This window comes from Rattus norvegicus, chromosome 19 (genome assembly GCF_036323735.1).
Source record: "Rattus norvegicus strain BN/NHsdMcwi chromosome 19, GRCr8, whole genome shotgun sequence".
NCBI lineage: Eukaryota > Metazoa > Chordata > Mammalia > Rodentia > Muridae > Rattus > Rattus norvegicus.
Window position 1 is genome coordinate 47,238,408 of NC_086037.1, and position 143,518 is coordinate 47,381,925.

Below are 143,518 nucleotides of genomic sequence, written 5' to 3' on the forward strand. Positions count from 1 at the left end.
AAGAGGTGCTGGGAGGCTCTCTCAGCTATTTTTTTTACCCTGCTGTGACTGTGAAGCCTGACAGAACTCACTTCAGGGAAGAAAAATTTACTTTGGTTCACGATTTCTGAGGGTTTCCAACAATCAGGGCATAGAAGGCATGGAAGAACAGCTTACTCAGTTCATGGCATCAGAAATGTGTAATGGGGACACCAGAGGGCAGGGCAGGAACCAGCAGCAGGTATACCATTCAAAGGTCCTCCTCTATGACCTGCCTCTACCAGGGAGGCTCTGCAGGTCCCCAACAAATAGCACTACCAGCTAGGGGCAAACAAACAAACCTGAGAGTTCAGATTCAAACCGTAGCCTGAAAGTAACATGTGCCATTCACCTCAGATTCTGTGGTCTGAACCACACAGCACATTCTCTTCTGCAAAGGATGCCTCAAAGTGCAATCTCTTGAGGAAAGAACAGGATATTTGGGGACACAGCACCTGTGGTGGTTTGAATAAAAATGGCCCCAAAGGCTCACAGGAATGGCACTACTGGGATGTGTGGTCTTTTGGAGGAGGTGTGTCACTCACTAGAGGTGGGCTTTGAGGTCTCAGAAACTCAAACTAGGTCTCCCCTGCTGCCTGCCATCCGGATATAGAATTCTCAGCCCCTTCTCCAATGCCATGCCTGTCTCCATGCCTCCTTGATGAGGGGCTAAGCCTCTGAAACTCTAAGCCAGCCCCAATTAAATGTTCTCTTTTATAAGAGGAAAGTGTGTGTCCACATTAGCACAAACCTTCCCGCTAATCCTCTGTGAGAGTCAAAGTTACGTTTTAAGTTTTAATTACTGGGCCTAAGAAATGCATAAACAAAAACCACCACTAACCTGTAAACCCCTTTAACAGGGACCGATACTTCCTGAACACTCGTGAAGGCTATTATTAGGCTTTTATGTTTGTTTGTTTGTTTGTTTGTTTGTTTCTACTGAGTCTCTGGGAGTTTCACATCATACACCTTTACAATCCCTTCCTGATACTTTCATGTCCAGCTTCCCTCACCATGACCTCCCTCCTCCAAAAAAAAAGTAAAAATGAAAATAAGGGAAACAAAAACCAAGTATACACACACACACACACACACACACACACACGCACGCACGCAGGCACGCGGTATGGGGGCTGTCATTTCCATTCCTTTAAGCCTGCATCTTGATATTCCAGAAGTGTCACCTAAGTTGATCTGAAAATAAAAACCAGTGCAAATAAACCGACTATATAGATAAACCAAGTGTTACCGATGTAGTCACTGGAGAGCACGGTCAAACTCTCAGTGGCCTGCCCCTTAAATAAAACCGAGCCCTTCCTCTCCCAAACATTTGCCAGAAGCCGTGAATCGAAAGCTGTTGTTTGTGAGAGATAACAAGTCACAGGGATGTCTCATCCTGCTGAGGAATCAGACAGGCTGGTCTAAAGGTAGTGCGTTATCTCAATGGATTGTTCACCGTTACAGATTGAAGTCCTGATCTATACTTTCCCCTTCTCACTACTGCACTTGACTAGAGATAAAGAAAGAGCCCACCTACCCTGGAACTCCCCTAATGTGCTTTCAATTGTGAACTCACATAGAGGTCTCTCTATCTTGGTAATGGGAGACGCCCCACCCCCAGCATGCTGGGCTTCTGCAGAATAAATCACTCTTTGTTTGTAAGGCTCGAGTTTTAAGTACTGGGAGACCCCCCAAGTGAGACACAAGAACAGAGTTAGATGCAAATGCAAGAGGTTTATTTTCCAGCGCGTCAGGGTCGACTTCAATTAGGCTCCTCGTGGGGCTGAGTGACTGGAAGGTGACCTCGAATGGCTATAACAAGCAGTTTTTATACTTTTTTAGGGGTACAGGTCAAGGTTACAGTTTAAACTTATTGGCTAAGCATATTGACCTTTGAATCTATTGGCTAGCAAGCATGACATGTAGGGCGCCCTCCTGTGGTGAACAATGGTACTGCGCATGCACGGGTTTTGCACCTGGAGTCAGTTGGCCGGGACGGTACCATTCTAGTGAGGTGATTCGTTCTCCGCCAATCCCTGGAGGACAAATAGCAGGGGTGATAGTGGGGTGATTCGTGCTCCGCCAATCCCTGAAGGACAATTAGCATAGCCACAGCCTGTTGTGTATATAAGGCGAGCGTTTTTGCCGCTCAAGGTCCCCATATCAGCAAAGAGGTGGTCCTGCAATAAAGGCTGTTGAGAAGAATCCGACTGTGTTGCGTCTTCCTTGCCGGCCGAGGTGGGCGTGACAATGACATGCATTCGAACTCTATCTGGGACCAGAGGGTCAGGTGACTATCAGTCAGTACATTCTGTGGATTTTCAAGAATGTCCTGTCCCTGCTTCTCCTGAGAACTGTGGGTAAAGAATGGAACTTGGCTTAGACCCAAGGCAGGCAGCTGGTACTTGGCCTGATCTTGACCTGAGGCAGTGGGTGTAAAACTGGCGAAAGTCCCCAGAGTCCCCATAACCTACCTACTTTCTAGCAGGCCAAGCCTCTTAATAGCTCTTACCCTTTAGTAAGAACTGGGGTCCTTCATGTTTACCTACTATTTGAATCTAGAGTATCAATCTTCAGTGAGTCGTGGACCCTTATACCCTAACAAGTTTGTTTGACTCAACTGTACCAATGTGCTTGATCACATATAGGCAGTAGGTGCATAAGCAGGAAGTATGTCAGGAAATATGCTTCCCTGAGATTGGACCTGACAGGGAAGTCTTCTGGGGATGCCTTTTTAAGCCTCTGTAAAATGTGATTTATTTTCTGGGAAACCAGGAATGTACCTGACCAGAGTCCATCTTCCTGTCCAGCATTTGATTAAAGTTTGCTTCAAGTTTGGCTCAAAATTTGAGGAAGGGATCTTATTTTGACCTGGTGGGATTAACATCTCCCCTTATACAGGTCTAAGATTTCTTTGTGGATCATCACAGTTTGTCATGCAATGCACACATAATGTTTCATTTTTATTTAAAACTGTAAAAATCCTTCAGTATTATTTTTTTATTTCTTACTATTTATAAAATATCCACAAAAATTTTCTCTCTTAACTTTTCTAGGTAATGAGAATGAGACCATATCTCAAGACACACACACACACACACACACACACACACACACACACACACACACACACGGGGGGTGGGGGGGGACTGTCATTTCCATTCCTTTCAACCTGCACCTTGATACTTCAGAAGCATCACTTAAGTTGATCTGAAAACAAAACCAGTGGAAATAAAAATAAATAAATAAATAAATAAATAAATAAATAAATAAATAAATAATAAAAATGAAGTACCCAGTTGGCAGAGTAGTTGCTCAGAGTACATGAAGCACCAAGTTTAATCCCAGCCCTGCACAAGCTGTTTTTGGTACTTCAGGCCTATAATCCCACTACTCAGGAAACAGAAGGGTCAGAAGTTCAAAGTTGGGGCTGGGGATTTAGCTCAGTGGTAAAGCGCTTACCTAGGAAGCACAAGGCCCTGGGTTCGGTCCCCAGCTCCGAAAAAAAAGAACAAAAAAAAAAAAGAAGTTCAAAGTCAACCTTAGTAAGTTTGAGATCAGCATGATATACAAGAAGTGGGGGAGGGAGGAGTTAAGGAGAAGAGAAAGGGAAGGGAGGGGAGAGGGCAAAGCAAAAGGAAGGGAAAGAAGAGAGCTTCCCTACCACGTGACTGGAAAGCTCATCTGAGGAGCGATGTTTTTTATGAGTTAATTTTTTACTGCATAGGTTGTTTACTCCTCCACAGCTAGTCGCCTTCGTTAGTGAAATCTCTTGGGTGGCAGAAGACACTTTATCACTTTTCTTGTGAGGAAACTAGAGAACATGATAGTCATGAATCCAGTAACTCTAGTAAAGTACCTTTGAGGGTAAGGGTAACAGCAACTTAAATATTTATCTCTGGTTTAAATGCAGAACTTCAAAACAAAACCCAGTACTTTTTCCCTCCTTCCCGCTGTCCTCCCCATACCTGATTCCTCCTGTTCCCATCCCTACCCCCACACATACCCCACCCCCACTTCCTCACCCTGTCCAGCTGTGATGTCTATTCTAATCCCCTTTTCAGTGAGATTCACATGTCCCCTGCTGGGCCCTCCTGTCACTTGGCCTCTTTGGGACTGTGGATTGTAGCATGGTTAACCTGTACTTTGTGACCAACGTCCACTGATAAGTGAGCACACACCATGTTTGTCTTTCTGCGTCTGGGTTACCTCCCTCAGGATCTTTTCTATTGCATATTGCAATATTTTCTTTATCCATTCTTCTGTTGTTTCCAGTTTCTAGCTATTACAAATAAAGCTGCTATGAACATGGTTGAGCAAATTTCCATGTGGTATCTGTGAAACAGAAAGGCAAGCAGAGGGGCAGCCTGCCTGTTACTGGCTGTCTCTCTGGACTTAGATTTTCCCTTAAGGAGTAACTCCCTTCAGTGTCAGCTTGGTGGCTCTGCCTCTCAAGAGACCCAGCTTCTGAAGGACACTAGGCTACCAGTAAGAACTAATAACAAAAGGATGGAGAGATGGTTAGACCTGGGTGCTAGGTGCCAAATAACAGACAAAAGAATTGTATGACTTGTCTGCTTTAGGGGGGAAGTTTCTTCCAGGCTGTCAGACATGCCTGGCAACCTTGAGCCAAGAGACCAGGAGAAAATAGCATCTGAGTATTGAAGGGGGGCTTGCCCAGGGGGCTGTGATCTGATTGAAGCCTCGTTATCAGACAGTAAGCTATAATTAGAGATAACTGGTTATAAGGACTCTTTCTGCCGCCATTCCTGAGGCAGGAGTCACAGCTAAGCGGGGCTTCCTGCCTCTTACATCCAATAAAGAGTTTGCTAACACTGGAGTACTGACCTTTAATAGAACTACAGCCTCCCAGGACTGCAGTAGCAGTCCTTCACCAAGCTGTCTCACTGGGTTAGAGGTCCATGGAAAAGAAAACATTGATCCTGACCTTGGTCACAGCCTCCAGTTGGAGTAAGCTGAAGAGCCAATGCCAAGACTTTCTCCTCTTATCATCCTGGAGTTCTGTCTGGCAAAACAAGTTCCTCACAGTCTGCTGCAGACTCTCTCTGAAACTACTTTAGGGGCTCCCCTGCTCCCCAACCTGGGGCATTTTGAACACAGGGGGCAGGAACTGACTACTGCGGGGATAGATTCAGAGGCACTCTCTAGGTCAATGATGAATAACAGGGAAGGTGACTTAATGCTGGAGACCGACTCCTCTCTCGGAATAGGGCCAGCAGATAAGACAGGCTCCCTTAAAGAACTTCTCTTAATGAACGCTCTCCTTTTGTGAGCAAGTGTTGAAGGTCTGGCCACTGAAGGCAGCAACTGGAATTTTTTTTTCAGGGCCAAAAGTCTCATAATAGTCTTTAAAACAACCACTAACTCTCCACTATCTTTTTGCTGTTAAAGCATCAGCCCCGGCCGGGCTCCTCACCTTGAAACTCCTCTTATGCCCCACGTTGGTGTCATTTGTCCAGGACGGGTGCTGAAGATACCTGGAAGAGAATGGGGGACAAGAGACATGAAAAAGGATGCCAAGACAAGAGTCTGATCAAGGTGACAATTTTATTTTTCCCAAGGCTGAATTTATACCATAACAGGGGTAATAGAGGGAGTGGAGAGGTAAGAAACGTTTACTTAACTAACCATAATAATAACATCAATAATGGAGGGCTTCAAGGGCATCGCTCCCAATGAGGTGCTTTTTCCAAGGCCTAAGATTTCCTGCCCCTGGCTTCCATTTGTTGGGAAACTCTCAGCCCCAGTGGCCCCTCTCCTTGCAATATGCACACTGGTCCTTTTCAAGGGATTTTCTGTCTCTCTTTGGTTAGAGTCTCTCTTCTCTGCTTTCCCCAAGTTTGGCTGTTTGGAGGTCTCCTGGAGGAGAATGTCGTCGTCCCCCGTGAATAGGCAGGCCTGTCTTCCCTGTTTGTCAGATCCTTTGCTCCCCCTTGGAGCCTTTGTTCCCCCACTTCTGGCAACCATGGACCGCCCGACCTTGGTTCAGAGGCTTGGTGTGTGTTTCTCCCCAGGTGACGCAGATCTCAGTGGTGAGTGATGGGACAAGCATTCTACAGTCACCTTTTGTGACAGGACTCAGGGAGTCACTCAGGATGTGAAGAATAGGGTTAAGAAACTACTGTAGCCAAGATTCTCTGTAAATTCCTTTTCTGTCACTTTTCTTTTTTCATCTTCTTTTCTCTTTCTCTGCTCCTTCTCTTGTCTCCTTGTTATGGTAGACTTTCTCAGCAACTTGCACTAAATCTCTCAATGACTTATCCTGTAGTCCCTCTAACCTCTGAAGTTTTTTTTCCTGATATCTCTATTAACCTGGTCTATAAAAGCCATAGTCACACTAGCTTTGTGCTCTTCACTGCTGGGGTCATAGGGTGTTTATTGGTGGAATGCCACCATGAGCCGCTCTAGAAAGGCTGAGGATGACACTTCTGGTCCCTGCTTAATCTCATGTACCTTGATCAAATTAGTGTGTCATCCTTCGACCCCCCTGAGACCTGCCAACAGAGTCTGGTGGTAGACCTTCATGTGCTCTTACCTCCTGCCATATTAAGTCCCAGTCAGGTCTAGTCAAATCTGCTGTCGATGATAGCCTGGTAATCAATGGTAACCCTGGGACTTTTTTTTCTGGCTTCCTGTACTATCCTCTCTCTCTCTTTGATCATGAAGAACACTCTCATGAGTTGTTGGATATCATCCCAGGTGGACTGATGAATAAATAAAACAGTCTGAGATTAATCAGCCCCTTGGTGTTATCTGAAAGGGGGGGGGGCTGTTGGGCCTTCCAGTTGTATAAGTTGTACAATTTGAAAAGAAAAGCCAGGGTTGGGGATTTGGCTCAGCAGTAGAGCGCTTGCCTAGCAAATGCAAGGCCCTGGGTTCGGTCCCCAGCTCCGGGAAAAAAAAAAAGAAAAAAAGAAAAGAAAAGAAAAGCCAATATTGCATGGCCTGATTGCCATCCTTATTTATGGGCCTGTAGGCTCAGAGGGAGAGGGCCACTGTTGTATCAGGTGAAGTGGTCCTTTTGCTCTGGGTTGCCATGGCCCATCCCGGTTCTGAGAGCCACCTTCCCCCCGCCTTGCTGGATCCAGGGGTGGGGTGTAACAGGATGCTTGATGAGGGCTCAAGGGAGATCCTTGAGGAGGGGACATGGGAACTTTGGCCATGGTAGGGAGGTAAGGTGGTAAAGGATCCACCAGTATCAGATCCACTGTGGAAGGGTCCTGGAGGAAGTTCTTTACAGACTCATTGGTCTCTACAGGGTTCTTCTCCTTCATGGTCAGGATGTGTAAGAGTCTTGGAGACAAAAAGTTTTTATCCTAGATGGGGTGGGAGGTAGGGGATGTCCTCCACTAGATCCTTCCATGTAACTGTATAGGGCACTTGATCTGGGTGCCCAAGGAATCCTGGTCTAAAGACTCTTTCCTTTACTACTTTGATCACCTGTAAACCAAGTGTCCCTACAGGTGGCCATCCTACTCCGAAGGTTGCCATTCGGAGGAGCAGAGAGTAACTAATCTGCCCTTCTTTACTTCTTTACTGCTACTGACAAATTTTCTCCTCTTTCCCCAACTTCCCTCCAGTGGTAAACTAGGATGTTTAACAAGGTAGATTCAGTCTGTCCCGTGTCCAAAAATAGCATCAGTTGAAGTCCAAGTCCAAGAACACAGAGAAAGACAATCAACACAGAGACAGCTTGCCCCTGCCACAGGTACATAAACCAGGTAATCAGGCAACTCAGTCAGCTTACAATGGTATCGAGTCTAGCAGGTTCCAAGAGGAGCAGAGTTCTCCCAACTCCCTCCAAGGGGTGGGGGATTGAAGCTCAATCCAGACTCCCCTCAGTCATGACCTTAAAGCATGTCTGCTAGCCGTAATTTTACCACACCAGACCAGAGGCTCTTACAGACAGAGCACCTTACAGATGCTTGAGAGCAAACCAAAAGCAAGACAGACAACATGGGTACAGATAACCGTGGTACCTGACATAAAGCTCCAGCTGTTCCTGTGACCACCGAACCTCATAGGAGGAATCTGGCTTTCCAGTCAATGCACCAAATGTAAGGCTTGAAGTGAGTCTTATCTACTGAGAGACAACCCCCCTACACCCACAGGGAGACATGAGAACGGAGTCCAATGCAAACACAAGAGGTTAATTTTTCCAGCACGTCAGGGTCTACCCTCAATCAACCTCTCATGGAAAGTGGTTTTCTAGGAAGACAACCCAAAATGGCTATAACAAGCAGTTTTTATACTTTTTAGGGGTACAGGTTATATCAGTAAGGTTACAGTTTAGACTTATTGGCTAAGCATATTGACCTTTGAATCTATTAGCTAGCAAGCATGTGACACGCACTTCAACTCTATCTGGGACCAGAGGGTCAGGTGACTACCAGTCAGTACATTCTGTGGTTTTTCTTTTTTTCTTTTTTTTTTTTTTTCTTTTTTTTTTTTCGGAGCTGGGGACCGAACCCAGGGCCTTCCGCTTGCTAGGCAAGCACTCTACCACTGAGCTAAATCCCCAACCCCAACTGTGGTTTTTCAAGAATGTTCCTGCTCCTCCTGAGAACTGGGTGGAGAAAGGAACTTGGTCTAACTTTGACTCAAGGCAAGGAACTGGTTCTTGGCCTAGTCTTGACCTGAGGTTGTGGGTATAAGGCTGGTGAAAGCCCCTAGGGTCCTTCAACTTCTTCCCAGGGGTGCAGGGATGGTTCAATATATAGAAATTCATCAACCTAATCCACTATATAAACAAACTCAAAGGAAAAAAAACCACACGATCATCTCATTAAATGCTGAGAAAGCATTTGACAAAATTCAACACCCTTTCATGGTTAAAGTCTTGCAAATATCAGAAATTCAAGGCCCCTTTCTTAAACATAGTAAAAGCAATATACAGCAAAACAGTAGCCAACATCAACTTAATGGGGAGAAACTCAAAGCAATCATAATAAAATCAGGAACTAGACAAGGGTGCCCACTCTCTCCCTACATATTCAATAGAGTAGTCGAAGTCCTAACCAGAGTAATCACACAACAAAAGGAGGTCAAAGGAATACAAATTGGAAAGGAAGAAGTCAAAATATCACTATTTGCAGATGATATGATAGTATACTTAAGTGACCGCAAAAATTCCACCAGAGAACTCCTAAACCTGATAAACAACTTTAGCAAAGTGTCTGGATATAAAATTAACTCAAACGAATTGGTAGCCTTCCTCTACTCAAAGGAAAAACATACTGGGAAAGTAATTAGGGAAATGACACCCTTCACAATAGTCCCAAATAATATAAAATACCTCAGTGTGACCCCATAGGAAGAACAACAGTATCAACCCACCAGACACCCCAGAGCTCCCAGGGACTAAATCACCAACCAGAGAGTACACATAGAGGGACCCATGGCTCCAGCCTATATTTAGCAGAGGATGGGCCTTGTTGGGCATCAATGGGAGGAGAGGGCCTTGGTCCTGTGAACACTGGATGCCCTAGTGTAGGGGAATTCCCCGGGTGGGGAAGTGGGAGTGGGTGAGTAGGAGGGAGTCAGTGAATTGGGGAGTACCCTCATGGAGGCAGGGGTCGGGGGATGGGATGGGGGTTCCAAAGAGGAAACCGGGAAAGGGGATAACATTTGAAATGTAAATAAAGAAAAAGAAAGAAAAAACTTTAAATGTGGACCAAACTAAAGTCCTATGGCCCCTTTAAGGAAAGTTGCAAATAGAGATCACAAAAAAAAAAAAAAAAAAAAAAAAAAAAAAAAAAAAAAAAGACTACAGAAGTCAGACTCCAGGCTCTGGTAACTGAAGATTGTGTGATTTCATCAATATACATATGAGACTCTGGCCCACCGCATTTTGCCTACATGGGTAATAGGCAGAATTCCCCCTGGTTGGATGGCAAATATTTAAACATCAAGCAGAGTCCAAGGTCAGAGAAAACAGCTCTATTACTTTTTTTTTTTTTTTGGAGCTGGGGACCGAACCCAGGGCCTTGCGCTTGATAGGCAAGCGCTCTGCCACTGAGCTAAATCCCCAACCCCAACAGCTCTATTACTTAATAGGACAATATTTGGACAGATTAATCACTTGAAACTTTTCTCATTCGTGAAACAGAAAACTGCCGGTCGCTACTCGCTACTTTTATGCAGATTAACTCATACAAACTGTGTTGAGTAGTGTTTCACTTCAGAAAATGACCATATAGGCAGTGTTAATGTGTCTAGTCGGGACTCAGATGCTTGACTTTTCCCTTGATTTAGAAAGACTAAGATCGGTGTTGGGGATTTAACTCAATGGTAGAGAGCTTGCCTAGCAAGCGCAAGGCCCTGGGTTCGGTCCCCAGCTCCGAAAAAAAGAAAAAAGAGAGAAAGACTAAGATCCCATTTGCCATTATTTGATCTCGACAGTTATACAGCTAAAAGATTTAGGTGTATAGATATTAGAATACCAACGTTTTGGATCTTAAATGAGTAAGACTTTTTTAAACACAAGTTCCAAAGTTGAACATTTCATATTGGCGGTTACTTCCAAATAAGCTTGTTTTTAGAATGGTTCTTCTGCTCAGTCTAGAAATTATGCAGAGAAATTCCTCCTTAGGACTCTAAACTCTAACAACTGACTGAAATCTAAACAAAGGTTTCCTATTCTGTCTTTTTCCAGCGGGCTTCCGACTTTACCCCTAAAGACAAATGGGAAGTCTTCTGAGGAAAAAAAGGCTGTTTCAAGTTCTGCTCCACAATGACTGCCCCTCACTATGAGTTTTCTTAAGATGGAGTAAAGTCTCAAGAACATAGCAGGTGTTTCTGAAACGTCCCCAGTTCCTACAACCTCTGGAAGCCTTTTAGGGAACCACTAGGACTAGATAAGTTAGCGATGCTACCTTCCTCTGTTGCGCTCCTCTGCTTCCCTCGCCACGCCCTCTCGGTAACCTAGGTTACGGCCACGCCCTCCTCCGTAGCTGACCAATCATAAAGCTTTGCGTTGCGGGACAAGGTTAGCCCAGCCCAGCTTGAAGCCACGCCAATCATTTTCAGTGGGCATGTAGACGGAAACGGAAGTGCTCTTACATCTGTTAATAATGTGTACAGCTACAGTGGAGATTCCGACCGCGTGAGTGAGGCGGGTCTGGGCCGCGTCTTCCGGGGCGGAAACTAGCCTGCCATAGCAGGAAGGAGGGAGAGGGCTGGTAGGGTACCAGTCTCAGGTCAGACCCCTAGTTCCCAGAATCCCCAAGTCACCCCGACTGTCCTCGGGGCCATGATGCAGCCAAGACTCTGGGCGACTTCCAGTTGAGGCGGCGGCGTCGCCGCGGCTACACCGGCTGCATGCGGTTTGGCCGGAGAGGATGCAGCCTGCACCTGCAAACATCCCGAGCGGCCACCGCTGCAGCAGCCGCAAGCACAGAGCGACCCGAGGACGCGGCTCCAACGGCTGGTAAATCTTTCCCTATAGGGCGACTGACGAAAAGGCAGCCGAAAAAGAGGACTTGCCAAGATCATGGTTTAGTTCGTTAACTCGGGTGTTTAGAGAGAATTCGTTTTTTAAAATGCCTTGCGCATGTAATCGGAATAACTGGAGGAAATGGATTCGACCTCTGTTGATACTCCTTTATGCGTTGGCCATCCTGGTAACCGTACCTGTTTGCATCTGGGAATTTCAAAAATTAAAGGTAAGAAGGTCCTACACCTCTACCCTTTCTTACGCTAGTTGACAGAGTTCCTTTGTCTGCCATCTAATGCTTGAGGTCTGCAAAACATTTTGGCTTTGGACATTAAATCAACCTGTCTGGTTTTATTTTGCAGCCACAGCTGGTCCGGGTGGAGAAAAATAGTTAATGTACTCTCTTACAATGGGCTGCTTGCCCAATATCCATCAGTCCCAGAAAGAACTTTATCTTGAAATCAGATCTGCTGTGCAGATATAGGACTTGACCAGATCAAATAAACTACCGTGAAAACTACGTTTTGGATTTTACAAGCTTTTAGCCCGCTTCCTGGAACCAAAGGATTCTTGTTAATTTGACTTTGCTAATTAACTTTACGTTTGAAGTTACATGTTTTCTTTATTTTAAGACTTTAATGAGATAAAGTCTCATGTAGACCAGGCTGTTCTGGATTTTGCTTTATAGCCTAGAATGATCCTTCTACCTTCCCAGCGCTCCAAAAACAGGTGTATCCATCATTCTGTTTATTCAGCGCAGGGTTGAACCCAGGACTTTGTTCATTTGAAGCAAGCACTCTACCAACAGAACTTCATTCCCAGACTGAAGTTAGTCCTTAATCAAAGCAAAAATTTTTACAAACGTCCCTTGTATGCTCCTTTATATTTAAAAAAAAAAAAAAAAGTAGAGGCTCTACTCTGGCGCTCCTGGTTTCCTCAGCGCGGGGATCTTCGTGCTGGCTAGGGGGTCCTCCGATCTTGAGCGTCCTGGCCTCCACCCTATGTCGACTCTGCGCTGGTGAGGCTAGTGTCGGACACCGTGGCCCAGGTGACGCCCTGGGCGACCCTGGAGGCCTCTGCCCGCCTCGGGCACAGCATCTATCCCTGATGTCTGGCTACGCTCCCTCAGGGAGCTACTAAGAAGAAATATGGGGATTGGAGTCTCTGTGGAAGGACCTTCTCCATTGACCAAAAGCTGTCAGTCACAGCTCCAGGACCTGTGTGGGCGGCTGGGCAAAGTAGGGAGGGGGCTAAAATTGGCCCTGGGACCAGATTCTAAACCAGAAGACAGACTCTCACAGCTTTGTGGTAAACGAAGGAAAGGACCAGAGGAAAAGGCCAGCCCCAAGTCAGGGAGATCGCCTAAAAGGTTCCAGGGTTGTGAGGAGGAGGCGGAAGTGGTGGGAAGAAAGGAACTAGAAGAGAGACCCAAGCTGGAGTCATCAGAATCCGCATCAGATGCAGGTGTGTTAGCTGATACTGAAAAGCCCAGGCTCCAGAGACTGGCCCGGGCATAGAGGAGGCCGAGAGAGGTCCAGCTTAGAGTGTGGAGGGACCCAAAGTTGTCCAGGACCAGATGCCCCGGCTGCAGCAGTTTCGGAAGGCCTTCCTGGAGGGGCTGGGGGAGCCCCCGTGGAGTCTCAGCTGAAGCATCTCTTTTTGAGATCATCTTCCCTGAAATTATGACCTCATTTCACCCCTTCCTGTCAGCCTTATCTCTTAAGTATGGACACTCGCATTAGGGGTTAAGTTTCAACATATGAATGAGAGAGAACCCAGCCTCGTTCCTAATGGTCAGACTTTAGACAGTGTCCACAGTTAAAAGAGTGCTTGAGATTAAGGACAGACAAAAGGAACAGCAAGGACCTGGCACCAATATTTCACAGGAATTTACGGAGAGGGTCAATGAAGCGAACACCCACTGGGTGGGGAGAGTTTCAAGGGCAACATTTGAAGTGTCCACGCTTGGCGCCCTATCTCACAAATAGAAAGGCCATTGGAGAGCTTAGTGACTTCACTGCTGTTGGAAGGGCCTAAGCCAGAACAGAATAGTTTAAGTAGGAATATGTGCTAGAAACAGTCTGGAGAATAATGGAGTCTTGAAGATTTTTGACTCTGAAGGGGACTGAGAAATGAGAGGACAGAGGCAGAGGGTGGAGAGTGAAGGAAGCTTTGGGGCTGTGTGATTTATTTTTAAGGTTACAGGCATTAACTAGAGCACATCCCCAAGATAGCTCTAGTTTTTTATGTTAAGTATGAATTTATTTAATCCTCTTAGAATATAGAAAATTGTCCCGTTACACAGATGAGAACACTGAAACAGAGGCAAGTGCTAAGGGCACATGCCTGTAGGAGAGACATGGAACTTTATTCCTGTCAGCACTCTGGGAGCACTTGGACTTTGTGAGTGGTCAGCACTCAATCCCTCACATATAAACAGCAAGCAAGCGTCACTGTAGAAAGTAATTAAGAAGCTTGGAATGGGCAGAGGTCTTGTGGAGATGTGCTTGTTTGCTTGCTTGCTTGAGGAGGGTTCTTTTGTGAAACAGGGTCTCGGTATACAGCTCTGGCTGTCCCACAGTTCACAGAGCTCCATCCGCCTCTGCCTCCAAGGAATCTAGTACCCACGTCTGACTTCAGCAGCTGCCCACACTCACACATGCATATATACATGCAATTGTTTAAAAAGTAAATCTTTTTTTAATTGTTACTGATTATTTGGGAAATAACCAAACTATATTACTAATCAAATGAAAATTTAAGAAATACAAATATTGGTCCTTATAATTTTAATATCAAAATGCAAACAAATGTGGTTTGTTTTTGTTTTTTAAGGTTGGTATTCACACAAAAGTGTGGTTTATTGCTGGAATATTTCTACTTTTGACGATACCTGTATCCATGTGTGGAATTCTTCAACATCTAGTGCATTATACCCAACCCGAGCTGCAGAAACCTATAATAAGGTCAACTCTTTGTATGTTTGCTATTACTGATATTGACTGACTTTATTCTTAAACATACATTAAATGTTTATGTTTTATTTCCCATAGGATCCTTTGGATGGTCCCAATCTACAGTTTGGATAGTGTATGTATATTTTATTATATTTCACTAAGAATTCTTTTGTGACATTTAACCATGCCTTCTAGAGAATGCTTAATAAGAACACAATATTGGCAAAGAGAAATTAACAGTGAATTTTTTCTCACTATTTCACATCTGCTTGTTTGTTTTGTTTTGTTTTTTCAAAACAGGGTTCTGTGTGCCCTTGGCTGTCTTTGGAGCTCACTCTGTAGACCAGGCTGGCTTTGAGATCTCCCTGCCTCTACCCCCTGAGTGCTGGGATTCTAGGTGCACACCACTAAAACCTGGCTGTTTTGGTATGTTTTGAGGCAGGGCCTCAGTATTTAGTTCTGGCTGTCCTGGAACTCACTCTGTAGACCAGGTTAACCCAAACCTCACAGAGACCCTTCTCCCTCCGTCTCCTCTTAGCACTGGGATAAGTGTTATGTTCGCCACTACAACTGGTAATGCTCACATATTCTTTAATGTTAGTAAAAGAAAGGTAAAATATGAAGAAAAATGCAAATATCTTAAAGATTTTAATGTGTAGCTGTTTTCCTTTCTCAGTTCTTACATTTTCAGATTAGCAGCTCTTAATCTTTTAAAGAATATAGTATTATAAATTACCTTCAGCCCTAGTTAGCCACAGGGACTTCCTCCCCAGCCCAGGCACCAAAGTGTGCTGATGCTCAGGTATCTCATGTAAAATGGCAAAGGCACATGAACTAGGTTCGTCTCTCCGATACTTAAGTCATCTCTAGGTGACTTATGACACCTGATAGAATATCAGTGCTGTGTGCAGGTAAGAGGACCTCTGAGTTCCAGGCCAGCCTGGCCTGTGTAGTGCAAACCTGGGGATGTGGGCTGTTTTGAATATTTCTGCTCCAGGATTGGCTGAACCCATGCTTGCAGTTTCTGAAAAGGATGCTAATTGTTCACTCTCACACTTTTTAGTTTATCAACTCTTTTATTTAACTCTTTTATTTGAACCAAACGAAGAGGAAGAGGAGGAGGAGGAAGAAAGGGGTTTCGGGGAACTTTCCATTAGTGGTAATTAGATATACAAAAAATATCTTCAGCCAGATGTGGTGGTGCATGCCTTTAATCTGAGCAGTCAGGTAGAACTGAGCTGGAGGCCAGTCTGGTCTATATTGCGAGTTTCAGAGCAACCATGGTAACATAGACCCTGTTTCAAAAAACACTAAAAAAAAGTCTTCAGTAGCATTTTCTGCGATCATATTGAGATCAACTGACTTTTCATTTTACATTCATTATTTACCCCAAATGCTTATGTTTTTGTTTAACTGGATCAAAGATGCCTTATTACACTTTAAAGCATGTTTGCAGGACTTGGGGTGTAGCTCAGTGATGGAATACAGCCTCGATTGTTCAATTCTCTGTGTTCCCTGCCCTCCTCCCCAGATAAGGTCCTTCTGGGTTATTTTAGAGTTTACTACAAGTATGTGACAAGATCCCCGATTTTATGGTTGTCTGAGTCCCGTGGATGAGTGGGCACTGAGTGGAGTTGAGTGGAAATGTTATTTCGGCTACTGCTCTTCTTCAACATCTTTGTTTCTCCATAGTGGGTGGCTTTGAAATATCCCAAAATTGCAATATACGTGGATACATGGAGAGAATGTTATGAAGCTTACGTAATCTATAACTTTATGATATTCCTTACCAACTACCTGACAATCCGATTTCCAAACTTGATGTTACATCTGGAAGCTAAAGATCAACAAAACCATCTCCCTCCATTATGCTGCTGTCCACCATGGGCGATGGGAGAGTAAGTATGGTTGGTTTTGTAGAAGCAGAATTAACTATAAGTCAGCTCTCTCCTAGGCAGAAGCAGCAGGCAGAGCCCTTACCCTGTTTAGCATGTAGTAGAGTCTGAAAGATAACAAAATACATTTATGTATATGTTGGGAGGTTTTCTGTTTTTGTTTTTACATTGCTCAATGAAATGTTTATCAATGTATGCAGAAGAAAACCTTAGAAGATATTTACTCACCATCGTTCTTACACTCAAGAATTAGCTCCTACAGATCATGTTCGTGATCCACAGCTAGTTAAATGACTTAGATTAGGTAGGAAGACAATATATGACAAGAAACAAAAGCAGTACAAATCTGTTTTCTATTCCTGTGTGATGGTAAAGGAAAATGAGTAAGCTCGTGTCACTTACTAAACAACTGGAGAGATGTCTCTAGGGTTAAGAGCACTTGTTGCTCTCACAAGGACCCAGGTTAAATTCCCACCCAAGTAGTGACCCTTAGCCATTCCAACCAGTTCTGGGGAATCCAACGGGCACGTGTGTGGAACGGACACACAGACACACACACACACACACACACACACACACACACACACACACACATTCAGACAGAGCATTCATACACAAAGTAAAATAAATAAGCCTTAAAAACAAATGGGATTTTTGGTTCATTTCTTTGTTTGTTTTGGCTGTCCTGGAGTTGCTCTGTAGACCAGGCTGGCCTCCGACTCTCAGAGATCCACCTGCCTCTACTTCCTGAGTACTGGGATTAAAAGTGTGGGCCACTAAAAGGTTTAAAACAAAGTTCTTAAAGTAGAAGGTTAAGGTTGCATGTTCTACACAAAGAACATGAGTTATTCGCCTCACTGCTGCACAAATGCTGACAGAAGCCACTTAAGGAGCACAGGGTTAGTACTGGCAACGAGAGTGAACTCATCGTAATGAGAAAGGCAAAGAGAAATGAATGATGCTGTCCACAGGCAGGGTGTACTCCCTTGTCCTGGTAACTCTTTCTGTGAGCCCATCACAGGGAAGCTGTATCCCAAGCGGAAGTGCATGTGCACTTGTAAATGCACGGTGCACCGTTCACTTGTGCCTCAGTTTTTCTCCTGAGCTTTGTCCGTTGGCTGTCCCTGGCAGAATCCCCGAGGTGAGCAGCTTTGTTTGGCTCACAGATTCAGACCACTTGGGCATGTTGATTTGAGGTAATCATGGCAGGAGTAGGAAACAGGAAAAGACCAGGGTCCCAATACCTTCTATTCTATGTTCCACTGTAATGGGATGGGGTGGGGGTGTCTTTCAGAGATAGTTATTAAATAATTTCAGAAAGGGCTTCAGGCTCCCTTGTTGCCATCTGTGTTCGTTCCCTCCTGTTTTAGAGGAAAGTTGGCAGAATTCAATGTAGTTGATATCATTTGTCAAAGGGATTGGTGTTCTGCTGCTAAGAAGTAGCTGAGATGCCTTGTTCTCTTGCCTTTGCAGAATGCTGCTCTTCAGGTGCAAGCTAGGAGTGCTGCAGTACACTGTCGTCAGACCGATCACCACCGTCACCTCCTTGTAAGTGGGACTTCCTTTACCGCTTTCTCTTTTTCTTCCCTTCCCTTCCCTTCCCTTCCCTTCCCTTCCCTTCCCTTCCCTTCCCTTCCCTTCCCTTCCCCTCCCTCCCTCCCTCCCTCCCTCCTTTCTTCCCTCCCTCCCTCCCTTCCTCCCTCCCTCCTTTTCTTTCTTTCTTTCTTTCTTTCTTTCTTTCTTTCTTTCTTTCTTTCTTTCTTTCTTTCTTGTCTTCATGCTACATGCCTGGGAATGTAGCTCAGTTAATAGTGTTTGCCTTGTATGCACAAAGCCCTAGGCTTAATCCCTAGCACCACAGAAACCAAGTTCATGGCAAATAATCATAGCACTTGGAAGGTAGAGGCAGGAGAATTGAGAGTTTGAGGCCAGCCTGGGCCATGTCCTTAAGAACCTATGTTCTTATATAGGAAAAGGAAGTAGAAAAAAAAAGAGTGTTGTTTAACAGTGTAAGTCTGGTCTGCTACAAAACCACATGTATAAAAACTGGATTCCATTGTGGTGAACAGGGCAAAGAATTACCACAAGATTCACACCCTCTGACAGCATACTGTAAAACCCTTCAGGAAAAAAAAATCCTTCTTTAGTTGGGATAATCACACAGATTTATTTTCTGTGTTGTTAATTTTATTAACACTTTCTTTAACTGTTGCACACATTTAATTTCAGCACTCAGGAGGCAGAGGCAAGCAGATCTCTGTGAGTTCGAGACCCTCTTGGACTATTAGAGAGACCAAGTCTTACATTAAACACAAAATCTGTTTGATGTCAAAATGTGAGGTATAATCAAACCACCTGGGAATCTGTCCCCTAAAAATCCCAAAAATGTCAATTTATGTGATTTTCTGTTAGACTGTATATTGTGCAACTCACAAAATAAAAGAAAGCCATGTGAAGAAAACAGTTCAATTCTTTATCCTGTCATTGATGTAAAGTCATTTATGGAAGTGAGCTTTATTTCTTTGCTGCTTAGAGATATGGTGAGCACATAACTTAATACTTTTGGGAAAATGTCCTTGGGGGAGGGGGATCTGGACCAAGTTAAAAGGAATAATCATATCATACATTTCTAGAAAAATGTTATTCTGTCAGTTTTTGAACCATCGTTGACCAAAGTCACGTGATCACCCATAGGCTCTCTAAAATAAACCAATTCTAAATTCTAAGCATTGCTGCCGCTGTACCTTAAATATGTGTTCAGTGCCGGAGGCGAGCATGGTTAAGAGCTCTTGCAGAGGTTTGGTTCCTAGAACCACCGTTGCTGCTCACAGCTGTCTAGTTAATTCCAGTATTCAGTGCCACAAGCACACTGCATGCACACCATGCACAGGTATATGTGCAGGCAGAGCATTCATGCACATAAAATAAAAGCGAAATCTCTAAAGGATACATGTTAAGATATGGGTCTACTTGGTTAGTCATAAAGTTGTCTGATTTTTGCCTCTTTTTAGAGTTTGTGAAATTCTCGGAGTATATGATGAGGGAAACTTCAGTTTCTCCAATGCGTGGACGTACCTTGTTATATTAAACAATTTGTCACAACTGGTAAGCAATAATCATCTTCTTAATTGGAATAAATTGGTTTCTGTAGCCAAATATTATTGAAAGACCCTCAGACAGAGAAGACTCTCGCTCCAGTCCTGAGGACACTCACCAACCCACGAACACACAGGACTCAGTCTTGATGTAAAAACAAGAGGTTTACTTTGGGATACCAGTGCGCTGGGGCTCGACACGGTCCTCACGCAGGAGGGATGTGAAGAGCCTCGAACAACAGAAATGTACAGCTTAAATAGTCATTTAAGATTACACAGTTTTGGGGTTGGGGATTTAGCTCAGTGGTAGGAAGCGCAAGGCCCTGGGTTCGGTCCCCAGCTCCGAAAAAAAGAACCAAAAAAAAAAGATTACACAGTTTTATTAGCTCAGCTATTTCGGTGCCAAGGATAACTAGGCAGATGTTTCTTGTCCTGGAATTCCTGGGATAAGGCCGTAACCACATCAATGTAGCGATTTCAGTACCAAGGACGTCTGACTTGATATATGTTTTCTTATCCTGGGGTTCCCAGGACAAGGACCAAGGATATCTGTCTTGGCAGGTGTTTCTCTTCTGGAGTTCCTAGGACAAGGCTGTAGCTCTCTCCGTGCCTCTGAATACCGGGACTGTAGTAGTAGCCCTTCACCAAGCTGTCTCACTGGGTTAAAGGCCCATGGAAAAGAAAACATTAATCCTGACCTTGGCCACAGCCAAAGCCTGAATTCTGAATTCTGACTGGCAAAACAAAGTTCTTTGCAGTTTGCTGCAGATTTTTTTTGAAACTATTTTAGGGGTTTTTTTGTCCACCCTTGCCCCACCCCAACCTGGGGCATTTTGACCACAAGAGCAGGAACTGGCTGCTGTGGGGATAGGATCAGAGACACTCTCCATGTCACTAATGACTAACAGGGAAGGTGCCTTAATGTTGGAGACCTCCTCTTTCCAGGGACCATCCCCGGCATTAGTCTTCTTTCTCCTGTTGGTTCTTCTTGGGGCAGTGGAGGGGGAAGAGCGTCGGTGGAGGGTAAGACTTTGTCTTACGAGATATTTAGGGTTGCTGTATATATAATAATTTTACTTATCTACGTCTAAGTTACTATGTTACTGTAGCTGATTTACTTATCTATGTCTAAGTCACTAGGCTCTGCTATTGTAACTGACTTGCCTTCTGTGTTCCTCTGAGGCCAGAAACTACAGTCTCTGGCACTTAGCACCTCATTTTCAAACAGCAGGAGATAAAAGTAGAGGATTACTTGTTGGAGCCTTTTCCCTTTTGTCCCTATGCCTCTTGTTTATCAGGCCAGGGGGAAGTTTGGAGCAATAAACTGTTATTGAACCAAGAGAAAGGAATAGCGCTTGTAGAAGGAAAAGCTTCTACATAGCCAAATATGTATAAACATATATACTTTTACACACAGATTTAATAAATGTACATTTATATACTTTTATTCAAAATTAGCTGGGCCGAGCTTATATACATTATCACAATTATATTTTTATACATACACATGTATACATTTTATACATCTATACTTACATATGCATATGGAGTAAAAGTTCAAGCATCAGTGCAGAAAGAACTCATTCATTCTGGATGAAAGATGAGCCCCAGTCTTTATTACATAGAGAAAGAAATTGTTTTTACCCTTTTAATGCAAAGTGAATTAAACCCAAATTTTGTAAGAGAAAAAGGTTTGTTCCTTTTAATAAGACTAAGCCTGTGTTGCTATTAAGAAATGACTTGTTCTGTCCCGTAGTAAGGAAAAAACTGCCTGCTCTTTCTGCTCTCTCCAGCTTCTTCATTTTTCCTCTGCATTCTGCACACTGCTCTCTTATGTTACCTATAGTCTCTAAGTTATTTCTCTTTGCATTTCTTTTCAGCATTTAAAACAGGAATCTTTCCTAAAATGAATCTCTTAACAGCATTGTTTAATAAGGGCGGACCAGTCACAGATTATATAATAATCCGAGACTGGCCATCTCAGGATAATCACCTGCTAGTTATTAGCTTGTCCTGTTATGGCTCCTAACATCCTCTCTTGGAACAGGGCCAGTGGATAAGGGGAGAGAGGCAGGCTCCCTCAAAGAAAGTTCTCTTAATGAACGCTCTCCTTCTGTGAGCAAATGTTGAAGGTCTGGTCACTGAAGGCAGTGACTGGAATTGTTTTTCAGGGCCAAAGGACTCATGATAGACTTTAAAACAATCACTGTGCTATCTTTTTGCTGTCAAAGCGTCAGCCATGGCCAGCGGCCCCTTTGCCTTGAAATTCCTCTCCTGCTGGCTCAGGCCACTGCCCATGCACAGCCTGCAGCTTCCTTATTAGCCGGCCTGCGCGCCTGCCCCCCTTCCTCTAAAAAGGGAGGTGATTAAGTTTCCAGTTATAAAGATCAGAGGAAGAAAAAGGCCAGTACTGAAGGGGCTGCATCCCCTCACCCAGACCCGGGGGAGGTCCATCAGCCTGCAAGGAAAAAACAGGGATCGGACCAGTAGAGGAGTCAGGGGTTAGTGCTCACTGGCTGTACGTCTCCTGGGCAGGACCAGAAGCATCTGCAGCCAGGAGGAGCAGAGGATTCAGGAGGTTGGGTAGGCGAGAGGGTAGGGGAATAAGGAGAATCCAGGAGGAGCAAATCCTCCTGAGCATCAGGATAGACTTTTGGAGGAGCCGGTTGGGAGGGCTCCCCCTTGGAAGTTTGGACCACCGGAATCTGTGGGTCTGGCAGTCGCCGGGGTCAACTAGCCCACGATTTTCCCCAAGGAGGCGGATGTCTATGCAGCCCCGACTGAAAAACAACTTTCTTAACACTCTTTATAATTTTCATATTAGAAGATCCCTGAGGGGGCCAATCGACTTGAAAAGTTGGCCACTCAGAGGTGCAGATGGTCTGCCTTGGTCCCTTTTTTTTTTTTTTTTTTTTTTTTTTTTTTACCTCCACTGACAGTTTGTGTACTCTCGCCCTCACCTCTCCCCAGTGGTCTAGCGTGAGACTGGTTGGGGGGAGTAATCTTCTGACCCATTGTTCCAAAATACACAAGGACAAGGACACGGTCCTGCGTGAGGACCGTGTCGAGCCCCAATACATTGGTATCCCAAAGTAAACCTCTTGTTTTTACATCAAGACTGAGTGTGTTCGTGGGTTGGTGAGTGTCCTCAGGACTGGAGCGAGAGACTCCTCTGAGGGTCTTTCATTATCAGGCACTATTTCTCTAGAGAAATATTCTTTTACTTGGTACATAGATTGTGAGGCAGCTTTAAAATGTATCTTTATACAATATAAGCATGTAGTATATGTTCGTGAATGATTTGGTGACTTACATGCAGACCTGCTGTTTACTCGTCATTGCACAGCTGTGTGAGTGTGTACATTATGTGCCTTCTGAATAAAACCTAATAGACACTTATTCAGTAAGAGGAAAAGGTCTAATTGGCATATAATAGGATAGAATTTAAATAAAAATGTAAAAATTTGATGGGCAGTTGTGGCACATGCCTTTCGTCCCAGCACTTGGGAGGCAGAAGCAGGCAGATTTCTTTGAGCTCAAGGCCAGTCTGCAGAGTGAGTTCCAGGACAGCTAAGCTGCACACTTACTAAAAGTAAACCTTATGAAACATACACAGAAGTTAGCGACTTGCAGTTGAAAAAGATACTGGGCAACAAAATTTGGTTTTAGTTCCTAACAGATTCTGGAAAGTTAGTTTAGAACTTGCGGACTATCTCTGGAGGAATGTTGTCTAGTACACACAGCTCTGGGTTTGATGCAGAATGAGGCTCAGTTCATAGGTACTAAGAAATGGCTTTCTGCTTAGAGTCCCCATTTCTTTTCTTTCAGTAGTATGATAACTAGAACCCAGGGCCGCATGTATGTTGGGCATGCACTATGCCACTAAGCCATGGCTGTAGTGCGGGAGTCTGTAACGTGGACTAATGTACTCCTCTCAAGGAAATTTGTTTGTATGAGGCAGCGCTCGTGGTCAGAGTTGTATTGGAGCTGTACCTGTTTAGTGTTGACTTATAAACTGCATGACCCGGGCAGTGGTGGGGCAGGCCTTTAGTCCCAGCACTTGGGAGACAGAGGCAGGTGGATCTCTATGAGTTCGAGGCCAACTTGGTCTACAAAGCAAGTTCCAGGACAGCCAAGGTTACATAGTGAGACACTGTCTTGAAAAGCCAAATTAATTAATTTAATTAAATAAACTCTGTGTGTGTAGTGGGTGTTGTGTAAATGTTATGCAAGAGACTTGCGAATAAAAGTAGCCTAAATCCTTACAAAAGTAGTGGTAGTTTGTGTTTAAAGCATAACATACGTATTTGCTCTTTTCTTTCGGCTGAAGGAAAATCTTTTGTTCCATTGTTGTTGTTTTGGTCTTTCATTGAGTGCCAGGGAAAATGTTACCTTATCTCTCTAGAGAAATTTCACTTCTATACATTGGCAGCAAAACATCAAAGCCTGTTTTTAATCTAAACACTGTCTAATTTGCAGTAAATTCTGCCCAGAATATTACTGTAGAACAGGCTCTGGTTTTGGCCTCAACAGTTCTGTGGTCGTCTGTTCTGTGGGTGTACAGTTGAACGCTGCTTTTGTTTCTAGTTTGCCATGTACTGCCTACTGCTGTTCTACAAAGTCTTAAAGGAAGAGCTCAGCCCTATACAACCTGTTGGCAAGTTTCTCTGTGTGAAACTCGTCGTCTTTGTCTCCTTTTGGTAAGTGTTGCTTTCTCTTAAATGTTCTTATTTTATAAATACCAGAAATAAAGCCATTGGTTAAGAGTGTTTTAAGATAATGTGAGTATGAGGTGGGAAAATGTCGTTGTTTACCTCTTTGAAAAGCTAGTCCTGTGCCAGGCGGTGGTGTACACACCTTTAACCTCAGCACTTGGGAGGTAGAGGCAGCCAGATCTCTGAGTTTGAGGCCAGGTTGGTCGGCAAGTTCTAGAGCAACCATGGTTATATAGAAAAGCCCTCTATCTGAATGAATGAGTGATAGAATCCTAGTAATTAATACTAATACATGTGTAAACACACTTGAGAATCAGGCCATTACTTACAAGCTGTTAGAACCTAGAATCTAATTATTTGTATATGGTTTCAAAGCAATAAAAAGATATTTAAACCAAATGATGAAGTTGTGAGAATATGTAATAAAATTCATCTTATGAAGCTAATAGAATTAATTCATAAGACAAGGTAGTATCAACACAACCTGTTTGGGAATATGCCCTGAAGGCAGGGATACTATGGAGTCCTGGAGTGCACTCTGAGGCCTTAACTGTTTCTAGTTGCGTATTTTTTAATCTTTTGGTATATGATACATTGTGCTTATTGTGTGAGTGGGGCATGTGTATGCTGTCTGTGCATACTGAGGTCAGAGAGCAATCCTCCACTTGAGACAGGGGCTTCTAGTTGCTCCTCTGCACACCTCAGGCTTGCTGACCTGCAGTCTCTTCCCACCCCCTGCTCCTGTGAGGAACACTGGCTGGGTGTACAGTTGTATACTGCCTGCTGCACCAGCATCACCTGGGCTCTGAGATCCCCACTCAGGTCCTCAGACTCCCGCAGCAAGTGCTTCACCCAGTGAGCCACCTCCCAGCATATCCATGTTGCATATTGTTAAAACCTTCAGGCATTTCAGGGTTCAGATATGACACTGACCTTTTCTTGACTTATAGGCAAGCAGTACTTATTGCTTTGTTGGTTAAAGTGGGCGTTATTTCAGAAAAGCGTACCTGGGAATGGCAAAGCGCCGAAGCTGTGGCCACAGGCTTGCAGGTATTTAGTGCCATCTCTGAACTCAGGGCACTTTCTTTTTCCCTTTTTTTTTTTTTTTTTTTTTTTTTGTTCTTTTTTTTCAGAGCTGGGGACCGAACCCAGGGCCTTGCGCTTCCTAGGCAAGCGCTCTACCACTGAGCTAAATCCCCAACCCCTGAGGGCATTTTCTTGTTAAGCCATTTGATGCAATATTGCCCTGAACAACGTGCCAACAGTGGGGTGAGACTGTCAGCTGACCGTGTAATGCAGTGACCTGTAGGTACTGACTGCTGATGATTTTATTCTTGGTCCACTTCTATCTGCATGCTACCTTTCAGTCCTTGGGTAACATTGAGAAATACTGACTGAAGGAATGCAAAAGAAATGTAAATCATGGCTTGTCATGTTTTGAAGAATTGAAAAAGTTTTGAAAATGAATTTAGTCTAGAACTTTAAAAAAATTGATACCCTAAATAACTTTGAAAAAGTTAGTAGTTTGGAAAACTAGATTTAACCACAAAGATGTCAGATATTTTTGTTGCCATTTGTAGGATTTCATAATCTGCATCGAAATGTTCTTTGCGGCAATTGCCCATCATTATACGTTCTCCTATAAACCCTATGTGCATGAAGCAGAGGAAGGCCCCTGCTTTGACTCCTTCCTCGCTATGTGGGATGTGTCTGATATCAGAGAAGATATTTCTGAACAAGTAAGGCGTGTCGGTAAGTAACAGGCTGAGCGTGTGCGTGCGTGTGGGGGCCAGAGATGAACCTCGGGTGTGGTTCCTCAGGAGCTGTCAGATTGGGTTTTGAAACAGTCTCACTCCTGGAGCTCGCAGATGTCAGCTAGGATGGTTGGCCAGAGAGCCCGAGACCCTCCTGTCTCTCACTGCCAAACACAAACCCATGCCCAGCTTTTTATCTGTGCTTTTTACCTCAGCTGCTTCATGTTTGTGTGGCCTGCACTTTACAGATTTCTCCTCAGCCCAAATATGTGAGTTATTATATTTCCCCTGCCTTGGCCACTCCGTAGTTTTTAAGAAATAAGAACATGTTTAAAGCCTTACCATAATGTAGGCACTTCAAATTCAGGGGAGATAACGGGGAGGGGAAGCTACTTTTAGAACCCTGTGTTTAAAAATGGTTAATGAGTTTATATTGTCGTACAGGGAGGACAATGCGAGGTTACCCGAAGAAGAAATGTTTCCCTGGAGACCCGGATCATAATGAACACTCCAGCCTACTCTCAGCGTCTTCACAAGACTCTTCCAAGCCGTCCTCACCGGTGGGCCTGTACCAGGGATTTGGACAGACCATCACTTCACAGAGCCCCATTTCAATAGCCAACCTATATGAAGAGATCTTGAATGAAATCCCAGAAGAGCAACAAAGGCTCTACTCAGGCCAGGATATCACTATGGACATCCCAGAAGAGCAGCCGCGGCATGATACAGGCCAGGATGTCGTTCACCTTCCTTATAGACAGGAGCTTCCTTATAAAAACCACTATCAAGACCACATACAAACAGTCACTTCACGGTATTTACTTTCTTCACCAAAGCCATCTGACGATATTGTGATTGACTTCTCAGACTCTCCAGAGGGTTCGGACTCATCCACAGACTCATGAAGCTGCCACCTCCTTTTTATTGGCAGCGAGATCTGCACGGTTCAGAATATTACAACATCTCAAAAATCGGCAAGAAACATATGTATATGTTTTATATACCACAATGTTTAAACTGTTAGAACATCATATTCAAACAGTAGATAACAACTACTAAACATTAAAAATAAAATTCAATCAATGCTTCATACCACTGCATGAATGTAATTCTCTGGACTAAAAATTCAAATTAATTGAATTTAGTCAAATCCTAATCATGTGCCATTTAACTTTACATAATTATACTGTATTTAAACTCTTAAAATTCTTATGTGTCTTTTTTTTTTTTTTCTTTCTTTTTCTTTTTCTCAAGACAAGGTTTCTCTGTATAGCCCTGGTTGTTCTAGAACTCTATGGACCAGGCTGACCTCAAACTCAAGGGTCTGCCTCCCACATGCTAGGATTAAAGGTGTACACCACCACTGTCTAGTTATGTGGGGCAAGTAAAATGGTATCAGAAAAAAAAAAAAAAAAAAACTAGTAAGGTCGAACAGAATAAGGAATCCTGGCAATTCCCATAATTGAGAACTGTAGATGTTTGAATCTGCTCCTGACCTGGGTCCTGTCCTGAAGCACGTGACCAAGACAACCCACTAAGGACCATGACAACTAGTCACAAAGCATAGAGCCTAGCATATCTAGATAGGCCAGCTAGAGGGTTTAGCCAATAAGCTTCCCTTCCCATATATTTCTTCCTTCAAAGGTATGTAATCTCTGGTCAACCCTGAGTAAGGCCTCTTTTCACCATGAATAAACAGTTTGGACAAGTAAGGACTATCTTTGATCAAGAACCTCCTTGAGAAGAGGTCTTCGTTATGCTCATCCTGAGCTAAACCAGATTTCCCTGGCCCTGGGCTCACTGCTGGCCCACTGGCTCCCAACCCCTTCATGGTGAGGCAGAATGCAGAACCACATTAATACTTCAACAAAAATTGCTTGATTAGAAATCAAACATTTTTTGAATTTTCGACAGTGTTGTACACCTGTGATGGTTTAAATATGCTTAGCCCCGTGGGAAGTGGCACTCTTAGGAGGTGTGGCCTTGTTAGAGGAAGTGTGTCATTGTGGAGTTGGGGGTGGGTGAGGGGTTGGAGGGCTCATGTATATGCTCAAGTCTGGCCAGTGTGACAATCTCCTGCTGCCTGTGGGTCAAGATGTAGAACTCTGATCCTCTAGCACCATGTCTGCCTGCACACTGCCATGCCTCCTGCCATGATGATAATGGACTGAACTTCTGAACCTGTAAGCCAGCCCCAGTTGAATGTTTTCCTTTATAAGAGTTGCATTGGTCATGGTGTCTTTTCATAGCAATAAAACCCAAACTAAGACAAGTTGGTGTCAGGGGCTCTGGGTTTAAGGATCCAAAAATTGCTGAAGGAAGACCTCAGACTCAGATAGTAATCAAAAACAAAGAACGTTTATTCTGCAATAATAACCAGCATGCAGGGTCAACCATTCTTTAAAATGGCAACCCCAGACAAAGACATGCAGGCCTTCTTATAGGGAACCAGAGGACCTCTCTAAAAGGATTAAGCAATCTACAGTTTCATTGGTGGGTGCTAGAGGGTTACAAATAATCAGTGTTCTACACTCCTATTGAAAGACCCCAGCTTAGCAGCAGTAACGCCATTTTGCAAGGCTGTATTTAAGATGACTGGTTCAGGGAAAGGTTAGAACACTGAGTACACAGCGGCTGCCAAGCAGGATGTGTTTGGTTGAAGGCCTGGCAACAGGACGACTTCGGTTGAGCACCTGACAATGAAAAAAAAAGCCCCGGGAGAGGTCCCACACCCTGGTGGGGGGGCCGAGTCAGTCGTTATGTTCCAAGAAGGTAGCTAAGAAACTTGCCCCCGGGCTGAACCCTTGGGGGGCCGAGTCAGCCGTTATGTTTCAGGAAGGTAGCTAGGAAACTTGCCCCCGGGCTAAACCCTTGCCATATTAGAATCCACCAATTATATCCCTGTAACCATGCATCTGCTTCTGTATGCTTGCTTCTGCTCCCCAAAATCCTATAAAAGCCCATCCTTGGTTCCGTGGGGCGCGCCAGTCCCCCAAGTGACTGAAGCGCCCGCAGGTGCCTGTGCCTGTGTATCCCGACAATAAACCAAATCCTCTTGCTGATTGCATCCTGTGGTGTCTCGGTCTGGTCTTTGGAGTTAGAGGATCTCCATCCCGAGGGAAAGTTCTACCTGAGAGCTTTTCATTTGGTGCGTTGGCCGGGAAAGGAGATCCTCCACCCAGGGACCACCGACCACCCACTGGGAGGTAAGCCGGCCGGCGTCTGTCTGATTCTGTCTCGTTCTGCCTTATTCTGTCTGTTCTGTGAGCGCTCAGCCAGGTCTGTTCTGTGAGCGCTCAGCCAGGTCTGTTCTGTGAGCGCTCAGCCAGGTTGTTTGGAATTTGGGCGGGACGAAGAAGGAGCTGACGAGCTCGGACTTCTCGCCCCGCAGCCCTGGAAGACGTTCCAAGGGTGTTAGGGGCCCGACTTTTCGGGGCCCAATCTGGGAGAGGAGAAAGATCCGGACTAACGGCACTCTGTCTGTATTTTTGGCTTTCAGAGGGCCCCGGACCTTTGCCACCTCCATCTGACTTTTTGCTTTCAGTTTGGTACCAAAGCCGTGCAGCACGCCTGTCTGTTGTTTGTTTGACTGTTGGTGTTGTTTTCTCTGTGTTCTAATCTTCCTTAGAACTAACATGGGACAGTCCCTAACAACGCCCCTAAGTCTCACTCTTGATCATTAGAAAGACGTCCACGACCGGGCACACAACCAGTCTGTCGAGGTTAAAAAAAAAAAAAGGAAAAGGGCAGACTCTCTACACATCCGAGTGGCCCACTTTCGGAGCAGGATGGCCAGTGAATGGCACATTTAATAAGATCATTATTTTACAGGTTAAAGATCGGGTCGTCCACGGACATCCTGACCAGGTTTCTTATATTATCACTTGAGAGAGTCTCGCTTTAAACCACCCCCCCCCGGGCGGAACCCTTCGTGGACCCGAATTGGCCTCCCCTCAACCCCCAGCCTGTCCCCTCGGCCCCGCCCGGTCTGCCGGCCACGTCTTCCTCTCTCTACCTTTGTGAAATCAGAGCCTTCTAAGAAACCTGTCCTCCCGGCAGACCCAAACTCCCCTCTCATAGATCTTCTCTCTGACAGGCCCGGCTGAAACGGAGGAGGCAGAGCTGCCGGCCAGATCAGTTGCCGGGCCACAGTCTGATAAGGGTTTCTCCCCTGTCGCAGGGAGATTACACAATAAGCGCGAGGTGATGCCAGATTCAACCTCCCAGGCTTTCCCACTTAGACAGGGAACCGGTGGCCAGACCCAATACTGGCCGTTTTCAGCAGCTGACATTTACAATTGGAAACAACACAACCCTTCTTTCTCCAAAGATCCGGTGGCACTCACCGACCTAATAGAATCTGTTTTACTTACCCACCAGCCTACTTGGGATGACTGCCAACAGCTCTTACAGGCCCTCTTAACCTCAGGAAAAAAAAAAAAAAAACAAAGTGTTCCTAGAGGCCAAAAAGCATGTTCTGGGAGATGATGGGCGTCCCACCCAGCTGCCTGAGGACCAAACTGGGATTTTAATACAGCTGAAGGTAAGGGACACCTACGCCTTTATCGCCAGTTGCTTCTAGCGGGTCTCCGAGGGGCTATACGACGCCCTACTAATTTGGCTCAGGTAAAACAGGTATTACAGGAAGCAGGGGAAACTCCCTCCGCCTTTCTAGAGAGACTTAAGGAGGCCTATCGTATGTACACTCCCTATGACCCAGATGACCCAGGACAAATGACGAGTGTCTCTATGTCCTTCATCTGGCAGGCTGCTCCAGGTATCAGGACTAAGTTAATCTTGGCCGCCGTAGTTCAGGGCCAAAAAAGGAAGGGAGATAGGGGGGAGCTCGAAAGGGGCTGAAGCTGGATAAAGATCAATGTGCCTATTACAAAGAGAAAGGGCACTGGGCCAGAGAGTGCCCCAAGAAGCCTGGCGGACCCCGAAAGCCTCGACCACGAACCTCCCTCTTGGCTCTAGATAAAGATTAGGGAGGTCAGGGCCAGGAGCCCCCCCCCCGAGCCCAGGGTAACGCTTAAAGTTGGGGGGCAGCCGGTTACTTTCCTGGTAGACACAGGAGCCCAGCATTCAGTCCTCACCCAAGCTTCAGGACAACTCAGCGACCGGACGGCCTGGGTACAAAGAGCTACTGGTGAGAAACAATACCGATGGACTACGGACCGCCGGGTTCAGCTGGCTACTGGTAAGGTGACCCATTCCTTCTTACATGTTCCGGACTGCCCGTACCCTCTGCTGGGCCGTGATCTGCTCACCAAACTAAAAGCACAAATTCATTTTGAGGAAGGAGGGGCCCAAATAACTGGCCCCCACCGAACTCCCCTTCAAGTTCTAACCCTATGAACCGGGACAGGACACTGGCTTGGACAGAGACTGGTGGGATGGGGTTGGCGCTCCAACAGCCCCCCTTAATTACAACTCCAGTCTCCATAAAACAATACCCCCTGTCACATGAAGCTTATCAAGGTATAAGGCCTCACATTACGAGGCTTCTAGATCAAGGCATCCTAATCCCCTGCCGGTCGCCTTGGAATACGCCTCTTCTGCCTGTTAAGAAACCCGGCACTGGAGATTATAGGCCAGTACAAGACTTGAGAAAGGTCAACAAGAGGATAGAAGATATTCATCCGACTGTTCCAAACCCTTACAATTTGCTCAGTAACTGTTCATCGATGAGAAACAGGGGTATGCTAAAGGGGTCCTAACACAAAGGTTGGGACCCTGGAAACGCCCTGTGGCCTACCTGTCTAAGAAATTGGACCCTGTGGCCTCCGGCTGGCCACCGTGCCTAAGGATGGTGGCTGCTATTGCTGTCCTGATCAAGGATGCTGGAAAATTGACTTTGGGACAGCCACTCACCATCCTAGCACCCCACGCAGTGGAGGCCTTGGTAAAGCAGCCCCCAGACCGCTGGCTCTCTAATTCTCACACCAAGCCTTGTTACTGGATGCAGAATGGGTTCAGTTTGGGCCCGTAGTCGCCCTCAATCCTGCCACCTTGCTTCCTCTACCAGAGGAGGCAGAACAGCATGACTGCCTACAAATCCTCGCAGAAGTACATAGAACCAGGCCAGACCTATCGGACCAGCCTCTTCAGAATGCTGACCACACATGGTACACGGATGACAGCAGCTTCTTGGCAGAGGGAGAGCGAAAGGCTAGAGCTGCAGTCACTACGGAGGACAAAGTGATTTGGGCGAAAGCCCTGCCTGCTGGTACCTCCGCACAATGGGCTGAACTCATCGCCTTGACTCAGGCGCTCAAGATGACAAAAGGTAAGAGGCTAAATATATATACAGACAGCCGTTATGCCTTTGCCACAGCACACATCCACGGGGAGATCTACCGGAGGCGGGGGCTGCTCACATCTGAGGGTAAAGATATGGCTAAAATTCTGGCCCTCTTAGAAGCCCTATTCTTGCCCAAAAGACTGAGTACATTGTCCAGGACACCAGAAAGGGCACAACCCAGAGGCACGAAGAAACCGGCTGGCCGATGCCACGGCGCGAAAAGCGGCCATGAGCAAACAAATCTTGCCCTTAAATAGCCCAGACCAACCCACGCCCCCACCAGTGGGACAAACCAGTTGGGTTTATGCCCATGAGGACATAGAGCTCCTAAAAAAATGGGGGCCATCTACCACCCTCAACTAAAACAGTGGGTCTACAAAGAAAAGACAGTTATGCCAATGAAAATGACTTTTGAATTGATCTCCTTTTTACATAAATTAACCCATTTGGGGTTTAAGAAGATAAAAACCTTACTAGATTGGGAAGAGATAAATCTGTGTTTTTTTTTTTAATCGGGACAAAGCGATACAAAAGGTGACTGAGAGTTACAAAGCGTGCGCTCAGGTTAACCCGGAAAGGACCATGATTAGACAAGGAGTTCGTCCTAGGGGACACCGTCCCGACATCCATTGAGAAATTGATTTTACTGAAATTAAACCAGGTATATATGGATACAAGTATCTCCTAGTGTTTGTAGACACCTTCTCAGGATGGGTCAAAGCCTTCCCCACGAAACACGAGACTACAAAAATGGTCACTAAGAAGCTCCTCGAGAAAATCTTTCCCAGGTATGGCATGCCTCAAGCGTTGGGGTCGGACAACGGGCCCGCTTTCGTCTCCCAAGTAAGTCAGTTGGTGGCCAAATTGCTGGGGATTGATTGGAAATTACATTGTGCCTATAGACCCCAGAGTTCAGGTCAGGTAAAACACATAAATAGAACAATTAAGGAGACTTTATCCAAACTTACACTTGCAACTGGCTCAAAGGATTGGGTGGCCCTCCTTCCCCTAGTTCTATATCGGGCCCGGAATACCCTGGGCCCCCATGGTCTAACTCCTTTTAAAATAATATATGGAGCACCACCCCCATTTGTCCATTTCTTTGATTCAAACATTGCTGATTTTGCTGACAGCCCTTCTCTGAGGGCCCATTTACAGGCCCTACAGATTGTGCAGAGAGACGTCTGGAGACTTTTGGCCGCTGCTTACCAGGACAAGCTTGAGCATCCGGTGGTGCCACACCCGTTCCAGATTGGAGACACCGTGTGGGTGCACAGACACCAGACCAAGAATCTGGAGCCACGGTGGAAAGGACCCTACACCGTCCTCCTGACTACCCCGACCGCCCTAAAGGTAGACGGAGTCTCGGCTTAGATCCACGCACCACACGTCAAGGCAGTCCGGTCTGAGGAATTGACTAATCACAACACTACACCCCAGACATGGAGAGTTCAGCGCACTCCAAACCCCTTAAAGTTAAAACTCCTACGTGGCTCCTCCTAGCCCTTTTGTGGCCTAGAGTCAGTGGGGGAATAAGCCCCCACCAGACAGAAATTTCTTGACCAAGTCGAGTGAAAGATTTCACTCAAAGTTAACAAAAAAAAAAAAAAATGGGGGAATGAAAGACCCCAGCTTAGCAGCAGTAACGCCATTTTGCAAGGCTGTATTTAAGATGACTGGTTCAGGGAAAGGTTAGAACACTGAGTACACAGCGGCTGCCAAGCAGGATGTGTTTGGTTGAAGGCCTGGCAACAGGACGACTTCGGTTGAGCACCTGACAATGAAAAAAAAAGCCCCGGGAGAGGTCCCACACCCTGGTGGGGGGGCCGAGTCAGTCGTTATGTTCCAAGAAGGTAGCTAAGAAACTTGCCCCCGGGCTGAACCCTTGGGGGGCCGAGTCAGCCGTTATGTTTCAGGAAGGTAGCTAGGAAACTTGCCCCCGGGCTAAACCCTTGCCATATTAGAATCCACCAATTATATCCCTGTAACCATGCATCTGCTTCTGTATGCTTGCTTCTGCTCCCCAAAATCCTATAAAAGCCCATCCTTGGTTCCGTGGGGCGCGCCAGTCCCCCAAGTGACTGAAGCGCCCGCAGGTGCCTGTGCCTGTGTATCCCGACAATAAACCAAATCCTCTTGCTGATTGCATCCTGTGGTGTCTCGGTCTGGTCTTTGGAGTTAGAGGATCTCCATCCCGAGGGAAAGTTCTACCTGAGAGCTTTTCATTTGGTGCGTTGGCCGGGAAAGGAGATCCTCCACCCAGGGACCACCGACCACCCACTGGGAGGTAAGCCGGCCGGCGTCTGTCTGATTCTGTCTCGTTCTGCCTTATTCTGTCTGTTCTGTGAGCGCTCAGCCAGGTCTGTTCTGTGAGCGCTCAGCCAGGTCTGTTCTGTGAGCGCTCAGCCAGGTTGTTTGGAATTTGGGCGGGACGAAGAAGGAGCTGACGAGCTCGGACTTCTCGCCCCGCAGCCCTGGAAGACGTTCCAAGGGTGTTAGGGGCCCGACTTTTCGGGGCCCAATCTGGGAGAGGAGAAAGATCCGGACTAACGGCACTCTGTCTGTATTTTTGGCTTTCAGAGGGCCCCGGACCTTTGCCACCTCCATCTGACTTTTTGCTTTCAGTTTGGTACCAAAGCCGTGCAGCACGCCTGTCTGTTGTTTGTTTGACTGTTGGTGTTGTTTTCTCTGTGTTCTAATCTTCCTTAGAACTAACATGGGACAGTCCCTAACAACGCCCCTAAGTCTCACTCTTGATCATATAACCAAATAAACCAAATCCTCTTGCTGATTGCATCCTGTGGTGTCTCGGTCTGGTCTTTGGAGTTAGAGGATCTCCATCCCGAGGGAAAGTTCTACCTGAGAGCTTTTCACTATGTCATGAGCATTCGTGAAATAGGGCTGTCCAGTGTAGATGGCCCATTCTAAAATAAGACATTTCCTCATTTCTGTGGTTATCCCTAGGCTGTTCTTTGGGAGAGGGTTTTATGATCTTGTTCTGGATTTTATGATCTGTACCTAGAGCTGGTATCTTAGGACCCTCATCCTAGCTGCCTAGAAGCCAGTATTCTGCTAGCAGTCCTCAGATGAAGACGTAGAACTCTCAGCTCCTCCTGCACCATGCCTGCCTGGATTTTGTTATGCTCTCATCTTGATAATAATAGCTGAACCTCTGAAACTGTAAGCAAGCCCCCAATTAACTGTTGTCCTTATAACACTTACCTTGGTCGTGGTATTTTTTCACAGCAGTAAAACCCTAACCAAGACAGAAGTTGGTACCAGGGTATTGCTGTGATAGGCCTGACTATGGTTTTGTTTGGAAGAATCCAGGTTTTGGGACTAGATTTGGAAAGCAGTGGAATATTTTAAATGGGACTTAATGGGCCCAAGAGGTTTTAGTGGAGAATTTCAATATGTGGCCCAGAGACTGTTTTTGTGGTATTTTGGTGAAGAATGTGGCTACTTTTTGCTCTTGTCTGAAGAGTCTGCCCAAGGTTAAATTCAAGAGACTCAGATTAATTGCATTTACCAAGGAAGTCTCAGACACTCCCACCATAGACTGTTCTCTGGTTAAGGCTCATGAAGAGCATTTTAAACAAGCATAGCAAAAGAAAAATATAAAATATATGGTTCAAGTATTAAAGGGGCACCAGGAAGTGAAATGGAGATGAATCCTGGGTTCAAGGATATTGAACTGGATTGAGGGAGTGGTGACCTTGGGGCAAGATCCTATCCAGCACAGTTGAGGTCTAGGCTTGGCAGAACAAGCCTTTAATCCCAAGAGGCAAAGGCAAGCAGATCTCTGATTTCAAAGCCATCCTTGAACAGAGCAGGTTCTAGGTGAAGAAAAGCTTAAGTCCAGGCATGATGGGAAATACCTTTAATCCCATGGGGACAGAGCCAAGCATATCTCCAAGTTCAAGGTCAGTCAATCTACAGAGCAAGTTCCAAGACAGCCAAGCTTAATCAGTGAAAGAGTTGGAAAACAGAAAGCTAGTGAAATGAAATAGAACAAGTGGGGCCATGTCCCAGCTCCAGCAAGCAGCAGAATTCAGTAGCTTTGGCCATGTGGCTCTGGCTTTAGAGTCAAGAATAGAAGAGACTGCTGGGACAATTGATGCTGGTTAGCTGGAGCTAAAAAAATTAGCAGTGATTAAGAAGAGACCAGCAGGGGTTGGGGATTTAGCTCAGTGGTAGAGCGCTTGCCTAGGAAGCGCAAGGCCCTGGGATCGGTCCCCAGCTCCGAAAAAAAGAACCAAAAAAAAAAAAAAAAAAAAAAAGAAGAGACCAGCAAAATATCCAAGAAAAATAAAATTAAAAATAAGAGAGACCAGCATCACGAGGTGAAATCTGGGAAGTGTTTCCTGAGAGCACAGAGAAGCTATGTCCAGAGGTAGCCAAGGCTGTACCTGATGTGCAGTACCTGATACGCAGTTGTACTTGGTGCTGTGTAAGAGTTTACTAGTTTTGAAGGGGTCATGGAGAGCATCTGAGGCTGGGTACTGTGAGCGGCCAGGGAAGGCCGGCCATTGGTAAAGGTGCAGCCTCAGTAGCAGTTGATGGCCAGGACTGAAGGGGGGTCATGCTGATATGCCAAATCTTTTAAATTCAGATGCCATTTTAGAAAATCAGACCTAAATTTGAACTCGGGTAAGCTAACAGGCTGGTACCTAGCATTAGTTTCCAAGTTGCCCCCCAACAAAACCTGAGCCTAGTAATTCCCCAAAAGACTAGTGTTTCCAGGTTAGACTCTCAACAATACCAGCTTCTCCAGGTTATTCCAGCAAACCTGCACCCCCAGGTTACAAGCCCATCTCTTGCCTAACAACCACCAATGTAGAGGGGAGCAGAAATTATTGGCTCCTAACACTAGCCAATTATGTTAAAGGCTACATACAGTAGCTTTCCAATTAGATGCTTGCACATGTACTCCCTGCTTGATGCTTACTATAAAGCCTTGCCCCATAGACATTCGGGGCTCCCCCACCACCAAAATTGTCCTGCATGACAGTGATGTGCTGGAGGGGTGGCCCAAGCTAGCTGGAATAGAATAAAGACCCTAATGTGAGTTACATGAGACTGGCTCTTGTCTCTGTTTGGGGGCTCACTAACATTTCCCTGGCACAACAATTCAAAGGATTTGAGGCTTGGCACCATGAAGAGAGCCTATGAGAGACTATTGGTGAACCCTAGTTCATCAGAAAACCCCAGTGTATTGGAGATGCCAGTATCATAGGATGATCACTGGATTGGATTGGATTGGATGGACTGGATGATTCGCTGGATGGATGATCATGATTGGAACATTGGTGAGAAAGACATCTGGCAAAGAAGTATTCGGACAGATCTCTCCACATGGACAAAGGCTGTGGAGATACTTATGTCTCATGTAAATGCTCATTAAAAGGTGACTTCAGCCGAGGAGTTCAGTAATCTAATCCATGGACAAGATGACCCATTCTGTGGACAGCCAGGCTTTTCCCCCAGCCATCCCTGTCATTGCTTAAAGGCCACATGAAAAAAGCAGTCATGGGTGGCAGAGATGGGGATTATTCGTGGGCTCAATAACATGGTCTTCCACTCACCAAAGCTGACCTGGCTACAGATGCTGATCTGCCAACAGCAGAGACTAACACTGAAGCCCAGATAAGGCACCATTTCCCACAATGACCAGCCAGCAACCTGGTGGCAGGTTGACTACATTGAACCACTTCCTCCGTGGAAAGGACGTTTTGTTCTTATTCGAGTAGATACTTACTCTGGTTATGGATTTGCCTTTCCTACACATAATGCTTCTGCCAAAACCACCACAATACCTTCAAACCCAGCACTTGGGAAGTAGAGGCAGGCGGACCTCGAGTTCCATGCCAGCCTGGAAAAACAAAATCAGATGAAAATAAATGGAAGGATGCCTTGTGAGTCAGAATATAGCATTTGATCGGCATGTCCACACTGTGCTTATAAGTATATAAATTCAATGTAATCGCCATCAGAATCCTAATGGCATTATTTAAATAAATAATAATCCCAAAATTCATATAGAAATGAAAAGTATGGCCACACCTCTTGTGAGGAAAGTTGGACACTCCCTGACGTGAACCCAAGCTGGGTGCCATGGCTCACCTGCAGTCAGCCCCACATGTAAAGCTGAGGCAAAAGGGTCACTGGAGCCCCAGAGATTGAGATTAGCCTGAGCAAGAGAGTGAGCCCTCCCACCCCCCATCTCTAGAAAAAAGAAATTATTACAAAGCTACAGTGGTCAAAAATATGGTGGCCTGGAATGTTGACTCAACAGTTAAGAAAACTAGCTGCTCTTCCAGAGGAGCTAGGATCGATTCCCAGCACTAACATGGTAGCTCACAGCCCTCTGGGAAATGTAATAACCTCTTCTAAGCTTAGTGACCAGGTGTGCACACTGGTACACAGACATACATGCAAAACCCTCAAACACATAAATAATAAAAAAACGTTTTAAGGAAAAAGAAACGTGGTGCTAACAAAACAAGTCGAATGAAATGGGCAGTTCAGAATAATTGTTGACAAGGGCACGGAGTGGGCATAGTAACGTAAGATGGAGCCAAACTGAGGCCATTTTGAATTAAACAAACTGATTGGGATTAAACAAACTTTAAGTTCCCAAGACCTCCCTGGATGAGCTACATCTTGGTTGGCAAGTTGAGATATGAATATTAGGCAGGTCTGCTCAACACAGTTGAGAGCAGGATACGTGTACCACAAAGAAATGTTCCAAGTAAAGTCCCCTATCCCTGAATCCTGATTGGAGGAAAATGTAACTAACTTGGTACAGATGGTTGTAGCTTTTGTGATTTTTGTGCTTAAAAGCTCTGTGGCATTCTGGCTCAGGTTGCAGTTCAATTCCTGAGTCTGTTCTGCATCCCTGATAGATCAGTGGCGGGTTGATTACAATGAACTTTTCTGCACTGACCTGGTGTTTGAGTTGTCTTAGATCCGAGTGGACCCCACCACAGTAGAAAAAATAGTTTGCATCCAGGGTATTATCCCAGGAAATCTGGATTCCACATACCAAAGCATGAAACTGGACCCTTATTTTACACCAGACACCAACTTATGGTGTAAGACATGCAAATATGAGACCTATAACCAAGTAAGAGAGTACACGAGTCCCCGGACCATGAGCTTTGGCAGTGACTTTAAGACGACCACACCATCAGAAGGCACCATCCAAGCTTCCAAGGTCCTACACACAGCTATAATGGCCACATCAGCCACCAGCATGACGTGATATCCCAAAGTGTGCAGTGGTGGTATGCATGCCCTGGCTGTAAGCAACAGCTCTCTAATTAGACGTCAGACCTGCTCAAGAGAGAAACAGCTAACTAATTGTGTTAGTAATTATTGGAGGGGAAGCTATACCACTGATCTAGTAAATCATCGTAATCCTGGGGAAAAACTATAAGCTGTGTCTTTAAACCCACAGATGAGTGTAGTCTTTACCCCTCATCAAGGGAACTTCTGTACAACAGATGGAGAGCATTAGAGAACACCTCAACCAATCAAAATATAGAGCCGCTGCAGAGCCCAGTCCCAGTGGACACATTTATAAAACGCTTCCACACCTACAGCTCAGGAACTTTGTGGAAGAGAGAAGAAAGGTAAGAATCAGAGGATCTGGGAGTTTGCTGTGGGATTGTGTCTCCAATGTGAGCTGAACAAGGAGGACACCAATGGACAAACTGGGCAAGGAAAAGGCTCACAGGCCTCAGCCCTATACAAACAACTATAGGCAACTACAGAAAGCTTGGACTAGGAGAGATGGTCCATCCCAGGGAAGAACACAATAATACCTGGTTATCTAGGACCACATGGCCAGCCTTGAAGATGTAAATATGAATTTAAAACACTATATAGACAAATCAGGTTATAGTTAGGAATATATATGGATATACATATATGCATACAATAACAATGGTAAAAGAGGCCATGGATTTGAAGGAGAGCAAGGAGGGGTAAATGGAGGGTTTAGAGGAAGGAAAGGGAAGGGGGAAATGTAATTATACTCTTAAAAAAATTAGAATATCGCACCATAAATTTAGTCCATGAAGGCAAACCAATGACTGAAGAGGACTTCATCTGCCGCATCCACAGCAGACGGTGTCTGTGTGCACGGCCGCAGGCTCAAATGGCCCTAGATCACACAGCTCTATAAGATAGCACCAGGACTGGGCATGTACCTGTCCTCGTCATCGCCTCCCATGCATAGCACCCACCTAATAGCTGCCACATCTAGAGACCCTGTAAAGATACAAGGACAACTGTACCAACCAAGAGCTTCTGCAGAGCAAAGGGAAGCTATCAACCAGCAGCGCACATACCAGAAAAGACCTGCAAACAATAGCTATCTTAAGAGGCGTTCTTATAAAGAACTCGATGATAGAATAGCAGCCCTGCTGAGAGAGAAATCCCCAGCAGGTGCTGTCTGCTGCTTCCTGGCTGCAGATGTACAGGCCGCTTCATATTCCTGTCGCCACACCACAGGGCTGTGCCTTTTCATAATCCTTCACTCTGTCTGCACTGAGAGCTGCACATGTGGCTCCCAACACGTCCCACATCAAGCCTCATTCCCTTGCTGCTTTTAGTGCAGCCCTTGTCCAGGATAATTTGCTGATTGGACACTATCAGCAGCCTTGAGATTATTTCAAAAAGACCCCCGTTCCCCTCACCACTCCTTGTGTCTGCAACCTAAGACATGCTGTGAACCATATTCCAGAGGAAACTCTGGATCCAGTGATCTGGTGACCAGGAGAGCCAGAGTCTGCCAGGGGGAGCTTAGACATAAGCTATGTAAACAACATGCTGGAACCTGGCTATAAAACACCGGCAACCATATTCCTGGAGGGTCAGCAACTGGGGTCAACATGGGCAACATTTTCCTGAAGGATTAACCAGGTGAGTGAGACCTTCTCAGCATCTGTAACCCAGTCTGCAAGAAAGAAACCCAGAAACAAGAACGGTTTGTAAAACAAGATCCTTGGGAGTAGGGGTGGGGGCAACAACTGGGCTGTGACCGATAGCTAGGACCAGGCAGTGATGCATCTAGAAACCAGGACCAAAACACCTTGTGCTTAGTGTTGAGCATCACAAAGCAACGTCAGCATCGCAGTGAAGCCCTGAGACCGTGATCACACAGCGAATGTAAGAGAATCCTTGGGACGGCCTCTACTAGAGACTGAACAAACAGCCCTGTCCCACCCAGCGCTCCCTATGCTCACTCCTGCCAAGTTTGTTGTTGTTCTCTACCCTCCCCCTTATTTATTTCCATTTCTCTGTGGAAAATAATGCTGGGCTGGGCTGTTACCTGAAGCTTAACCTCTCTTCGCTCCCTCTCCTCTTCTGTCATCCCTCCCCTACCTCTACTGCACCAATACTCTCCTTCCTTCCTTTTCATACCCACGAGACCAAATACACAAGTGCACAAGGTACTCTCAGTACCCTTTACTTCCTAAGATTGTAAGGGATGATTGGTGTTTCCTTGGCTGTTATGGTATTTTCATAGTTGGCCTACCCCTGGATAGCAATTATTGTTGCAAACACGTTGTCAGAGTACTAGGACCACGCCAGGAACAGCAATCTAGAAAAAGAAAACACCTTAACTTTGTTACACCCGTATCTCTTGGACACTATGAACACTTTCACTAAAAGAATAAAGGTGACATCATTTTTTAAAAAAATTATTCTTAAGTTTATTTTTCCAAGTGTATATATATGTGCTTTGAGCTCTCAAGAGGGGATCAGGTCCCCTGGAACTAGAGTTATAGATGGTTGTAAGCCATATGTGGGCAAGGAACCAAACTTAGGTCCTCTGCAAGAGCAACAAATGTTCTTCCAAATATATATATGTGTGTGTGTGTGTGTGTATGTATATATATGTATATATATGTGTATGTGTATATGTATTTATGTATGTGTATATATTTACATGTATTTATGTATGTGTATATATATTTATGTGTATATATATAAAATATTTTATATATTTTATTTTATGTGTATGGATGTTTTACCTACCTGTAAGTCAATATACCAGTGTGCAAGCCTGGTAGCCACAGAAGCCAGAAGAGTGGATCAGATCCTCTGGAACTGGAATTTTCAGACTGTTGGGAGCTGCCATATAGGTGCTGAATTGAAACCCCAGTCCTCTGCAAGAACAGCCAGTGCTCTTAACTGCTGGGCCGTGTCTCTAGCTCTAAGGTAATATAAATTAAAAAAAAATCAGTCAACGACCTAATAACAGAGGTTTAAGTTCAGGGCAAAAGCACAGGAAACTGGAATACCAAGCGGTGCAGCTACGTGAAAACTCCCAAACCCACAGGAGCTATACCCAATGAGAGGTCCTGAGAGCTCAAAGAACTCAAAGCTGCAAAAGAAAAGGTCACGTTATAAAGCCTGGCTCATCAAAATGGCAGAGTTCTTAACAAAATTTTAAAAGAAGAAAGTTAGGAATGAAGTATTTTAAGGCCTGAAAGACAGTAACATCCATCAGTCTACTATACCCAGTGTGGCGATCTGAAGGAAAATGGCCCCCACAGGCTCATAGGGAATGGCATTATCTGAAAGAATTAGGATGTGTGACCTTGGGCTGGAGAGATGGCTCAGTGGTTAAAGAGCACTGACTGCTCTTCCAGAGGTCCTGAGTTCAATTCCCAGCAACCACATGGTGGCTCACAACTACCTGTAAATAGATCTGATGCCCTCTTTTGGTGTGTCAGTAGACAGCTACAGTGTACTTATATACATTAAATAAATAAATAATTCTCTTAAAAAATGTGTGGCCTTGTGGAACTAGGTGCAGCCTTACTGGAGAAAGTGTCACTAGGGGTGGGCTTTGAGGTTTAAGAAGCTCCAGTCAGGCCCAATGGCTCTTCCTGCTACCTTTGGATTAGGGTTTGAATCCAGAACTCCCAACTTGTTGTCTAGCACCGTGTCTGCCTGCCTGCCACCATAACAATGTCAGACTAATAAACCTCTGAACCGTAAGCCAGTCCCAACAAAGTGTTTTTTCTTTATAGGGTTGCTGTGGTCATGGTGTCTCTTCACAGCAGTAGAAGCCCAAACTAAGACCCCCAGCAAGCTGGTGTTGCTGAAGAGGCCTGGGGGAGTGTGCACCTATAGGACACACTTAACTTCCCAAGACTGCTGAGCCAAGCTAGCGGAAGACACTGGAAATTACTTTTTGAACTGAAGAAAACACACACCCACCCAAGAGGCTACAGGAAAAAGAGATGCTGAAACTGTAGTAAAACAAACGGAGACGGGAACAGCAAACACCATAAAGTGACAGGAGCAATGGGCATTTTCTCAGTGACACTGTATGGCAATGCTCCCAAATCCCCAATCACAGACACACGTGAGGAGCTTGGCGTCAAAATAAGGACCGATTTGTTGCCTTCAAAAAAATGTGTCCCCATTATAAACAGATGGTACCACGGGATGAGAGGATGGAAAAGGTATTCCAAACAAATGGAGCTCCAAACAGGTGAAGTGTCAGTGTTCTAATACCCGGCAGCCAGAAAGGCCTAAGGAAGTCATTTTATCTAAGGTGACAATCTGTCAAGAGGACATTACGGTTCTCAACTTCCATGCACCCAGCTGATGTGTGTACCTATTTCATAAAACAAAAACTGCTAATGTAAAGTCAAAGATCAGGGGATAGAAAAACAGCTTAGCATTAGTGCTTGCCACACAAGGATCAAGACTGGGGTATAGAAAACCCCATTACCAACATCCAAGCCAAACAGCCGTGGTGCTTGCCTGCGATGCCAGCGTTCTGGAGGCTGGTCAGATAGAGTCGCTATTCTTGGTGCGCTCTGGCTTCAGAAAGAGAACATACCTCAGTAATGGAGAGTGAGTGACTGAGAAAGATGCCATATCAACTTTAGGGTTCAGCGTATATGCAAGCTAGCACATCCATGCTCTCCTCACACAACCACATGCAGATGAATTTCTAAAATTAGATTGACTTCTTTTTAAACATTTATTTATTTTATGTATGTGAGTACACTGTAGCTGTCTTTGGACATACAGAAAAGGGCACTGGATCCCATTACAGTGGTTGTGAGCCACCATGTGGTTGCTGGGAATTGAACTCAGGATCCCCCCCCTTAACCGCTGAGCCATCTATCCAGCCTGCAAACAAAAGTTTTAAGTTAAATAAAAAGCCACAAATGAATCCCAACACACAGTGAGTGACTTCAATATCTCCTTCTCACTAACAGATAGATCATCTGGGCAAAAAGTAAACATCTCAGCTAAATGACCTCATATATCAACAGACCATACAGAAAGTACGGAACAGTCTATCCAAACGCTTCTGAATAGACATTCTCAGCAACCTGCAGAACTGACTCTAGAAAGACCATAATAGATCATGTACTAGGACTTAAAGCCTTAACAAACATGAGGAACTTGAAGAATTAACTTCTCTTATTTTGATCACGACGCTAAAAGTCAACAGCAAGAGGAACTACAGAGCATGCAAACCTGTGGAAATTCAACAGCACACCATTGAATGGTGCAGTCAATGAAGAAACAAGGCAATAAAAGCTTAGAACAAAAGCAAAGGGAAAACAGAACATGTGTATACCTATGGGGCATAACAAAAGCACTCCCAAGAGTTAAGTCGTCGGTAAGTATGCCCACATTAAAAACACAGACAGACAGAGGTTCTCAAGTAACAACGTACCTTAAGAGTCTTGGACAACTAAGCACAAGCCAAACCCAAAACAGTGGCTGAAAAGAGGTTATTAAGATGAAGGCAGAACTTAATGAAACAGAAAAGATTCAGCGAGGCTGAGTTGGTTCTTTGAGTAGATAAACAGGGAATGAGGACACAGCTTATGACTAGCATGGTCAGAGCTTGGTCCCCAGCAGTTTACTCATATAATGTAATGTCAGTATCAAGGGAGTAGAGACAGGAGATCCAGAAATTAAAAGTTATCCTCAAAATAAATAAATCTTTAAAAGGGAGGGGGCAGGGCTGGAGAGATGGCTCAGCGGTTAAGAGCACTGACTGGTCTTCCAGAGGTCCTGAGTTCAATTCCCAGCAACCACATGGTGGCTCACAACCATCTGTAATGGGATCTGATGCCCTCTCTGATGTGTCTGAAGACAGCTGCAGTGTACTCATATATATAAATATATATCCTGTCCAAAAATAAATGTAGGTAGGAGGGAACACACAGAAAGAAAGGAGAGAAGAAGAGAGAAGAGACAGAGACCGAGATGCAGCAGGGTAAGGACTTTCTGAAAAGTGCTAGATCACTCAGAAAATAATATCAACAATTAAAAATGGGCTCCCAAGAAGTTACAAAGCTTTGCAACAGGGTATTCAAATCAAGATTTGAATTTACACAAATTCTGCTTTAGCATTTTTAAGCTTTTGTTTGCCATCAATGTTTAATTTTCTTTTTGTCAAAGTAGAGAAGGAAACATCGCCTCCTGAGGACACTTCTCCTATGCCTTCCACTCTTTAATACACCCAGTACCTAACAGAAGCAGGTTCTGGTTCACAGCCACTGCTGACAGACTTACACATTGCCCCACTGTAAGCCAAAATCTCAATTCCCTAAACATGTGCTTAACTGACATGCCCACGAGGTGACCCTTTTTAAATCACTAAGAAGTTCCAACAAAATGGCTCCCTAATCTAGAAACAATATCCTTGTCTAGAAAGCAAAGTCTATATTTTAAAAATAATGTCACACACACACGCTTTTAAAAGTTCGACCATGGGTTTTATTAATGCCACCGTACAACATGGTTGACGGTTCCAAGGATTCTCTTACATTCGCTGTGTGACCGTGGTCTCACTGCTTCACTGTGATGCTGATGTTGCTTTTGTGATGCTCAACACTAAGTACAAGTTCCTCTCCTGCTTGTACTTGGATGGGATTATCTAGGACCACTGCAGCCTGCTTCCAATGGGACGCTTCACCTGAGGTGTCCAACCTGACCTCGTCATCCAGGCACAAATGAAACCAAAATGGAACCGCGGTCAATCGGCCAGACCTGCACACACGGACCTGGAGAAAGTAAATTGTGAACAATCCATCAAGGAAAGTAAGTCTTTTTTTTTCCTTTTTAATCAATTTGAATACAAAAACTAAAAATATATTTAGCCGTGCATTCTAATTTAATTTTAACGAATTTCAGACACTAATATTTATCTAATCTATGTTTGCATGTTGTTCAGAAAATAAGATTTAACTTTAACCTCAGAGGAAATGATAGCCCGTTTAGGGTAAATGTCTTGGAATGACAAGAGGGATCATTTGTAGTTGTCCTTACCTTCACTTCTCTATTGGAAGTGTTCAAATATGGAGTCATCAGATCTAATCTCAACAGTTCCACTGGCTGGCTTAAAGGAATGCATGGCAAGGAAGATAAATCCAAACAGACCCGGATAGGCACCTGAGGAAAGAGTCCATGTTCACTTTCGTCATTTTCACAGTCAGGGCTCCCTCTGGAGCTGATCTGTAACCTGCTCCTTCTGACACTGCTTTCTGTGGTCTAGTTACTTTATGTGTCAGTCCTAAGGTCTGAAGGCTCATACCCAGTTCTCAGGACAAACAAACAAGCTAAGGTTTATAGGCAGGTTTGCAGTTTGCTGTGCTTTGTTACCTACAGGCCTTTCTCTTGGATGGAAACACTACACTTTCAGGTGGCCAAAGCAGAACTGTGTACTGACAAGCAATGATCTCACAGTCAATATTAACTGTATTTGACCAGGCACCAAATTCAGCCAGGCATGGTGGCACCTGCCCTAAACCCCAGCTCTCAGGAGACAGAGGTCAACATAGCTTAGGAGAGGCCAGCTTGGCCTAATAATGGGTTCCAGAAGTGCCAAGTCTGCCCAAGGAGATCTTGTCTCTGTCTCTCTGTCTCTCTGTCTGTCTCTCTGTCTCTCTCTCTCTCTCTCTCTCTCTCACACACACACACACACACACACACACACACACACACACACACACACACACGATGCACAAATTCCATCCAAATAGATTCACCCAGAAAAACAAGCTCTTTTCTACAAAGCCATGGTTCTCAAAACCTTGGCTGCAAATTCAAGTCACTGGGGGAGTCTGAAAGGCCAGCTGCTCAGGGGACACACCATGCCAATCTGCAGTCAGGCCCAGGGCTCTAAAGCCTCTTCCTTGTATGAGCTAAGATGATGGTGCTGCTTAGGAGATGCTTTCCTTTCTGTGAGAGACTGAGTTACCTTCAATCTTCCTGAGAATGGCTAGATACACCAAGCCCTCCTAGGCACTCCAGTCTTCCTTATGCCGTGGACTGTTTACGCCAGGATCTGGTAACTACATTCTCACTTCTGCCCCTGGGCCTGAAATACTCACGGACGGCTCTACTGCACCGTACCATACCATCCCCACTTGTGTTTCTCAGCCTGAGCTCCTAGCTTCTCCTGACGCCATCTCACTAGAGCTCAGCACCCTGCAAGCTCTCTACATTCAGTTCTCAAACCTTTCTCTGCACAGCCCTAATGTGCCATACACTCTGTGGCTTTAATGACATCTATGACACTGACCGCCAACTTTATATGCTACACCTAGTTTTCTTTGAATCCAGCTGCTCAATGACCCCCCTGACACCTCTTATTCACAATACAGCTGATTGCTCCCGTTTCCCTACATTAATAAATGGTAACTATCCTTCCTGGTCCTCTCTCGTATTCTACATCCAATCTATAAAGCTCCTACCTTTAAAGTCCACACAGAAGCACACACGGCCCCTGCTCAGTCCAGGCCACCACTTCTCACCGCCTGCCTTATGGCTGTGCCTCTGAGCAGCCTCCCAAGGGTTTTACTCCTAACAGTCTCTGCCCAAAGAGGCCTTTTCAGAGCAGGCTGTCACATTGCTCCACTGCCCAAAGCTCTGTGATGCTGCCTAAGGATCTGGATTTACCCACTGGGCATGTCCCACCACACCACGTCGGAGATTTTCACACTGGGCAGCTGTCCAGGGTTTTTATGGAGTCAGAAATGGCCTCCTCGTTCTTGAGGGCAGGGAGAGCATCTATGTGCAGCGGTGTTAATGCTGGAGTTGGAGATCTTGCCCTCTCTCTGCCATGGAACACATGGCTAACTGAGGAGTCTGTAGTCCCTGTCCAAGCCCTGATCCTGAAGGGTGTAAGGATGGGTTTTAGGCAGGGTCTCTGTGGACTCAGCAGCTACAAAAATGTTTGGTAAAGCCAACAATGTCTGGCAGGGCTGTGGGCACACTGCTTTTTCAAGGAGCTGACCATCCTGACTGATGTGCCCATTTTAAGTTGCCATCATTTCTTGTTCTCGTTGACTTGAGTCAATCTACCAACCTCCTTCATAGTCAGAGTCAACAAAGGTCAAGAGGCTTCCTAGTCATAGCAAGAAAATCTGTGGTACCCACTGCCTTCTCTCGTTAAGATTATTAATGTCCCTGTCAAGCTCACAGTTTTAAATGGTCTTCTCATTGGCTACAGTAGAACAGCATTTTGAATGGCTGTGGATTCTTTCTTGGGCTCCCCCTGCCTGGCTGGCTGTTAGCAGCGAGAGTTGATTTGGTGTCCTAGGCTGACTGGCTCTAGGTTGGCTGCCAACCTGCTGAACTGTTCATGTCCACCTGGAGTATACAGGACCCTGAAAGTTGATCACTCTGGCCATACTCTTAATCCATCTTTCACAGAGAGCCTGCTCCCATCACATACCTTTGATTTATACTGGTGTACATGTTCTGCAGAGTTGGTAGCAATGTACGTGGTGACAGGGGATTCTTGATTTTTACAGTTCAAGCCTCCCATGAGGAAAACATTCCTGACCCAATCTAAGGTGGCATATAGGACATATTAGGGCTGTAAGGCCAGTCACTTATGGAAGCATGCCTCCATTCACCTGGAGGGTGTGTACTATAAGGTAGGACTTCATGGGGGTTCATGCTTCCTTCTACCATCCTGGCAGGCACTAGATAAGAGTCTGAGTGCCTGGGCTTGCCTCCATAGCTTCCATGGGCTTCTGTATGTGTATACTCTTGCACACATGTACACACAAGTATACAAGTACAAAAGTGGAGATTAGAGGTAGATACTGGGTGTCTTCTTCAATTGCCCTTCTGTCTATTTTTAATAGAAGGTTGAGATGGAAATTTCTGCCATCATGGAGTGTGTTCCTCAAACTGTGAGCCAAAATGAACTTTTACTTTGGGTGCACTTGTCAGGCGTTTTGTTGTAGCAGCCAGTAACTAATACATACATGTGATCTGGGAATGTGTGCCGTATGTCTACAATTCTAGCCCTTGGAAGATGGAAGCAAAAGGATCAGGAGCCCAAGGTTACCCTTGGCTACACACTGAGGCCCTCTGGGCTCCATCAGACCCCATCTCAAAAAATACGAGGTAAGTAAGTAAATAATAAAACGAGCAGGTAGTAGGTGCTCGATGAACACTTGTTGAATAGTTGTTACTGTTTATATTCTTTTAACAACCTCTGATTTTTTTGAATAGTTGTTACTGTGTTATATTCTTTTAACAACCTCTGATTTTTTTTGAATAGTTGTTACTGTTTATATTCTTTTAACAACCTCTGATTTTTTTGAATAGTTGTTAATGTATTATATTCTTTTAACAACCTAACAATTTTTTTTCATTAATTGACATGGTTTTCTAGTGGTCAATCATCATAAGAGAGGAGAAAATACCTAAGGCAACAGGTAAACACACTCTAAAATATAAAACTGCCAAGGAAGGTTAAGGATTGTCTTTAGAAAGTGGTCAAGTGACCATGGTATATGGGCTAACTATGGGTGTTATGTATGTTATGTAGTAACACAGTGGGTGGGACTTAACCAAGGCTTATTCGTCCAAGAACAATGGGGGATGGAATGCAATAGTTATATGAAAACTATACAGACCACAAGGGGAAGAGGGGTCGTGAGTGGGAGATACTGTGAAAAGGCAACAGGAACAGTCTATTGTAGACCCTGACAGAATTAAAAGCTGCTGGAGTCAGGACCACGTGGGAACAAAATAGATAGGGACTGGAGAGATGTCCCAGCAGTGTTTACTGCTCTGGCAGATGCCCAGGGTGCGATTCCTAGCACCCACATGGTAGTTCACAAACACCGGTAACTCTAGTTCCAGATCTAATCCCCTTTTAGACTACATGAGCAATGCATACACAAGATACTCATGCATACAAACACGCACACACTAAAGTAAGTAAATAATTCCTTTAAAACATCACAATAGAAAGATAGATGGTGGCAGTTTGGGACCATGCACAGAAACAGCTTAAACATCTCTATCTTGTGCTAGGTGTATCCTCTTTATTAAATCTTCACCAGAGAGATAGTAAACTAACTTTAAAACCTTGGTTAGCCACATCCCCCACCCGCCCCAAAGGTAGTTAATTTATTCCTTAAGTAGGTACTGTCAAGGAAGACATCAGCATCCTTAAGTGCTTACTAGTTAGAACCCTCAGACATCATTTCTCCATCTTCAACCCCATGTGGCTTCCCCAGGCACTGTCTAGACACATGTTAAATGCACACGTCACTTCATTCTAGCACAGTGCAGTGTCACTCTCTTTCTAAATCCCAACTCCTTGCTTCTTAAACCGACACTAACCTCCCTCTTGAGCCCCACACATCCCTGCTATGCAGACAGATGGTTCAGATCCGGACTCCAGCTGCCCATGCCACTCAGTAGACAATCTGAAGTTTCAATCAGAAATTCAAGCTTTGGATACAGTCCTCTGGATGCTTCTTTGTTACAAAAGTACAACTGTTTATTGCAAGTCTAAAACCTCTTATTTGTCTTTTATTCTATAACAGTGATTCAGAGCAAACTGTATTAACTTTAGTCAGTATTCATGACAAAAGTCCTTGGTTATTCTAACGTTCAGGTTGATTGTCATCCCTGACACGTTCCTTTACTCCAGGAAACCCACAATCCTTTTTATCTAACTAAACCTGCTAACTAGGTAAAAACTCAAAAGGAGAGACAAAGACACCAGGAGGCATCCTGACTGAACAGTTCTCTATTCACTTACCTGAAACTGGTTAATAAACGGTGCTATGTTTAACCCAAGAGTGTGTTCTGTTCCTTGAACAGCACTCTCTTCTACCAGCGTCTGTGACTCCACCAGCATTCCAAACATCAGCACGTACTGCGGGAAAATCTTGCCTCCAGACTGCAGTAAACACCTGAAAGGGGGTAAATATTTTTAAAAGCCTTTTAATTCCCTGAATCTTATAAATATAAGCAAGCATCGTGAATTAATGAAGGATGGATGGTATGTAGTCTAGTGGACCTTGTCACTATTGGCTAGTAGTACAGAATCTAAACCACTAGAAATAATTGCCCAAGAAGTCATATTTGGACTGTTAGCTCAGGAGACAGACTAAGGTAAATTCTTAATAACAGGCCCCAATCATTAATTGTGAACCATCCTTACATGGAAGTCAAAATGCTCCAAAATCCACCACTTTTTGAATACTCATACAATAAAGTATGTGGGAAATTCTATATATGACTTCATGAATAGGTCTTCATAAAAACACAAGTACACTAAAGATACTGTAAGGCTGCTTTAAGACTGTATATAAGGTGTATATGAAACACGAATAAATAACATGTGTAGACGTAAGCTTCTCCCACATGCTACCACTATGTATAAGTAATCAGCTGCAACACTGACTGGGAAAAAGAAGGTCTCATAACATCATCACTAGGAATGGCTTAGTGCACAGGGTGTAAAGTGTGTAGTAAGTTCCCTGAACTGTCCTGTAACCTTTCTGAACATCTGAAATGATTCACTTTCTATACAGGATTAAACTCTCCAAATGCAAATATATAAAAAATGAAATAGTCGAGGAAGGAAAGCAAGACAAAAGTTAACAGACGCCTCTCTCATGCAAGTGCATTTACTGCAACCACACTTCCGTTCCCCTTCACTCTCCCTTTGGTGCCACGGGAACTGTACTAACAGTACTGCATGGCTATAAAAAGCACTTTAAGTAGACTTCCTTGGGCAGAGAATTATGAGCAGAAGACCAGTGCCTCGTGGGAAGCCGGCACTCCCTGCATGTGTGTGCCAGGAGTTTCTATAGCAAGGACTTGGAGGCCATAACAAGGCAAAATCAGTTCCCACATGAGGGACGGGCACTAAAACTACCATGGGATATTGCTTTGCTTTTCATGCTGAGCTGTGAAAGGAAGACAGAGTAAGGTCTGTGAGACCAAGTGAAGCTACCGGACAGCAGGTCTTACTTCTACTGAGAAATCTGGGTATCTACTACTTAAACCTCCAGAACAGGGACTATAGAGAGGTGGTCACCGTGTCACCATGAATATCTTTTGCAGTTCACTTTATACCCAAGTTACAAATTAACCATCTACCAGTTAGTACATATCTAAAAATAATGTGCATACATGTTCAAGCTTTTGCTACATAGCTTCCCTAAGTAGATCATTAAGCCTTAGAGGCTGGGGAGACAATTCAGTGGGTAAGGCATTAGCAGTCCAAATGAGAAGACCAGAGCTTAGGTACACAGCACCCAGGTAAAATAACAGCCTGCCGTAATTCTAATACTTACCTAGGGTGGGGTGGGGCTGGGGGTAGTCCTCAGGGCAAGTTCAGGAACTAGACTAGCCGAATCAGCAAGCTGTGTGTTTACTGAGGAGCATGCGGGGAGAGCACTCAACACTTAACTGGAAACAGAACAGCAGGAACAAAGGATGCACCAAGTCAGGTGGCATCCAGTTTTAGGCTGTCTGTGTACAGGACTCACTCTAGGCTTACACAGTCGTGTGCTTACAGGTAAGTAGAGAGGAAGTAGCCTGGGTTACACTATGACTTACGTCTCCCAGGCTGATCCTCATACATAGGAGGTGTCTGTGACTTGCTCATCCTACGCTGTTCCTAACAACTTGTTTGAGTTCGAGAGAAAGTCAGTAGCCAGTCTCGATTAGTGAAATTACTCATCTCTTAATAAAGCAGCACAACTTTCAACAAAATCATCCCTGCTAGCTAGTGAGCGATTATGAAATTAGCCCATTACTTGTTAATTTTCTGCCAATTTACTTTAACTTTCCAAAAATTTGAAGCTCAAGAAAAGTTCCAAGAATGGTAACAAGTGCTTCCCTTATTTATTAAGGCATCTCACACCAAACTGGAAGGAACATTTCTCCACAATTAATTACTTTCAAATTAAATATTTATTGAAAATTAATAAATCCTCCAGGGGCTGGCAAGATGGCTAAGAGGTTAAGAGCACTGGCTGCTCTTTCAGCGGTCCTGAGTTCAACTGCCAGTAACTACATGGTGGCTCACAACCATCTGTAATGGGGCCTGATGCCCTCTTTCAGCACACAGGTGAATGCAGAGAGAGTCCTCATTCTCATTCATATATATATTCTCCAACATTACTTAAGTGGCTTATGATTCCAGTCAATTCTAACACTATCTACTTGTACCACACAAGTTAAAGGGCTCCGTCCCATATGACAGTCCCTCTTCAGATGCCAATCCTAAACCCCAGGGGTCTGGTATACTGCAACTGCTAATACACATGTGGCATACACACAACCACACAGCCCCCTCTTTGAGGAAATATCTGATGATCTGCTAATGTAGCTCACAGAACTAAGAAAACACATCACCTCAATCAGCTCACTACAAAGGATAAAACTCAGACATGGGAGGCTGAAGAGATAGCTCAATTGTTAGGAGCATTTGTTGCTCTTGCAGAAGACCTGATTTCAAGTCCTAGCACCTGTAACTCCAGTTCCAGGGGATTCAATACCCTCTTATGATGTCTTCGGGCACCAGACATGCATGTGGTACAAATACACACATGCAGGCAAAGCATACTTAAAATAAATACATCTTAAAAAAGAATTTAAAACAAACAACCTCATTGAGAAACGGCCAAACAAGGCACACATAGGGCAGTGATCTATACCAGTACTCTGTTTGATCTTTGTCTTGGTTTTCTGGTGTTCTGTTGCTTGTTTGTTTTTCTCACAAAGATCCTTAACACAGGAGTCTCATAGTCAAAAGAATGTTGAGTATCTTCTGTATACCAAGGCCATCTCAGGATCTAGGGACTCCTAGACTCTCAGATTTGTTCTTCAGAAAGAAGAAGGAATGATAGAGAGCTGGGCCTTTCTGTCTGACTCCCCTGCCTAGCCTCAACGCCAGACTGAGTCATCACTAACACCCAGTGATGCCACACACATAATGAGGCCCTATGGAAATCCCCAGGGGTGGAGTTGAGAGCTTCTCCTCACTCGGCGTGTGCAGGTTGCTGGACAGGATGTCCAAAAAGACCATGGACACTCTGTACCCTTCCGTGAGGCTTGCCCTACACTGCTCTCCTGGCTCCTCATCTGCATCATCTTTAACAAACAAGCTAATCTAAGGCAAACATTTTCCTAAATCCTGTGAGCTGCTGTAACAAATTCAACCCAATCAGAGGAGGGTTTCATCCACTGAGGGATCCTTCAACCTGGATCTGGTGGTTTAGACGTATAGACGACGACCTACCATAGGCATCTGGGTTTTGAAGTTGGTGGCTTTCCCCTAGCTTCTACCTCTACCTCCAGATAGCACTACCAGCACTGAACTGAATTAAAGAACTGCGCTGGTGTCTGGAGAACTAACTGGTTGGTGTGGGGGTAAATCCCTGTATAGCTATCACCAGAGGACTGTAGCGAACGGTGGGTTAGAGGAAAAGCAGCTCTCTAATGGAGAGGGGCACTCGGAGCCCCCCACAGTCAGGGGGCGCATTACTCTCCCTCCCCTATTTTGATGTGCCCACCCCCTCTGGAAAGCTTGTAAACTTTTCATTCAGAGCTCTTGTGAAGACTCATTTAGTTATTGGTGATTAACTCAGTTTCAGGAAAGATCTAAATTGTCAACCACAGTCTAACCTGGGAACCACCAGCCTCTACCCCAAACCTGCCTAGAGGCCCTCACAGAACCAACCCTGATGTCAAGGTATAAACAGTAAAACATTCATCTCAACCCTTTTGCCCACAGAATTTAAAAAAGGAAAAAAAGGGGGGGGGGGGAGCACAACAACAACGAGAGAGAGAGAGAGAGAGAGAGAGAGAGAGAGAGAAAGGGAGGGAGGGAGGGAGGGAGAGAGAGAAAGAGAAAGAAAGGGAGGGAGGGAGAGGGAGAGAGAGAGAGAGAGACTTTTAACCCAACCCCCCTGTACCCCCTCCCACCCTCCCACTTCTGGGTTTGCTTTACCCTGCGGGTTTGGTTTACCTGGATATTGCGGCCTTCTCCATGATCTCCTGCTGGATGAGCCCAGACGGCTCAATGACATCTAGTATAATTATACTCCATAACTTGTCTGATTTGGGTCTTTGCAACACAGCAGCTTCATCTTCTATGTGTCGCAGCCAAAACTCAAGTGTTTCCTTAGGGAAGTGATTGGCTTCAGATATGAGGTCCAAAGCAATACAGTGCTGGTCTTTCTCCACAGAACTGTAGGGCTGAACCTGACCAAGGGTTCCAGCAAGTATAGGCAAAAGAGAGAAGCCTTCAGACACATCCAACACATAGAAAGGGTCAGAGGTGCTTGGTGCACTCTCCAAGTTCGTCTCCATGTCCTGACAGTGAGCTTCCATGGGCTGGCTCGGCGTCTCTGGGGCCAGTGAAGACAATACCTTCCTCATTGCTGTCCTGAAGCCTTCATGATATGGAATGTTATTAAGCAAAGCGATCTCTGTGGGCTCTAACACACAGGTCTGCTCCAGAGCTTCTGGTCTACTGGTCTGAAGGTTAGCCAGGGCACTACAGAGCTCAGCCTCATTTCCCAGAGAGAGCAAGTCTTTACTCTTGGTAAAACTTTTTATAACTTCCATTTCATGTTCCAAATGCAAGATACTGATCCCCTGGATTCTTAGGTAACAATCGTGACAAGATGCCTCCATTGTCACTTGGTCTCCAGGCTGTATCCAGTAGTCTTCATTTGTAAGAAAGGAAAGGAGAAAAATTTTATACACACACACACACACACACACACACACACACAATTATCTTAGTTAGGATTTCTATTACTGTAATAAACACAGTGATCGGAGTTGGGGATTTAGCTCAGTGGTAGAGCGCTTGCCTAGGAACCGCAAGGCCCTGGATTCGGTCCCTAGCTCCAAAAAAAAAGAAAAAAAAAAAAACAAAACAAAAAACAAAACAAAAAAAAACAAAAAACAGTGATCAAGAGTACACTGGCGGCGGGGTTGGGGATTTAGCTCAGTGGTAGAGCGCTTGCCTAGGAAGCGCAAGGCCCTGGGTTCGATCACCAGCTCCGGAAAAAAAAAAAAAAGAGTACACTGGCGGGGCTAGAGAGATGGCTCAGTGGTTAAGAGCTCTGACTGCTCTTCCAGAGGTCCTGAGTTCAATTCCCAGCAACCACATGGGGGCTCACAACCATCTGTAATGAGATCTGATGCCCTCTTCTGGTGTGTGTGAGGACAGCTACAGTGTACTCATATAATAAAATAAAATCTTAAAAAAAAAAAAAGAGTACACTGGGGACGAAAGGGTTACTTGGCTCACATTTCTCTGTCACAGCTCAGGATTAAAGGAAGTCAGGGCAGGAACCTGAAGGCAGGAGCTGAAGCAGAGGCCACAGAGGGTGCTGCTTACTGGCTTCCTCAAGCTTTCTTTTCTTTTTTCTTTCTTTCTTTTTGGACACAGGTTCTTTATGCAGGCCTGCTAACCTGGAACTTGCTCTGTAGACCAGGCTGGTTTCAAATTCACATAGGTATTCCTGCCTCTGCCTCCTGAGTACTGGGATTAAAGGCATACACTACTACCACCCAGCTCACCTTACTTTCTTACAGAAACTAGCAACACTACCCCAAAGATGGCCCCACTCACAGTGGGCTGGGCCCTCCCCCAGTCACTAACCCTGAAATCTCTCTACTGGCTTGCCTGCAGCCCCATCTTAAAAAGACATTTTCTTAATTGAAGTTTCCTGCTCTTAGATGACTTTAGCTTATGTCAGGTTGACATAAAACTACCCAGCACAACTGACCTCTTATTAACTTAAGCCGAGACCAGGACAACGCGGAGGCTGCTGCTGTTCTTGGCAGTTATGCCATGGGACTGGTGTAGTTGATGTCTATACGCAGGTGAGAGCAGGCACAAGATAAGGCAAGGCCTGTGATTGGGCAGTGCAAAAGTAAGGTGAGGGCAGAGTTTTTGTAAGGCAGGAGAGAGGGAAGAGAAGAGAAGAAGCAAGATGGAGGCAGAGAAGGACGACCCAGATCTGTGTGGCCTTCAATGGCCACAGGTAGTTATGAATATCTCATAAGGCATGGATTTCTATTAGACAATTTGTCTTTTCTAGGTGGGCAGTTTATATCACTATCAATTGGTTGTGATTTTATTGTGTAGATGCTTTATGGAGTTTGATTTACTGATAGAAATCTGATTGATAAATTATAAGCTTATTGAGTTTTGATTTTGACGGGTTATTGGGAGTTGTGACTATAACCATAGGGGGTGGATGCTGGGAATGTGAGCAAAGTCCGCAGTGAGAGAGTTGCAGAGGGCGGCTGCTGCCAGACTCAGCATGGGCTGGAGACCGGGACACTTTGACTGAGGTGAAAATACCCTGCAGATGCCATGTGGCCCACCAGAGCTGGCACTGGCATGGGATGGTGCAGCTTTTATTAATAGTTACCAACATGCCGAGACTTCTTGCCACAAGTGGGCTGCACCTCAAATGTGCCATGTGGCTGAAGCCGGCCTGAAAACTCCCAGTTCTCCTCCCTGTACGTCCTAAGTGTTGGGAATTCAGACATGAGTTATAATTACCAGCTTCATACTGGTTTTACTACAGTCAGGAGATGTGCTGCCAAACTGAGGAAAATCTGGGGGATAAAAGGAGGCTTCTTCTATAGGTAAAGACAGCTGAAATTCAGGAATGCATGTAATTTTATAAAGACTCATTTTAGCTTAAATACACACTCTTTTCTCTGAACGTAATTTCTGAAAGAACGAAAGAAAGCACAACACCCCTTGAGCAACAGGAAACGTGCATGTTCACAAACATCACGGGTTAAGAAGGACTAAGTACTGCAGTGAGGACCCTGTGCTCCTCTGTGAGCTTCCACACATAGTCTATTTCCACACTGCCCATGGATGACAGACATTCTTCTTCCTGTCAGTTCCACATGAAAATACAATCTCTGTCTAGGTGATGGGGGAGGGGACGCCTACTGGATGGGAAGCTGGGACAGAAAGGTGAACGGAGGCCATACATTTTGACTTAGAACCTTAACTCCCTGTGTTCAATCCGGAGAGACCAAGTAAAGTAGAAGGAAACAGTTGTCCTCTGACCACATGCATGCCATGGCCTATGTGTTCCCCCAAGAAACACCTCACCCTTCACACAAACACACACATACAAATAAATATTTTAATTGAAAAAAAAACCAAAATTATTACTTTTGTGTTTAAGCATTTAAAATGGTCTTTGCCTGAGAATTCTTCAAGAGATATCTAAATTACTGTAAGAGAATGAAACTAAAAACACACAGATTTTACAAATGTAACTTGCTGAGAGCTTTTTCTTAATTTATATATTTTATCATTTCTACAAAGCTCTAGGGTAGACAGGAACATCCTTTTTTCAGATCTGACCCAATAAAAGCTCTGAGAACTTCAAGCAAGACCAGCCAGCAAAGCCACTCAATAAGAGAGCCAAGGTCTGAGTACAAATCTTCAGACTGCAGGTTCCAGTTACTGGCCTTGGCGAATCAGATCCTTGACTAAGAGACTACTCAGAAATGTACTTCCTTCCTGTTATAAATGGGTAGAGCTTTCCCATGACCTTAACTGCTGACAACATTGAAACCCAACAATGTAAACATTCTTCCTAGATAGAAAATACCTTTAATAAGACTTTATCCAGAGAATTCATGGAACTCCAAATTCTTTTACAACAGCAAGACTTTGTACATTACATTTTAATTTTATGTATACATTTTAATCTCTATATTTATTTACTAGGGGTATGCACATGCCCTGGCATCTGTGGAGGTCAGAGGACAACATGGGGGAGTCAGTTCTTTCCTTCCGCCATGTGGGTTCCAGAAATCACACTCAAGTCATTAGGACTGGCAGCAGGCCAGCACCTTACCCACTGAACCGTCTCTCCAGCCCTCTACACGTGTCCTCTATAGGTTAATTACTCATGTACTTAATACTTGTATAACCCTTTTTGTTTAAAAAAAAAAAAAAGAGAGAGAGATGAGGCAGTACTCATTTCAGAAGCATTTATGCTAAAGTTAAAACAGCACTGAGGGTATTAGCAGGATTTCTGAGTAAGGACAACAGGCAAATTCAAATTCATGAAGTATCTCATTTTTCACCATTTTTTAACGCAGCATTCTTTCACCTACTGATAACTAACATTTGAAACGATCAAATAATCAATGAGAGTTACAGCTGAGGGGCATGAAGTGGAGTCATTTTTAAGTTTTTACTTATTTAGAGACAGGGTGTCACTATGTATCCCTGGCTGGCCCCAAACTGCTTCCAGAGTGCTGGGACTAAAGCTATGTGGCACGGAATACAGCACTTTTTGTTTTTTAACAGATGTCTTTTATTTACGTTTTTGGTGATCTCATCCACACAGACAACTCATCCCGATCACAGGCAGTCTCTAGCCCACCTCTAGGGACTCTCAGCTCTTTTCTCCTGCTTTCCGGAGTAATGATTTAATCACTCTTATTATCTTTTGAAACTGGGTCTCAATATGTAGCCCTGGTCAGCCCAGACCTTGATATATAGACCAGGCTGACCTTTAACTCCCAGGTTTGCCTGCCTCCCAACACCCTGACATGCTGTGATTAACAGCATACAATACTGCAGCTGGCTTTAATCTCTGTTCTACACTACAATTCGCTACTTAAATTTACTTTTGAACAAAGAAATGTATAATTCTGAAATATTTAAGTAACACCTCTTTTGCTGAACACTTCATCTCAAACATAATTATTGTTTTCATTCTGGTCACTGATCAAAGCAAAAAACTTTGTTTGATTGGTAGGGGAAAGGTTTGGTTTTTAAAAATTTTTTTAAAGATTTATTTATTTTATGTATCTGAGTACACTGTCCTCCCTCAGACACACCAGAAGAGTGCATCGGATCCCATTACAGATGGTTGTGAGCCACCATGTGGTTGCTGGGAACTGAACTCAGGACCTCTTGAAGAGCTGTCAGTGCTCTTAACCAGTGAACCAGCTCTCCAGCCCCTTAAAAGAATGTTTTAAAAGATTTGTTTATTTATGCATTTTAAAAATGTAAATGGATGTTTTGTCTGCATATCAGAAGAGGCCATTGGCTCCCATGGGACCATGGGTGTAGACTGTTCTAAGCTACCCTGTGGGTATCAAGTGTCCTCTAGAATAGCAGCAGTGGTCTTAACCACATTGCTCCAGCCCCTAAACTTTTTAGTGAGACAATACTTACCTTCAAGTGCCTGTACTGGATAAACAGCCTGTTCCCAACAGGTCTCCTCACTGGGACTTGTGGACAAACTGTGCTCGTCATCAAGCTGGAGAACAAACCAGACCATAATCGCGTCCAGCGTGCCTTCCTTAACAGCAGGTACACTAAGAGAGTGTGGCTTCCTAGTTGCCAGACTTTTTAACTCCTGAAAAGAAATGTAAAAAGGGTGAGAAAACAGAGGTCAGGAAAGTGGCAAGGAGCCAAAACCCTTCGACTAATAAGCGAATGAGAGGCCTTATAAACTGTTTCCCTCAATGCCACACCACAGCCCAACTTCAAAGTGCACAGCCCTGCTCTGCAGTCAGGGAACTGCAGTGAGTCTCCTGGGTATGCAGCAGACATATACACACTGTGGATAAGACAAATCAGAGTGACGGGCTGGGTGACAAAAGTGTGTGGCAAAGCAACAGAGGCCTTTTATTCTGGAAAAGTATGTGTGTGTACACACATATAAAGAAAAGCAAGCCAGGAATAAGGCCCTTCAACAAGTGGCCCAGGGAAAGGAGGAGACTCTTTAAAAGGTGGGATTGGGCTTCTGCACTCTGCTCTGTACTGTTTGGAAGTGTTAAATAGGCAGGCATTGTTTTTAAACTAAAGCCTTTTACAGGGTGTGCAGTGTAAGGAAAAATTCAAACAAAAACTGTAACCATAAAAGGACAGCTGTGAGAACACATGAAACTCAAGAGGGATGACCAAAATTCGAATGTTTCACTCTTTCTTTAAAAGGGGAACAAGAATACCCTAGGCAGGGAATAGGGAGGCAAAATTTAAAACAGAGGCAGAAGGAACACCCATTCAGAACCTGCCCCACATGTGGCCCACACTTATACAGGCACCCAATTACATAAGATGGATGAAGCAAAGAAGTGCAGACCGACAGGAGCCGGATGTAGATCTCTCCTGAGAGACACAGCCAGAATACAGCAAATACAGAGGCGAATGCCAGCAGCAAACCACTGAACTGAGAATAGAACCCCCGTTGAAGGAATCAGAGAAGGGACTGGAAGAGCTTGAAGGGGCTTGAGACCCCATATGAACAACAATGCCAAGCAACCAGAGCTTCCAGGGACTAAGCCACTACCTAAAGACTATACATGGACTGACCCTGGACTCTGACCTCATAGGTAGCAATGAATATCCTAGTAAGAGCACCAGTGGAAGGGGAAGCCCTTGGTCCTGCTAAGACTGAACCCCCAGTGAATGGGATTGCTGCGGGGAGGGCGGTAATAGGGGGAGGATGGGGAGGGGAACACCACTATAGAAGGGGAGGGGTTAGGGGGATGTTGGCCTGGAAACCGGGAAAAGGAATAACAATTGAAATGTAAGTAAGAAATACTCGAATAAAGATAAAAAAAAAAAAAAAAAAGGACAGCTGTGAGAGGAGTGACCTTAAAACACAGGGCTACTCAGCACCTACAAAGGCAAACTGACGAGGACTGCAGACCATTCCCAAGAAAGGCAAGTTAAAAGAAGCGACTACATTTTAAAAACCTCATGCTAAAATACCCTTCTTTCACAGCCTACACAAAAGGAGCATCAGAAATATGTACATGAATTTTCTTTCTTCAAGTCATTAGAAACATTTTTATTTAACAGTTCTCAGGCTCTTTGAGTACCTTATAAATACATCTTATCATCCACCAATACACACACACACACACACACACACACACACACACACACACACACACACACACACACACACACCCGTCAGCCTTCCTCAGGCCTGTTCTGGTTCTAAAAGGCAAACTTGAGCTGCAAGTGTGCCCAGTGGTATAGAGGCTTGACTAGGAAGTGCTGGGTTCTGGTCCAATCCCTAGCATTCCCAAAACAAAAGGCCTAAATGTTCTCTGTCTCAGGAATCCTTCAGCCCTTGGTGAATTACGATTCTATTACCCTAACAGAGTGGTTCTCAGCCTTCCTAATGCTGACACCCTCTCATACTGTGGAGACCCCTGATCATAAAATTACCTTCACTGCTACCTCATAACTGTAATTTTGCTACTGTTATGTATCATAATTCAAACATCTGTGTTATCTGATGATCTAAGGTCAGTGACCTCTGAAGGGGTCATTCGACAACAAGGGGTAATGACCCACAGGTTGAAAACCACTGCCCTAACAACTTGATTTAAATTTAGATTATTAGGTTTAGATTACTGTTCATTTCATTAACTTGAGAAGATAGGATATCAAAGAGAAAAACAAAGATCTAGGCTGGAGCGTTTGTCCCTGTGCTTACACACATAAGAAGCTGGCAGAAGTTCTTACATTATTTCTGAGTAGCTCACACATTATTTCTACTGCTGTAGTGCATGCTCTCGTAAAGCACAAAGCACAGCATGTACTCTTTTTTTTTTTTTTTTCTTTTCTTTTTTTCGGAGCTGGGGACCAAACCCAGGGCCTTGTGCTTGCTAGGCAAGCGCTCTACCACTGAGCTAAATCCTAACCCTACAGCATGTACTCTTAACGAACCCTAGGGAGCTTTCCCCTTACATTGAAAAAGAATACTTTCCAAAGGGAATCTTAATTTGCTGCTAATCATTTCTTCATAAGTAAAACCTCATGTACATTCAGAAAGTAAGGAATAGCCAGGCAGTAGTGGCAGTGGCGGTGCCCACCTCTGATCACAGTGCTCTGGGAGGCAGAGGCAGGTGGATGTCAGAGTTGGAGGCCAGCCTGGTCTACGGAGTTCCAGGATAGCAGGGGATACACAGAGAAACCACGTCTGGGGGGGAAAAAGGCTAACAATGGTAAGAAGAAAATGTGTTGTTTTTACCTGGAGATTATTGAAATCAACTTTCATAATCTGAAAGCATTCTGTCAAAGGCCGGTATCCTCCAGGGATTCCACTCATCTTTTCCGTTGTGTATGGTTCAACCGTTTCTTCGGGATCTACAGACGCATAGGCTGGGCTCTGAAATCTCACATTTGTTGGTAAATGTATACCAGCTATGTCCTTAGCACTAACCCTAGTAAGAGTTGAAAGAGAAGATAAGGTGTAACACAGGTTTTTTAAGTTACCATGTATCATTGTCTAGTAGTTAAGAAAATGTAAACATAAGAATGAAATAAGACCTCATGGCCACAGATATCTCACATGAAGAAAAAATTGATAAATATTCCATATTAAAATTAACAATGTTGCGGGACGGAGAGATGGTTAGTGGTTAAGCGCCCTTGCATTCTTGCTCAGCCCCTGAGTTCAGGGGTGTCCCAGCACACACGTCAGATGTCTTACAACTACCCTCAACTCCAGCAACACCCTCTTATGGCTGACACAAACTCCACATACACATGGCACACACACAAACACACATGCAGAAAAGTAAGATTTTAAAACTTTTAAAAGGGAAAGTATTTACAGAACATATATTCAATGAATGACTCATATTCACATTCAAAAAATGTGCTTTTGGATTCTGGCACATTAACAGGGGACAAACAAGAACTGACAAAGCACTTAGGTCCTTCACCAGAGGGGAGAAGATAACCGAGTAAAATAAGAATCTGAGAGAGCGTCAAAGCAGTGAGGTGAGAGCCACAAGACAGCACAGTCGGAAGCAGGCCTGCCTGAGGAGGGTTCCGGCCCACACGACTGTATTCATTGGCGTTCTTTACTGAGCTAAATTACCACACAGAGACATTTATACAGAGACTGAGAGTCAACCAGTGCATCCTCATTCAACCAACTTGGTAACTGAGATTCCTCTGTCTGATTGGTGTCTGAGCCTCCCAACCTCAAAACATTTTTACTATCACCTGTAACATTCAACAAAAAGATCAATGAACGATTCCCAGCAATCATGAGCAGTAGCTATTTACTGAGAACCCGTTCAGGGTGGTTTTTATTTCTTTCTTTTATCCTCGGTACTTCTAAACTATTTTTATGTTACCTTTACACAGGAAGCAGACATCTTTAAAAGATTTAAAACTGCATTCTGCCCAATCACTGGATTTATGAAATTACCAAGAAAAACAGTACTAAAATTTATTTTCACATTGGAAATCCTTACTTGAATGTCAATTAAAATCAATCTGAACTTAAATATTTTCCTATATAAACCTCTCACAGAGTAAGTTGAATGAAAATTTTGTTTAGAAAAAACTGGCTCTGATCCTGGAATTTTACTTAAAATAAGTAAGTCTGAGGGGTCCACCTACCTCTGCCCCGCCCACACCCGAGCGCTCTCCTAAGCACTCACCTGTGATGCCTTCGGATCTCTGCACACTCCACTGCCATCCCAGATATGACCGCACTGGCCGGTATCACTTTTCCATACTTCCCCCAACTTCCACTTTCACCTTTGGTCTGAAAAGTATAACAAAGTCACAACATTACATATACAAATAACTGTGTGTGTATATATACATATTTATATACATACTAAGAAATTTCTCATTTAAAATTTCACTTTTGAGTGTTATGTGTAATACATAAAAATATGTGTAACTTAGTATTTAGAATACAAGTACAAAGAGTGGTGTGTAAAGCTATGTCACTGTAGAATACAATTTAATTATTAAAGAAAAAAATGGGAGCCTAGCAGTGATGGCACCTGCCTTTATTCCCAGCACTCGGGAGGCAGAGGCTGAAGAATGTCTGAGTTCAAGGCCAGCCTGGTCTACAGAGAGAAACTGTGTCTTGAAAAACTAAAATGAAAAAAGATAAAAGCAGTGGCTACTGTAGCAGAGGACCTGGTTCAGTTCCCAGCATCCACAAGCAGCTAGTGATCCTCTCTAGTGCCAGTCACACAGGATGTGATGCCTTCTTCTGATCTGTGACGAACACACACACGTCTACTAGCTATACACACACATCCAAAGGGCACACACATTCAACAGGTATACACATATGGGACAGGCACATACACATACAGGCATACACACATTCAACAGGCACACACACATGTGACAGACACACACATCTAAAAGTTATGCATACACAGGCATACACACACACATGCGACAGGTACACATGTATACAAGAGAAATGCTTAAATACATAAAATAAAAATACATCTTTAGACATAGAAAGAATAAAATCAGGCTTGGAATATGGCCCAGGAGCAGAGCACTAGCATGTATAAGGTACCAAGTTCAACTCCTAGCATGAGAAAAAAAAAGAAAGAAAATATCAAAGTCATCATTATTTACTTGAAAAATAAACTTTCCTATATTAAATATATACCATCCTCTACAAAGATGTTTTTTACTAAAGCTCCTTAATATATATATACAATGTATATAATAAATTAACTGTAATATACATATGACCTGTGGGTTACAGTGGAGGAGTTGTGTGCTCTCTAGTAGCCTGAATTACTGAGTACCTTAAAAGATTACTGAACTAACATTACTACCTTCTTTTCTAGAGATCTGCCAAAATCCCAGGCATAGACAGCTGTGAGATTCAAAGTTCTTCCCTCTTCTACTCAAAAATGTTGGTGAGTCCTCCACAAACAAGCTCACTTACTAGACTTCCTTCCAGTAGAATTCTTACCTGTAACCTTACCGCTACAGGCAACACACAGTGTGTTACATTGTTGCCAATGCTTTTTCTTGTGTTTCTTTCCATGTATACAGTTGTACTCTGACATCTTTTTTCTGTCTGCAAACATTCTAGGGGCTCGATATGCCTCTTAACGTAATGACTTTTTAATGAAATGTAAGTGGTTTTGTGCTGCTTACCTGTGGTTGCAGAAGTAAATGCTCCCATGCATGAATTAAACTCTCCACAATTCCTTCTCCAAACACACCTGCATCGACAGTTTCTGTTACAACTAGGGACACTCTATAGAATGATGTTTAAAGATATATGTAAGTAAACTGACATGCTGTGTCTATAAAGCTGTCAAAGCTGCGAGAAGAGGGCAAACATGTTAGAGGAAACCTTTGACATTGTCTAATACATTTTATTTTACTATCCTCTGCTGAATCCTGAGATGCCCCTTGGGTACCTCTCTTGTTCATTAGTTCCTTTCCCTTGCTCAAGGCACAGACTTTGTGCACAGTCTTAAGAGTAATTGGCACCCACATCTTTCCTGGTCCCTGCCTGAACAGTAAACAGTTAGCTTCTAACTCTAACACAATGCAAGTGTTTGTCTCCTAGCCTGGAATCGTGGTTTATATCTGTAATCCCAGAACTTGGCACATGGAGGCAAGATGATCAGGTAGAAGTTAAAGGGCATCTTTGATTACACACTGAAACCCTGCATTAAAAAGCGAAAACAAATCAGGCAGGGAACACATCCACAAACTCTCTACTGTCAATGATCCTTCCTTCTCAAAGTTAATTCTTTTTCTTTTTTGTTTTTTATTTTGTTTTGTTTTGCTGAGACAGGGTTTCTCTGTGTAGCTCTGGCTGTCATGGAAGTAGACCAGGCTGGCCTCAATCTCACAGAGATCCTGATCACAGTGAGATGCAGATACAAACACAGGGGTTCTAAGATGGTGCATAGAGCAGTCGCAGAACACACCCCGAAGCACTAGTCTATGGGCACTTTCAAACTTTCCTTCGGGTCAAGAACAATAATGATGTCTGCAGGGGTGAACTGCTCACGTTGTAAACGGCTACTTACCACTGCTGACCTGTAGGAAGTCTATCTACTTTAATGAACAAAACCACATGAGTTTAGCCACTGTTAGTCCCAGCACTTGGGAGGCAGAGGCAAGTGGATCTCTGAGTTGGAGACTAGCCTGGTCTACAAAGTGAGTTCCAGGACAGTCAGGGATACATGGAAAAACCCTATCTCAAAAAAACAAAACACACAAAAAGACATGCTAAAGAAGTGTTTCTCGGGGTTGGGGATTTAGCTCAGTGGTAGAGCGCTTGCCTAGGAAGCGCAAGGCCCTGGGTTCAGTCCCCAGCTCCGAAAAAAAAAAAAAGAAAAAAAAAAGAAAAAGAAGTGTTTCTCACTATCAATTTTTCTTGAGTTCTGAAGTACTTTTTAAAGCATGTTATTATAAAAAACTGTATTTTATTAAACTAGGTGATAACCGTATCTTCAGAAAACAAGGACTATTGCAGTAATTATCAAAAATGGAACCTTTTATCCCTTTTAATGTCAGCCACAAGGCATCTGCAGGATATCTTCATCTCAGTGGTGGCCAATTCCAGTGTGACACCATGCCACATTACCTCTAGCTGTCCTCCAGCCCAGCAGTCTCTTGACCCCCATTGCTAGCCACCCTCTCCTGTCTCTCTGCCAGCCAGGAACTCTCTGGTCCCAGCTACCCAATATAATCAGGACACTAGAGGGTCAGCATGGGCTGGCCTATCACGGCTCCCTGTCTCTGCCCACTCTCCCAGGAACTGCCCCCTGGTAGTTAAAGAACAAAAATTCCAACAACTTGTTAAAATCGACTCAATAAGCTGAATTTAGCAATTAGATTTATAAGTTAAATTCTCAATCTACACGATAAACTCACAACCACCTAGATAAACCATCCACCTAGATAAGATAAATTGACCTATACAAATCCATCCCAGAAGAAATATTCATAGGGCTGGAGAGATGGCTCAGTGGTTAAGAGCACTGATTGCTCTTCCCAAGGTCCTGAGTTCAAATCCCAGGAACTACATGGTGGCTCACAACCATCTGTACTGGGATCTGATGCCCTCTTCTGGTGTGTCTGAAGACAGCAACAGTGTACTCATATACATAAAATAAATTTAAAAAGAAAATGAAATATTCATAATTGCCTATGGCCATTTAGGGCCACCGAGATCTGGGTGATCCTTCTCTCCATTTTGGTTCTTCCCCTCTTTCCTCTTCTCTCCTGCCTTACATAAACTCTGTCCCTGCCTTACTTCTTATTGTCCAATCGTGGGCCTTGACCTAACCTGTGCCAGCCCTCAGCTGCATATTGACATGGCCTACAGTGGACTGTTAGCACCTTTGCTAATGTAAGAAGCTGGAGACATATCGTCGTGTTTTGAGTGCACTGTAAACACACCTTTCAGGAATGTGCTTTGGTATTTCTAGATCAAGTGACTTCATGTGCAGGAGCCTGATCCCATCCTCCATCTTGTTTGCAGCCACGACGTCACAAGCGAGCTCATACATGGTCTTGGATAACTCACAGGCGTATACTGAGTGTGCACCAGCTTTTTTGGCAAACATGCTACAAAAGAAGAAAAGTTCATTGTATCTTTTTCCAACCTTAATAAAATTATGATGCTTCAAACATGGGATCTTCCTTCCATTCTTTAATGTAACCATTATTTGTTCTGCATTTAAAAAAATGAGGACTAGCAAGATGGCTAACAGGTAAAAGCATTTGCACACGAGTCTGGCAACCCAAGTTCAATCCCTGAAACTCTGCAGAAGGCAAAAAGACTGAAAAGTTAACCTCTGACTTCCATGTGCACACTATGGTACACAGACTCCCATGTGCATGTGCACATGTGTGCTCACGCAGGCACGCGCGCGCGCACACACACACACACACACACACACACACAGAGTAATTAAAATAAGATCAAGCATGTTGGTGCACACCTTTAATCCCAGCACTTGAGAGGCAGATGGATCTCTGTGAGCTCCAGACCAGCCTGCTCTACACAGGGCTACTCAGAGAAACTCTGTCTCAAAATAATAATGATGGTGGTGGTGGTGGTGGTGGTGGTGGTGGTGGTGGTGATGATGATGATGATGAACTAGTATGCTTGTTAAAAAACAAATCGTTCAATAATAATGACATCCACTTTGTTTTGTTTTGCCTTTGGCTTTTGAGACAGGTCTCTCTACATAGCACTGGCTGTCCTAGAACTCATTATGTAGACCAAACTGGCCTCAAACTCAGAGATGCTCCTGCCTCTGCTTCTCCAGTGCTGGGATTAAAGACGTGTGTCACCATGCCCGGATCAGCGCGCACACATTTAGAATATGACTGGCAATGAGGTGCTTAATAGGATTTCCTCAATTTTAATATAAAAATATCTTCATCTCATTATTCAGATTTTCAATAATCCTGAGCATTTCTTAGTTTACTTGAACTTTTGATAAGTAAAATCATAGTTAAAAAGTACAATACTAAAAGATGTATCAATAACCCTAAAATACTGTGAGAAACAACTGCTATTTTTATATACTAATGTAAATATAGTAGGAAATCATAACTACAACAGACCTCAGTATCCCAGTGCCGGCGCCAATGTCCAGCACTGTTTTGGAGCCCAACCGCACTGCCTTCTGGATTGCCGCGTTATAAATCTCATTTCTCTTGGTGTCATTAAGCATGATGAAGTGCCAGCGCTCTACCAACCAGTTTGCCACACGATAGAAGTTCTCCTTTGCATCGTTGAAATCAGGGTTTAGCTTCACTGCTTTATGAAAATACCCAGCTGCCTCATCTCGAAAGCCCATTCTAGAGGGGGGAAAAGACAGAGGACATTAACTCTCTGTGACCAGCTACAGTGCCTCTGTCCCTGCACTAACCCAGCCTGAGACTCCCAGAGCAGTCTCTCTACCTCCTCTGCAAAACCAACTTTCTGTGAGGACGGCCCTCTCCTGACTTCTCTTCTGAGTTTCTACCTATGCATCTCAGATGTCCTAGCAGTGGGAGTGGGCACTAAGGATGAATGAACTTGTACTGAACTGAATACAAGCAGATAAAGAGTAAAAGACAAAGGTGAATACCACCAAGTCATCTGAACGGTGCTTTTCCAAACCGTCATGAAGTTCTCCCTGTCACAGTTTGCAATAGTTCATCGTAGGCAGACTGCACTGTTCACAACTATTACGTACCTTTGGCCAGCATCCATGCTAGAGAAACTTAGACTATTCATCCTGGGCATGGGTAAGACAAATGGGACCAACTAACAGAACAGTGCTATATTACATTGTAGACATTCACAATTTAGTCTAAAATTAAAGCATTTTGTTTTTTGTTTTTTGTTTTTTTTCGGAGCTGGGGACCGAACCCAGGGCCTTGCGTTTGCTAGGTAAGCGCTCTACCACTGAGCTAAATCCCCAGCCCCAAATTAAAGCATTTAAGGTCAGTACATGTTATTCTTTATTGCCCTGAAGGTAGAAATATCTTGTTTATATGCTGGGTACTCATAGCAGAAAATGCATGGTATTGATGTAAAAAGCTTCCCCATGATGAACCCAAGTACTGCTCATTAATTGACTTTAATTAATTCCTAGAACTCTAGAGGCGGCATATACACCTGTCCCCAGAGCCCTGGCCCTGCACAGTCCTCTAAGTCAAGTAAGAGGCCCTTGCGAGGAAGAAATAAAACTACAAGGTCGATTACTAACAGCTAATAGACTTTAGATATATTGCAGAAGAGCATCACAAGAAGGGACATATGAAATGATGGCCACTTATTAGATCCCTCACAAGTGAAATCTGGCAGAAGCAGGCTCTTTCCCCATTACTTTAAAGTGTTCTAATTCAAAAGCAGTGCTCAGCTTTCACTGTAGTTCCTGGGGTTGCTTGGAAATGAAGAGCTCACACGGCAGGGCAGACTGGTGTGTGTTCAGAGGCCTACTTACAAGGCTGGCCTCTGACTAACTGACAAACAATTCAACGAGCCTCCATGTTGATATGAGTCATGTGATTATGCTGGAAATGGCTTCTACTCTGGAGTCTAGAACTTGGGTATGCACCACGCGGAGGGGGCGGTGCCTGAGTACACAACCACCATAAAACCCTGTGTAGTAGGCATCAAAGGAGCTTCCCAGACTGCAAGTCTGCACCTCCCTGCTGAGGCAGGAGCCCCACTGTGACTTGGAGAGGCCCTGAGGGGACTGCTCTTGGGTTCCTGGTGATTTGGCCAGTGTCCCCTTTCCCCTTTGCTAGTTTTGTTTCCCAGTCAAACTAAGACAGCCAGTTACTGACAAACTTACTCATTTTGTCTCCCGTGTGAAAAACTTATCTGGCCATTTACATTTCCCACCAATCACTGCAAGGTGCGGAGACACTGCAGGAGAAGAGTTTTGCTTTCTAGTTCCATGACACTCAGGGCTTACCCAGTACCACACTCCCTGTGTGCATGGGAGACACCAGCAGTGTGGCCAATAATGGGCAGTTTGCCTAGAACTCCAGTCTAGTGGAGAGCTCATTAACGGTATGCTCCAAATTTATACTTCCCCACTAGGCTTTCTCTGAAACCCCAAAAGGAAAAATTCTAGTATGGTCCAAAGAACAGATTCACCAGGTTTCTGTCAAGGCATCCTGTGAACCACTGTTGTGCCTTTTCAAACAAGGACTGGATCTGAAGCCAGTGAGAAAAACTCTTCCTTAAATACTTCCTCAGTGCTAGGGAAGTGACTCATAAAATATATTCTAAATTTGCTGTGGGCTGACAAGACAGCTCAGCAAGTAAGGGTTCTTGCCACTGAGCGTGAAAACCTTAGTTCAATTCCCAAGACCTACTTGATGGAAGGAGAGAACTCCCAGAAGTTGTCCTCTGACATCCACATGCTCATGATGGCACAGGTCCTCTTAGAGGCTCCATCCAGCAGATGCTGAAACTCCACTGTCACAAATGTTCACACATATCCATACACATATACCCACATGTGCACACACAGAATAAACCAATTTTAGAATTGCTCTTTTTACTATTTATTACATATTTACTCTTCCTATATTCTTTTCAGCTCCCTTATTACTAGCTAATCACTCATCATTGCTCCAATCCTGTTATAGTTAATTACTTACATTTCCCTATTCAAATTATTGAGTCTACAAACAAACATAGTGGTATATATGCAGTCTGTGGCTAAAACATGACATAAGCCCACGAGTTCCAGACTGGACTGAGCTGGTGGTAGCACTCTACTCAAAACCAAACACAGTGGGCCTGGAGAGATGGCTCAAAGGTTAATAGCACAGACTGCTCTTCCTGAGGTCCTGAGTTCAAATCCCAGCAACTACACTGTGGCTTACAACCATCTGTAATGGGATCTGATGCCCTCCTCTGGTGTGTCTGAAGACAGCTACAGTGTCCTCACATATAATAAATAGATAAATCTTTAAAAAAAAAACCTAACAAAGTAAGTTAACGCATGCTTTATCTTTGCTTTGGCTGCTAAAGAACAATCCTTTAATAGTGAAGTCATGACAAACCTGAACAGATGCTCTCCCATACTGTTGCAAATCACTTCATCATCAGGAAACAGCTCTAAGGCCTGCTCGTAGCAACCAAGTAAGTCTTGTATTCGATTCAGTGCATGAAGCTCTTCAGCCCACTTGAAAAGTGTATACTGGAAAGTTTCCTTTATAAACAAGAAAAAAGGACAAATCAGTAATCGAGAATGAGAAATACACAACTCTAGCTGAAGACTCCAGCAAGTGGAACTGTGGTCGAAATGCATGATGGCCTCCAACTGCTAACTTTTAGTAAGTATTGTTCACCAAACATGGTCTGAGTAAGAATGGCCCCCACAGGCTTGCTTAGTCACCAAGGAATGGCATAAACTAAAAGATTAGAAGAACCAGATGAGGCCTTGTTGGAGGGAATATGTAGCTGGGGGTGGGCTTTGAGACTTTTCAAAAGTCCAAGTTAGGCCCAGAGTTTGATAGTCTCTCACACTACCCCCTCTCCTCCCTGCCTTCCTGTAGATCAAGACGTAGCTCTTGATCTGCCATGATGAGAATGGACTAAACCCTCTGAAACTGTAAGCAACCCTTCAATTAAATGATTTCCTGTTCTAAGAGCTGCCTCGGTCATGTAATTCTTCACAGTGATGGAACAGGGACTAAGACACCGATATAAGCCATACCAAAAGGTAGTAATACATAGAATTGGGCAGCACGATCTTTCTACGCACATCTATTCCTCACTGCCTCTCTCCTGCCTTTGTTTCTTTGCAGCAGCCGTGTCAGGAGTGTGTCCTCGGCCCCCTTGCTCATCTCCAATGCACTATCGTCCATGTGCTAATGATGCACCTGGTACACATCATCTTATTAAGACCTTGTTTTCTGGTCCTCAGACTCTGCCTATCTCCACTGTCATGCACTCATCTCATCCATCAATGTGCAAAGAACCAGGACTGAAACTCAAAGATGAACATCAATTTTGCTCCTATCCTCACAGAATTCTGTAGGCAAAAATTTAAAGATCTTTAAAAGTTCAAACATTCCCTAAGGAGATGCAAAGGTATCATTCAATCTCGAACCACAAAGTCACTATTTATAGCTACCCTATTATGTAACAGTTTCCTCTCAGAATGTCCTACACGGATACTCCTTAAAACAGAAGGTAAACAAATTAAGGTAGCTTCAGGAAACCCCTGAAACCTGTAACATTCACTAGGCCCCTCCCTTCCAAGAATAAACAATAAAGGCTACAGAAGTCACTTAGACAAGCAAACCTGCAAGGAAGATAGGACATCAGGATAGCTGCCTGAAAGAAGTTTAGACCAACTGAATCACTTGGAAAGGACCCTCTCCAACCTGTTGAGCTGCCTGCAGACTGTGCACTATGCTCCAAACTCTCAGCTCTTGTGAGCTGCCACCCAGGCTGTAGTGGCCTTTGACCATATAGCTGTCTTTAAGTCATTTTTGTTCCTGTAAGTAACCCAATAAAACTCAAAGACCTACCTGGTCTTTGGTGGTATCCATATTTGAGACTGTCATGGGATCCCTACCTGAAGTGAGTAGACGTGTGCTGCGTCCCATGTTTTGTCACCATCTTTAAATTTGCCACTTACTGACAATCCATACTGTTACAGCCCAACCTGACCCTGACAGTCACTTGGCGGTGTGCAGCAAATGCCTTCTCACTGTCAACCTGGCTCTGGTCTCATCTTCCTCCAGCTGTTTTCCATGATACTGCACTTTGGAAAGAAGGCAGACTTACACATTCCAGTTTTCGAGTCAACAAACTTTACACGTAAGAGTTAATACCTGAAACTGAATTATAACAGTCTGCTAGAAAGACAAGGACGATGAAGGAGATCCATTGTCTAGATATCTAGATATTACATGACTGGTTCAAGAGTTGTAATGATTAGTATTGGGAACTAGGGATATTGCTCAGTAGTTGAAGACTTCCCTAGGATATTTAAGGCCCTGGGTTGGGTCCCTGGTAACAATAAAAATAAGCAAATAAAAAACAAAACAAAACAAACAAACAAAAAAAAAAAACACAGCTAAGGTGCTACTGAGATGGTTCAGCAGTTACGAGCACTGCTGCTCTTAACAGCTCACAAATGGTTATATTTCCAGTTCCAAGGAATCCAGTCCCCTCTTCTGATCTCCAAGATACCTGTACACAATGACACATTATATATATATATATATATATATGTGTGTGTGTGTGTGTGTGTATGTGTATATATGTATATATATACATACACACACACATAGATACATACATAATACATACACACATACATACATATATACATATACACATCATAGATTTAGGCAATACTCATACATACTATGGAATGGCCAAACAATAAGCAGCCCAACTAGAAACACATCCTATGGGCAATTACCAATCCCTGACACTGCTAATACTCTGCTATACTTGCAGACAGGAGCTGTCCTCTTAGAGGCTCCATCCAGCAGATGCTGAAACCCACAGCCAAACACTGGATGGAGCTTGGGAACTCTTATGGAAGAGTTAGGGGAAGGATTGAGGGCCCCAACGGGGATAGGAATCCCACAAGAAGACCAACAGAGTCAACTAACCTGGACCCTTGGGGCTCTCAAAGACTGAACCACCAACCAAAGAGCAAACATGGACTGGACCTAGGCCTCCCTGCACACATGTAGCAGATATGCAGTTGGGTCTTCATGTGGGTCCTGAACAACTGAAACAGGGGCTCTCCCTGAAACTGTTGCCTGTCTGTGGAACCCGTGCCCCTAACTCGACTGTCTTGTCTGGCCTCAGTGGGAGAAGTACCTAGCTCTGCAGACACTGGATGTGCCAGGAAGTAGAGATATCCAGGGGGAGCCTCCATTTTCTCAGAGAGGAGGGGGGAGGAGGAAGACTGTGGGAGGGAGGGCTGGGAGGAGGAGTGATTAGGATATAAAGTGAATAAAAAATGTTTTTAAAACAAAAGTTAGGGGTTGGGGATTTAGCTCAGTGGTAGAGCGCTTGCCTAGCAAGCGCAAGGCCCTGGGTTCGGTCCCCAGCTCCGGAAAAAAAAAAAAAAAAACAAAAGTTAAAGTAGTTTAATGCAACTGAAGTGTGGATAATAGGTAGCAAAGAGAGTATCAGGAGAGCAAATTTCTGCAAATGAGGCCTTTACAAAGAAATATGAACTTTGTTTCATGTAAAACCAAGTCAGTTTCTAAGCCATACTAAATGCTGGCCATTACCAGTTTGTTTGTTTGTTTTAATAAATAATTAGGATAGAGACTTATACAATCCCTATATGTAGCTGAGGATAACCTTGAATTTCTGACCCTGTTGGCTCTACCTCCCAGGTGCTGGGATTACAAGTATATACTGCTACACTAGGTTTAGACCTTGTACATGTTAGGCACAAGTCTAACTGAGCTACTTCTCCAGCCATACACTCTAGTTTTACACATTTTTTTTTCTGTGCTGTGAGTGGAAGCCGGAGCTTTACACTCAGGGCTACTCTATAGAAAGCTGTTCTACTGGCCTTTCCTCCCAGCCAAACCACTGACATCTTAAGAGGGGTGTTTAAAGATCACAGCAGATGGACTTGTTAACTATTTAAATACCTTTCAGAAAGGCAGGCAAGGTCATGAGAACCTCACCTGAGGATTCTGCTGCTCCACACCACCTGCTATATGCAACACTGTCCTAACTGCATGGCCTCAGGGATAGTCTAAAGCAGTGGTTCTCAACCTTCCTAATGCTGGGGCCCTTTAATACAGTTTATCTTAGTCATGGTTTCATTGCTGTGAAGAGACACCGTGACTAAAGTCACTCTTATAAAGGCAAACATTTAATTGGGGCTGCCTTACAAGTTCAGAGGTTTAGTCCACTGTCATCACAGTGTGCAGCAGGGCAGCATCCAGGCAGGCATGGTGCTAGAGGAGCCAAGAGTTCTACATCTTGATCTGAAGGGAGCCAGAAGGGGACTCTCTTCCATAGGCAGACAGGAAGAGGGCCTCTTCCACACTGGCCAGAGCTTGAGCACAGGACCTCAAAACCCACCCCACATTGACTCCCTTCCTCCAAGGCCACACCTCCTAACACTGCTACTTCCCTGGGCCAAGCATATTCAAACCACCACATACCACTCCCTGGCCTGCATAGGCTTGTTCAAACGCGAGTCTATGGAAACCATACCTAGCCATAGCATAATGCAAAATACATTTAGAACAACTTCAAAAGTCCCCATAGTCTACCACAGTCTCAACAATCTTTAAAAGGCCAAAGTTCAAAGTATCTTCTGAGATTCACATAGTCTCTTAACTGTAATCACCCATAAAATCAAAAAGCAGATCACACACTTCCAATATCACAGGATATACATTACCATTCCAAATAGTGAGGAAATGCTGGATCAAAACAAGACAGAAAACCAGCTGGGCAAACTGCAAACTCTGCATCTCCATGTCTGATATAAAAGCATTCTTCAGATCTCAAACTCCTTTCTGCTTCATTGACTGCAACAAATTTTTTTTTTCTTTTGGGTGGTTCCACTCCCTGTTAGCAGCTTCCCTCAGCAGGTATCCATGGCTCTGGCATCATCTTGGGGTCTCCAAGGCAATTTCAATTTCACACCTTCTTGTTCCAATGTCTGAGACTTACACATGTGTGGAGTGACTCCTCCAAAGGGTTTGGATCACTTCTCCAGCTTTGACATCTGTAGAACTCTAGGTTCTGGTGGATACACTCCTACTGCTGCTGTTCTTGGTGGTCATCCACGGTACTGGCAACTCCAATACACTGGGGTCTTCTGCCACAACTAGGCTTCACCAATAGCCTCTCATAGGCTCTCTTCATGGTGCCAAGCCTCAACTTCTTTGCACGATCCTGGGCCATCAGCTGCAGCTGAGGCTGCACCTTCACCAATGGCCTTCCCCTGGCCTCTCACAATGCCCAGCCTCAGCTGCTTTCCCTGACCCCTTCATATCTTTAAAACCAGTACAACCTAGGTGATTCTTATATATTACCAAGTCCAGCTACTGTACGAGGTACAACCTTGGCTATCTCTGGAACACAGCTTCTTTGTGATCTCAGAAAACAGCTTGCAGAAGACTTTACCTCAGTGATGCTGCTATAGGCTTAGATTTTTCAAAACCTACTTAAATGTGGGTTCTTTAACGCTTCAACCTCGTTTCTAGCTCACCAACCACCAGAGGTAGGGGAAAAGGGAGGATAATAGGAAACAGCGGTTCTTTGAGGAGATTCCAATTTCCGTTGTCTGCAGTCCAGTCCACTTGACAAACACCAAACACGAACAAGCAGTAACAGTTCGATCCAGAAGAAACCGTGAGGCTCTGCCAATCAGCAGGAGTCCACCGAAACAACAAGAAGCCACCAGAATATCACGAGAAGTTCTTTGGTGGGATACTCTTTATGAAGTCATGACAAGCTACACAGAGCACGGCGAATCAAAGCAAGAGTTTTCGTCACTTTGTCACACTGTCTGTGTGGTTATATTTATATTCTTTCTAATCATCATGTGTCTTTTCACATGTCTGCTTCAGCAAAACATCTCCTCTGTCTGCTTCAGCAAAATATCCCATGACATAACGGAGTCCCCAAAGAAACCACAAATTTCCACTTCACTAGTCTCTTCTTAATCATCGCAAATTTCTTTGCTCCAGCTAACCAGCACCAATTGTCCCAGTTACCCCTTCTACTCTTGACTATAAAGCTATCATCCCTGCTCAGTAACGACTTCCTAGTGCAGCCTTTTGAAGTAGGGGCACGCATCCTCCAGTAAATAACCCCTCATCTGCCCTCTGTACGTAAGCCCAACGTGCTCATTACTTCCTCCAGAGACCTGTTGGTTGTTGGAATTTTAGGAGTTAAGGCAGGTACAGCTTATGTATTCCCCTGGATAACAATTTTACCAACATAAGCACTCTACACTCACAGTCAAACTTTATATGTATTTTTAACACACACTGTTTATCTTGTTTGTTCTCAGAAGCAGCGGCTAGAATTGTGTTGGTCCACTATGGTAATTTCTCTCCCAGTGAAATGTGCTGATTCAAACCAGATTAGATTAATCAAATGTAGGTTTATTGGGAAGCTGCTCTCGGGTGGGCAAGTTCACTGGCTCCAAGGAAGGAGGCCAGGGAAGTTGAAATGAGGATGGTGGGAAAAGGAAAGAGAGAAAGGGAGCAGGAGCAGAGAGAGGAGAAGAAGGGGGAAGGAGACCAAAGTATCTGGATTATATCGGGAAGAGCCCTCTTTGGGGAGGGGCAGCCCAATTTCTGGGCTGGAAAGTTCAGGGTTGGGCACAGGATATGCCAGGTAGAGACTAAGGGATGCTGGGAGGACCTGGAGTCCAGGTTGCTTTGAAATGTAAAATATGCACTTGAGTCCCTTGTGAGCAACCAGACACGAAATTCTACTTCTGTCTACACAGACAAACAAACTACTCAGCATACTATCATATTTCGAAATAAACCAACAGGTCCTGAAATTTCTATGAATTCCAAAAACCTAATGCTACTGACATCTACTGGTCAGAGGGCAGACCGTGCTGTGAAACAAGGAAGCTGCAGGACTGTCTGGTGCAAAATGTCAACAGCGTCAGATTGAGAAATTCTGGACTAAACAAAGCAAGACTGTCCACAGCTTAAAATTGAATGTGTAATTAAGTTACTTTTTGAAATTGAGATTCTAATGTAAAAAATACAGCAGTTCAACAGGTTAACTGTTGGATCAACAAATATTAGGAGTCCCTTAATACTGCACACTTTATCCAACCTGAGAATACACAGCATTCCTTCTACATAGGATAATCCCTACAAGGCAGGGCTAATTTAAATTAGATACTGGACGAGAAAAAGAACTACCTAGTCTCATTCGCATTTAAAGGGCCTTTGGAATTTTAAGTGAAGTAGAAATTTTGAAACAGACGTGTGACAACTTTTGACTTTTATTACTAAAACCTGGCTGTATTGCGATGGGCTGTAGGTTGTAGGGAGCCCAGTATGGAATGACTCCCATAAGAATTAGATGCTTGAAGAGTCTCTGAGTCTGTCTGTCTCTCACACACTCACACGCACACACGCAAACCACACACCCTGCGGTCGCTGCTCAGATCGCAGTATTGAGTACTGAGAAGGAAGGCCTCACCTTCACGTCCTCTTTGAGTTCTGGCGCCAAGCTGAGCACCAGAAGGTAATGGGCGTAGGCAGTCCCGAAGTCCTGGTCGCCCAGACAGTGCTCAGCGCTCTGCAAGGACTGTGCCACCAGCCGGTCCCGGCCGGCCGTACCTGCGCCACCCCCGGCGCTCCGGCGGGACCTGGGCCTCGAGTTCGGCATGGCTGAGTCTCTGCTCAGAAGCCCACGAAAAAGGACGCCCTCGTCCGGAAAGAGTCTCCACACCTCGCTTCCCTAGACCCGTCGCAGCAACAGGACGCGAAAAGGAGTGCGGTGCACAGAGCGGGAAGCCCCGCCTTCCCGGCGGCGGACGGAGCTGCGCACGCATCCTGCGGCGGTGCGTTGTGATGACGTCACGCTGGGGAGCGCATCGCGGCCCACTACGTTCTGGGAGCACTAGGTTGTGAGGGCCTTCTCTTGGATAGGGTATTTTGGCGTGCTGCAACCAAAGGTTTCCACCCTCTCTCCTGCCTCCTGGAGTATGCCGCAGAGAGTTTCAGATCCTGCTCGGGTCTGGTGTGTGCGATGCTCCAGACCTTCTGGATCTCAGCGTACCAGACTCACTACTGCAAAACGAAATAAAAGCTCCTTAAATTGATCACTGTGTACTCTCTTACCTTTAAGTAGTCTCACAAAACCCAGAGAGGCGGAACTGGAGATCACACTCGGTAAAGAAGAGGGTAAAGGCCATCTCTGAGAACTGCCTCAAGGTTGAATAGTGGGATGGGTACAGCCGAATGTGAATTTCCTGATATCATGTACATTAATACAGAAGATGTCAGTGTGGCCTCTAAGATAAAAATCCGAAAGTTTAAAGCAATGTATAGGAATTATAGCAAAAAAAAAAAAATTGTCCCCGTTTTGCAGAGATTATTGGTGTGTAGAGTGGCTGACAAGAAATGGAGGATACGCCATTTTGGATATCAAACTTAAATTCTCCAGTTCTCTCAAATCCAACCTTTATGTCTCTTCTTGCTTTCTCTTGTGTCTTATTGTCTGATCCACTCTTATAAGCACGTACTTATGTACATCCTAAGAAAGGTCTTCGAAGACAGGAACTATTCACAGTTATTTTCACATGTACAGAACAATAACTTGAATACATCTTGCACTTGATGGAAAGTACTTCTGCTCTTAGGTTTTGCTTATGTATTTTCCTAGCTCTTCATATCTCCTTATCTGGTGTTTTGTGTACTGCGCATGGTAGGACTTAACTATGCAGCATTTCTCTCTAGTGAAATGGAAACACAGAGGCAGGCCTCGACACCTAATGGGAACTGAGTAGAACATAGACATAGACTTGAGGGAAGGGTTTTCTTGTTCCAGTCTAGCCATCCTCCCTTGAGACATTCAGACAGACTCAATAAAGCTCTCTTCCTGGCTTAAGTTATAAATAAGGAAGCTCTAACTATACAATGTAATAATCTAGAAAAACGTTTTGCTTATATAGACATAGTCAATGTAATTCATTGTTACCATTATCTAGAAACATTTAGAAATTATCTGAACCTTAAAAAATGTTATTGCACCTGTAAACATTTAACCAAAGATGTATGATGTTTTTTGCATGATGTGAAAGTTAGAGGTGATATAGGCTAAGGCTGTGTAGAGAGACACAGCCCAATCCTTTGCAGAGACTTGGGTTTGCAATATTACAGAATCTATAATCACCTGGGAGACCAACCTTTTGTCATAGTTGTGGGTGGTTAACTTGACGGCTTTAATTGGGGTAGAAAGACTTACCCACTGTGGGTAACGCCTTTCCCTGGCTGCCATCGGGACTGTGTATGTGCAGAAAGGAAACAGAGCAAAGGTGTGTATTCATCACTCTTGGCTTCCTGATTGTGACAATGATTTGACCAGCTACTGCATACTGCTGCTGTCCCAGCTTCCCTACAATCCCTTTCTCCCTTAAATTGCTTTTGTCAGAGTCTTTTATCACAGCAACAGGAAAAGAAACTAAGACAGGGAGTGGTGTTTGTTTGAACACTTGGTCCCTATCTGGTGGTGCTATTTAGGAAGATAGAGTTTCAGGAAAGGAATTGGGTCACTAAAACCCAGCCTTGGAGGTTAATAGGCTTGTCCCACTCTCTCTTCTTCTTGACAATTCAATGAGATCAGCTGTCTCAGGTTCTTGCCACCCCACCTTCCTTACTATCAAGGATTGTGTTCCCTAAAACTGTACTCAGAAACAAACCCTGGTGATGGTTTGAATATGCTTAGCCCAGGAAGTGGGGAAGTGGCACTATTAGGAGGTGTGGCCTCCTTGGAGTGGGTGTGGCCTTGTTGAAGCGTGTCATTGTGGGTATGGGCTTTAAGATCTTCAGCCTAGCTCCCTGGAAGTCAGTATTCACCTGTTTGTCTTTGGAAAAAAGATGTAGAACTCTCAGCTCTTCCTATACCATGCCTGCCTAGATGCTGCCATGCTCTTGCCTTGATGATAATGGACTAAACCTCTGAACCTGAAAGCCAGCCCCAAATCCAAAATATATGTTGTCCATTATAAGACTTGCCTTGGTCATGGTGTCTGTTCACAGCAGTAAAACCCTAAGACAAACCCTCTTCCATAAGTTGCCTGTTGTCCACAGCAACTAGAAAGGTACTAATCAGTCATTCCACCACCACATGAATTTCTGCTTCAGCTGAATTACTTCACTTCACAAACTATCTTGTCCTATGAGCATACTTTCCCCTTCCACAGGGCAAGCTTTCCTATGTTCCAACTTTTCTTCTATCTGTTCTATTCCTTGACATGACCTAAGAACCTAAAGCAGGTAGGGTACATGAATGGTTCTGAGAAGGGACATGTTCCCATGACAGAAACAGGAAAAGACCAAACCGTTGATAATTAAATTTAATGTGGAAAGCATCCCAGTTTCAATTCTTCTCTATGGGAGAATCTACTTGTTACATCCTGCAGAGCATTCTAATTATATTTTTATCAAGCCAGAGTTGGAGGCCCAGGGCTGGCTGGAGGAGGCCCAGAGAGATGGCTCAACATACTGCTCTTCAATTGAACAAGCTCACTTTCCAGAATCCGTATCAGATGGTTTACAAACTCCTGTAACTCTGGCTCTGGGGATGTGGTGGCTTGAATAAGTATGGCCCCCGTCATAGACTCATATGTTTGAAAGCTGGGCGCATTTGGAATGGCACTATTAGGAGTTGTGACCCTGTTGGTGTAGGTGTGGTCTTGTTGAAGGAAGTGTGTCACTGTAGGAACAGGCTTTGAGGTCTCCTGTAGTGGGTTGCTCTGGTAATACTATGTATTCAAATGCTAAATACTAGCCCCCAACATCTGGTTGTCCCCCCATGAGGAGATCCTCAGTGACGAGGAGATCCTCATGCATACCAAACTATGTAACTTTGCTCCCCAAGTGAATTGGTCAATAAAAGGCAAAAGTCTGTGGTTGAGCAGTAGAAAGAAGTAGGCAGGTTTTCAGTTACCTTGCTGGGGATTGCAGAGAAGGGGGGGAGGGAGAGGGGTAGAAGGGGAAGAGGGGAGAGGGGAGAGGGGAGAGAAGAAAGGAGACATAGGGAAGCTGGGAAATAAGTTAGGATAGCTCCAAACCTGCCCGACTTACAGCTTGTAAATAAAATACCTGGACTGTGTGTCTTTTAAACGTGCTAGCAAGAATGTTTCATTCCTTCTGCAGTCTCCCATGTGGTACACAGGCTTCTGCCTGTGTATCAAGATGTAAAACCCTCAGCTCCTTCTCCAGCAGTGTCTGCCTGCATGCTGCCATGCTTCCTGCAGTGATGATAATGACTGAACCTCTGGAACTGTGACGCAGCCCCAATTAAATGTTTTCCTCTGTAAGAGTTGCCACGGTCATGGCATGTCTTCATAGCAATAAAACCCTAAGACAGGGGATCTGGGGGATGGAACTTCATGAGTAGACATATGCATAATTAAAAATAATAAAAAATAAATATTTTAAAAGAGAGAGATGGAGAAGAGACTAGGCAGGAAGTATAGAAAGACAGGAAAAAAATTTTTAAAAATTAAATTCTGGTTAGCTTCCTATCACTACTAAGACCAACCTGTAGACAGTGACCACTGTAAAAAGGTGAATGACCTTATCCTAAATGGTTATCCTAAACAGTGATAACCACAGACTACCAGATCTCACTAAGATAAGAGGTAAGAAAAATAAGTCGGCTGCAGATCATTTGTGCTTCTTTGTAGGATGATGTCATTACGCAGGTGAAGGCAGGTACAAGACAGAACGAGGCCTGCCATTGGACAAGAAGGAAGGATGGGCGGGAGAAAAGTTTGAGGGAAGAGGAGGAGGCGAGAACCGGAAGGGAGAGGAAGCCATTGAGAGAACATGGAGGCGGATGTTAAGATTCTACTCTGCACCTTTACAGGTTGTTATGAATGTTCTTTTTTTTTTTTTTCTTTTTTTTTTCTTTTTTCTTTTTTTTCGGAGCTGGGGACCGAACCCAGGGCCTTGCGCTTCCTAGGTAAGCGCTCTACCACTGAGCTAAATCCCCAGCCCCATGAATGTTCTTAAGGGATGGATGGGGCTTTGTATGTTTAGGTGGGCATTCATACCTTGTCAATTGGATCAGAGGCTATTGTGTTGTGTGTTCTTTCTTGTGGCAAATTAAATTTAAGAGAGTATGTGACAGCTGGGACACTAAGCCACCACGGAATTGAAATGTATATTTCTGGCATGGTGGTAGCATGCCTTGGGAACTGGATGGGTAGAGATTGTTGCCAGGCTCAGAGAGAGGCCATCAGCAGTGTGAGATGGGATGGAGCAAAATGGGTGAGAGGCTTTGCTGACTGAGATGAAGATATTTACCAGGTATCTTGGGGCACTGTGATGCCGGATCTAGTGCAGGGTAAAAGACAGGATTTTTTGTTTTGTTTTTGTTTTGTTTTTTCATGTTTCAAGAAAATGAAAGCCAAAGCTTTTACTGGGTACACAGAATTTATACCCCAACCACTGAGTGGAAGCACAATGGAGAAACGAATTTACATTCTCAGCAGGGAAACTGAAACTAGGGCTGAGATTAAAAGATCTAGGGTTCAGGTGTTAGCACTCACTTGGCAGACAGAAATGCCAGGATGTTCTGTCAGGGGACAAAGGCTTTCACATGCAAGGCTCAGCAACAGCGACACTTCTTTATATAATATGGTTTGTAGATACTATATGAGGTCTTTTGCAAAAATAGAACTGGCAAAATAGAACAAATACCTGGTCATCTTAACAAACATCCTAGAACAGAGCATGGTGATGCACTCAGGAGGCAAAAGCAGGTGGATCTCTAAGTGAGAGGCCAGCCTGATCTGCTGAGAAAGTTCCAAGTCAGGGCTACACAGAAAAATCCTATCTCAAGAAAAAAGAAAGGAAGGAAGGGAGGAAGGAAGAGAAAAGAAAGCAAAATAGAAAATAATACATTCGACTACTCTTTTTTTTTTCTTTTTTCTTTTTTTTTCAGAGCTGGGGACCGAACCCAGGGCCTTGCGCTTGCTAGGCAAGCACTCTACCTCTGAGCTAAATCCCCAACCCCACATTTGACTACTCTTTTGTGCCCTTATTCAATTGTTTTGTTTTTGTCTCGAACCATGTCCAGCTTAAAGCTGGGAAGAAGAGGCCGAGTCCAGATACTGTTTGATCTCAGTGTTTACTTATTATAATGATAAGTATCAGTTCACAACACACACATGGAGTGCTTAACTCAGAAGCAAGTGACGGAGAGGTTCACAGGCAAGGCACACTACTACACTGACAAGCATCAGTCTGCAGCACACACATGCTGGTACCTGACTCAGAAGCAAGTGACAGAGAGGCTCACAGGCAAGGCCTGCAATCTGTTAGTCGCTTGCTCAGCTCCTTCCTCTGGATCCTCTTATCTCAAAGCAGCCAGGGCTGCAACCAATCATCCTCTGGTCAAAGAGCCAAACAGTGATGGTCTTCACAGTCACAGTGTCAGGGTCTTAGCCTGCCTGCTGTGAGCCTCTGCTTTTTTTTTTCTTTTTTTTTTTTTTCTCTTTTCTTTTTTTTTTCAGAGCTGGGGACCGAACCCAGGGCCTTGTGCTTGCTAGGCAAGCGCTCTACCACTGAGCTAAATCCCCAACCCCACTGAGCTAAATCCCCAACCCCGAGCCTCTGCTTTTATTAGCTACAAGGGGCGGTCACACTCTAGCATTACACCATCGGACTATCTGCTACACACAGAGCTGATATGAGCTGGGGAGCTTGCATGAGCTGGCTGCTCCTCCAACTCTTATCTACAGCAGACAGTTGACATGAGCTAGCCACTCCTCACTGTAACATTCAACTCAGTCTTGTCCTAATTTCTTATTAACATGCTCTACAGCTTTATTCTGTTCTGATTTATTTTTACCTTTTTCAAGACAAAGTTTCTCTGTGTAGCCCTTGATGTCCTAGAACTTACTCCATAAACCAAACACACAGAGATCCTCCTGTCTCTGCCTCCTGAGTGCTGGGACCAAAGCCGTGTGCCCGCACGCCAGGTTCAGTTCTTCGTGAGACTGAGAGTTACTCAAGATGTTTGGTTATCTTTATTGCAAGTTCCCTATGAATGCAGTTGCTACTGGAAGTGCTACCTATTCTACAGAGACTACAAAAGGACAGCTCAGAACAAGTGCTGAATGTATATTGTGCTCGTTAGTTTTTTGTCAACTTGATACAGACCATGACCATCTGGAAAGAGGTGTCAGAACACTGTCCTGTGAATAAAGCTATATGAAGAGAATTCTGAAAGCTTGTGAGAAAACTCCAAGAAGACAAGACAAAAGTCTTGGGGCCTCTGTTCCTCTATAACATGGGTTGTTCTTGGAGGGCACTTTTGTGCCACTGTCAGGTATAATAGATAGGAGTGGGTTTACTCCAGATTACCTACCTATCACCTAGTATTATGGCGAGGATGATGTTTCCAAGTACTGGTTGTCCTTGTGACTGTATATGACCTAATCTCATATGACCTTGTTTAACCCTCAGAGTACCATCGAAATAGAAACTGGTGCTTTAAACTGGCTATTGCATGAGACTTTAGTCTGACTCGTTTGGGGGTTCCATTCTTACAGATTCATGATGTCAACTAGAGCAGTAACAAGAGGGAACTTCAATTGAGAAGATACTTCTATCATGTTGACTGTAGACACGTCTTCGGGGCATTTTCTTGATTCATGATTGATGTGGGAGGGCCCATCCCACTATGGGAGGTGCCATTCTTGGGCTGGTGGTCCTGGGCTCTATAATAAAGCCGGCTGAGCAAGCCAAGGGAAGCAAGGCAAGGGAAGCAAGCCAAGGGAAGCAAGCCAAGGGAAGCAAGGCAGCAAGTAATATCCTCCACAGCTGCTCCCTTGAGGTTCCCCTTTGAGTTCCTGCCTTGGGGTTCCTCGATGAGGGACTGTAATCAGGACGTGGATGTAAGTGAAATAAACTCTTTCCTTGCCAGGTTGCTTTAGATCATGGTCTTTATCATAGGAATAGAAAGCAAATTAAGACATATATTTCGGGGCTGGAGAGATGGCTCAGCGGTTAAGAGCACTGTGTGCTCTTCCAAAGGTCCTGAGTTCAAATCCCAGCAACCACATGGTGGCTCACAACCATCTATAATGAGATCTGGTGCCCTCTTCTGGAATTCTTAATCATAATAAATAAATAAATCTTTAAAAAAAAGACATATATTTCACTTCCTGAATAAAAGATTTCTATTAAAATAATACGGGGTTGGGGATTTAGCTCAGTGGTAGAGCGCTTGCCTAGCGAGCGCAAGGCCCTGGGTTCGGTCCCCAGCTCTGAAAAAAAAAAAAAATACAAAGAAGATGAAGGTAGTTAAGTGATAGAGTACTCGCTTTATATGCATAAATCGCAGATTCAATCCCCTGTGAAAACAATACATGTATATTACTACATATGTAATGTGTGTGTATGTCTGTACAGGCATATTATATTTATATAGTATATCCTACATATTATATTTATAAATTTTTTACATATTATATAATATATAAATGCATATGGTATGTACATTATAATATATACATTTATACATACACATTGTATGTTATATATGTAATATATACTACTTATAGTACAGTAATATATTATAATTATTATTTATGTGTATTATATATATATGTGCCTTTAACTACCCCAGAAAACTATTTGATCCCTTTGTTTATATGTTCTTCTTCACTCTTTTAGGGTCTAAGACAAAAACCTCCTTGATATAAAAAGCCACTGCTAACAGCAAAGCTGGCTTCATTGTGATTGTCTTTGACTTTGTTCTGGGAAGTTTTCAACAAGCCACACATGTCAAACAAGTATGTCAAGCCACGTGAAGTGCTCTAAATCAACTTTCCGATGGCAGAGGTTGAGGCCAATGGTGTGGGAAAGCTGGCATAGAAATTGGGTTAATGGGTTAAGGGTTAAGAAGCAGGTTAAGGGGGTTGGGGATTTAGCTCAGTGGTAGAGCGCTTGCCTAGTAAGCGCAAGGCCCTGGGTTCGGTTCTCAGCTCTGGAAAAAAAGAAAAAGAAAAGAAGCAGGTTAAGAATACCAGCCAGAAAAACATTATCCTGTGTTTATAAATGTGGGAATCCATATATTTCTGTATGGTCTGTTTTCTTTTTTTATGCTTTTTTTAAAAGATTTATTCATTTATTATATATAAGTACACTGTAGCTGTCTTCAGATACACCAGAAGAGGGCATCGGATCTCTTTACAGATGGTTGTGAGCCACCATGTGGTTGCTGGAAATTGAATTCAGGACCTCTGGAAGAGCAGTCGGTGCTCTTAACCACTGAGCCATCTCTCCAGCCCATGGTCTGTTTTCTTAATCTTGTCCTTGGAGTTTTATTTTCAATTTTATATATAAGATCAATTGAAGAACATTTAAATACTAGGATCTGTTAATCTACCCCAGAGGTGCTATTAATTGGACTAGGGGTTATGTCTTCTTAGCATTTTTTTAAAGGTTCCCACGTGGTTTTAAATGGAATGTTAGTCTAGCACCTCTTCATTACAAGGAGTGTTAAGAATATAGAAACCAGAGGTGGCAACCTTGGGATGGGGTGAATCTCAGCAAAGGCAGATGGATCTCTGAGTGAGGCCAGCCTGATTTACAAAGTGAGTTTCAGGACAGCCACGGCTACAGAGAGAAACCCTGTCTCAAAAAATCCCAAAACCACCATCGCCTCAACAAAAGGCAATGATAAATGTAGCTCAGTTGGTAGGGTACTTGTCTAGCATACACAACACCCTGGCTTTGATTGCCCACCACCTCATAAACTATGTGTTGGTGGTACACGCCTTACACTCATGGTATTGTATTTGCAGAAGGAGGTAAGTGCAGAAGGATCAGAAACTCAAGATCATGGTAAATTTTAAGTCAGTCTGGGATACATAATACCCCGTCACAAAATAAATAGGTATAAATGAGTTTTTTAAATGATCCAACTTTATATTATCTATAAATGACTCATTTTAGATCCAAACACACAAGTGGGTTTAAAGTAAAAGCATAAAAATGTGGATTTGTATATTTGAGACTGCGTCTCTCTACTTAGCCCTGGCTGTCCTGAAATTCACTATATAGATCAGGCTGGTCAGGTTCTGCCTGCCTCTGTCTCCTGAGTGCTAGAGCTAAATGCTCAGCATTGAAAAATATATTTCATGCAAACAGTATTGTAAAGAGAACTAGCAAAGTTCTGAGGAGGTACTTATTGCCTAGAAGCTCTTGCCACTCAAGCCGGACAATCCAAAGTTTGATCCTTAGAATCACATCTAGAAAAGGCAGATGCAGTGGTAGATTTCTGTAACCCCAACACTTCCTAAGAAATGATACTACCATTCTCTAGGGTGTGTTTTCACGCCTCCATTAACTTAATCTATATAATCTGTCATAGGCTTGCCCAGAGGTGTGTGCCTGGGGCCTTTTCTTATCTATAATTCTAGATTCAGTCAACTTGACAATAGTATTAACATATGGTTAATTTTTTTCTCCAATTAATCCACTATTTTAAATTCAGTCCACACCTCGTATATTAGTTCCTTTTAAAAGTTGCTTTTATCTAAAATTCCAAGGGAATTTAAAAACAAAGTTTATTTGGGCTTATGGTTTCAGGGGGTTAGAGTCCATGATGGTGAAATGCAGCAGCTGGTAGCAGGCAAGAGGATGGTTCTAGCAGGAAACTGACGCTCAAGGCTTGAACTGCAAACAGGAAACAGAGATCAAGCTTGTAGTAACTCCTGTTTTACATTCTCAGAGCCCACCTCTAGTTGCATACTTCCCCTAACAAGGCCATAATTCCTTGCACCATCGACTGGGGATCAAGCATTTAAATACCCAAGGTTATGCGAGACATAATTTTCAAGCTACTACACCTCAGGAAACTGAAAGAGCTAGAGAGGGGGTCAACCTGAGGCCAGTGGGAAAATTCCACCGCAACCCTCCAATCGGGAAAGACCCCTTCCTTCCAGGAGGAGTAGAGTCAGCTTAGTCCCTGGAACAACTGCAAGCCAACTCTTAGACAAAGCCACCTGTGACTCTCTAACTGAACCCCTCAGAAAGTCCTGGATGGATCACTGACCACGAGTCAGTTTGAAAGTTGCTTCACTCCACCAATGGTACCTGCCTAGTTACCATTGTTCAAATTCTGCCCTTATTGTTAGAAATCTGCCTCTATCAAAGGTATATAACTCCCTGTTAGAGTCTGCTCGGGGTCGTCTTTCTCCAAAGGGAGGTGACCCCATCGAGTTGGAACAATAAAGCTCCTCTTGCTTTTGCACCAATCACTGCCTCCATGAGTCTCATTCAGGGGGTCCTGGAAGGAGTTCAGTTCCGATCTCACAGAAACAAGTAAAAAGTAGACACATTCTTTTTCAGGAAGAAATTGGATGCTGACTAGAGTTCTTGTTTCCATTGGGAAGATCTGCCCAGCTGTCTCTGTCTGCATTCCTATTGGCACTCTGATCTTTTGGGTTACCAGGATATTCTAGGTTTGTTTGCTTTGCTTTGTTTGGTGTTTTTTTTATCCTGTTTCTCTGGAATTTTTTGAGTTTCTCCTCCATAGTCAGATTTAGATGCAGTGATCCCACTCATCTGGTACCGACTTTCTTTATTACTTATTTTCTATGGTGCTGTCACTAGACAAAAACAAGATAAAGGACGGAGGGTTTATTTTGACTTACATTTCCCTTGACTCCATGTTTCTGAGCTTCTTTTGAGGAATAAGAATATCAAGGTGGCAGGAGTGTGGGAGGAGGAGGTTGTTCACCCCATGAGGATGGAAAGCCAAGCAAGAGAGAAGAGGACTGCAGAGTAGTTATAACCTTTGACCCAAGACCTTCAGCATGGCTCCACCCACTAAATTTATTATCTCAGTGTGCATAATTGAAATCATACCCTTGAATCCTACCATTTACCTTCCAGGTTTCCATATATGTAAACAAAAGAAGAGGAGGTGGAAGAGCAGGAAGAGAAGCAGAAAGAGATTACATAGTCTATCCTATCATTGACTTCTAGTCTGAAGATTCTTCTTGAATTGTGACAGTGCCTGCACCGCCATGGTACCGAGACAGAGACTCGGGTCATTTGTGCTACAAGAATGCCAAAGCTTTACTGAGGTTCACAGTACATATATCCCCAAATCCACCAGGTGGAAAATTCTAGGAAGCCCAGTGGAAAAACAAGTTTATGCCCTTGGGAAAAAAACAGGAACGACAAAAAAAAAAAAAAAAAAAAAAAATCAACAACAACAAACCCACCCATCGGCCAAACAGAAAGGCCAAGATGTTCCTTTGTTAAGAACAAAAGCTTCCACATGCATCAGCAAGGCTCAGCAGGGGGCAAAGACTGAGGGGGCCCAGGAGGGTCCAACAGAATTGTTCCTCAGATCCCTTGATGGAGGAACTGCCACTCAGGCAGCTAGCTTTCCGTAAAAGTAGCCCTCCCCCACCCGCCTGCCCCAACACATGCTCCAGCATCCATTCCTGTTTTTCAAGACAGGGTTTCTCTGTGTTGCCCTGGCCATCCTGGAACTCACTCTGGCTGGCTTCGAACTCGCAGAGATCTGCCTGCGTCTGCCTCCTGAGTGCTTGGATGGAAGGCACGCACCACAACAGCCCTGCCATTTCTATCTTGTTTAATGAAGAAGAGTGCTAAGTGGTAGTGGTGCACGCCTTTAATCCCAGCACTCAGGGGGCAGAGGCTGGGGAATCTCTGAGGTCCAGGTCAGCCTGGTCTACAGACCAGGGAAACCCTGTCCAAAGGGAGGAAAAAAAAGAGCGGTGCATGCATGTGTGCACCGAAGAGTCATGCATGCATGTTTGCTGGGTAGTTTTGTAACAAGGAGGGAGTGTCAATGGGGAAAATGCCTTCACGAGATCGGTATGTAAGACTGTGGAGCATTTTCTTAATGATTGATGTGGGAGGGCCCAGCCCACTGTGGGTGGTGCCATCCTGGACTGGTGGTTCTGGGTGCTATAAGAAAGCAGGCTGAGTGAGCCAGAGGGAGCAGGCCAGTAAGCAGCACCCCACTGTGGCCTCTGCCTCAGCTCCTGCCGCCAGGTTACTGCACAGTTCCTGTCCTGTTTTGCTTCAGTGATAGACTATGGATATAGACTTGTAAGCCAAATAAACCCTTTCCTCCCCATCTTGCTTTTGGTCATGGTGTTTAATCTTAGCAATAGTAATCCTACCTAAGCTAGCATGCTTCTGCTCAGCTTCCTCCTTTTATACAATCCAAAATCATAGCTAGGCAGTGGTGCCATCCCCTGAGGATAGGGCTTTCCTTCTCAAGAAATCAAGATGACCCCAGTGGGCATGCCAGAGACGACTCCTCCAGACCACTCTAGGATATGTCAGATCGATAGGTGCCACTTAATCTAACAACTTACACTCTTGATTTTTCAAGGAAGCCAATTAATAGGTTTGTATTTTCTATGGGTTCTCATGTTAACTTCTTCCCTAGAAATTGTAATTTCTATCTATACCCTCAATTTCTGTGTTTATAAAACTTAAAAACTTTGAGACTAATAAAAAACATAAATTGTAAAATTCAGCGTTGATATATACTTCATATAACATAAACCTATAGGTTTTGTTTGTTGTTTGTTTTGTTTTTTGGTCTCCCAAGACAGGATTTCTCTGTCAGGGAACCAGGCTGCCCTCAAACTCAGGGGTTCTCCTGGCCTCTCTCCTCTCTCCCAAGTGCTAGGATTAAAGGTGTGCTCCCCTATGCCTGACAACCCACAATTTTAAAGCACACATTTCGGGCTGGAGAGATGGCTCAGTGGTTAAGAGCACCGACTGCTCTTCCCAAGGTCCTGAGTTCAAATCCCAGCAACCACATGGTGGCTCACAACCATCTGAAACGAGTCTGATGCCCTCTTCTGGTGTGTCTGAAGATAGCGACAGTGTAATCATAATATATAATAAATAAATAAAATATTTTAAAGCACACATTTCAATGGTTTTAAAGCATTTTATTATTACTTTTAATCATTTATTTTGGGGAGCACATGAATATCTCACAGCACATGTGGATGTCAGAGAACAATTTTTGAGTCATTTTTTTCCTTTTACCCTATGAGTCCCAGGGATTGAACTCAGGTTATCACCAAGTAATTTTGCTGGCCTCAATAATTTTTTAAAGGATATTCCCTATATTGTATAACTATTGCCATTGTTTAATTCCAGAACATTTTCATGAAATGAAACTTCTTGTGTAATAGCTGTCTTTGAAAGTCTGCTTTTTTTTAAAAGTAGGGTTTCTCTGTGTAGTCCTGGCTGTCTTGGATCTAGTTCTGACAAGACTGGCCTCGAACTCATAGGTTTACCTGCCTCTAACTCCTGAGTGTTGTGATTAAAGGTGTGCACCATCACCACCACCGCCGCCTCCAACAAACAAAACAAAACCGAGTTCTTTTTAACAGAGTCTATTTTCAAGGTCATCACAATGTCATCCCTGTGAATAGTAGGTGTCCTATGCCGAGCTTCAACATGGGGGGTCTCATGAACATCTTAGTTACTTTTCTATTGCTGTGAAGAGACACTATGACCAAGGCAACTTATAAGAGAAAGCGGTTAACTGGTGGCTTGCCTACTGTTTCAGTGAGTGAGTCCATAATCAAGGTAAGAAGCAGACAGATTTGTATGTTAAATTCTCAATCCACAATACGTCCACACAATAAATTCACAACTGATTGATAAACCGTCCACTTAGATAAGATAAATTGACCTATAGGAATCCATCCCTTAAGAAATAGGGCTGGAAAGATGGTTAACTGAGTTCAATTCCCAACAACCACATGGTGGCTCACAACCATCTGTAATGGGATCTAATGCCCTCTTCTGGTGTGTCTGGAGACAGCTACAGTGTACTTATATATAATAAATAAGTAAATCTTTAAAAAAAAAACAAAGCAGACGACATAGTGATATAGCAGTAGCTGAAAGCTTTACATCCTGATGAACAGACAGCAAGGAGACAGATAGACACAGACAGACAGAGTCACAGAGAGAGAAAACTTGACTGATGTGCTTTGAAATTTCAGAGCCTACTCCCATAGCTCCTCCAAGAAGGCCACACCTCCTAATCATAGCCAGATGTTCATCAACTAGGCACCAAGCATGCAAACATCGGAGCCTGTGGGGCAGGCTCATCCCAGCCACCACAGTGCATACTGCAGTTGTGAGTTTTCACATGTGAGGAGGTTCTGTGTGAACGTATGTTTTCAGTTCTCTTAGATACTGACCTAGGAACTGAGTGCTAGGTCACGTGGCTAATTCTGTATTTAAAGTTTTGAAGTACTGATACATGGTTTCAAGGAGGCTGTACCATTTATAGTCTAACTACCAATATTGTGAGGGCTCTGATTTCTCCACATTCAGCCAACACTTGTAATTTAGCTATCATTTTGTGTATATTCCTTATGGAATAAAGTCCTATTTTATCATAGATGTAAGGTTTTTCGATTGTTTTTATATTTTGCAGAGCAGAGGACAACTTGTGGGAGTCAGTTCTCTCTTTCTACCAGGTGGGACCCAGCCATCAATCTCAGGCCACCAGGGAAACCTGTCCTCTTATCTGCTGAGTCATCATGCCCCTCCACCCCCGCACCATCCCCTGCTTTTAAATTTGTGATTCTCTAATGATCAATGATACTTACAGTCACTGCAGGGCTTACTGGTTAACTGGTAGCCCTGGTTGACTTCCCCATTGGACAAAGGTTTGATCAGACATTTAGCAAGTTTAAAAAGAGAGAGAGAGAAACAAAACGTTGCTGTGTTGGTCAGGTTGACCTTGAACTTGTGATTCCCCTGATTCAGGGAGCTGAATACCTGGGGCTGTAGGCTACATCACTTTGCATGGCCTCTTGTTACTGTGGAACTGGGCACAAACTCCAATCTCAATATAGAACAGTGCACTAACAGGCTCTCTGCATCCCAAGCACCTTTGCCTATTTTAACTGGTTGTCTTTTATTAGTAAATTATAAAAGTTTTCACTAGTCAGTCTTTTGTTACTATAACAGAATACTGGAGGTAACTAACTTCATAAAAAAGAGAGATTTATTTAACTCACAGTTTTGAAGGTTCAAGGACACGGTAATACTTCCATCATTTAGAAAAGAGTATTTGAAACTGTTTTCATCTCAATAAATAGTATGTAGACAATTTGGAGCCTTCTCAAGCAATGGAGACTCAGCTGCTACTTCAGCATTTCGTCGGTCTGCATGCTTGCCTCGCTCCATGGACTGAACCTCTGAAACTGTAAGAAACCCCAATTGATGCTTTCTGTTATAAGCGTCGCCTTGGTCAAGGTATTTCTTCATAGCACTAGACACCGGCTAAGACCAGGGCTAAGGAATAAGTGATTTTGACATAGTTTCAGAAGCCACCTCATCAACTGCTCTGCTAAAGGGAATAGGAGGAACAAAAGGAGTTTGCTCTGTTTAGTTGCTATTTCAGAACTCTCTTTCTTGGCCCCGCATTCAGAACCAAGTAATGTGTTGGAGGACATTGGGAAGAGATGGGAGAGGGGAAAACATTATTTTTCATTAGAGTAGCCACTTACAAGTTGCTCCTGTCCTAATTAATGACCCCCGGCCATGCTTACAGAACGCAATCCTGATCAAACTCAGTGTATCATTGACAATAACAACAAATCCGAGTACAAGTAGTTGGAAAGAAAAGGTTCAGTGGACATGGGAGGGGGATGGGAAGTGGTAAAGGAGAATGAATATAATTACATTATCTGCATGATTAAAAGTGTCAAAATTAATTAAAATGATTTCCAGATGACTTTTTGTAGCTACTGCAAAGGTAATAAGGAATGTCATTTGATAGCAAAGCTTTGTCCTTCTTTGTGGTATGTAGTAACCATACATGACATCTGACATTTCTATGCTGTATTCAGATATACAGTCAAATTATCTTCAAGTGAATGCATGGGTATTCGGATACTAATTGAGCAAAATGTTAAAATGGTATAAACAGACATGTAGGCCTGTTATTATCTAAAATGTAAGCGGGAAGAACCCAGTGACGCTTTGGTAACACATTATGGGGGGTGTGGGAGCGAACCTACAGAGGGAAAAGTGGAATGGAGAGGGAATACTACATCCCCTGTGCCTGCTGGGGAATCCAGATCCAGCTGTACACAGCTGTACACAGTGGCTGCTGGCAAACTGGTGAGACAGAACAATGAACCAGAGCCCAGGGCAACGGCTGCTTCCTCTATCCTCATGGAAATTCCCTTGAGCAATCAACCCCCCCCTTACATAGTCAATACAAGCCAATTAGATTTCACAGGACAGCCTGTATATACCCCTGTCCATTCCGGTTGGCCTTTGATTACATAGCTGCACTCTTATTGGCTGAAAGGTTGCATATAAGTTTTTGAACTGAACAATAAAGCTAGATCTACAACCTGACGCGGGTTCTGGATTCTGAAACCTCTGTGGACTCCGCCTCTGCTTTCTCCCTATTTCCCGATCCCAGTTCTGACCATACATTATATCCATTTCTCCTCTGAAAGGAGTAAATAGGATAGAGTATGAGAAGTAACTGATTTTGTGACTTTGGCTCAAGATTAGCCTCATATTCTGCATACAGCAGAAGTAGTTTTTGGTCACACGGAATAACAAAACGAGGAGCACTCAGGGGTGAACAGCACGAAGTTAGCGACTTTAACGAGTCATTTTCAGTGTCTCTGTGAGCTGGTGAGGAATACAGGGCACTGCGGTCGGATTGTGCTACTGCGCCAGTTTAGTCCCTTGTCGCTCCGTCCAGCCGTGTAGATGTGAATTAATGAAAACCTATCAGACCCTCTGAGATACTTTCTAGGGACTTTCAGAGATCCAAGGACCGCATTCTGAGAACTTCTGACTTGCTTTGTCCCAACACTACTGTTGCTCTTCTCACAGACAGGCCCTGCTGAGCAGACACAAGGTCTCAGCGCCGGGACTCAGTCTAATCCCATGGAATTATGGGCCTCCGCTTTTAGAAGTAAGTGGATAAGGCTTGGGACAGCACTGGATAATAAGGCTGGGACAAGAGACTAGGAATGTCCCAGCACAGTGCTCTGACACTCTGCTCAGCTCCAGCCCAAGCCATTGGCATCTTGTATGGAAGTGTTTTGCAAACAGTAGGGTATTTATCATCCCTCTACCTATCCAATGCCAAATCCTGCCCTTGTGACAACTGAAAATGGCCTGCACATTTCTCAGTGCCCACCAGAGGGCCTGTATCACCGCGTCTCACATACCTTTTATGATAAGCAGTAGGATTCACGATGGTGATCAGGGTTTTAGAATTTATGGTTAGAATCCCTTATCATGGATAATAGCATTCATTGCTTCTAGATAACGGGTGATAAGCAAAGAACAGACAATTATATTTCTCAGTGAAAGTGCTATACTTGGGGCTGGCAAAACGGCTCAGTGGACAAAAGGGCCTTGCCGCCAACCCTGACCACCCGATTTCAATACTTGGGACCCACAGTGGCAAAAGGAGAGCGTCAACTCCTGGACTTTGTCTCTGACCTCTACATGCGTGCATCGGCACACTCCACTCCCACAATCAAATAAGTGAATAGACAAATATCTGTAAAAAGATAATATTAAGCTCAAAGGTGCAAAAAGAAGGCTTTTTGCAGTCAGGAACACATTTGTTTTTGTGTTGAGAGAGATAATGGAGAGGTTCTTGTTTTGTTTGGTCGGGAGCAGTTACAACACAAACCTAAGGCTTGCAGTTAGAAGCTTTGCGGTTGTAACCGAAGGAGATAAAAGCTCAAAGTGCTGCAATGAGAAAGGGAATCCAAGGTCACGTGACTAGAACTTCAGGCGCCCACGGAAGGGTAGTACCCCTGCCTACGCTCTTGAGTCAGCTGAAAGGGTAGTCAGTTCCACTGCAGACTGAGAAGACTACCCAACAACTGAAGCGACTGCCTGGGACAATCTCCACCCTCCAGGACATTGCATTCCCAAGTGTCCTTGGTCTGACACAAATTAATGGCGAGACAGGCGGCAGATGGGAGGGGCCTACAGCCAGGAAGAGACCAGCTGACTGGATGCAGACCTTGGGGAACGAGGAAGGGGCTCGCTCACCGAAGACTAAAGGGGCTGGCCGGCTCTCTAGTCCATTTCCTGTAGTGACAACAGCTTTCAGCCTCTCCTTCTTAGTTGAGTCCGTTACATTTTCAGGAGATGCCAGCTGCTAACTGTTCAGCATGTAGAGAGTTAATTGTGTGTGTCGTTTGAACATGCACGTGTTTTGGTTTTTAATTTGTTTTGAGAAAGGGTCTCTTTATAGCCCTGGCTAGCCTGAACTCATTATGTAGACCAGGCTGGCCTTAAACTCAAAGAGATCTGCCTCTGCCTCTCTGCCTGTGTGATGGACCACCACGCCCAGTTTCAAGTGTCCATTTTAGTATTGTGCAATTAGAAATCCTCTGAAGTAGCCCCTAATAAGACAGAAGCTGAGTGAAGATTGATCGCCCTTAGCGATGATAAGATACGATCTATGTACACTGTTATGTGTGCCCGCACGTACACACGATCTGAGTGCGAGGGAGAAACAAATGGTTTTCTTTTATCCACACCTTTTGTTTTGTTTTGTTTTTTGTTTGTTTGTTTTTATTGTATATATTTCTTTATTTACATTTCAAATGTTATTCCCTTTCCCGGTTTCCTGTCCGTAAGCTCCCTACTCTCTCCCCCTCCCCCATCCACACTCTTAATATACAAGTTTTTGTTTGTTTTAACCTGTTTGTCATTGATGGTCAGGTTTTACATGCGATAAGCAAATACATATCTTTGGAGATGAACAAATTTAATTTTGGTGAGAATTCTTTTTTAAGACCATGATGAGGTTGGGGGAGGAGGTGTGGCTATGTAGTCCAGGTGGCCTAACCCTCCTGAATCTTAGATATTTGGTTTTTAGGTTGGTAGTTTCCACTTCCCCCTTCTGTTCCTAGAAAGCAATAAAGCTGTTGCCCCGGCCGGCACGCATCTTGTCCTTGACACCAAAGCAGCCTGGAAAAAAGGAAAAAACAAAACAAAACAAAAGGAGAGCATCAGGAACATGCGCACACGGGAGAATCTGACGTTGTCATTGAGCACACGAGCAAGTCAGCCCATCTGTTCTAAAGGCTGTTTTCAGTAAATTCTGTTTAAAGTTACAAACAGGCGATGTGGCTGTGTTCTAGCGCACTTCTAGTTTTGCAGCCAAAGTCCTGCAAACGCCAGGTTTCCATTACCAAGTCTGTGGCCCTTTAACCTCCTTGCCTGCATCAAAACTAAATGGCAGAAACAAAGGCTTCTGCCTTCGCCAGCCTGTCTTGGTCCCACACCCGAACACCTGATTCATGAAAACAGAACAACTTCCCCCAAACAAAACCCACGGGCTTGTTTTCCAAGTGATTTCCAGCAGCTTCTCAGTTTATTCCACTCTTGGGAGCTTTGTTTTCTGTGCTTATATAGTTTTTCAGAAAACATAAGCTGGTACCTTGAAAAACATTTGTGCTTTCAAGAACAAAAAATTCAGTCAGAGGTGGTGGCATATTCCTTTGATCCCAGCATTTGGGAGGCAGAGACAGGGGAATCTCTGTGAGTTCCAGGCCAGCCTTGTCTATGGAGTGAGTTCTAGGACAGTCAGGGCTACACAGAGAAACTGTTGTAAACCTCAAAATCCTGTCTCAAAAAACAAACAAACAAAAATAGATAAAACCAAAACAAAAAAGACTTCCTTGCCTTTGAGGTTTTGGGGCTTGGGGGTAGGGGTAGGAGTCTCCAAATGTTTCTCAGGCTCAATCCTCCTGCCTCCACCTCAGCAGTAGTCACAGCCATATGTCCCCATTCTGGCTCCTTCTCAGACTTCTTAATCACACCAGTGCATTCTCTGTGTAAAACTCAAATAGGAAAGATAAAAGACCGTGGACTTAAAATTTATTTTCATCATTTGATGGCCTTACTTGGAAACTAACAAGAGATACATATATTATAAAATCCCCAAAACTAACTTTTAAATGCAACACATTTAAAAGAAAAAAAATGATGTAGCACTAAGCCTAACAAGTTATTCATTCATTCATTCATTAAGACAGGGCAGCCCTGGTTGTCCTGGAACTTGCTCTGTTGACCAGGCTGGCCTTGAACTCACAGTGATACACCTGCCTCCAAAGTGCTGGGATTAAAGGTGTGAGAAACCGCCACCACCCAGCTATGACGCCACCACCCAGCTAGGACAAGCCATTTCTATTTTGCTCTGTAAATACTCTTTTTTTTTCTTCTTTTTTTTTGGAGCCGGGGACCGAACCCAGGGCCTTGCGCTTGCTAGGCAAGCGCTCTACCACTGAGCTAAATCCCCAACCCCAAAATGTGTAGCCCAGGCTGGCCTCGAACTCGTGATCCTCCTGCCTCTGCCTCCTTCAGCAAATCCTACTGGAGTGCGCCACCACAACCGGCCTGTAAATACTCTTACAAGCAAGTTAGAACTGATAGGAAGCTCCTGGGAAACACATTATTGGTCACTCGGAAAAAATAGCTCAGCTCACCCTCCTGATCAGACTGGCAGACAAAGAGGCCTAAACTAAGAGCATCAGGAGAATTTTTTCCAATTTGTAAGTATGCTGTGTAAGGGTGGTTTTCATTAACAATGAATCCAGTAAAACTTTTCTCATCATATGACAGTTCTGAGAGTCCATTTGCATCCTGTACTAGTGACCGTTGTTACCTGCTCTGAACAGGTTAGCTAGTGGGTAGCCTGTCTCCTCTATGATTGCTCAGCCTGTAATTATGTCGCTTGTGTGTGATTCCTATATGGAAACTACTGCTTGTATTCTCAGTATGATTAATTCTTAAAAACCATATTTAACCTTGTAAAATTATGTTCAATCTAGCTCTAACATAATTTCTAAGTTTCCTATTGTTACATACTTATACTTTTTCTAATTTTTTGTTTGTTTTGATTTTTAAATGACTAATCATCACCACCATCATCATCGTCGTCATCATCATCATCATCATCATTGACGTAGGGGCTCACTATATAATTTACTTTACAGCCTTGACTGGCCTGGAACAGCTATTTCGAACTCTGTGAGGAAAAGAAGAACTGCAGACTAATTCCAAGGTTTTTGAGACCTTAGCAGTTGGAAGGATGGTGTTGATATCAAGTAACAGGGAAAAGGCTGGACACGGGGCAGGCATAGGAGCAGCAAGTAGGGATTATGTTTGTAGAAGGTAAATGCTGTTAAGAATACAGAGAGAGGGTTGGGGATTTAGCTCAGTGGTAGAGCTCTTGCCTAGCAAGTGCAAGGCCCTGGGTTCGGTCCCCAGCTCCAGAAAAAAAAGAAAAAAAAAAAAAAGAAGGAAAAATAAGAATACAGAGAGAGATACCCAGTGAATGGAGTCTAGGAGTTTGAAGTGTTGCAGATACTATTTGGGGTCATTAGCATACAAATCCTCATTAAATCCAGGAGACCGAGTTACATTCCAAAGAGACCCAGTATAAACAAAGGAGGGCTGAGAACTAGGGGAAACTCTAACATGGTGGACAGAGGCTGCGTGCCAGGCATGTTCCATGAGTTTGCTCCTTCCTGTTGCTTGTAGGTTCACCCATTTAACCTTCAAAACATTTTAAGAGGATCCCTAAAAATATAACTGGAACAGTCCCCAGAATTTCTAACATTTTATTTTATTTTATTTTATTTTATTTTATTTTATTTTATTTTATTTTATTTTATTTTTGAGTCAGGGCTTCTCTGTTTAGTCCTGGCTGTCCTGGAACTCTCTCTGTAGGGCCTCCAACTCAGAGATCCATCTGCTTCAGCCTCCCAAGTGCTGGGATTAAAGGCATCTGCCATCATTGTCCTGCTAATTTTTTTTTTAAACTGATGAAACTTACAGAAAAAAAATTCTCACATGGTGTTTTTCAGAATAGAGCTACACGGAGAAACTCTGCCTCAAAACAACAACAACAACAACAACAACGAAACCAAACGAAACAAAATTCTAAGTGTTTCAAAGGTGCATCTCTTTTACAACTAGCAACATATTCTAGGAAAAAAATATTAGGGAGACTGAAAAGTGTTTATGTTCAAGATAAAAGAACAGGGGAGCTTATTTCTAGTTCTATATCCTTTCCTTCCCTTTCTGCTTCTCCTCCTCCCCCTCCTCCCCCTCTTCTTCTTCCTCTTTCTTTTGGCAGCTCTGAGTAGCCAACCCCATGCTTCTCCTATGCTAAGCAAGTACCCTGCTTACACCTAAGGCCCAATATTTTCTTAAGACATTGTCATTTGCTTTCCTGTGGGTTTTCCTCAACAACAGGCATCATGGGACAGCAAGATGTGCAAGCCTGACTGATAACCTGAGTTTGATTCCAGTGACTGACATGCTTCAAGGAAAGAATTGACTATTGACTCTGACCTCCAAGTGTGTGCCGTGGCACATGCATGTGTGTGTGTATAGACAATATATGTGTATAAATGAAAAAGGAGATTGTTAACACCCTTACTAGCTCATTCTGTAATATCTATAGAACTCAATGGAAGAGTTTCTAGGGCTGTGTATCACAGACATGTGCGTGACACAGGAAGGATAGAAAGTACTGGACTGGACTATCACAGAAAATTAATTCAAATTATCCCTCTTGTACCATGGGCACTCAAAAACAAACAAACAAACAAACAAACATGGAAAAGGTACAGATAAGTAGGTTTCCAGTGTGCCTTCAACTTTCCCCTCTATCCTGGGGGAAAACAATATGAGAGGGGAGGTAGGAAGGAAGAATTTCCAAAATGCCTTTTCAGGCAGATTAAGTTTTCAAGCAAGAATTTGGAGATAATATCACCCTTACCAACAGTGCTCCTTACTGAGTCTTTGGTACACAGGGGTTCTGGTAGCTCAGGTTGGTCATGGCATCTTAATTAATCCGACTTGGGAAGGAAAAACAGGCAGGCATCTACATAAACCGCAATGACTACAGAAGTATTCCTCTACTGCGTCCAGGAGCCGACAGCAGGTGCATGTGCTACCTAAAGACTAGAGAGCAGTGTGGCCCTCAAGTGACAACATCAGGAAAGAGAATCCAGAGTGAGGCTACAGACGTAGAAATTGAAAAACAAAGCAACAAAAGAAACAAAGTATCAAAACAAAAAACCCAATAGTCACCAGAAAGTATGCTGCTAAAGTCATTTTTGTTTGTTTGCTTGATTTGTTTTGAGACTGTGTTTTTCTGTGTAGCCCTGGCTATTTTAGAACTAACTTTGTACACAAGGCTGGTCTGGAATTCATATAAATCTCCTGCCTCTGCCTCCTGAGTGCTGAGATTAAAGGCAAATGCTACCACCAACTGATTAAGGTCACAGAATGAAAATGAGCAAAAAGATCTGGGGAAAAATGCTATAATGCTAAACAAAGCCACCAAACAAACAAACAAACAAACAAAACAGAAAGAAATGCCAGCGCAATAACCAAACAAAGCATTTTTTTTTGGGGGGGGGGGACAGGATCTCTATGTGGACCAGACTGTCCTGGAACTCGCAGAGATCCTCTTGCTCTGCCTCCTAAGTGCTGGGATTAAAGATCTGGAGACCACCATGCCTGGCCTCTTCTTAGTGATTCTTTTCTCAATAACCTCCTATAAGTGGAAAACAGTCAAGAGGAATGGTCAGGAGGAAGCTCAAATCTAAGAAATGTAAGAAATAGGGGCTGGGGATTTAGCTCAGTGGTAGAGCACTTACCTAGGAAGCTCAAGGCTCTGGGTTCGGTCCCCAGCTCCGAAAAAAAAGAACCAAGAAAAAAAAAAAAAAAAAAAAAAGAAATGTAAGAAATAGAAGATTTGTGCTAAAAACAAAAATAAAAACGCAAAACAACCTTGCTATTTTGAGTTTGGTTTGGGACCCAGACCAGTGGCATCCTTGGGTTGCAGCCATGCAATAACATCAATAATTTCAGGAAACATTCTATGGTCAAAATGTCTGTCTAAATGTATCGAGAATTACTACTGTCAAAGTAACCTTACATAAATATAAGTCATAAAAAACTTAATAAGTTTGACACTTAAGAAACCGGTACTCAGTCAACTTTAGGTAAGCTCTTCGTCCTTTTCCCTAGTGATATACAGAAACACTTACACATCATTAAATATTCTCCTACAGTGTAGTTTTAAATACCTCCATGGCGCTCAGTTACGTGACTATATGGTAAATTACCTAACCAGTCCACTGTGGTCAAGTTCAACCTGTACGGCTTTGGCTTTTAAAAATCATACTGCGGGGTTGGGGATTTAGCTCAGTGGTAGAGCGCTTACCTAGGAAGCGCAAGGCCCTGGGTTCGGTCCCCAGCTCCGAAAAAAAGAACCAAAAAAAAAAAAAAAAAAAATCATACTGAGATTCAGGCCCAGCAAGACACACCTGAAACCTTACACTCCGGAACCTGGGGCAGGATGGCTTCAAGCTGCAGGCCAGCATCTGCCGGAGAATGACGGCTGTCTCAAAGCTACGAGCAGCTGCCAAGTGTCAAAGTCTCACTGGAATTACCATCATTTTCACAACTTTTTGTTTGGTTTTGTTTTTCAAGAGGGGGTTTCTCTGTGTGGCTCAGGCTGTCCTGGAACTCACTGTGTAGACCAGGCTGGCCTCAAAAATCACAGAAATCCACCGGCCTCTGCCTCCTGAGTGCCAGGATTAAAGGTGTGAGCCTTCATTGCCAGGATACACAGATTTCTTTTGTTTCCGGAGCTGGGGACCGAACCCAGGGCCTTGTGCTTCCTAGGCAAGCGCTCTACCACTGAGCTAAATCCCCAACCCGATACACAGATTTTAAAAAAAAAATTTAGGGGGTTGGGGATTTAGCTCAGTGGTAGAGCGCTTGCCTAGCAACTGCAAGGCCCTGGGTTCGGTCCCCAGCTCCGGAAAAAAAAAAAGATGAAAAAAAAATTTAATTAGAAAATTTCTAGGAGGAATGAGTCAGAGAGTGCAATGTCACAAGTCTTCATGTAAATAGCACCCAAATATTTCCAGTGTATTTTCATAACATATGAGTATTTTCTCCAACTCTGACTGCTGCTATATTTCATCAGAAGCTTTAAAAATGTGTTAAGTAGATGGAACAAACCATTTGTCAGTATAAATACATTTCAGTGCATGACTCTTGGAGGCATTAAATACAACCTTAATGTTGTACAACAAACACCATTTCCATTTCTAGAACTTTTCCACTGTTCCAATCAGGAACTCCACGTCCACAAAACAGAAAAAGACATTCTGTGTTTCTTCTAGTTTTCCAAGGTCCTCTTGGATGCTGCTCTTCAGCTCCTCTCTCTCTCTCTCTCTCTCTCTCTCTCTCTCTCTCTCTCTCTCTCTCTCTCTCTTTCTCCCTCTCTCTCGTAGTCATGTTTTGTTTGGTTTTAGAATGCTTTGAAACATTTGTTTTTATTTATGTTATGTATGTGTGTATCTGTATCTGTGTGTACACGTGTGCCTGTGTGTGCCAGCAGAGGCCAGAAGTCCCTGGAACCACTGGAGCTGGACTTAAGAACGCCGTGAAACACCTGACGTTGGAGCTGAGCATCAACTCAGGTCCTGTGTGAGAGCAGCCATGGCTCTTAACTGCTAAGCCATTTTTGATTTTTGAGACAAGGTTTCTTGTAGCTCAGGCCTGCTATATAGCGGAGGAGGATGGCTTTGAAATCCTAATCCTACATCTACTGGAGTGCTAGGACTATCAGGATAAGACACTATATGTGGCCTTTGTGCTGTTCTTGGAAGTATATGGTGTTCTTGGTTCTCTGAAGGGTGGGCACACAGAGTGGAGTCATTCTTGGTTATGTTTTCAGTCCTCTGGGCCAAAGACCTTTGTACATGTGGCACATGTACTACTGGGAATGATAGAAATCATACTCCGGTCCAGCAAAGCCGTCCAAACTTGTTCTCATTTTATTTATGTTTATATGTGTGGGTGCTTGCCTACACATGTCTGCTACAAAACATATGCATTCAATACCCTTGGAGTCCAGAAGAGGGTATTGAATGCCTTGAGTCTAGAGATCCAGATGGTTGTGAACCACAGAGTGGGTTCTGAGATACTAACCTCGGTCCACTGAAAGAGCAGCCAGGACTGTTAACTGCTGAGCCATCTCCCCAGCCCTCAAATCTTTTCACTATGACCATTATAGCAACAATTCATTTACAAATGAAAACTCCATGGGGAAAATGACAAAGAACACTAAGTATAAAGCAGGTGAGCTCCAGGTTAAGGGGGAGTCAAGATCTGGACATTTACAGTGAAGTGACCTCCGTGAGGGACAGCTGGGTCTTGGTTTCTCAAGTATACCCTATAGGCTGCTAGGTTCTCCTTTCACCGTATATTGATAGATTGTTGCTGTATTTTGCTCTATTTATAGCAAGATAATCAATTGTACAGATTTTAAGCTTTCCCTGAAGGTACTGAATATTTACTAATATACACCGGTTTGCAAGAAAATGTAGATTCTGGGCACTAAAGCAGAAAGTAATTGTCTTAGTTAGGGTTTTATTGCTGTGAACAGACACTATGATGAATGCAAGTTTTTTTTTCTTTTTTTTTTTTTTTTCTTTTTTTTTTTCGGAGCTGGGGACCGAACCCAGGGCCTTGCGCTTGCTAGGCAAGCGCTCTACCACTGAGCTAAATCCCCAACCCCTTGAATGCAAGTTTTATAAAGGACAATATTTATTTGGGACTGGCTTACAGGTTCAGAGGTTCAGTCCATTATCATCAAGGTGGGAGCATGGCCGCATCCAGGCAGGCATGGGGCAGGAGGAGCTGAGTTCTACATCTTGACCAGAAGGAATTCAGGAACAGACTGTGCATCCTCAGGCAGCTGGGAGGAGGGTCTCCAAGCCCACCCTCACAGTGACATACTTCCTTCAACAAGGCCACACCCTCTAATAGTGCCACTCCCTGGGCCAAGCATATGCAAACCATCATAGTAATTTTATTCAGTTTGTGAGATGTTAAAGAAGCCTGCTGAGCAAAGCCGGCCAGCAAGAAGGCTGGTATTCTGGGAAGAAGTCCATTTTTCATCATGCTTGGCTGGAGTACATGACCTTCGTTTTTCTGTCAGTGTTTTATTAGGTTCAGAAGTCAAAGTCTTGGGAAGGCAGGGCTGGTTTGTGGAGGTTAAGTCACATGCCTGGACCTTGGCTGTGGCAGGACTCAAAGGAAGATTTACAACAAGAGTCTCTGGAGAGCTCTTAGTTCCTCACGGTGGAGGCAGGCACTGTCCAGGCACCGCTACTGCATGGACATGCTATCTGAGAAAACGGATCCCCCAGTGAAAATGAGGCTGCTGTTGGGAAGTGGGAAGGAAGTGGGGTGCGCAGGAGATGCTCCTCAGAGCAGAGAATGGGAAGTTAATGGGAATTGGGCTCAGGAGCCTTGTGAGTTAGTCCTGCATGCTGGCTTAGTACTTTTCAAGTGACCACTACTTCCTCCCATCTTTCTCCTCCTCCTGTTTCTTCCTCTTTCTCTTCTCTCTCTTCTTCTCCACTTTCTGTCTCCCCTTAAGTATACGCACCAACAATAACATTTCTTTAGATAAACTGCAGGTGGGAAGTTAATGATTCTTTGAATTACCGAAGGACAAGAGTACGCATGCTCAGAGCTTTTCACTTTCCATTTTACCGAAGTGCTGATAGACCCTGTGATCAGCCTTCAATTGCTCTAGGTTGGTTTTCCAGGAGCTGGCTTTTTGCCCACTTGAAGGTCACACTGTAGAAACCTCTCTAGGTCACACCAAGAGCACTTTGGGTGCTGGGCAAAGCATTCTTGGCAGATGTCTTTTTTTTCCTTTCTGACACGTGCACACACACACACGTGTGTGTGTGTGTGTGTGTGTGTGTGTGTGTGTGTGTAGAACTTTAGTTCTATAATGTACATATTGTTACATATACATATTGTTAATATCTGGGCAAAACAAATGCCAAGGTCACTTCTTAGGCTAGTTCTTCCACGTGTCCCGGGAAAGAGGGCAGTATTTGCCTGGGAGGAGGGGCGGTGTCTGTGGGCATTGGGGAATGCTTGCTGATTTATTTAGACAGACATTTTTATGACCTGTCTAGCGAGTGCTCTTTCCTACCTGCCAAGTCTTTCTAAAAGCTTGGAATGGGTGGAGAAGCAATAACTGTAGTAATGACAGGGGACTCCGCCTGGGGAAGGTTCTAGCAGCACTGTGACCTATATCTTCTTCAGCCAGGTTCTTGTATCTCCGAATCTGAATAGGTCAGAGTACCAGATTGTTTCAGAGGTTATGAATTTAATGTGGGTGGAGTGAGAAAGCCCTGCTCCCCTCATGATGCTCGCCTCTCCCATTCTCCTCTCTGCTTCATTAAGAGTGGTCACTTTTTAGCCAGGCTGCCAGGCTGGTACAGCAAACATCAGAGTGCTGCTTACCCACGTGCCAGCTTCTGCCTTCAGGCTCCAGTATGCAGATGGTACTTCCAGACCGGGGACTTTGCAGAGCTATAATGGCCTGCCTGCTCTTTGTCTTTAGTATCTGCTGGCTTAATGTCACCAGGGAAGTGCAATAGTAGAATTTTCTCAGGGTCCCAAGCTCTTTTAAGCTGTAGTGTATGGGAGTTTGGAAAAGGCAGTCTCCTTCTAGAAATAATCATGGGTGCCTGAAGCCCACCGCTCCACAGCCTCTTGGAGAGCGACAAGCTTGTTGTAAAGCACACAGGACACACCATTTCCTTTTGAGCCCCACCTCAGCCCAGAGTGCTCCAGTCACATGGCCCTTTCCAAAGCTGATTCCCTTCTGTGTTTCTCTCCACATGACATCTACATTTCTGCCTGCTAACCCTTAGACTAAACTGTCTGTCACTGACATCTCAGCATAGTCCAAGGTCCCCTTGGTAGCTCCGTGTCCACTGTCCACCATTGCTCAGACTTTTCACTTAGCACCTGCACTCGGCGTCCTTTGATAGATCATTCTGTGTGCTGAAGGTTGTTGGTCCACAGAGGTGGGAGCATGCTGGTTTGACTCACACAGAATCTGTCAAGTACGAGGTTCACAGCGACTTCTGGCAGCAAGAGCAGTGGTGCTGCACGTCCCTCATCACTTGGTGCGGCCACTGCAATCCTGGAGGGTGCAGTGATTCTGGGAGAGTCATGAAATACACGAAGCAGGCATAATGCTCTCAGCACACAATCTTTCTCAAGCTGAGGCCCCGAACTCTAATAAATATTCTGTGAGGAGATCCAGATGTAATGAGTATACCAAACGTATTTGGACAGTTATTTGGTGGTGAGCTGTCTTTAAAGCAAAGGCAGATTATGGATTGTAGCTTTGTGTAGGGAAAAGAGAGAGATGAGAGGCTCTTTTAAACTCTGTCACTATGCTCTTCCTTATGGTGACAAGATTACATAAGGAAGTGTGTGCAACCTTAATGACTGTGAGGTATGCAACTCTGTGTACCTAAGTACCTCTATCCTCAGCGTTGTACTGTTTATTGAATACTGTTAACAATAGGAAGGGTATGGCTGGTGGGTATCTAGAAGCGTTGAAGGCATTTTGGTTCTTGAGGGAAGCTTTCTAGAAGCCGAAGTCAGTGCTGCTGGTTGATGGTGATGAGAGATGGCAGGAGGAGGAAGCTGGACCAACAACACTGTCTCCATGGATGATGCTTCCGTGATGTGCCCCCTAATGTGCTCATGAAGCCCCTTTGTCTTTTCTTCATTGCTATTGTCTGTCTGTTCTGTGAGACACAGCCTCAGGGAGCCTGAGAGATTCCCAGCGAGCGCGCCTTCATTTCTTCCCATTCTATCGCTTACATTTGGCACAGCTGTAACTTAAGTACAGCACTCATAAAATTGTCAGTCTGTGTCAGAGATTATTTATTGTCCCTTTTCTTTCTGGGGCCTCTTAACTGATAAAATATCATGTTTTCCATTGCAGCAAAAGATGTGTCTATATGACTAAGTTCTGGTCAAAAAGTTGAAAAAAATCCTTTTAAAAATTATTGATTTATTGATTGATTGATTGATTTAATGTGAGTGCTCTATTTGCATGTACACTTGCGTGCCAGAAGCAGGCATCAGATCACATTATAGATGGTTGTGAACCACCATGTGGTTTGCTGGGACTTGAACTTAGGACCTCTGAAGACCAGCCAGTGTTCTTAATCACTGAGCCATTTCTCCAGCCCAAGGGGGGAAATACTTTTTTTTAAATGCTATGTATAGAAAGGCTGGGAAAAGCTGGCCTGGCTTCACTGGGGCTGAGGTCTTTTGATTTTTTTCTTCCCAGAAAGCTCTTTGGAGCCTAGCTATATCATAAGGTTACATACTTAAGTGTGGAATAGTGCCTCCCAAGGCGTTGTGGTATTGTTAAGACTGTCGTCTTCTGGACTTGAGAGGGAAGGATGGAGTTCTCTTCATGAATGCCTTAAAGAGAAACTCTTTTTACTGAAACCATTCTTCATTTGGATTCCCTGTTAGTTTACCTGGCCCTAACTCATACTCACAGCCTGAAACGTAGCAAGCAGTCAGTAGAACTTGCATTTGACATTACAGTGGCAGTTCTGTGGCTTACCTGGGAAATACTGTACTGGAACTGCCACAGGGGTTAGGGTTTCATCCCCGTTAACCTATTTCTCCTAGGCTGAAACTCGGAGCAGGTTGTAATTGAGAGTGAGTCTGTAACTAAGCAGGCACTGAGCGAAGCCTAACAACTCTGCTTTAGGTGGTGTCATTGCTGATGTGCTGCAAGGGTTCCCAGACACATCTGATTCACAAGTCATATTCTGAAGTTGGCACCACCCATCTCATGTACCACCACTCTGCCTGGCACATCAGTTTCTTTCCATAAATGACGTTTTCTTGCCATTATGACGGGACTTGGGTTCATTTTTGGCACTGCCCTCATTTCCAATGTGCAGATGATTTTGAAGTCCCAGGAACTTCCTGTAAGACACAACTCTGTCCCCAGTGTCACCTTGCAGAGTTAAGCTAGTCACTTCTTTCCTAATAGCTTGCCTACAGAACTGTCATCCTCCATACAGCTGCTAGAGAGCCAGCTCAAGCCAGCTCATATCACTACCATGCCTAAGGCTTGCTCCAGCATGGGGATGACACCAACAATGCTAAGTGTGGCCTAGGTGGTTTTTCACAGCTGGGCCCTGTCCGCGCTTCTCCACAGCCACGAATGCACTTTTGTGGATTTTCCTGACCTGGATTTGTTGTATGAGCGGATGACATTGTGGGTGGCCTCTGTGAGTGATCTCTCGGCACCGTGAGTCCACAGTTTGTTGTTTTGCAGCACCTACTGTCCTGACCCTTTTCATCATTGTGCGTTAATTTTGCATTGCATAGATGCACGCACGGTGCTTCCTCTTTCAACAACTGGTGGCTGTTTGGGTGGACTCCATTTTGGGCTTTGTGTGGACGTATGTTTTCATTCTCTACTCACCTTCTCTTGGAAATGCTCATCATGTATGCATCCTCCTCGCTGAACTCTTTGAGGAAGCCTGCGCAGCCTTTATTTTGGAGGGTGCGCTGAGTTGCTTTTTAAAAATTATTTTGCGGGTGCTGGAGAGATGGCTCAGCAGTGAAGAGCACCGACTGCTCTTCCAGAGGTCCTGAGTTCAAATCCCAGCAAACACATGGTGGCTCGCAACCATCTGTAATGGGATCTGACACCCTGTTCTGGTGTGTCTGAAGACAGTGACAGTGTACTCACATACATAGAATAAACAAATCTTTAAAAAAATTTGTGTGTGTGTGTGTGTGTGTGTTTGTGTGTGCGTGAGCGCAGGTGTGGATGAAGGTCAGAGGACAACGTTTGGGAGTGGTTTCTCTTTCTTTCTTTTTTTTTTTTTTTTTTGGTTCTTTTTTTCGGAGCTGGGGACCGAACCCAGGGCCTTGCGCTTCCTAGGCAAGCGCTCTACCACTGAGCTAAACCCCCAACCCCGTGGTTTCTCTTTCTACCATGTGAGTTGGCTTAGAGACAGACATTATTATTCACTGAACAATCTAGCTGGTTGACTTAGTTACAGTCCTATTCCTGGGACACACTGACCAAGGCAGTTTATAAAAGAATAAATATTCTTGGGGGATTGTTTACAGTTTCAGAGTGTTACTCCATGTCCATCATGGAATTTAGCATGGTGGCAGGCAGGCAGGAGGGCAGGCGGGCAGGCAGGCATGGTGCTAGAGCAGTAGATAAGAGCTTACATCTTAATTCACAAGAATGAGGCAGAGAAAGAAAGATTGGAACTGGTGTCTGCTTTTGAAACCTGAAAGTCCACCTCTGGACAAACTTTTTCCAGTAAGGCCATGACTCGTAATCCTCCAAACGGTTCCACACTAGGGACCTAGCATTCAAACAAAGGAGCCCAAGGGTTCCACACCGGGGATCTAGCATTCAATCAGAGGAGCCCAAGCCCGTGTGGGAGTTATTTTTATTCAAGCCAACACCCCCACCCCCTCTTTGCTTGTGAGATAGGATCTTGTTATGTAGCCCTGTCTGGCCTCATACGGGGTAGTCCAGGTTGGCCTTAAAGTCACAATCCTCTTGCCTCGGCTTATGGGATTTGGGATTATGTGGCCTCAGACAATATGCCTGGTGGGGCTTAGGTTGTTTTTGCTTTTCGTTTTTGTTTTTTTGTTTTTTTTTCTGCAGAGGCTGGAGTATGTTTGGCTCTTTTTGAGAGCCCTAATTCAATCTCCAGGTTTTCCTCCCCTTTGCCTCTTTCTTTCCTCCGTAGACTCCCTTGCTGATTTTAGTAGGAAATGGACCTTTCAAACCGCCTAGAAGTTATTGGTAAAGTATTTTGAACCCAGAGGATGGACATTAAAGCAAGCCTTATCTGTGGCACTCAAATGGTGGTTTTTTTTTTCTTTCTTCCCAACAGAGAGTTTATAGAGTAGGCATATTTAGCTGCTTCCAGAGGGTTAAGACTCCTACAGCTCGCGGGCCAAACAAACTCTTAATTACTGCACTGGGTCTGAACGTTTTAAAGAGTCACTTTGAAGTTTCCTGGTACTATTACTATCATAAAACCTTTACATGTATACATGTGTTGTGAGTTTGGGAAAGATGTGTGCCATGTGTGCACCTGGCACACGTTACTTAAAAGTCAGTTGGCTGAGAAAGCGTCTCCAGGGTAAGATTTGCTGTATACATTTGGGGGAGGTATTGAGTTCTGCTTTAGAACGCATGGAATAGAAAAGTTTTGTGGGCGCACTGACACGAATTCACACTTGTCCACGCAGCCTCCCATGGTGAAAAAAACCACAAAAAGTCTGGCATTTACTTTCGGTGGGCTATTTTTAGAAGATCGCCTCTCCTACCCGTGTAAATGTAATCTGCAGAACAGAACAGAAGCAGTGTCAACGCGGTTTAGCCACACGCACCCTGTCCTAAGCCATTCAGCATGAGCACGAAGAACAATGTTCTAGAAACTGCAGAGTCCACGCGGAGTTGGAGATGATAAGCGCTCCTGCGAGGGCGGCGGAGTGGACGAGGAGAGCGAGCGCTAGGCGTGCGAGCCCTTGCAGAGCGAGGCAACCTTCCTTGGGTACAGAGATAAATGAGTCAATCATTTCCGCCCGCTCCACATTCTTCTGACCGCGGGGACCGAGGCCTGCTATTACAAAGCCTCCTTCCCGTTCGGTCCGGCGTCCACTTCGGAGATCCTCCTGAGTCACCTGGACCTAGCGAGCCGAGATCAGGGAGACGCAGAAGCCCGGGGGTGGAGGGCACAGACTAGGTTCTCCACCGCCGCTGCCTCGGAAGGAAGAGGAGGGGCGACTGCGCGTGGGGAAGAGAAGGAAGAGGCGTCCGGGGAAGGGCAGGGAGGAGGAGAGCCGAAGGCGCCCGGGAGGGAGAGCAGGGACGTGGGGGCGGGGGCGGGGCGGGCGCGCCCGAGGCGGGGCGGGGCGGGGCGGGGCGGCGGCCTTTGCTGCTGCCGGGGGCTGCCGGGATTGGGGAGTCGCGCCGCGTACTCGCCTAGGTCGCTGGGCTCGGCGGGACATGACCGCGCTGTGCTCGCCTTGCGCTCAGCCCTGCTAGCAGCTCGTCGCTGCTCGCCGCCGCCGCCGCCGCCACCTCCTCTCTCCGTACCTGGCCACCGCCCCCGAGCCCAGCTCGGCCTGCGCCCGCGCGCACCGCTGTAGTCATGGGGCTGCAGCCCCTGGAGTTCAGCGATTGCTACCTCGACAGCCCGTGGTTCCGGGAGAGGATCCGCGCTCACGAAGCGGAGCTCGAGAGGACCAACAAGTTCATCAAAGAGCTCATCAAAGACGGCAAGAACCTTATCGCTGCCACCAAAAGTAAGCGGGGTCCGGCTCTGGTTCGAGCCGCGGAGTGGCGAGAAAGGCGGGAGGAGCGTCTTCCCTGCCGAGTAGGATGGCTCGATGCCCCTAAGTCGGGGCTGGAGGAATAGGCGATTCCATAGGGCATAAGCTCCAGGACATTTCTCTCCCAGGCGGTTCGGGCGCGTTCCCTTTCCCGACCTCGGCCCTCGGTGGCGCGGGAGCGAGAAGCCGTGCGTAGGAGCTGCCCCCGGGCTCCCGCCTGGCCCTGCGGAGCACGCCTCGGCGCCGGCCGCAGCGAATGGAGGTTCGGCTCCGAAGTCAGGTTTTACTGCACCCTAACGCCGCTCCCAGTCTCCCGCAAAACAGAGACACCAATCAGTTCGACAGTTTTGTCTCCTAACATTTCCAAGGAACTTTTTGGAAATGCTCTGAGACCCTGCCTGTAGATGAGTTCATCAAAAGTCCCTTAAGTTACTTACACCTCTTACGTATTCCTTTTCTGTCTTGCGCGACAGTCCCGACCTACGTTCCTCGTGAGCTAAACCAGTCTACCTGGCTTTGTGCTGTCTTCTGCACATTCCTCTGTCTTGTGCTGAGGCGGGTTCAAAGATTGGGGATTGAAAGGGTCAGTGGGTAGACTGCCCTCTGGTTCTGTCGGGCGAGTAGGAAATTCTACTTTTCATGCTTGATGCTGGCCGCCTCGGTCCCGTCTGTATTCAAACAAGCAAGCAAACACATTCTTAAGCTACCTCTGAAGACAACAGAATGAGAAGCGTCTCGGAGCTGTAATGAGTCTAGGAGTAGAAGCTGGTTGAAATTTGTGCAGAAACGGTTGTAGTGTTCTATACATGGGCGTTCTCCAGGGCCAGGTGCTGGTATCCAGGCCGCTGTAGAACCCTGAGTTCCTTCCTTGAGTAATTGTGAACACCCTTTTTCCCCTTAACAGACCTGACATTCAGGAGCCAAGCACAGGCTACCTAGCTTCTTGGGTTGGTGTTGTTAGGTTCCTGGGCTCAGTAATCACCATCCCTGGAGTTTATTCCATTCGTTTTTGGACAATAGCTCTGGAAAAACACCCCGTGTACATTCTCTCTCCACCACGTCCTTACTGAGCGTGCCTTCTCATCCACCCAATCAAGTGTCTGGCCCAGTTAACATTCACTTAATGAATGAGTTGAAATATTTTTTTAATGGAAAGAATTTAGTGGAACCATCCCTGTAATTTGGGAAGCAAGTCGCTCAACTTCTCTGGACCGTCTTCAAGGTTCTTTTGGTTCTGTGACCTCTTCGGTGTTTCAAAGTTGGGACTGGGAATTTCTTTGTGATGATGAGTGGGTTATTTGCTTGGTGGCTGTCCCGGCTTTTGGCTTTGAGAGTTTCTCTGTTTTAGGTGGGAAGCAGAAGGAAGGTCTGTAAATGCGGTGTGTGTGTGTGTGTGTGTGTGTGTGTGTGTGTGTGTGTGTGTGTGTGATCATAGATAGTGAGAGGTGTGGGGACATCCATGGGCTGTGAAGTGGATGTGTTAGGATTCATGACCAGTGTTAAGCGTCAGTAGATGAGGACATAGGTGTACTTTCTCATTAAAAAAAAAAGTGTGTGTTCTTGTGCCATTGTATATGTGGGGGGTAGAGGACTGCTCCGGAGTTGGACCCCCTTCCCACGTTTATGTGGGCTCTGGGGCTCAGATGTCAGGCATCTCCAGTCTGCTTAGTTGGTTAGTAGCTTCCTTTGAAGCTAGGGAGATGAGGAGAGGGGCAGATGGCAAAGTCAGGTTGGCCATGGGTAGGAAGCTATTTCTGTGACTGCATATTGGCTGCTCTGCTGGCAGGAATTGTGCATGCCTCATGTGCCTGAGGCAGCCAGTGTGTGCAGTGTGTGTGTGTGTGTGTGTGTGTGTGTGTGTGTGTGTGTGTTAGCTTTCTTCCTCAGAAGGTAGACCTAGAATCTGTGACTTAATCCTTGTGCTTATGGCTAACGATGAGAGACAAAATGGGTAATCTCATTTAAGGGAGCAGCTAGACAGTGCTATCTTTTCCACCTTTTCCATCCTTACCCTTAACTTCACTTTCTTTCCCTCAGGAGTAAAAGGTTTAGTGTACACCCTTTTGGCAAGTTGGAAAAGACCCTGGCCTTTTCCCACTCGGCCCATTAATGTTGGCTTAGGAGAGATTGAAAAGCTGGGCTTAAATCAGGAGACCTGGCATTGGCTCCTCACTTGGGGTCTGGCTTTGTTGGTTGGGTCACGATGTTCTTGCCATGTTTCCCCTGTGGACTCTCTTGGCAGCACCAGTCAAGTTCCCTTGAATTTGGAAACCTGCCGATGAGGTCACTTAACCAGTTGTCTTTCCGGAACTTTGGATTTTAGAGTCTAGAAAGCACGTTGTGTTAGGGAAAGGGTCTGCAGGAAGAACAAGGATCAAGCTGGTCAAGATCACCAGATTGTTTTTATTTCTTGGTGTTTTATAATTGGGTTTGCAGAATAAGGCCTTTCGTGCTTTTCTTTGGATTTGTGTTTAAGTGATGTCTCCTCTTCACTGGCCTGCAAGACACCTTGACTTGTCATTCGAATGTCTTGGATTGGAATGAAGACTGTCAGCACTTCAGAGCAAATACTGCTCTCCCAGGGTCAGGGTTGCATTCTTAGCATCTGTATTTGGTGCTCACAATAATCTGTAACCCAGCTCTGGGGGATATGGCACCTCTGACCTCCATGACACCTGGATTTGCATGCATTCACCCTGATACAGACACATACATAGAACATAAATAATAAAAATAGAACATAAAATGAGAAACCCAAGAGAGTAAAAAGATGGTGTGACAGTAATATCCCTCCCAACCTTCTCAGGAACAAGCTTGTGGTAGGGTAGAGCAGAGAGAGATCCCTGGGAGTTTCAGAGCTCAGTGGTGCCGTCTAACAAGGAAGAGAACCTTGTCAGATTGGAAACAGCCGAGAAGAAACCGGAACACTTGCGGTGCTGGGGAAGAATGAGGTGGCCAGTTTGGCTGGAAGGGAGATTTCATGTGAGAGCAGACCGACAGGAATAGGGAGGTCGGTTTCAGATTGTAGAGGAAGGCAAGGAAGGAATGGGGACGTTCCCTTGGCATTTCATGGGAGCCTGACATAAGTGGAGAGAGATGTTAGAGTAGAGGCAGAGTATTGGATGGTTTGTAGGGTGTGTTTGGACATAGCTGGGGGATGGGTGGTTGTGTTGGGTTGGGAGGGGCTCTGGAGAGGAAGGTCAGTGACTTAAGTGAGAGAGTGGAGATCATCCACTCACTTCAATGGATTCTTTGTTCAGATGGCGTTTAGTTCTTGCTTTTGTCATCCCTCCGCTCTCTGTAGAATAACCAGTGTCCTCTTTCAGTGAAGTTTAGATGACAGTGAGCTTTCCAGGAGAAAAAGTATAAGGTGCCCTATGATTCATAAAGTTTTCGTACCCATAAATACTACACTTCGGTGTGTTTAACCTGGAATGTATAACCTGTAGGGAAACAGTTGCCTCTGTTGCAAGCAGTCACTCCTCGGTATATGAGGTGCTATGCAGTAGACTCAGTGTGTCTGATTTGGCGTGAACCGCCTGCTCCTGACATGTACAAGGAAAGGACCGAAGGGTCCCTGCTCATTCTGAGCCAGGTCCAGAATGGCTCTGCCCAGACTAGGTCTTGATATATCTAGGCCTTTGTCATTTAGTGGCCAGTGCTGTTTCAGCTGGGTAAATAAAAAGCCCCCTCCTTTCTGTGTGCTGGCTCAGAGGTGCTCTTTTGGGGAAATTTCTTTTTCTTTTTCTTTTTTTTTAAAGATTTATTTATTCATTTATTATATATAAGTACACTGTAGCTGTCTTCAGACACACCAGAAGAGGGCATTGGATCCCATTACAGATGGTTGTGAGCCACTATGTGGTTGCTGGGATTTGAACTCTGAACCTCTGGAAGAGCAGTCGGGTGCTCTTAACCACTTAGCCATCTCTCCAGCCCTTGGGGACATTTCTGAAGCTGCTCTTACACATTATACGGAGAGGAATTTCAGTTCTCTGTAAACTCGAGTGTTTTCCCTTTTTGTAAGAGTGGGGCAGTGCAGGTTGACTGCTGTGGTGTGGAAGGTTCTGGAACACCCATGAAGTGCTTGTGCAGACGATCTCGTGATCCAAGAGACACTTTCCCCTTCCACTGATTCTGGTTTTGTTCAGGTGACTGAGGGACAGGTACTAAATAATTCCGATTGCTGTGACTTGCTTCTAACTCAGTCCTAGCTGTGCTGGAAAGACCCAGGCAAGAGGGTGGGGGCAGGGTTGTTGGAAACCATGAACAAGCTAAGAAGCATAAGTCACTATTTCGCTAAATCCACTTTCTGGGTCTGGCAAATTGTTTTAACATTGAGAATCCCAAGGGCTGGGGAAAGTAGCCTAGCTGGTGGAGTGCTTGCTTAGCATGCGTGAGGTTTTAATCCTCAACCCCGGTGAACCAGGTTTGGTGGCCATAAGCTGTAACCCCAGCACTCAAAAGATATAGGTAGGTGGATCAAAAGTCGTTGGCCATTCTCTGTTATGTAGCAGGTTTTAGGCCAATCTGAGATACATGAAAAGAACGAAGATTACAATCTCAGTGAAGCCAACCAGAAGGAAGCCTGCTGGAGACTTTGGAGGAAAGGTCACCTTTTGCCAGGGGGACCACAGAAAAGATCGTCACCTTGGGTTGTGGTATCTGGCACTGCTCCCTGCCCTTTCTGACCATGGATGGAACCAGTCTGAGAGTAATGAACTAATTACATCTGTGTTCATGGTGCTGTGTGAGCCATGAATTTTTAGGCCCGAGGTCACATCTGAATATTTGTTAAGTCGCATTTGGACAGTTCGGGTTGCTGTTCCCTTGTTCGTGTTGTTGGAGTTGGTGTTGTAGTTTTGTGCTGACACAGCTCCCAAGTGGAAATAAGGGCCTCATGGAAAATACAATGTTTGAAAAGCTCATAAAATTACAAGTTTAACTTTTTCCTGAATAGAAAAAAACCATGCGCCTGGTTTTTGTCCTTAAAAATTCACCATGGACACCTCCCCCCCCCCCCCCCCCCCGCAGTCAGGGTCTCACCTGGAACAAGCCTTAAGCCTGGACTTGGGGTTTATTCTAGCAGCCTGGTCCACTGCAGGAATGTAGGCTGCTGGGAAAATAATTAGGATCAGGTTAGAGCTGGGAGGAGGGCAGACTGGCTTGAAAAGCGTTTCTCACCGCTGGTGGTCCTTGTTCTGATTAGAATCCCCTAGCACAGGGCATTGCTCCTTCAGAAGGGCCGCTGTCCAGTGAGCTGCAGTCGTCCATGAGTCTTTGTGAACAGTCAGTGGCCTGTCCCATCTCCTGGGGCCCCTTTACCTTTGCTTGTGACACACTCAAGATATGTAACCTGCTGGTCTCTCCCTATGACCCTTTCCTAGTGATTGCCAGGATCACAAGGTATGGTCCAGCACAGCTGGCTCTTTACCGCCTTCTTTCTAAGTTCTTTAGGCTTCTGGAAGATGAGGAGGACGCTTTATGTTTCTGTGATTACTCTTTAAAAGCTGACCAGCCATGTGTGGTGGTGCACTCAGGAGGCAGGGGTAGGTGACTGAGTTTGAAGCCAGCTTGGTCTTCATAGACAGTTTCAGGCCAGTCAGGGTATGAGACCCTGTCTCAAACCAAAACAAAAGTAACCAGGTGGATGAAAGAATGTAAGAATGAGCAGTGTCCGCTGTCTGTCCGTCCACATGAAGCCATCTAGTAACAGTGGGATCTGGGTCCATCTCCGTGGCTTTTCTGTGTCCACTCGCAGTTTAAACATGTTCCTTTAAGGTTTCTATTTGGAGTGAGTTGACATAGGCAGAGCATTTAGATTAAACTCCAAGGTAAGAATTATGTCACCTATAAGGCCCCTTTCTTGGGATAAAGAGGCTGTTGTGGCTTACAGACCAGTCCTCTAACCTTCTGGTACTCACTCCCTAAACAGATTTCCCCAAACTGCCTTCACACAGAGTGGGGGCAGGAATGGCCAGACTCTGGGAAGATCACAGCCTGACGATGCTGGGGTTTTAGAAATAAATGTAAAGCACATCGATACTTCCTGGATATCTGACTTCCCAGTGATGTGAGTGGCAGGTCCACACTGTCACAAAGAGCTCTGGTGGACCATGCACAGCTGAGGTGCAGACAGGGATGGCATCCAGTTGCTCAAGGGTGAAAGGGCGACACCAGTGTCCAGAACTTTTAGACACTTAACGTGGCTGGGGCGTGCTTGGGGGATGTTAAATCATTGTCTCTCATGCTGGGAAACCACGGCTTCTTCATGGCAGTGCTCACAGTGAGAGAAGAAGCTGGAGACCTCTGGGAGAGGAGCTGTGTCCTGGGAGCCATGGGGCGATCCTGTCACGCACCAGGTGTGCTGACTTGAGTTACTGTAAATCTAGTCCTGAGTGAGTGGTGGGCACATGTGACATAGTATAGATGTGCAAACCTCACACTGACTACACTTGAGGTAACAGTGTCTTTTGTCATGTCTGAAATCACTTGTTAGAAATTTAAACATGAAGACTTTGTCTCCTGGCATTCAGTGTCCTCTAACTTTGCTTTTGATATTCTAAAAGCTTTTTTGTTTTTGCTTTTTTTTTTTTTTTAAATTAAGGAAACTTGCCAAGTTGGCTTTATTTTCAGTTTTGGGGAGGAGTGTTGAACTTCCTAGATTTTTCTGAGTAGAAGTCTTGAATGTCTTACTAGATTTTTTTTTTTTAAATTGAAGCCTCAGAGGACAGATTTATTTATTTATTTGTTTTTTTCCTTTTCTTTTTTTTTGGAGCTGGGGACCGAACCCAGGGCCTTGCGCTTGCTAGGCAAGAGCTCTACCACTGAGCTAAATCCCCAACCCCAGATTTATTTATTTAAATGTGCATTTAAGTTATTCCTCGGGCCTGAGGTGGCTCCGTGTTTTAAGAGTGCGTCTTCCGAGTTTGCACAGGACAGGTTCGATTACCAGCACCTACATGGTGTGGCTCATAACCACCTGAACTCCAGTTCCAAGGGACCCAACACCCTCTTCTGACCTGTGTGCACACCAGACGTTTACATGGCACATATATGAAGACAAAACACTCGTCCATATTAAAAAAAAACTAAAAAATTAGACATTTCTTATTTAAAATGTGTATGATAATAGCTAACTTGTTTCAGAGCCTGCCCCACATGTGGCCCATACATATACAGCCACCCAATTAGACAAGATGGATGAAGCAAAGACGTGCAGGCCGACAGGAACTGGATGTAGATCTCTCCTGAGAGACACAGCCAGAATTCAGCAAATACAGAGGCGAATGCCAGCAGCAAACCACTGAACGGAGAACGGTACCCCCGTTGAAGGAATCAGAGAAAGAACTGGAAGAGCTTGAAGGGGCTCGAGACCCCATATGTACAACAATGCCAAGCAACCAGAGCTTCCAGGGACTAAGCCACTACCCAAAGACTATATACATGGACTGACCCTGGGCTCCAACTGCATAGGTAGCAATGAATATCCTAGTAAGAGCACCAGTGGAAGGGGAAGCTCTTGGTCCTGCCAAGGCTGGATCCCTAGTGAACGGGATTGTTGAGGGGAGGGCAGTAATGGGGGGAGGATGGGGAGGGGAATGTTGGCCTGGAAACCGAGAAAGGGAATAACATTTGAAATATAAATAAGAAATACCCAATTTAATAAAGATGGAAAAAATTAAAAAAAATAGCTAACTTGTGTTAAATGTTGACTATCTGCTTTACTTGATGCTAAAGTCATATTATATATTAAGAGTTATCCCGGGCTGGAGAGATGGCTCAGCGGTTAAGAGCACTGACTGTTCTTCCAAAGGTCCTGAGTTCAATTCCCAGCAACCACATGGTGACTCACAACCATCTATAATGAGATCTGGGGTCATCTTCTGGCCTACAGGCCAGAAGACAGAAAGCTGTATGATGTATACATAATAAATAAATAAATATTTTAAAAATATATATATAAAAAAGAGTTATCCCGCGGTTTTTGCTGTCATGCTTTTAGATTAGGAAACAGTTTAGAGAGGGTTAATTGCCTGTCCAGTGACAGTTTGGTGGAGTTGGAATTCAACCCTGGTTTGTCTGATTCCCCACCCAGCCAATAACAATGCAAACCATCCAAGAATAAGGTGTGGTCTTCTGTGGGGAATGTTACGGTGGGAAGTGTACAGTTGATAATCTATAGAATGTCCTGATTAGTTCAGGGCATTGACAATGATTTAAAATTTGAATTGTGTCCATTGTTATACATAAATCTGACAATTTTAAGTATAGATATCTAGAAATTATTTTGGTTTAATTGCAAGGCATAAATCTCCATTCAATTTTTTCTCCTGTCTTTATCTGTACTTTTCTCCTCTTTTTTCCCGTTTTCTTCTTCCTCCTCCTCTTTCTCTTCCTCCTCCTCTGCTTCTCCCTCTTTTCTTCTCCCTTCTTCCCCTGCCTACTTTCTGAGGCAGGAGTCACACCCTGATCAATGGCTTCTGACCCAGCTAAGTTGGCTTCTCTGGTCCAACTAGAATTTCTTCTCTGTGTTTCCTGAGGAAGATGTTAATCCTGTGCCATGTACTATTTCATCTCTGAGTGTGACTTCTCCACACTCATTGATTTACTCGCCCACAGGCACCCCAGGCCTGGGTGCTGAGGCAACGCTGTCTTGGAGCGAGTGGTAGTGAGGAGGTGTGTGGGTGGAGGAACTAGATTAGCCGGAGCCTTGTCACTTTGCCTCTGCGTGCAGGATGTGTAATGGTTTCTAGACAGTTGAATGCTTTTCACTCTGACTGTACAATTGGCACCATCACGTAGATGGATGATGTTGGGAAAGTTAACTTAAGCCCTCAGCACCGAAAGTTTCTTTATTACTCAAAACTCTCATTGGTTGTTGGTCGATTATTTATTTATTTATTACTATCTTTTTTTTTTTTTTTTTGAGCTGAGGACCGAACCCAGGGCCTTGCCCTTGCTAGGCAAGCACTCTACCACTGAGCTAAACCCCCAACCTTATTTATTTATTTATTTATTTATTTATTTATTTATTTATTTATTTATTTAAAGACAGTCTTACTTGTGTATCCTTGGCTGGCTTGGAACTCAATGTGTAGACCAGGCTGGCCTCAACTTGTTAGGCAGTCCACCTGCCTTTGCACACACACCCCCCCCCCCCGAGTTTTTTCTGGTTACTGTTGCTCTGTCTTAAGGAGGTAGTCTCACTGTATTTCAGCCCACATTGATTTCAGGTCTTGGGTTCAGTTGGTTCTCCCCACCTTAGCCTCCTAACTACCTTGGCTACAGGTAGGGTGTCTGAACCCGTGGGGTGGCAGCACTTAGTAGTCACATCAGATATTAAGAAAGAAATTCAGAGAACTGCTTATAGTCATTATTAAAAGAACTCTAGCTCTCCACGTGAGAGGGTACAAGCCTTTAATCCCAGCACTTGGGTGGCAGAGGCAGGCAGATCACTTCAATTAAAAGACTAGCCTGGTTTGCACAGTGAGTTCTAGACCAGCCAGAGCTGCATAGTGAAAACCTGTGTCAACAGTAAAAATCTCTGCCCAAAATTCCTTTGGTTGTCTCATTTGGTTGCCTAAATTGCCGTAGCAATAAAGATATAGTCCTGGGGTCCATATGGGCTTGTTTTTTCTTTCAGCAATGAAGTCCAGAGCTGCCTCTTGATTAAATAGGAAAACCTGAAATAATGTGTGGAAATCACAACCTCTCTTTGTAGGTAAAGGTCACATACTGAACGCCTGATATAGCTCAAGTGCCTTCTGGTTCCTGATCAGATTCTGTGGCCGCCGCCCACAGCCTATCTAGCCACCACTTATAATCTCATTCTATCAAAAGAGAAGAAAAACACAGCTCTAATGATTCAGGGATCAAGCCAACCATGCCGGGAGTGCTGGGAGTGGGGCGCCGTCCACATGCTCATGGGCTGATTCCGGAATCTGACATGTGGTACTTTTGTCATGTGCAGAAGGGTTTGCTATGTTTTGTGAAATTTGGGTCAAAGGTGGCAGAGAAGTCACAAGCCACAGTGATAAAGTCAGCTTTGCTTACTGTGCAGCCTCAGGCCGGCTGGCTGTTTTTCCTCCTCTGTAATATATGGATGGTAATTACGCTGAATGATTAATCCTTGCAATATTTTAGTGTTTTGGTTTTGTTTTGTTTTTTAACTTTCAGGAAAAAGAGGTAAAAAGTAAAATGAATGTAAAAAAGCTTAAAAACCTGTGTATACACGTTACAATTTTGTGTCTGTAGGGGCGAGGTGTCACTCGGCAATACTGAGGCCTTGCTGATGCAGCCTCCTTGCTAGAGGGGACTGTACACACAAGTTAGAGTTCCAATAATGGTTATGTAAATTAATTAAAAGGCAGCTTCCTTTCTGTTGCAGTATAGAATGCTCCACCATAGGTAACAGGACTAACTGGTTTCAGGGCATGAAAGAAGGCAGCAGAGATGTTCACACTGAGCTTTCTTTCTTTCTTCCCCCCCCCTTTTTTTTTTTACATTCAGCTCTCCAAGGTTGGCTTCCCCAGGGAATGCACACTGAGCTTTCTTTCTTTTTTTTTTTTTTTTTAAATTGTTATTTTATGAGTACACTGTCACTGTCATCAGACAACACCAGAAGAGGGCACTGGATACCATTACAGATGGTTGTGAGCCACCATGTGGTTGCTGGGAATTGAACTCAGGACCTCTGGAAGAGCAGTCGGTGCTCTTAACCACTGAGCCGTCTCTCCAGCCCCTCACACTGAGCTTTCTTTTTTTTTTTTTTTTGGTTCTTTTTTTCGGAGCTGGGGACCGAACCCAGGGCCTTGCGCTTCCTAGGTAAGCGCTCTACCACTGAGCTAAGTCCCCAGCTCCTACACTGAGCTTTCTAATCAGAATTTGGATCCCGGAATATTTGGAGTGCTGCCAAGTTGCCAGGTGGAAAATTCTATACCATGAAATATTGTTTCTGGCACAAAAATTGTTAAGAATACCGGGTCTAATTGCCACACACACCCATGCATATGTTTCATACAGAACTAATGAGTTCGGTGTTCTCAGCTGGGCTCTAAGTCAGCCTCAGCATCCTGAAACTTCTGGTCCTCAATGCGTAATAACAGATAGCAAAGCAGGGTTAGGGGTTTCTGCTGAGTGGGGAAGAGGAATATTGTTTCTGGCACAAAATTGTTAAGAATACCGGGTCTAATTGCCACACACACCTATGCATATGTTTCATACAGAACTAATGAGTTCGGTGTTCTCAGCTGGGCTCTAAGTCAGCCTCAGCATCCCGAAACTTCTGGTCCTCAATGCGTAATAACAGATAGCAAAGCAGGGTTAGGGGTTTCTGCTGAGTGGGGAAGAGGAATTCTCCAAGAGAAGGCTGAGTAGCCGAGAGGCCAGCAGCATCCAGCCTGTGTGGTTGGGAGCAGCTGGGCTGCAGACAGGTCAGGGCGTCTGGGAAGGAAGGCATGTAGACTGATAAGGGAAGGAGCAGGGCATTGGTGCCACGGCCATTTGCTTCTGTGAGACCAAGCACTGAATTTGGCTAGAGGTCTGCCCCCTGGAGCAAGCAGGCCTAGTGCATGAGGACAGTCCCAGCTCAGAGGCTGGTGACTGGGTGTGGGGGTCAAGGCGAGGTAAGGTCTCAGTTCCTGGCTATGGGAGGTGAGTGAAGGAGAGGAACAGACTTGACAGAAAGGATGATTTAGCTTTTCCTGATGAGTCTGGGGGCGGGCTCTGTTGGCTTGTTTTGTGCTTGTGTGGTTTGGGAAGAGAGAACAGAGATGCAGCAGGAGAAGGGCTTTATCTGGCTTACGGTTCCAGAGGGATCCAGTCCATCATGGTCAGGAGGATGTGGCAGCAACCAACAAGGCATGAGTGGTAAGAGCAGGAGGCTGGCTGGTCAGCTTACCTCAGCAAGGTTCTTTTAAAGGTACCAGGACCTTCTCAAATGGGCTCAGTAGTTTGGGATCAAGTATTTGAACATATGACTCTGTGGGGGGACATTTTACACTCAAACTACAGTGTTGAAGAAGGGTGAGAAATGGGTCACAATTAGAGAAATGGAGGACATGAGTAAATGGATGTGAATGAATGAGTGATTGAACGAACGAACAAATGAAGGGACAGATGAATTTGGCGAGTGTCAAAGAGGCCAGGAACACTGTCCTGCTGTGTCACTCTTCGCCACACTTCCTTAAAGCAGGGTCTTCACTGAACCTTAAGCTAGGCCGACAGCCAGCAAGTGCTAATAACTTTTGTGTCTCTTTCCCCGGTAGTCCTGGGAATAGAGCAAGTGCGACCATACCTGGTTTTTTACAAGGGTACTGGGGGATTCAAACTCAGGTCCTCATGCTAGCGTAGCAAGCGCTCTACTCACTCACTGAACAATGTACTAGGTCATCTCTCCACCCAACAAAGGCAGCTCTTTTAACGAGGAAAGGTTTATTCTGACTGATGGCTTTAGTCCATGGTCACCAGACTTGTTACTTTGGACCTGTGGTGACAGAGCATCATGGTAGGAGTGTGAGGTGGAGAGCCTTACTTTCTCCTGAAATTGTATGATAGTCTTTGAGGATGCCGTCTTTAGTCTTCACTGAGTGTGCGGCCTAGTATCCGAAGTCAGGATGGGAGAGAGAGAATGGGGAGAGCCAAATAGCTATTGTGTGAACTCTGGGCTCCTTTAAAATTGACAGAGTCTAAAAGACTCGAGTGACTATGTAAATTAACCTGTTGATGAGTAGTCACACATGAAGAAACCGAATGTATCCTGTAACCACTGTTAACAGGGTTTGTTTGCTATAACATGATTGAGTGTTTTTTTGGCAATGTCTGCTGCTTGAGTGGCAGGGTCTGATTTATGTTGACTGTTGTAAATCAAAAAAAAAAGAAAGAAAGAAAGAAAAAAGGATTTTAAAAAGTGCTTTTGTGTCTAGAAAACAGAGGTGAATTTGTAAAATAATTTTCGTGGCTTTGACATTAAAGTTCAGAATCTTAAGACTGGGCACCTTTTTGAGTGGGAGTGCCTGAATGGAATGCACGAGGATGGGATAGCAAGGCGGCACCACCACGGAAGCCAGTGCAGGCATCGGTGAGCATGTGGCCTTTGGAAGGTGCAGGAGAGCCAGCAACAGCAAAGGGCAGTGGTTGACCCTGCCAGCTTGTAGCTGAAGTTTAGTAAATACACACACACTCTACAGGTTTATATGAGGGAGAAACCTAGAATGACCTGTACTCTACAGGTGCTAAAGAAGATCTTCATTTGGAAGACTCCATTCACAATCCACAGCACTTCGTAAAAATAGGATGGGTTGGCACATATCAGTAATCCCAGTGTGTGTGTGTGTGTGTGTGTGTGTGTGTGTGTGTGTGTGTGTGTAGTTCAAGACCACCCTTGTCTGAACTGTCTGCTTCAGATCTGTCTCAGTCAGTCAATAAATAAATGAAATTGTATGTATTCAGCGATAGTCAGCTCTGTGGACACATGCTGTGTGTGAATGAAGCCCACAGTGTTAGTGTAATAGCACTTTAAATGAACTTTAGCTAACAATGAGTAGATTACTTCTGCTCAGAGACACTAAATTGCAGTTCCTTTGGGAGTCTTAGGTTTGTAGTTGTGAGGCACTGTTGTGTGGTGAACTACAACAGTTACTAGTGGTAGTGAGGGTTGTTAGCTGATGGGAGGTATCTGTCTGCATCTCCAGGCACATACTGTGTCTCAGGGACTGTGCATTTCTCACGGCAATCATGTGAAAGGGTTTTCGTTGTTATTCTTGCGACAGGGTCTCACAGTGTAGACCTGGCTGGCCCTGCAACTCCCTATAGACCAAATTGTCCTCAAACTCTGAGATTCCCCTGTCTCTGCCTCTTACTGTGTCTTCCTCCTGAGTGCTGGGAGTAAAGATGTGTAGCACATACCTAGCACCATAGTTATTACTCTTAAACAAATACCAGTCTGCATGAGTTTGAAGAGGAATGCCGATGACCTCCAGGACACAGGCTTCTGCAGCATCAGAAGCTCTAACCCTGGTTAGAGCTCTCATTTATCCAGGGGAGCATATCTTATCTCCATTGGTAAGAGCGCTTTACATACCTGCTTTGAGGTATTATTTTGTGTAAAGCCCTGGGTTACAATGTCTGTAGTAGTGACTTTAGAGAATCAGAAGTGTTTCTTAACAAGAAATTTCCCTTAAGCTGCTGTGTTGGTTTGAATAAGAATGATACCTCTGGGCTTAGGTATTTGAATTCCTTGTCACTAGAGAGTAGAGCTGTTTGAAAGACTTAGAAGGATCGGGAGCGTGGCCTTGTTGTAGTAGGAAATTTAGTGTGGCCTTGTGGGAGGAACTGTGTCACTGGGGTGGGCTTTAGATTTCAAAGTTCCAAGGCAAGCCTAGTGTCTGTGCTGCCTGCAGCTCAGGTGGAAGCTCTCTGCTCCAGGGCCATGCTGGGCTGTGCACCAGGCTTTCACCGCGATGAGGACGGACTGGCCTTCTGAGATGGTGAGCCAGCCCCCAGCCAAATGCTGTCTTTTGCCAGTGTTGTCTTGTTCCTGGTGACTCCTCACAGCAATCGGGTGGTGACTAAGACAGTTGCTGAGAGTCACAGGGAAGACAGTCATTCTCAGATGACCTGAATTAGTGTCCACAGCATTAACGTCCACCGCAAAGGAAGGGGCTGCTGTTTGCCTTTAAACAGAATAAGGTTTCAAAAGTAACGTTACTCTAATGATCTAGAGTCACACAGGGGCCACCAGTTTATGCCCCCGCAGGCTAAGGCCTGTGTTTGTCTTCTCAAGAAGAACTTCAGGAGGTTTGTTTTGCCTGGTGTTCCCCTCCCCCCTGACCCATGCAGTGTGGCTCAGCTGGTAGAGCGTTTGCCCAGGCTGTGGGAAGCACTGAACAATGGTGGGTGACACCGTGCTTTCTAGAACTGCCAGCAGCTGTGGTTACCTGAAGGAGGGATGACCAAGATTGTTCAAGGGAGGAGGGGCTTCCGAGGAGTTATGAGATAGTTAATAAGGGTTGCTAGGGAAAGGGCCTTGTAAGCCTCTCAACCAGTAGCATTTATAGTCATTTAACAGTTGCTGGGGGGAGGGGCTCCTGAGGGTTCCAGTCCTCCGTTAGGGCCCTTTAGACAGTTCACAGTTGTTGAAGGAGTTTGTTTCATTGGGTGCTGCTGCGAGGCCCTCCATTTAAACTCTTAGGTCACCACAGTTGGGTGGAATCTTTGCTTTGCTCCAGGATGTCATGGGCTATGGAGTAAAGAGTAGCTACTGCCTGAAGTGACTTTTGGAAGAAGCTTTGTACCAGCTGTGCTCCTCCAGGTCTTCTCAAATTCCTGAAACCAGTCAGAACCATAAGGCCAGGGAGGCCGTGGCGTGCTGGTGGTGGAGTGTGTCTGTCTTTGGGGAGGGTGGAGTTTGGTCAGAAGTGCTTTGCGCGTCCACGGAGTTGATGAATTTTGGGACTGTGAAGACAGACTGAAGTGATGCTGGTCATAGTTGGGATGCAGGAGATGTCCCTCTGAGCTCCCCTTTCTGTTATGTATAGGGCTGCTCACCAGGGACTGGGTTCTAGTGCCATTTCTAATGGCTTCTCACATTTAACTTGCTGAAGGGCGTCTGCATTTTTAATTCTGTCATCAGATAGAGGTAGTTGAATTTTCTTTGTTATGTGTGAGGAAAGGTCACGGTGTGTTAGTGTTTGTATCAGATAAAGAAAGACAGGAAAAGATAAAATAATTTTCCTACCCAGTGAAGTTGTATATGCTTTTGTTAAATTTATAGTAGAACAGAGTTTCTTGAGAAACACAATTGTTTCAGAAAGACAGTTTAAAAATTTCCAATGATAATACAAGTAAATTTGTTATTTAGATAAAACAGAAGCTGTAACGTTAGACAGTCTTGTTATTTTTAAAACAAAGATGACATTTTGTTTTCTCATGGTCTGTGATTTTTGTGCTTAAATATTTTACTTGCCAGGTTTATTTTATTAAAACTTTGCCTTGCATAGCCAGTTCTGAGATATACAGTCTGAGGTTCGTTGTTTATGGCATCTTGTGCTGTTTAATCTCTTCCAGAAAATACAAGGCATTCCATTCCGCCTCCCTGCTTATAAGTGGGAAGGGACTCTGTTGTAGGACTAGACTATCTATACCATGTTATCCAGAAGTAGTCAGGCTCCTGTTGAAGATGCCGACCTTACTGGCTTCTTTCTCTCAGCAGGCTCTTCTCCCATGTCCATATCTAGGTGATGCTCTTCTCTGTAGAAAATGGATCATGGCCAGTGGTTGATACCTGTGGTTGACCATGCACTGGCAGCAAGTCTCTAGGACAGCTTGGTTGATTGATAAAGCCTCGCTTGGCCCACTTGTTGGGCGAGCAGTTCTTCAGCACTGATGGCTGCATGTGGCAGGGAAGCCAGTCCACCACAGACCCTAACTGATTGGTCGTTTTTGTTCTTATATTAGTAGTCAGTGTTAGCTTGTTGTTGGCTGGTTGCTGGGGTTGAGTATTCTAAGATCAGTTGCCTTTTGCCTCATGCTTGCAAGATGGTTTTCACATCACACCTGGTTTTTGGGAAGGGTGAAAAAGAAGGAAGAAGGAAGGTTGGTCTGTATCAGAAGCATTCTTAAGACTTTTGTGTAAGTGTAGATCTAGTAGGCTACAGTTTTTACATGGTTTCCTTCCACTGATAAGTAGGTGTAAGCAGATGATCACTTGTGGTTCAGCTCTTGGGTGGCAAGGAGTAAAAGAGTATACTGGCTTCTGATCTTTCAGTAAGTAACTGTAGAGGGAAACATCTCGTGTCTGTCCAGCCACTAGCTATTCAGCGGGCCACTGGACTGTTGACTAGAGCCAGGCCCTTCACTGGGTTTAGGGGACCAGAGGGATGCAGAGACATTTTTCTAACTAGAAAGTCCAGTCTAATATGACTAGAAGGCAGAACAAAAGCGGCCGTGAAACTGAGTGCTGATTCTTTAGTAGAAGCGTTCTCGGTGTTAGCTTTCTGTCCCTGTAACCAAATAGTTTCGGTGTTAGAGTCGAGGGAAGGTTTACCTTAGCCAGTTCCTGAGGCTTCAGTGCAGAGTCGGCTCCACTGACCTCTGCGGTGAGGAGTTCATGAAGGTAAGAGCACTTGCCTACATGGGGGCAACTGGGGACAGTGAGAGGAGGAGAGCCTAGGAGTCCACCAAGTCCTCTGTCCCTTTAGGGTTCTACCTCTGTCCAACAGTGCCAGGCTGAGACCGAGCTTTTGGTGGAGGTGATCTTGTGGGGCATTTACTATCCAAACTATAGCGCCTACACTCCTGAGATAATGAAAGCTACTCACCCTAAGGAGAGGAGCCATGGCAGGGTTGGTGGTCTAGTTGCAGTGAGAACGGAAGGGGGAGGAGGGAGAGAGAGCGAGGGAGAGAGGAGAGAGGGAGAGAGGGGGAGAGAGAGGAAGAGAGAGTGGGAGGGAAGGAGAGAGGGAGGGAAAGAGAGAGAGGACTATGGATGGGGGAAGTGAGTGTTGTCAAAGGGGAATTAGCATGGCATAGTGACTTCATTAGGTTTGTTGAAAATCTAATGTTCTCAGCTTGAAGCTTGAAAGTCAGTGGGAACCAGGTGCTGTCTAGTTTTGGCCTAGCTGGTGTTCCCGGTTTTTGATATTCTGTTTCAGTCGTCTGGATTTGTTCTCATCTGCTGCGGGATTTGCAGCTTCTCTCCAGGCACAATTTCTGCTTCCTTGAACCCCGCACTCAGGGTCTGCATCCTGGGTTTCTTCTCAGTCTTGTCAGACGTGGTTTCTGCTGCGTAGATCCTCATTCTTCTGTCATGTTCCTCGAGAGTTACACTGGTCCGGCAACACAGCAGTGTTTGGACAGTAGAGGTAGTCAAGGCTGGCTCTTGCTGGCCCTTGGCTAGCCTTGTCTGTTTCCTGCTTCTGGATATGGATCCTGCTCCTCTTTAGTAAGCCTGTGATAGTGGACACTTTCGTGTGAAAATGCTACCTCAGCAGTGCTCAGAACATGACCATTTGGATTGACAGATACATGCCTAATGGTTGTGCCGCAGTTTGCTGTGTGCGTGTGTCTTTCAGTCTGCAAATGCTGTTTTTATTAAACTTTTCCCCTTCATTCTATAAAGACTTGAGTGCAGATACACATGTGTCTAAAGACTTGTGACAAATCACATATCTCACAGTCCATTCATTTAAAGCGATGCCTTTTTATCAGCTCCTGTTATTTTTGTGTCTGTTACTGTTTCCCGAACAGTGCCAGCCTTGCAGAGGTGGGTACGGACAGCAGTGTTCAGTATGGGGTAGGTAGCTATTGGCAGGATGAACTGGTATCTGGAGCCGACGGGAGGGCTCAGTGAGTAAGCGTGCTGCTTCAGCCTGGTGGCCTGAATCCATGTAAAGCTGGGAGATCAGAACCGATTCCTAAGACTTGTCCTCTGACTTCTGTGACATGTGTGTCCCTGCCACCAGCCATACTAGTTTGGAAAGTTTGAGAGCTGGTTTCAGTTTATTCAGATGAAAACTGAGGCTGCAAGGTAAGGGGTAGGGCAAATGGGTACATCAGTGTAGCTCATTGCATCCATGAAAATACACCGCGCACTGTATCAGTAAGATGTTTCTAGTAATCACTAAGAGGAAGTGAAGTTCATCTTAGCATGTTCACACTGCTACCCTTTAAGCATGCAAGCAGTATAAAAGTTGTTAGAGACTTTGTATCCTCCTTTATCAGGTAGGATATGAGACTCCACCGTGTATCTCATGCTTAAAATGTATCTCCGTTTAGAAGAACACTTCTCCAGCATTTATCAGCTTGCTAGTGACCGCTCTGTTGGGTAGTGGAAGTCCACCTGACTCTAAGTCGAGGTTCACACTGCATCCCTTCCAGTTGGGGGCGATAGTGAGCATTGTCTCCGCCTGCTGTATGAGTGGCTGACCACTCGCAAGGTATTTGTCGCCTCATTCCGTTTTCTCAGTTAATTGAGGGAGACTTTTAGGCTGTGTTCAGTTAGCTTGTGAATTTTCACATATCGTGATGTAAAGGTCTAGAGTCCTTAAATAAAGTGAACAAATGGACAAAGTTTTTAGTTGGGGGTGTCAGGAGTTGAATTTGGCTCTGCGGGTTGGCCTTAGTGCACACATGTTCGACATGCATCTACCATAGAGCTGTGTTCTGTGGTCCTATCTTTTAGACTGGGCTTGCCCATCAGTTACTTCTGTGTTGTGATAGGTAAGCCTAAAGCCCGAATGGTGTCTGTGTGTCCCTGTCCCTCCCCCATGATTGTAGAGCATTAGCTTTCAACCTTCCCAATGTCGTGACTCTTTAATACCTCATGTGGTGACCCTCAGACATAAAGTTGTTTTTGCCACTGCTTTGTAACTGTAATTTTGCTACTGTTGTGAATCGTGATGTAAATATCTGTGTTTTCTGATGGCCTTAGGTGAGCCCTGTGAGAAAGTTTTTTGATCCCCAAAGGGTTGAGAGCTGCCGTTTTAGAGGGTTCTCTTCACGACTGCTTGAACAGACCATCATGGTGGCAGGAGCATGAGGCCTACAGATGTTTCATATCATGGTATAAGGGAAGCTAAGGGGCTAACTCCCCATACCCTCCTCTCCCCATCTCCCAGTGCCCCCCACCTCCCTGGGATTACATAGAAACTTTTTTTTTGAGGTTGAATTTCTCACCTTAGCTATTCTGGAACTTACTGTGTAGATCAAGCTGGCCTAGAACTCAGAGATTTGCCTGCTTCTGCCTTCTGAGTTCTGGGATTAAAAGTGTGGGCCACCACCACCTGGCTCATATAAACTTTTAAAAGGGACCCTTTGTAACATTGTACCTCCCTCCCCTCAGTTTTTTAAGACTGAGTCTCTTACAGAAACCCCAGGTTAACTTTGAATTCATTACCCACCCCTCCCCTTCATGCTGGGATTGTAAATGTGTGTATATCACCACGTCCAGTAGCAGTCTTTTAAAGAATTTGTTTTTTCATGTTTTCCTTGAAGTTCCATTTCTTGTACAATAAATAGATTTTTTTTTTGTAATAAGCAAAGGCAAGGTTTATTATGGAGACCTATTATAGAGATCTCCGGGCCGACACGTATCCCACGCAGGAAACAGATTAGTCGACCAATAAATAGATTTTTAAAAGAAAAGAAAGGCTAGGTAGTGGTCGCAGACGCCTTTGATCCTAGCTCAGGAAGCCTAGGTAAGTGGATCTCTGAGTTCCAGGCCAGCCTGGTTGGTTTACAGAGTGAGTTCCAGGACAGCCAGGGGTATACAGAGAAACCCTGTCTCAAAAAAACTTTAAAAAATAGTTTTTTTTTTTTTTAAAGGGAGATCTTGACCTGCTCATTCGATTATCTGAGGAACAGATAATCATTAGGAGTTAGATGAGAGAACTGGGTTTTCTCTTTTGGGGCTTTTCCCATAACTCTGTTGAAGGGCATTACCTTCGTCACTCCTGGCCCAATAGGAAAACCCTATCTGTGCGCTGTGCATACTGGGCGGGGCTTGCACAAGCTTCCAAAGCTTCTGCAGACTTACCATTGGGACAGAAGGCTGGGTGTGAAGTCACTTTCCACCGGAGCCTGGAGGAGGTTGCTGGGGATAGCACTCATCAGAGGAAGGATGCTTTCTAAGTCCTCGTCAGTGTCCTTGTATCTCAGAGACAAGCCTGTTGGAAGGGTTTCCACCTTTAGCAGTGACCTCTTTTCTGTATACGAGTTCTTGGTGTGCTTTGCAGTTCTGTGTGTCTTTGCTGGCACCTTCAGCAGGGTGGGTGGGGCAGCATTCAGTCCAAACCGCAGGAGTGTGCAGAATTGTTTCAGTGGTCCTCTGATCCCGCACTTGGTGCTGGAGGTAGTCCTCCTGAGAGAAGAGAAGTAATGTTTTTCTTGGGAGTCAGCAGTGGGTCAGGCCTGCAACTGTATCCTCATAAAATGCTGCCAGGACCACATACCAGGCAAGAAGCAACTTTAGCGGTTCCTTGTGCTCACAGTCTGAGGGGATATAGTGTATCATAGGCAGAGGCATGCCTACAGCAGGAGTTGCTCCTGCAGTCAGTCCGGAAGCAGAGCATCCAGTACTGTGTTCCTCTGCCTTTCTCAGCTTTCTTCATTTTGGTTTCCCAGCCTGTGAAGAGTCGCCATTCCTGTAGGGTGAGCCTTCCCTCCTCAGTCACACTTTCCTGAATAGACCCTCACAGTCTGGCCCAGAGGCTGTGTCTGTCTCCTAACCGACCCTAAGTACAGCCAAATTGATACTGGAAGATTAATCATGGTAATGAGCATGTTACATTTTAATCGTGAACTTAGGTGTTTTTGAACAAAATTTGCATAATCCAAACGAAGTATTCCAAGTTATAGTTAGAGGTTCGTATGTGAACCTCAGTGTGCCACAGCCACTTCCTTTCTCACGGAAAAGCGGTTGTGCTGAGTCTTTCGAAGTAAGATAAGCTAGATCACGTGGTCTAGAGGTCCTCCTCAGCCTTTTTGGGGAAGACTGGCGTTTGTAGGAGGAAGCTGCCTGCAAATAGTACTTGGAGTCAGGTGTAATTCGTGGTGCGTTCTGTGCTGGCCTGGACACATACCATGCAGTGGTTACATTAGAGCAAGCGCGGCGAGAAGTCTATTGAGCTCTGTTTAAATCTACCAGTTTCTAAATTTATTTAACTAGGCTACTTTCCTTAAAACATTCTTTTACTTCTCAAAGGACAAAGATGGGTAACTATCGGTGTAAATTCCGGCTTAGTGTCTGTGGGTGGGTGCAGAGGTTTTTTCTTTTAAACTTCTCTGAGGGGGCAGGGGAGATGGCTCAGCAGTTAGAGGCACTGAGTGGCTGCTCTTGCCGAGAGATCCTGCGTTCAGGCCCCAGCACCCATGTGACAGCTAACTAACACTTGTTAGCTGATTCCTGGGGATCTGGTGCCCTCTTCCTTCTTGCCTCCAGAGATGGCAGGCGCACACACGTGGTGTGCATACATACACCCCAGCAGAACACATATTAAGTAAAAGAAAAACAACCACACTCATGAAAAAAAGTCTTTCTGTGCCAGAACTTAGTGTGGCTGGATGTGGTGGTGCACACCGTTAATTCCAGTGCGTATGAGGCAGAGGCAAGCGGAACTCTAAGTTGGAGACCAGCTCGGATTACAGAGTACGTTCTAAGACAGCCACAGCTGTATAAAATAGAGACCTCGTTTCAAACAAACGAACAAACAAGCAAACAAAAACTTAGTGCCCTTGTGGACTTAGTGTCATGGTTTGAAAAGTGCAAGGGGCTGAGCTCTATCTGCAGATCCCTCTGTCTCCGCTGAAGAAGACTTGAGAGAGCGAAATGGCCCAGAAGCTGAATGGAAAGAGAACATACGTCAAAAAAAATCAAGACAGCTTGTTTATGGGTTTTGTTCAGCTGGAGCCTTTTCCCCAGGAAACAAACATATTTTGGGGGGAAAAAGTGTCGTGGAGGAGGAGGACCAGGGGAGACAAGAAAAGGTGAAGGAACTGGGCCTTAAAGTGGACTGGCGGATTGGAGCCCACTACAGTCGGAGTGGCCTTGTCCCCCATAGTTCACATATTAGAGGCTTGGTCCTCATTGTGGTGGGGGGATCTCTCAGAGGTGGAGTCTAGCAGGAGGGCTTTAGTCATTGTGCCTTTGCGAGGGCCAGGGGTGACACCGAGGCTTTCTGGCTTCTTTGCGGTGGTCCTTTAATTCTTTTTCCCCTTTTGCACACACTTGCTGTGATGGGACTTGCTGTTAGACCTGCCTTCAACACTCGCAGCTCGAGCCAGGCAAACCTTTGTGAATGACATGCCCTGGGCATTTCGTCATAGCACTGAAAAGTGGACTAGTGTGGCCGCACACCGTGGGAGGGTGCCGCAGTGGTGTTTACGATAGCTGGTGGAGGTCTGAAGGCCCGCACAGCTATCCGTTTCAGGATGACTGAGATAGTTCATTAATACCGGTCATACACCAAACACTGAACAAACTGCTGGGTTTCCCTGATGTGTGTCATGCCTCTGGAATATTCCGAAGGGAGAGTAAGATCTTTGATAGAAGCCTCTTTGTCAGAGCAGGGTGCTGGGGTCGACTCTCCTGTAAAACCCTCCTTCTCTTCCCTTCCTATCACCTTGGCCTCTACGTCCTGTTCAAGTCATATGGATCATGGAGCTGAACGGGGCAACCCTGAACGTGGCAAACTGAACATGCTTTGTTAGATGATCAAAGGTTTCCTAATGAAGAACACATGGCTGGTTTAAGCAGAAAACCAGTGAGCCCACTGTCTCCAAACCCTAAAGACTGTCGTCAGTGCCAGTGTGATTCGCCATGCTGAACTGGGTAGAGGCCTGCTCTCCAGAGCGGTTTCCCTAACAGCTACATCAGGTGGACCTCACTTGTTACGTTTTCTTAGGATGGAGGCCTCACACACTAACACAACCCACCTTGCCCTCGAATCTCATCAGCCAAGCTTTTATTTTATCAAAGAAAATTGTTAGGTTTGGGGACTTAGCTCAGTGTCGGAGAGCAAAGGTCCTTGGTTGGGTCCTCAACTTGGGGTGGTGTTGAAGGTCAGGGGTAGGTACTGGACAAGGCAAAGTGACAAAAAAAGGAAGGAAGGAGGAAGGAAGGAAGGAAGGAAGGAAGGAAGGAAGGAAGGAAGGAAGGAACCTACCAACCAACAGAAACACCTACAGGGCAACCTAAGTGCAGTGTTAAGTCCTTACAGCTCCTACAATGGGATGATCCCTGAGGGGAGCCCCATCTGTTCTTCTGATGAGATAGCTTTTCAACATCTGCACTTCCGATCTTTAGGGAAGTACTTAGTAAGTGTTCTTGATGGAGAAAGGAGAAGTGGAAATAGCTCATAATTGAAAATTTATTTCTCTGTTAATGGTTTTAAACATACAATTACAGATGACCGGCATCGTGGATTCCGTTTCCTTGTGCACAAATACTGTCTTCACCTGGGTGAAGCCAGAGATGCTGCCACTCTCTCTCTTTAATTTCTGTAGATTGACAGGTCCTTTCCACAGTGGTGATTAATATTTATAGCGATTCCCCTGGGGATACACAAAGTCCTGTGACTCATCCACAGTGATGTTTCATTTAGACCAGCTTTCCTGCCACATGTTTAATACCTTCTAATTGTTTGAAATTGGGCATCAGTTGTGGTCTTTTTCTCTCCTCTCCCCCCCTCTTCTCTTTCCTCCTCCTCCTCCTTCCTCCCCCTCCCGTCCCCTCCCTTTTGGTTCTATTTGCTAAAGTGTTTCCCATCCCCACTATTTTAGTTAAGAAACTGTAGAAAGCTATGAAGGGACCCGTTTCCATCTGTCTTCAGGTTGATAGACCCATGGCAGGGACCAAGAAGATGTTGGAAGGGCCCAAGGCAACCGCCGACTTTTATCTAACCGTGGAGTTAGACAGTCCATTTTTGGGTGATGAATAATTAAAATGTGTACTGGAAAATAATTCTTTCGCCCACATGTTTTGCATTATAAAATCGGGCCTGCTTGGCCTTAGCAAAGCTGAGGAAAGCGGGGTCCCGTGCCATGCTCTGATGTGTTGTCTGGGTGTATACTCTCAGCGGGCTCCTGCTGGGCTGCTCAGCAGTGCTGTTGCTGGTTTCAAACTCTGGGGTTCAGGTGCTCCTCTTGTTCAGCATCCCGACCAGCTGGAAGCACAGGCACACACCACGGCACCTAGCTTTAGAGTCTCCTTCTCCAGTAGTAGAAGTAGTGTGTTCATATGAGCCACTCCTCTGCGTTCCTCCTGCTACTGCCTCAGGCCACATGTCACCTGGGTTCACTGGGGACACCTTGCTTTGAGCTTACAATTTTTCGAGTTGCTGATACAGTAGCATTTGTTTACTGTAGAATGTAGGCATGTTAGCCCCTGTCATGGTGACTTTATAGCACTAGCTGTCTGTGTCCTGCCCTTTAACTGTCACATGCTGTACCTAAGCACATTACTTAACTGTGTGCTTAATTTATGTGAAGCCAAGTACATAGATTAGACACAGCCGTTTATATTTGGCCTAGATTCTAGTTCCAGCCGCCATAGCCAGCTCTGTTACTTTGCTCCAATTACTAAACGTCTCTGAGCCGTGACATGGAGGACTTCTGATAGTCAGATCCAAGTACCCTAGATCGAATGGCTTCAGCAGAACCTCACTGTCTTGCCCTCCTGTCTACAGAAATCTGAGGTCAAGTGTTGGCGGGGCAGGATTCTTCTGAGCCCTTCCTGTTCTGCAGATGTAACCCTTCATTGTCTGTTAGCTCTCTGTTGCTGTAATAGATAGCTCCGCTCATGGACATTTCCCCTCAGTGCTTCGAAGGCCTTAGTCTATTGCCAGTTGGTCCCGTTGCTCTAGGCCTGTGGTGGTGCAGCGTGTCTTGTCTTGGTGGGTTTAGCAGAACAGATTTCCATGCCTGGGATGGAAAACAGAGAATGAAACCATGCTCCCACAGTCACCTTTGAGGACATACATACACCCAGTGGCCCAAACATTCCAATAGGCCTCACTGAAGAGTTACCATCTCCTCATGGCCTTGCTGGCCTTTTAGGCACAAGGGCCTTTGGGTGAGAGTCTTGATGAAAACTCAAAGCAGTCTGTTGTGTCCTGAATGTGTTCCCATAGGCCAGTGAAGGAGGAGGGGGCTAGGAATTCAACATGGGCTTTTCTTTTCCTTTCCTCCTCCTCTTCCTTTTCTTCTTTCTCTTTCTTTTCCTCCTCTTTCTCCTCCTTCTTCTTCCTCCTCCTCTCCCTTCTTTCCTCAGGTCTCCACTAATATTTATTTATTTATATATTTATTTATTTTTAAAGACACGGTCTCTGTGTAGCCTGTAAGTGCTGGAACTTGCTCTGTAAACCAGGCTGGCTTTGAACTCACAGAGATCCATCTGCCTCTGCCTCCCAAGTGCTGGGGTTAAAAATATATACCACCACTGCTTGACTATTATTACTATTGTTTAAAAGTGTAGTTGTTCACACAGATCAGCAGTTGGGGCTAAGGTAGAGCAGGTGGGTGAGAAAAGCAGCCAGAAGGGGACAGTGGGAACGGGCTTATGGACCTCCTGTCTGGGCGCAAAGTGTGCCACTGTATGGTGGAAACTGGGGGTGATTCCTCCCAGAATGCTCCTCCCAGCTAGTGACAAGGCTTTAGCACCTTGTTGCTCTGAGAAAGACAAGCAATGTCAGCTCGAACTCCTAGGGTATAAATGGTCACACCATTATTTAATTTGTTAGCTTCTAGGAGAAAATATATCTTCTATAAATATCTTAAAGCGTATGTAGGCATTTTCCTTGCTAATTAGAAGAACTTTCCCAGAGTACTCTGCAGCTGAGCAGAGTTAGTAAATGCAGTTTTCCAAATGGAGCTTGGTTTCCTGAAAGCTATTCTTGGTGTGGTGGCTCAGTGCAGCTGTTCATATCTCTTAATATTTTACTTTGAGTCATTGGGTGGGCGGTGCTGGTTAGTGTTCCAAAAGCAGCATGGAGGCATGCTGGGCTTGCGTATAATTGACTGAGAGATTTAGACAGACCCACATTGTGTAACTGAGTGGTAAAGAAAGAATCTATCATGTGCAAGACCTCAGCAAATGTCTTTTCACTGGCTTTCCCTCTGTTCTGTTAGTGGAAGTGACTATTTTGTTAGTTTTTAAGCATAAGATAGGGTCCCTTGGGCTGAGTATGTAGCTTAGTTGGTGAAAGACTTGCCTAGCACACCGGAAGCACTCTGTTCAGTCTCCAGTACCACAGGAACCAGACATGGTGGCTCATGCCTGTAGTGCAGACACTCAGCAGGAGGAGGCAGGAGGATCAGGAGTTGAAGGTCATCCTCAAGTTATTTAATGAGACCAAGGTGGGCACATGGGACCTAGTCATTAAAAAAAAAAAAGATAAGTTTTGTTGAAAAAATTTAAAAGAATGAACCTGGGGATTAATAACACAAAAGAGCCATGCAGCTGTAGACAGGCTGAAGCCATCCCCAAGGCGTTCCAGCTACCATGTGCTGGTGGGTGCCTATACAGTGAACAAGTGTGTGGTGGGGAGCTACGAGAGAATGACCTGCTGCTGTAAAGGGCCATGTCTGGGTTCACGGCCCTGAGGAGCAGAGGTGTGTGTCAGTGTCCATGGCCCATGTTACCACCAAAGGACGTTTAGATGTCCCTGGTCTGGGCTAACTCCTGTGCTGTGCAACTCTCGACTGGGCAGTGTGGGAGCTGGCCCTGGTGGTGGTGCAATGTCTACCCCATCTACAAACTACTGGAGTGTGTTAAGGGGGGAAGGGTGTCCTCCAGAACCAAAGCTGCAGGGTTTCCATGACAGAGCAACAACAGGATTTCTGAGAGGAGTCCCGTTGTAATTTTCCTGTGTTTGCTCTGTCCTGTGTGTTCCAATATTGATAGTGTAGCAGGAGCCAGAGACCTCGAGCCAGACCAAGGACTTGTTTTTTTTCAGAGCTGGGGACCGAACCCAGGGCCTTGCGCATGCTAGGCAAGCGCTCTACCACAGAGCTAAATCCCCAACCCCCCAAGGACTTGTTGAAGTGAACATTTTTGATAGTGAGGATGTGTGGACAAAGGGTATATACTGCGGAATAAATACACCGCGACACACTACAGCTTCCAAAGCAAGATTTGTTTTTTTTTTAAGTCTTTATTTATTTTTTATTTTTTCTTTTGTGGGGAGTGGGTACAAAGGTAGACATGGGGAGATGAGTGAGAATTTCATGATGTAAAATTCACAAAGAATCAGTAAAAGTTAAAAAAAAAGTCAGAAGAGCCTGTGCTTCGTGGATGAGACCATGGGTCTGATTCCTAGCACCACACACACAAGGGTAAAAAGTATGCACGTTGTTGTGACTGTTACGGCCTTATTTTCATGGGTAATTATAGATGTGGGAAAGACCACCCCTTCCAAATATTTAACAGAGTTTCGTTGTAATTTTCCTGTGTTCACTCTGTCCTGTGTGTTCCTCCCTTGGAAAGAGAAGTATTTCTTCAGGCAAACAGCTTTTGGCTAGCGCTGACCTGTTCCCCTGCGACGTAGTAAGGAGGGCAGTGGATGGCTTCCTGTTGGAAGATTCCAGCTGCTCAGGGTTGGCTTGGAAATAATGCTACGTCTTAAAGTCTCTTCTAGGAAACAGCTCGGATCCCTGTGGGGGCTTCAGAGTTGCCTTTTGAGTTATGACGATGCAAACTGTCAGAGTGGTGGTTTCTGGTATGTGGTTTCCAGGGTTACCGTGTGATCTTCCAAGTAAGGGTTTAAAAACAATCATCTGTTTTTCCTGGGAGAATTTTAAAACAGTCTAATTAAAAATCATGTGATCTGAGTAATAAAAGACTTAAATCAAACGACGATACAGGATCCCTGCAGGGTGACGAGGAGAGGGGCCTGGGTCCCCGTTCTCTACCTCTGATCTCAAGATGTGAGCCAGTGCCTGGTAGGCTGCGAGACGCAGGCGTAGTGTAGAGCTGGTGCAGCCCCTTGGTAGGATGGCTTTCTTTATGCATTGGGTGGTCCTGGGTCAGCTTTAGAACACAGCCTAGAATTAGAATGTGTGTCACTTGGGAGTGTGGGCCTGAGAACCCCACTCTGGTGACTGCCAGCTCAGTGTGTTTGCTATGTGAGCTTAGGCAAGATTCTGGCCTCTCTGTGCCCCAGTTTCCCTAAGCTGTCAGATGAGGGAATAAGTAATCAAAGG

The 143,518-nt window shown here is 44.7% G+C and overlaps 3 protein-coding genes across 22 annotated transcripts in view; 2 read left to right on the plus strand and 1 right to left on the minus strand.

Moving 5' to 3' along the window:
- Nucleotides 1-10,995: 10,995 nt before the first annotated feature.
- On the plus strand, nt 10,996-27,095 carry Tmem184c (transmembrane protein 184C). Of its 4 annotated transcripts, XM_006255422.5 has the most exons (11): nt 11,013-11,143; nt 11,486-11,702; nt 14,309-14,439; nt 14,527-14,563; nt 16,123-16,328; nt 17,799-17,873; nt 19,337-19,430; nt 24,008-24,120; nt 25,086-25,185; nt 25,716-25,887; nt 26,334-27,095. In XM_006255422.5, the coding sequence occupies exons 1-11, from the start codon at nt 11,112-11,114 to the stop codon at nt 26,792-26,794; spliced, it is 1,638 nt and encodes a 545-aa protein (XP_006255484.1). In that variant the 5' UTR covers nt 11,013-11,111; the 3' UTR covers nt 26,795-27,095. The 4 variants fall into 4 exon arrangements, with proteins under 4 accessions (XP_063133966.1, XP_006255484.1, NP_847900.1 ...); NM_178330.1 differs by having other exon boundaries at nt 11,124-11,702; nt 26,334-27,089; XM_063277895.1 differs by lacking the exons at nt 11,013-11,143; nt 11,486-11,702 and adding an exon at nt 11,841-12,937.
- Prmt9 (protein arginine methyltransferase 9) lies at nt 19,567-80,312 on the minus strand. 5 transcript variants are annotated; one of them, XM_006255424.5, is made up of 13 exons: nt 79,965-80,310; nt 72,839-72,987; nt 69,890-70,126; nt 68,714-68,881; nt 66,446-66,548; nt 64,960-65,066; nt 63,534-63,726; nt 60,716-60,899; nt 55,493-56,195; nt 51,266-51,419; nt 46,519-46,641; nt 46,017-46,253; nt 19,567-42,418 (listed from the first exon to the last, which is right to left on the minus strand). In XM_006255424.5, the coding sequence occupies exons 1-12, from the start codon at nt 80,151-80,153 to the stop codon at nt 46,038-46,040; spliced, it is 2,526 nt and encodes an 841-aa protein (XP_006255486.1). In that variant the 5' UTR covers nt 80,154-80,310; the 3' UTR covers nt 19,567-42,418; nt 46,017-46,037. The 5 variants fall into 5 exon arrangements, with proteins under 5 accessions (XP_006255486.1, XP_063133967.1, NP_001178528.1 ...); XM_063277897.1 differs by lacking the exons at nt 72,839-72,987; nt 79,965-80,310 and adding an exon at nt 72,143-72,797; NM_001191599.1 differs by lacking the exon at nt 19,567-42,418 and having other exon boundaries at nt 45,944-46,253; nt 79,965-80,275.
- A 34,063-nt stretch (nt 80,313-114,375) lies between these two features.
- Arhgap10 (Rho GTPase activating protein 10) overlaps nt 114,376-143,518 on the plus strand; it is a 261,750-nt gene continuing 232,607 nt past the window's right edge. For 2 of the 13 annotated variants that reach the window (XM_039097986.2, XM_008772531.4), the window contains exon 1: nt 114,391-114,793. In XM_039097986.2, coding sequence (XP_038953914.1) covers nt 114,640-114,793 — 154 coding nt within the window. In that variant the 5' untranslated portion in view covers nt 114,391-114,639. Of the gene's footprint in view, nt 114,794-130,100; nt 130,134-130,178; nt 131,937-143,518 lie in introns of those variants that run through there. The other 11 variants (XM_039097993.2, XR_005496688.2, XM_039097995.2 and 8 more) reach the window with 11 other exon arrangements.

Excerpts from the sequence above, each read along its gene's own strand:
- Prmt9 (XM_006255424.5), bottom strand. The coding sequence starts at position 80,153 with ATGCCGAACTCGAGGCCCAGGTCCCGCCGGAGCGCCGGGGGTGGCGCA. Across the intron at positions 66,549-68,713 it reads CCAAAGCACATTCCTGAAAG|AGTGTCCCTAGTTGTAACAG; the intron begins GTGTGTTTACAG and ends ATCATTCTATAG. Across the intron at positions 63,727-64,959 it reads GAGATCCGAAGGCATCACAG|GGTTAGTGCTAAGGACATAG; the intron begins GTGAGTGCTTAG and ends AACTCTTACTAG.
- Tmem184c (XM_006255422.5), top strand. The coding sequence starts at position 11,112 with ATGTGTACAGCTACAGTGGAGATTCCGACCGC. Across the intron at positions 14,440-14,526 it reads CTGCAGAAACCTATAATAAG|GATCCTTTGGATGGTCCCAA; the intron begins GTCAACTCTTTG and ends TATTTCCCATAG. Across the intron at positions 25,888-26,333 it reads TGAACAAGTAAGGCGTGTCG|GGAGGACAATGCGAGGTTAC; the intron begins GTAAGTAACAGG and ends ATTGTCGTACAG.